Source organism: Lepidochelys olivacea (genome assembly GCF_965140295.1).
Source record: "Lepidochelys olivacea isolate rLepOli2 genome assembly, chromosome: 4".
NCBI classification, from domain to species: Eukaryota; Metazoa; Chordata; order Testudines; family Cheloniidae; genus Lepidochelys; species Lepidochelys olivacea.
The window spans coordinates 130,872,793-130,994,688 of record NC_140414.1 but is presented as its reverse complement, the minus strand read 5'-3'; the positions used below and the strand labels follow the sequence as shown (position 1 = coordinate 130,994,688).

At 42.9% G+C, this 121,896-nt stretch overlaps 3 protein-coding genes across 4 annotated transcripts; 2 read left to right on the top strand and 1 right to left on the bottom strand.

Moving 5' to 3' along the window:
* Nucleotides 1-237: 237 nt before the first annotated feature.
* Nucleotides 238-36,009, bottom strand: NELFA (negative elongation factor complex member A). Its single transcript, XM_084625453.1, has 12 exons — nt 35,572-36,009; nt 35,056-35,265; nt 27,549-27,720; nt 26,083-26,244; nt 25,021-25,110; nt 19,363-19,493; nt 18,337-18,406; nt 12,437-12,525; nt 11,542-11,653; nt 7,741-7,994; nt 5,685-5,784; nt 238-4,749 (listed from the first exon to the last, which is right to left on the bottom strand). Exons 1-12 carry the CDS (start codon nt 35,740-35,742, stop codon nt 4,565-4,567), a joined length of 1,746 nt encoding a protein of 581 aa, XP_084481579.1. The 5' UTR covers nt 35,743-36,009; the 3' UTR covers nt 238-4,564.
* Nucleotides 36,010-52,319: 16,310 nt separating this feature from the next.
* LOC311519174 (NELL2-interacting cell ontogeny regulator 1-like) lies at nt 52,320-69,908 on the top strand (the record flags this gene model as incomplete). Of its 2 annotated transcripts, XM_084625455.1 has the most annotated exons (5): nt 52,320-52,345; nt 55,043-55,091; nt 57,203-57,347; nt 59,075-59,163; nt 67,349-69,908. In XM_084625455.1, 5 exons carry the CDS (start codon nt 52,335-52,337, stop codon nt 67,418-67,420), a joined length of 366 nt encoding a protein of 121 aa, XP_084481581.1. In that variant the 3' UTR covers nt 67,421-69,908. The 2 variants fall into 2 exon arrangements, with proteins under 2 accessions (XP_084481581.1, XP_084481580.1); XM_084625454.1 differs by lacking the exon at nt 52,320-52,345 and having other exon boundaries at nt 55,008-55,091.
* Nucleotides 69,909-82,841: 12,933 nt separating this feature from the next.
* Nucleotides 82,842-99,177, top strand: LOC311519827 (NELL2-interacting cell ontogeny regulator 1). Its single transcript, XM_084626785.1, has 4 exons — nt 82,842-82,954; nt 83,102-83,259; nt 88,901-88,989; nt 94,866-99,177. The coding sequence occupies exons 2-4, from the start codon at nt 83,127-83,129 to the stop codon at nt 94,929-94,931; spliced, it is 288 nt and encodes a 95-aa protein (XP_084482911.1). The 5' UTR covers nt 82,842-82,954; nt 83,102-83,126; the 3' UTR covers nt 94,932-99,177.
* The last annotated feature ends 22,719 nt before the right edge of the window (nt 99,178-121,896 follow it).

Below are 121,896 nucleotides of genomic sequence, written 5' to 3'. Positions count from 1 at the left end.
GATCCCTCAGGGGGTCACAAGGTTATTACATGTGGGGGTCGCAAGCTGTCAACCTTCACCCCAAACCCCACTTTGCCTCCAGCATTTAAAATGGTATTAAATATATAAAAAAGTGTTTTTAATTTAAAAGGGGGGGGGGGTCGCACTCAGAGACTTGCTGTGTGAAAGGGATCACCAGTAAAAAAAGTTTAAGAGCCACTGTTCTATGCTAACTTTAAAGAATGTAACTACATAAAGTACTATAAATAATCCAATGAGTTTATTTTAAAGCTCGGCTATATATAGAGGCACCACGATACAAGAAGATCACTTTGTCAGGCAGCCACTACACACTACTAGCTCAACTGTTAGCTCAATATGTAGAAATATGCCATTGCAGATTGTAATAACTGACCTTACAGTTTCTTTAGAAAATCTAAACTTTTATTATACATATTGTAGTACACTGAAAATACGTACCCGAAGACAGAAGATCTTGAATTTACAACTGTACAAAAAACAAATAGAAAACATATGGGCTATGCTATAGATGTAACATTTTACAAAATGACATTTCTTGTTAAAGGCACCAGATTCCCAGTGGGCTCTGGCTTAACATTTTTCAGTCTTTTTTCTAGTCAGATCTTGCTATGAATGTGCGAGCCAACCTCAAGCTCTACAGTGTCAAAGTATCAAGCTTCTTTTTTCTATGCAAGTGGTCTGCACTTTGACGTGATTCAGTGGGGGAAATTAGCAACTTCACAGGGGCCTATTTTATTAACTACTCGAAAGAAGATTTTCCCCATCACATCCAGCACCCTATTTTATTTGACTGAAAGGTTAACAGCAAAACTACAAATAAAAACTGAGACCCCTTAGGATCCCCTTTGGACGCTGATCCAGAACTGAAGAGTTAGTCATCCTAAGAACTGGGCAGTGTTTTGGGGAGTTGGATGGGATTTACTAGAGAACGCTTTGGCAGGAAAAGGTGTTTCCTCACCTCAGAAGAGATGAAAGGAGCCATGTTACCTGTTTCTACTCTATACTTCACCCTAGAATCCTAAATAAGAGAAACTAATTCTGTGTGGCCCCTCCGTAACCACGCTGGGGGGGCTTTCACAACCTTAAAAAACAAAAACAGAACACCCACAAAGGTCTCCTCCTTGCCCCCAGCGTAAAATTCCCCAGGGCATTCTTGTTTGCTGAAGCTACCCCACAATGCACATGTGACATTCTGGCTCACAGACTAGGGCCTAGAATGTTGGGCTACAGTAAAGGGAAACAAGAAAAAGGATTTAAAGAATGTTAGCCCTGAACAATGTGTGCACCTCCCACGCCTAGTTAGTGGGGGCTTCAGCACATCATTCTAGAGTTAACTTGGTTTTTGTTTAGCTTTGCAATGCACTGCTGAGCCTCATGTACAAAATCAACTTTTCAGTCATTTAGATGCTAGGTGAAGACAAAAATTATCAAGCTCAAGGAGTCAGATTTGCTTTGTAAAAATCAAGATTAAGTAATATACAGGAATTCAAGTGCTTGCTCTGCTGTTTCCTGAACTTTCTGGTACTTTAGATGTTCTCTTCTCAAAGCACTGGTTCAAGCTATGATACAGGGCTCTCGATGTAGTTTAGTTTTTCAACAGTGTAATGATTCTAAAAACATTTAAATGGCTACTTTCATTTCATATTTTGTTTTTAAAAAGGACACTAGATACTCAGAGCTAGCTGAAATAAAGTTACAGTCCTTAGGGCTAGATCCAGCCAAGAGAAAGCTTTTGTATTTAAAAATAAGACTGCTAATTATTTTAGCAATGTTAAGTTGTCTCAGTTCCAGTGAGAATGAGTTTAAAATATTTTGTTTCTATTTAAAAACTAATTGGTTTAGTGCATATCACTAGTCTTCGATGAATAGGCCTGGAGATTGAAGTCTGTCCATCTACACAGTAAATACAGAGCAGGTAGCAGCAGTGTAAGTTTCCCCCATCCTGCTTCATTCTAATACTTCAACCGAGTTCTGGAGAGACTACTTAGAGAGAGGGAGCATCTCCTTGCCCACGCAGTCCTCCTCCTTGCTGCTGATGGCTGAATTTTGGGGATGTGGAATTTGTCCACTAGACACTGGACTGAGAACCCCAACTCATCGCATGTAAACTGAAGAGCCATCAAACGGCAGCTTCTGATCACTACCAAATGTGAATGAGTTTTGAACCAATAGCTGGGGATGCGAATGCACGTCCCCTGAGGTGTCCACTCCTAAAAACATTGTTTCTTATAAAAAGAAACAAACCCCTCATCTAATGTCTCTATTAGCAGAAGACTAAATGTATTAAAGCAGCAGCAGTTAAGACAGAAGCGTCACACTGGTTTAGTGTATAGAAAACTAGTTATCACATGGACTATTTTAAAACCTGAAAACAAACGAGATTGAAAAGGAATGCAATTTATTCCTTACACATTTTTAAAAAGACAAATACTTCTGACTTTAGCCCTTCACTTGTAATGTATTAAGTCAAAGAAGTTATAACCATTGTGAACACACCTTATAGTGAATTCATTCTAAAAACGAAAACCCTCCACTCATTTTAACTTGTTCCTGTTGCTTGTTTGGCTGATTTGTATCACTTGGAAAATAGTCTACCTCACTGCAGAAATGGAGTAATTAAGTAGAGGGCACTTTCTAGAGTGACAGTTATGCTGAGGAGTCTCGTTCTCTCACTTATACATGCACACAACTTCTTAATGATAATGGAAGTTCCATGCAGGTACCAACAGTACAACTCAACCATTAAGTGTTAGAATGGTTAATTTAGGTTATTCTGGACCTTAATTTCGTTGGAGCAAATATACATACTTTTGATCAAATCACAATAAAATGTTGTAAATACATTTCCTCATTAATGTTTGCCCTGTTCTGATAGGCACATAGCTGGATAATCTATAGGCTGTGTTGGCACACAGATGTATCACTTAGGGGATATTTGCTTTTATCTTAGAAAAAGATCGTGTTGGCCTAAAAGTCATAGATTAATATTCCTTTTTAAGGCCAACCCTGAGTCATCACAAGGCCCCATGTCAGTCTCTCACAATGCTATGTGACTTATCTTTGTACTTCTACCTCCCCAGCATCACCTTCCCAGGCAAGTGCAATTCCACACGAGATTGGCTGAAAGAAATTTAACATGGACATTTAATGCAAGTCTCCATTAAGGGCCAAATTCTGAAGTCACTACTTATGCCTGGTCTACACACAAGATGTACTGCTTTAACTGTACCAGTTCAGTTAAAGTGGTACAGTTATATTGGTATGTGTGCATATATGGTATAGCTATTCCTGTATGGGAAAGGGAATAAGCTATACAAGCATGAGACCCCTTTACTCTGGTATAACTGCATTCACACTAGGGATTTTACTGGTATAACTATATCAGTTTTCAAGAAAGTCACACCCAACAGTTGTACCAGTACAAAAACCTGTGTGTAGCTCAGGCCTTGGTCACCAAGTGCCCAGTGGCTGATTAGTCAAACTTGCACTAAAAAAAAAAAAAAAAAAAAAAAGGAATTTGCCATAAAGGCAGAGTCTCGCTAACCTTCCACATTCACAGATGTGACAGTAACTCACTTTGTGGCTGGAAGAGCCACTCTTAAGACTGCAGTAAAATTCAACTGCTCTCGAGAGGCGTGAAAGCACAATACAAGCTTCATTCCCTCCAAGAGAAAGATAGGTTGCCCAGGGGCCCTGCTGTACACGAGCCAGAGATTAATCTCCACTGTGCGCCTCACGTGGTAGCAAAGAGCTATGATCCCGAAGCAGCCCATAAGCAAGGTGGGAATTCCATTTGGCAATCTTAAGTTTGACACTAAAGGAAAATTATAAATTTTGCTGCATAAAAGGTTAAGATATTCAGTTCCCCTCCATCTCAGTTGATTTATGCCAAATACAGATTAACTCGTGCTGGGCATTAACATTTGCAATACAGTAAGATTAACAAAGCTTCTCAAACCCACCCTATGACCCTGGAAGAGACAAGCTAAACACACAGAGGGTGCCATTAGACATCTACCACTTGCAGTAGTTAGATTTACTACAATCAATCAAATTGCAGGAAGAACTGCAAATACCTGTGGTGGTGCAAGTGTCCATATGTAAATGGAACCCATGTAGTCAAAGTAAATATTTCTGCATTAAAATCTGTGCCCTTGCTTAGTGGTAAATTGTGATTCTGTAATTGTTCTTTCCTCAGTGCTTGGAACTGAAATGCTCTCAAAGTGAAAAGGAAATTTTTCAGCTGTGATCTCAATGTCTGGCACCCTGAATCACAGATTAACAAATCACAAATGTTAACTTCCCCCCTCCTTAAAAAAAAAAGAAAAAAAAAAAAGGAAAAAAAAAAAGGTAAATCTGTCAGTTTGACAGCATCCTCATACTGCATTCACCTGAGCCCAGTTAGTTTGGATAGCTACAACTTGTATTCTGGAAGGGAATAAGAAACCTACACATGAATGCCATTTTGTACAACGGACGCACTCTAGAGGTGCTGGCTGATTCTAGTCTTGGTTTGGTCCACAGTTTGTTGTTACTGAATCTCTTAGGAAACATTAGTTATAGGTTTGTACTTCTTGAGTCTGGTCCACTGGCCCGTAGCATAGTTCATTTCAAAGACTGTGTCAACTAACATGGTGGTGCTCCCAGTGCCATCGGCCTTTGGTAAAACTTCTGTATGCTCGCTAAGTTTAATCTGAATGATGTCGCCTTGCTCTTGGCAAGGATTCTCTGTGGAGACAAGAATAAAAAATAGTCAAACTACAAGTTAAGACACATTTCAACACAGCGTGTTAGCAAAATTAAAGGGTAAGGAAAAGCTTTGGCTTTGCTAGGGCCAGAGGGAGGAGGAAACCAAAAACCTGACAAGCTATAGTATCACTAGCACCTGGAACAAAGCAGGAAGCCACATGCTCTCACAGATCATGGTTTGAGTTAACAAAGGGAACTGAACCCTGAGGGACTAAATTAAGGTTTTAGCAAGGTTACCGGGGTAGGTGGGTGGGTGTTAGGGCTCTCCCTGAGATTTATCATAGCATTTGAGGTCACCTGATGTGCTTGAGTCAATTTTTGCTACATTTAAAACATTAAAGAAGAGGCTCTGTACTCTTGAGCTCCCTCCTCGTCCTGGTCTGACAGCACCCACACTCGCTGATCTTCCGAGCACAGCGCAAGGCCTATTCACAAGACAAGAGTGTGGACTAGTTTGGTCTGTAGGGGTGGGTGCCCCCCCCGAGGTCCACCACATGCTTTTGTATGAGCAATGGTATTATGGTTATTTGTTATTTACTGAGGCATGTGCATGTCCTGAAGGGCACATTTTGTAACTACAAAAATACAGTTTGTCAGAGCAGTCAGATGTCAGCACCCCTCCAACCACCACTCACAAGATTTTAGACTTCAGCTGGTATGTTGACACAGCCATGCCATACAAGCTTTCCGTGCATTGTTGTAGGGGCAAATGTATAGTTCAGCTGTTGCCAGGCAGTGTAGTGAGGCACTCCATACCTTTAAAACAGAGGCTTTCCCTGCTCCTCCCAATTTTTACATTTAAGCCATAAAATAAGATCCTGCCCAGATTATCACTAAAGCAGCACATCTTTACATTTTAGTGGTGCTTCATACCATCTACTGGTCATCAAAATAATGTTAGTTGTAATACATGCCTCTGGATCCTGCCATGAACCCAAGGATAAGAGCCTTTTCTGGCCTAGTAACTTTGTTTGCAGTCTTGAACATTTCCTGTGCGGCATACATTTGCTCCCTCTGCAACATATTAAAGCAAGTGTATATTTCAGTGGAGAAAATGCTACTGAAGAACACAGTAAGTTACATTCAACATCCAAAGATAAGACACAGGCTACATAGTGATCTTTATTCTTATAGAAAATAAGTCCACTCATTCCTTTTCATAAAAGGCACATAGTGGCACACATTTTTGAGGTTGCAAAAGAGTTCACATAAGCCCCATTTTCACACAATTTTAGGGCAGTCACTTTTTGTGACTAGCGCAGACCTCTCAGTGACACCTCCACTCCACTTTTCCTTAAGGACTACACCAGCACATTTCACGTTTCAAAGTTCAGCTGCTTCTGCTATAAAAGTTTTTTAAGGGGAAACTTGTGGTGAAGAATTTCTTTTTATGGGGGGGAAGAGTCTGCTTTACTGACTTGTGTGTGTGTGTGTGCAGAGGTGGCAAGGGAACAAAATGTTAAAACTGTATGTGAATGAAAAATCACTGAGAATGTTCAGGAGCATCTGCTTCGTCCATCTCTTTTGTGACATTACAGATTCTTCCTACCCAGACTGACAGGCCATGGGGCTGCTGCTGGGACAGTTTCATGAAAGAGATTTTTTGAGAGAGATTTAAATATAGCAAACTCATTGAAAAGAAAACAAAAAGGTCAAACAACCCTTTCTTAAGGCCCTGATTCTTTGAACACTTATGCACGTGCTTAACACTGAAGACCTGAAGCTCACGCTTGAGGGCTTCAGCCAGTCACCTGCAGGGCTCAGGAAGGAATTCCAGCTCCCCAGCCCCAATATATTCTATTTTGTTTGATCTCCTATCTCCAAAGCATCAGAGATGGCCACAGCTGGAGGTGGGACACTGGATGGGGCCTGTGTTCTTAGAAGGCACTGAACATTTCCCCTCTCGCATGCTTAGCTGGCTGGTTCTTGCTCAGGGTTTAACTGATCGCCATATGTGGGGTTGAGAAGGAATTGAGAGAGAGAGACTGTGTGTGTGTGTGTGTGGTGAGAGAGAGAGCACGTGCGACCGTCTGTCTCGCCTTCCTCTGGACCATGAAACATCACTTGCCTGGATTATCTGGGTCTCTCTCAGTTAAACCATTTCCCTTCCATTGCAGGGGCCTTGGATATTGATATACCTCAGTCCCTCCCATTCTGCCTGTGGCACATAATAGTCTAGTCCCCTTGTCGGCTGTAATACTTTAGTTTAAGTTTGGTTGTTGGGTTTAGCGTGCAGCTGCTGGATGGTGTTGGTGGTCTGTGACGTACAGGATGTCAGACTAGGGATCTGATGGTGCCTTCTGGCCTTAGAACTCTATGACCTGGGACTGCTCATGTACTTTAACTTCAGGCACGTGCATTAGAGTTTACAGGATCGTGACCTTAATCAGCAACAGAAAAGAGATGTAGTCCAGTTTTTGGAGTATGATTTTTCCTGCATTTTACAGTATTTGACCATTTAAAGCTTTCTCTTTAGAACAATCAATTGCTATCTTCTTCCACTGTACAGTCACTGCTATTTGTGTTGGTTTATAATACAAGTCCTTTTCAGCCAAACATGAGTAGCAGTTATGGTGGAAACTCACCCCCATCCCATTTGTCTCAATGTTTGACTGTAACAACCTCATTAGGTCCATTTACCGTTATGAAAAACAAATGATTTGTTGGGGTTTTTTTTTTTTTAAACTTAAAAAACAAGGAAATCAGGTAAAGAAGTCTACCATACTGAACCATTATGTTTGCACAGATAGAAATCACAAGACACATGAAAACATCCAATAGCAACGTTAACTAGTTGGCAGAGCACTTCTATTTTCGTTGGTTAAAAGATGTACTTTCTACAGCCTCCTGAATGCCAAAACTCAGCATTTGCCAAGCCATTAAAGAATTAACATGCTACTGAGGTTAATAGTAAAGATTTGTGATCCTGAATGAAAACTGCTTTTCATCTACAGACACATTATTACTTACCGTGAGAGAAAGGCTTTTCTTGGGTGGTGGCTGCTGCGGAGTTTGGGGGACTACTTGCGGCGGTTGTGCAGCAGGGGAAATGGCAGGAGGCGCAGTAGGTGTTAAGGGTGAAGTAGGTGTAGCTGCAGCTGGATTTGAGTTACTGTTGTACATGGGTGTTCGTTGTTTGAACTGAGCAGGAAGAGGGGTAGTGTTTGGAGCTGTAGACTCTTCGGGTTGCCTGTTAGCCTGTATGGCCTCTCGCACAGATCCAGCTGCATGAACAAATGTAACAATTAAAAAAAAAAAATCACCCGCAATTGGATAAGGGTCTCAGATACTACAGTGCCTTTTAAAAGTATCTAGATACAGACAGACAAGAGTTCGAGAGAGCCACGTTTTAGTGATGTGATTAAATGAGCCATTTATTTTATTTATGGATTACATTTGAAAAACTACATTCTCTCTCCCTTTCCACTGCATTTCCTTTACCAATAATGGAGAAAGCTTGGGGACTTCCAATTGGCAAATCTCCGTTGCACTATACTTAGCAGTGAAATTTGTATTTAATGGAGTCTGCTTTATAAATTTTTGAGTTTCTACTCCATAATTATAAGTATAGCACAATTATTGTATGAAGACCTATTATGCAGGAGCTGAGATTAGAGAAACTAAATTTTAGAAGCAACTTCCCAAAGGAAGTCAGAATTAATTCCCAGTCTCAGCCAGTCAGTGAATATTGAGAAGAAAGACTGAAAAAACAGGCTAAACAACAGGAATTATAGAATTAAAATCCAGTTCCTGGATCAGTTGTTGTTTAGAGGACCACTGAAAAGGAAAGGGTTACTGTAGAGACCTGCTTTTGGAATGACAGATGAACTGTCCCTTCTCTCCCAAAGTGGATAACCAACTAGTACAATTAAACCTCAAAACCACACACAGTAACTATTTCAAATCCAGTATGAACTCAAAACATTTTAGAGGAAAATCCCAGACAATGATATCCGCCACAGCCAGACACAGATTCTACAATTTATCAAATTATAATCTTGTCATCTGAAGACTCCCACAAGGCTTTACAAACAGAATCTATCTATTAATCACTTAGCTTACCATGACATGCAACTTACTCTTGGCTTAAACAAAGAAGCTGACTCCTAAGTGACTTAGGGGCTATTGAAAATGCTACTACTATTTAACGATGCTAAGCATCATTATAAACAGTTTAGGGCAGGAAGTGAGGAATGTGACCATATTCAATTGAAAACAGACTGGGGGGCACAGAGGGCAAAAGAAGGAGAAAAAACTGGCAGAATGTAAGTGCAGGAGTTGGGATTTCGGCAAGACGCCACATTAACAGCTTTAATCTTGGAGGTTGTTAATAGCTAAAGTGATGCAAGATGCACAGTTTGTTGTATTACATAAAAAAAATAAGGTCAAACAATAAAGCAATTAGATCCTGAATATGTGAAGTACGGCATTGACCAATTTAAAATATTTCCTGCCACAACAATGAAACAAAATGTTTAAAGAAAGAGGTTCTTAACCTTGACCATGAAAACCAGATAGGGCATTCAAAGCCATAAGGTGTATAGATTGTCGGGCTCAATGGGTAGTGATCAATGGCTCCATGTCTAGTTGGCAGCTGGTATCAAGTGGAGTGCCCCAAGGGTTGGTCCTAGGGCCGGTTTTGTTCAATATCTTCATAAATGATCTGGAGGATGGTGTGGATTGCACTCTCAGCAAATTTGCGGATGATACTAAACTGGGAGGAGTGGTAGATACGCTGGAGGGGAGGGATAGGATACAGAAGGACCTAGACAAATTGTAGGATTGGGCCAAAAGAAATCTGATGAGGTTCAATAAGGATAAGTGCAGGGTCCTGCACTTAGGACGGAAGAACCCAATGCACAGCTACAGACTAGGGACCGAGTGGCTCGGCAGCAGTTCTGCAGAAAAGGACCTAGGGGTTATAGTGGACGAGAAGCTGGATAGGAGTCAACAGTATGCCCTTGTTGCCAAGAAGACTAACGGCATTTTGCGCTGTATAAGTAGGAGCATTGCCAGCAGATCGAGGGACGCGAACATTCCCTTCTATTCGGCATTGGTGAGGCCTCATCTGGAGTACTGTGTCCAGTTTTGGGCCCCACACTACAAAAAGGATGTGGAAAAATTGGAAGGAGTCCAGCGGAGGGCAACAAAAATGATTAATGGGCTGAAGCACATGACTTATGAGGAGAGGCTGAGGGAACTGGGATTGTTTAATCTGCAGAAGAGAAGAATGAGGGGGGATTTGATGGCTCCTTTCAACTACCTCAAAGGGGGTTCCAAAGAAGATGGATCTAGACTGTTCTCAGTGGTAGCAGGTGGCAGAACAAGGAGTAATGGTCTCAAGTTGCAGTGGGGGAGGTTTAGGTTGGATATTAGGAAAAACTTTTTCACTGGGAGGGTGATGAAGCACTGGAATGAATTACCTAGGGAGGTGGTGGAATCTCCTTCCTTAAAAATCTTCAAGGTCAGGCTGGGATGATTTAGTTGGGGATTGGTCCTGCTTTGATAACCTCCTGAGGTCCCTTCCAACCCTGATATTCTACGATTCTAAGTTCAAATTAAAGTAAACCAAAATATTTGGTCTTCATTGTATGTGCTTTAATTAAACAAGACAATGTTAAACTCCCCTGGCTAGATAACACACACGATCCAAAAGGAATGAAAAATAAAATGCAACTAGCAAGGCTCAGAACATCACATGATGGTTTTTCTGCAGTTAGATACAATGCTAATACTAGAAAACAACACTAGCGGCTGACACTGCTGATGCTTCAGGCCATGTACTTTCCAGAGCTGCCAAGTTGCAGCCAGAGAGAGATTTATACAGGGCTTCTGAGAGATTTGGAACTCTGTTTCTGAGCCAAGCTTGTGTACATTCTACATGTGCCCGTCTGCAGTGACCACTGTGCCAAAGTTCCTGAACTGAAAAGTAAACATTGCTATGGTAGGAATCTGTACACAAGCACCAGGGTAAAGAATGTTGCATATAATTGAAATGTCAGTTCTTTGTTTACTGAATTTATCCCAAAGTGCTTTGTTAACGAATCACTATTATTTACGTGTATTAGATATCTTACGGACCTGTATGATGACAAGTCCCTGCTCCGTTGTGTGTGTGCGTGTGTGTGTTGGGGGGGCGGGGGGGGTGTTAAACCTTTTAATCCCATGGCTAATCACTTATTTTAACACTTCCCTGTTTTCTATTATTGAATGTAATTTGATTTTTGAACTGTACCTAATAGACCTTCATAAAAATGCAAAGGAAAAAGGTGAGAGGGTGATAGGTTGTGGTTGAACACCATGTGTTAAAGCAGTAACCCTTTAATAAATTATACAATTATTGTTTAACACTTGAGAAAGTACCTCTCTCTTTCACACACCCAGAGCCACAAGGTAATCTTTGGACTAATGTACATTCCTAATGGCTTACAATCAGATTTCCTATAAAAAGACCAAGCAAATGAACCATTTAGGGGGATAAAGAGTACCTTAGCCTTTGTCAGATCTATAATTAAAAGTGATTTCATAGCTACTTTTAAAGTGAGAATTTTTTTAAAAATAATGTAAATGATGTGTCTTTTGTTACTAAAAAACTAGAGGCCTTCTCCTGCAACCCTTACACAAATAGTCCTGTTGAAGTCAATGAGATTACTTACACCAGGGATGGTTGAAGGAATGTGTCCTGCATTTGTAATTACAAATGAATGACAAAAAATATATGAGAGAACCAATGTATTAATAAAGTGCCAGTAGCAAAAATGATTATTGTACCTGGCTGCACTTCGGAGCTTGGGATATAGGAGGAAGATGGAACCACGCTGGGGGTTGCAGGCAAATAGCTTGTAGAAGGTAGTGCGGACTCATTGTTCAGAGGGCCAAGTTTCTGTAAAACAGTAAATGGTTTTGCAGTTCTGCAGCCATATATGACATGACTGCATGGAAATTCTGACCTTTTACACACAATGTCAACTTTGTCATTTCTCTATTTCTCCATTAGCGCTTTCTTTTTGGCACTTGCTTAACAATGTATGTACATGGGAGATTTTTCCAATTATACAATTATAGTTAACTGCTATAATTATATCAGTAACTCCTCACGTGGACACTCTTATTCCAGAATAAGAGTGCCTTATCTTAAATGGCTTACAACTCAATATAAACCAAACTGAAAAAAGGCACTCAGTCTGGTAGAAGAGTGTCCACACAGGGAGTTATACTGGTGTAACTAGTGCAGTTTGAATTCACAGCCTACCTTTTAGTGGTATAACTTCCCTGTGCACATTAGTCGTAGAACACCAGAAACTCCCTGAGATGTTGTCAGTCATTCAAAGTTTAGACAGAATTAGCAGCTTGCAATGATAATCCACCTTTCGGCTTCCACAAACTCCTCACATCCCCTTCTAACCCTCAGAAGAGAAGATCGACCCTAAGTTACATTTAGAAAAAAGCTCTCACTAGTTTTCCTAGAACACATTTAAGTGTTCATTCTGCATTGTATATTAGCAGCAAAATACATCAAGAATAGAACATTATTTTGTGGAATCGTTATAAAATAGTTATTCACTTGGAGGTAAGCTTTAAAGAGGATACAGAACTAGTCTTTAGAATAAAATATCCCAGCATTATGCAGCACAATTTTATATTTCATTGCAACTTAATGTCCTACCTGGGTAGACACAAGGCCAGCAGCATAATCTGGAGTTGCATTTTCCACTACTGTTTCTTCTTTGGCTTGTTTTTCCACCACTTCTGTATCTATTGGATAGAAAAGAAGGAGTTTGTTCAAGTTAACTTTCCTAATTCCTGAACTAAATTTTTTTAGAGTGATCCATGTAGAAGATTAAAAGAAAATTCTGATAAAAATTACTTAGAAAACACATCTGTTATAATTCTGGTAAAATCAACGTTTTTCCATATAAAATACCCACGTGGTTTCATAATCACGCTGATGCTTAAATTAACCACAAAATTTACATTTCACAAAGATACTGAATCTGAGCATTCAGATAAACCAAGCACAGCTATCCATCACAACACTTCTTACAATTGTGATTTCATTCATAAAAATGTATTTAACTTGTTTTGGATCTTACAAAAAAGAACTGAGATTTGTTTTCATTTAGCAAACTGCAAAATCAAGAAAGTGTTCCAGGAAAAACATGCCACCTAATTTGTTTTCTGCATGTGTTTAAGTAGCCCGGTCTTCTCATTCAGGATGATTATTAAATAATGCCTAATTGTTTTTTCATTCTTTTAAGATCATTCAAAATAAATATTTAAGATGCTTGTATACCATATAGATAAAAGATTCAAAATTGATCCTTTCAAAATTTCACTTAGTTATGCAATAAGTATACAATATACAAAAATGTTTCAGAACTTTTTTTTGACTGCAACACAAAAGGAAAAGCTAATGTCACATTCATCTTTGTTGGGATGTTTGTATGTTCAAAAGGGCACAGATAGTTAGTTCAACCCTCTCAACATATTTCCAGGGCACACAGCATTTTAATTAGTGGAATTCAGAAACAAACATGGCTACCTTTAATTCTTCAAGTGCTTGCCCCGTCCATTCCAAAGTAGGTGTGTGCTCACCCCAAGCACCGCCACTCAGTGGTATCTGTCAGGTTGGCTCCAGTGCCCCCTAGAGTTGCGTGCTCATAGCGCTGCTATAAAGGGTTCTACCGATCCTTCTTACCAGTCGCTGGAACTTCAGCTCATTCTTGCATTTTCCCTCAAGTACCCCTCTCAGTGGACTTTGTTCTTTTAGTTGTACATAATTATTTGTAGTGGTTAAGTTTCAGTTATTTAGATTATGGTACCCTGTTTAGCAGGGTTACCCACCCCCTAGTAGCGAGGCATGCCTCGGTCTCCAGGGTTTAAGTCTTGTGTGTCATGCCACAAGCCTATGCCTGTTAGTGACCCCCATTCCAGCTGCCTCAAATGTCTGCGGGAAGCCTACATGCAGAAGCACTGCAGAATCTGTAAAGGATTCAGGCCCCACACTAAGAGAGACAGGGACACCAGACTTAAATTCTTCCTCATGGTGGAGGCACTTCACCCTCCCTTGGAGCCGAACCACTTTGACTCAGCACCGAGTACTTTGGCCTCAATAAGAAGCATGGAGGCTTCTCTTAGAGAGATGCAGCGCTGTTCTGCCTCTCTGGTGCCTTTCTGCTTTTCAGGACTCCTGGCACCATCAGTCATCCCTGTTGCCAAAGATCGCTCCTGTAAGGGACTCTCCATCGCCGGTGCTGAGAAAGAAGCAGAAGAAGATGGACAGGGAGCGATTCCCAACCCCAAGATCTGTGGGACACAAAGACACCGGCAGACTGCGACCCATGCCGGGTCTAAGATGCCAGCAATTCGCCCTGTACTGTTGACTCCAGCCCCAGAAAGGCACCACTGAGTCTGGCACCTTTGGCTCTCTCGTGGTGGAGGGTCCATCAGAGCCCAACTACTCTGGTGATGCCATCCACACCAGAGGTGTTTGAGGCCGTGAGGGAGGAATCGTTGCTCCCAGGACCGCCATCCCCTGCTGTACAGGAGCTGTCAGCGGCGGCACCAGAGACCAGAGCTCCCACAGCACCGTGGCCCAGGATGCCATCAGAAGGGAAACCGGCCATGATGGCACAGCACCAGTATCCTCCCTCCCAGCACCGCTCACCGGCACTTGTCAGCACCACTCCGTGCTGGTCACTTGGCAGGGAGTCCTCGGAGTCTGACTCAGAGGCAGAGTTGTATGTCTCCCGCAGAAGCCGGCACTGCTCCAGTCGGCTTTACCCAATGGTGGACATGGGCCAGGGCATTCCACCAGCGGCCTGGCCACCAGCGCAGTGGCAAATGCCACTACAATGATTATTCTGGAAGGCCTGGGCCTTTCCACCAGTCAAGGGGTCATAGTCCAGGAAATCCTACTCCATTGTTTCAGAGTCTGGAGCTCCCCCACCACGTCCCTCGGAACAGGTATTGAGCCTGGTGCCAAATATCAAGATCCAGCACTGAGAGACCGAGCCGGTGCACAGAATGAGGAACAGTGCCCCTTGCCTGTAAAGGCCTCCTCTTTCTTCTCTCTTGACAAGGCAGTGGTGGGAACAGGCATAGCACCCTCCTGTATAATGATGATTATAGGGAGTACTAGGAGCTCCTCAAAAGGGTAGCTCAAAACCTGGGGGTACATAGAGGAGATTAGAGTCCTCCCATGCCCTGGTGGATATTCCTGCTGCATCAGGCCCTCATGAGTTGCTTTGCCCTTAAACGAAGCCATTATGGACCCCATCAAGGCCTTATGCCAGACCCCAGTGTCCCTATAACCAACGGTTAAAAGGATAGAGAAAAAGTACTTTGTTCCAGCAAAGGGGTTTGAATTCCTTCAAACTCATCCACCACTGAGCTCACTGGTGGTATCAGTGGCCAATGAGTGGGAGCAACAGGGTCAGCAAGGTCCAACCCTTAAGACCAGAGATGCCAAAAAATTAGACTTCTTGGGCAGAAAAGTGTCTTCAACTGGCAGCCTTCAGCTCAGGATCGCAAACCAGCAAGTGTTCCTGAGTTGCTATGATTTTAATTCTTGGAACTTGATGGCAAAATTCAAGAAACTATTGCCATAGGAGTCAAGAAGTGGATTCACAGCCCTAGCAGAGGAGGGAAAATCTGTGGCAAGGGCATCCCTATTGGGAGCTTTAGACACGGTGGACTCTGCAGCCCGATCAATGGCTTCGACAGTAGTTATGAGGAGAGGCTCTTAGCGTCAATCCTTGGGCCTATCGTATGAGGTGTACCAGACCTTACAGGACCTCCCTTTTGAGAGTATGTCATTCTTCTCAGAGCAAACAGACATCAAAATGCACAGCCTCAAGGTCTCAAGAGCCACCCTGAAGTCCCTAGGGCTACATACACCAGCCCCTTCTAGGATGCACTGAAAGCCCCAACCAGCTCACTTCTTCCCACCACAGTCCTGACAGGACTATAGTAAGAGGAGAAGCAGGGGCTACAAGACAAGACCTCTACCCCAGTCCTCATCTGCTTCCGTGCCTGCCCCCCAAGACAATCGGCGGGGTGGCAGACCTTTTGATGGGACACTCAGGGACAATATACGAGGTCAATGTGTGGATCAGATTTCCCCAATTTTTGTGGACCGGTTGTCCCACTTCTATGAGGCATGGTATTACCTCAGATCACTGGGTGCTACACACGATAACACTGGGATACACCCTTCAATTCAGTTGTTCCCCTCTTTCGCACCCCATCCTCAGTCTCTCTTCAAGGATCCTTCTCACAAGCAACTTCTAGCATAAAAAGCCTTCTTCATCCCCTCCCTGTATTCAGGGAACTGGTATGCCGCCCTGGATTTGAAAGATGCTTATCATATTTCAATCTTTCAGGGAAAGAGAAGGTTCCTCAGATTTACTGTGAATGTGTACTACCAATTTGCTGTGCTCCCATTTGGCCTGTCCGCAGCCGCTTGGGTGTTCACAAAGTGCAAGGCAGCCTTCCTGAGGAGACGGGATTCAGGTCTACCCTTATCTCAACAGCTGGTTGATCAGAGGTTGGAGCAAGGTCCCGATGGAGACATATATAGCACAGTCTACTTTCTAGGACTTAGGTCTGTTAATAAATATACAGAAGTCTACTCTCTCCCCAGTTCAAAAGATAGAATTCATCAGGGCGATTCTCAATTTGGTCCAAGCCAGAGCCTCCCTCCTGGAAGCCTGGTTCCAAGCAATATGGGTGCTCATTGAAAGCTTCAGAAACCACCCATTACCATGGCTGGGATGGATCATGATGGGATGGGATCATGAACTTATGTGGTGAAGCATGCAAGACTACAGCACAGACCCCTTCAGGCATGGTATACCTGGACATGGTCATCACACTTCCCTCATTGGTGATCGCCTCCTTTCTTTGGTGGTTAGACCAAACCAAGTCCCATTCTCGAGACCCCAACCATCAATGTCTCTCATCACAGACACATCAGCGATGGGCTGGGGAGGTCACTTGGGGACCCTCAGGAGTCAGGGTCTCCAAAGGAGCTCTTGCTACACATCAATATCAGGAGGTCAGTGTGGTTTGCCTAGCCTGTCAGGCCTTCCAACCCCATCTGAAGGGCAAGTGCATGTTGGTTCTTACAGACAACATGACAGTGATGTTTTATATAAAGCAGCAGCATGCAGCGTGCAGTATGCAGAAATTCTGCATAGCTCACTCGATCCACTTTGAAGCCTCCTATCTTCCACGGCACAGAACAAGCCAGTGGATCACCTCAGCAGATCCTTTTCCAACCACCACAAGTGGTCCATCTGTCCAGATGTCATAAAAGGCATCTTTCACAAGTGGGGGACTCCCCAGATAGATCTGCTCGCGACGAAGTAGAACAAGAAATGTCTTTGGTTCTGCTCCTTCCTGGGTCGCTCATAGACACTTTTCTCCTCCCCTGGACAGACCACCTCTTCTACGCATTCCCTCCCATCCCTCTCATTCACAAGGTCTTGCTGAAGGTCAGAAGAGACAAGATGCATCTGATAGCCCTAGTGTAGCCATGTCAGCACCGGTTCACCATCCTATTAGACCTCTTGATGGAAACGCCAATCTGCCTGCCCCCATTTCCAGACCTGATCTCCTACGACCACAGCCATCTACATCATATGAACATAGCGTCCCTTCATCTCACGGTCTGGAAGTTCCATGGCTGAACTCCACAGAGCTAGCATGCTGTGAGCTGGTTTGTGAGGTGCTTTTAAAGAGCAGAAAACCGTCCACTTGAACCACTTACCTGCCAAAGTGGAAGAGATTCTTGAACTGGTCTATGCAGAAGTGTGTTTCACCTGCACAATCAACTCCACTTGAAACAACAAGTCCTAACCGTGTCATCTATTAGGGTCCATCTAGCTGCGATCTTGGCTCTTCCCATGGGTGAATCGCCATTCTGTTTTCTCAAACTCTAATTGTCGTCATTTTCTTAAGGGCCTGGAGAGGTTATACCCCCAGATATGGCAGCCACTCCCTCCCTGGGACCTAAACCTGGTGTTAGCAAGGCTAACAAGACCTCCATTTGAACCGCTGGTAACGTGATCTCTGCTCTACCTATCCTGGAAGGTGGCCTTCCTGGTGGCCATTATTTCTGCCAGAGGGTCTGGGAGATCTGAGTCCGTACTTTGTAACCACCTTATACAGTCTTCAAGGACACGGTTCAATTGCAGCCATATCCGCCCTTCCTTCTAAAGGTGGTCTCACAATTCCATAGTTACCAGGATATCTTCCTACTGGTCTTCTATCCGAAGCTGCATGTCAACAGGGAGGAACAGAGACTCCACTCACCGGATGTCAGATGTCACCTACTTTGGAATGGACATGAGCAACACATCTCAAAGAACCGTAGTTATGGAAGGTTAGTAGCCATTTTTTCAAAGGGAGGAACCTCCCTTCAAGTTTAAACCCATCTGAGTTGATAATTTTAATTAAAAGTTGGATTTAAGAAAGTGAAATTGATAGGATATATCTGGCTCTTGTTCTCAAGGTAGTTTCAGTTATTAACATTTATACACCTTACAGACATGCTGTACCAACCTAAAGTCTTTCTTCTTCTCTTTGCTTCACGACCAGCACCAACCATATCCAACTCTGAGATATCTAGTAGCTACCAAAAAAAAAAAAAAAAAAAAATTCATTATTGAATTGAAATGTCTTACAAAACGTATTTCATAGAATCACAGAAATGCAGGGCTGGAAGGGACCTTGAGAGGTCATCAAGTCTAGTCCCCTGTGCCAAGGCAGGACCAAGTATACCTAGACCACTTCTGAAGGGTGTTTGTCCAACCTGTTCTTAAAAACCTTCAATTCCACAGCCTACTTTCGAAGAGTATTCCAGAGCTAAACTATCTTTACAGTTAGAAAGTTCTTCCTAATATCGAATCCAAATCTCCTTTGCTGCATATTAAGCCCATTATTTCTTATCCTGTCTTCATCAGACATGGAAAACAATGAATCACTGTCTTCTTTAAAGCAGCCTTTAACATATTTGAAAACATATCAGATCCCCCCTCCAACCCCAGTCTTCTTTTCTCAAGGCTAAACCTGCCCAGTTTTTTAACCTTTCATCATCGATCAGGCTTTATAACCCTTTTATTATTTTTGTTGTGAACTCTCTCCAATTTAGCCACATCTTCCCTAAAGTGCGCTGCCCAGAAGTGGACACGATACTGCAGCTGAGACCTCACCAGTGTTGAGCACAGCAAGACAATTACGTCCTATGTCTTATATACAACATTCTTGTTAATACACCCCAGAATATTAGCCTTTTTTGCAGCTGCATCACTTTGTCAGCTTATATTCAATTTGTGATCCACTACAACCACCAGATCCTTTTCAGCAGTACTGAAACCTAGACAGTTATTCCACATTTTGTAATTGTGCATTTGATTTTTCATTTTTAAAAGTAGTATTTGATTTGTACTATTTGATGAAATACTTTGGAAACTCACAAAAAAATATTAACTGCTCTATAACCAGTGCCAACAAACTATAGTTCACTTTTGATCAGAGGCTGGGGACTGATGGGAAAATGCAAGAGTATTTAAAAAGACTATTACTTACCTTCACTCCTCTTTCTTTGCGCAGAGGTGTTCTTGAAGGAGGTATAGGGGTTCTGTTTCCAGCAGGGCTAAATACACTAGGTGCTGTGGGACTCCTGAATGGAGCTTGTTTTGGTATTCCTTTGAGCGGGGCTTTGGAGGGGGGAAAAAAAAATCAGCAACATCAGTTGTAATGAACTTCCACTTAGTTGAAAAGAATGATGAGATCTGGACTCCTCATTTCTTGTACTGTAGCTTTAAAAGCTTTAAAAGCTTCTTGGACGGAATTGACTATAGATATACATCAGATGCATCTCAGAGGTTTATTTTTGCCTGCAAAAATGTTAATAAAAGGAGTTCACTGGGTCAGAGTTTGTGCCCCAAAGGTTTAAGGATGAGCCACAATTATTACACAGTTAGACGCATACAGATATCTTTTCATGCACAAGAATTTAAATAAAGCAGTCTATTAAAAAAGACATATTGCTACTGAACTACATCAAGCTCTGCTTACTGCTAAGGGCTCTATTTAATCAAGGTGAATTATAGACACAGATGGTAGTACCTCCTATAGTTAAGACTGCCTAACGTTTTCCATGATAGGACAAGTTTTCAGTTGCTTATAACTTTACCATGCTTTAACCTTTTGAGATGAAATGTATCATGTTATTTGTGCATCTCTGGCTGAAATACACAGGGGACTGCAGGAGCCAGAGGAGGGGGAGGGGGAGGGTCAGAGGGATGCAGCAGCTGGTGATGGGGGTAGATAGGAGCAGAGGGTGCTGGTGGGATTGCATAAGAGAAGAGTTATGGAGGGAATGTGGAGGATAAAAGAAACATGGAGTAACTACCCATTCCCTGAATGAGACAGAGGCCCTGTGGAAAATAATAGTATGTAATCATGTAATTAAAGTCTAAATCATAATGCAAGGGTGCCAAATGAAGTTTTAACACAAGCAGCTTTAATTCAGACATTTCCTAACTTTTGAGTCCTTGACTTTGCAAACTTAATATGCTTTAAGATGTGTTTTGGATGCATATATAAATCAGGAAAGCACTTAGCTTAATTTTCATAAGCTATTAAGAAGTTAAGCTATTGGAAGGAGCAACATATTGGTTATCAACTTCCCTCAAACAGCAGTTAGAAGCCATCCTGATGTCTCTAACCTTCCCCTTTCTGGGAAAGAGGACAAAAGTAATTGGTGTTCTACCTGACTTTCCTGCTTTCAATCAGGTTTTTGGCTTGGGTTTAAACAGAGTGTACCCATTCATTTTGTTGGCTGATTATCTTCTCCTATGGAAACTCAGGTTTCCATGCAGAGATTGTATTGTAATTGTCCAGCGACCTTTGATGCTATTGACCATAAACTTTTGAGACTCTCCTGCAGATCCTGGTGATGGGGGTAGATAAGATTGCATTTTGATGCTTCTCTTCTTTCCTCTCAGAGATCCAAGCATTATTCTGAGAACCTGTTCAGATGTTCTGAAGGTTCTCATGTGTCATGCAGAAATCTGTTCCCTCACCTTCCCTTTTCTTGTGAGATCACTTGGGCAGACAACAACATGTCTCTACATCTCCCTGTCACCAGACACTGATGATGCAGCTTCACTGCCTTCCAACTGCCTGGTTGAAAAAAGGCAGGTAAGAGCACAGATAACTGTAGTTCCAGAAAACATCTATTGTAGGTAGAAGAGGAAATGGAGATGGAGAAACTGCACTGGCTGAAACTGCTTCTGGCTGCATAGATGTTCCTGAAGGTGTGAGAAGGTGCAGTGTGCCTCATAAGCTACATAGAAGAGAATAGGTGTTTGTCTCTAACATTCTATCACTGTTGAAAAGTTATTGAAAGTAACTATGCCAAAAGCAACCAGCTGTATATTTAGCAGTTATGATAATCTGTCAGCCTGAGTAACCCTCTGCGAAGGAGTCTACACCATTACTTGCTTCCTAAAAAAATGCCACAGCCTAACTTGCACTTCTGGAAGTTGCATACAGGCAACAGTAGCTGCAGCAGCTGGGTGCATGTCTGAACTCCAACAGCAGGTCTGGCCACTGTGCTCCTACTCTGGATGGGTCCTCAATGTGAAGCTCACCTCTCTACCTTGAAATCTACCGGTATGTGTAGGAGGCCACTCGTCTGGTTTTATATGAGGCAGTCCTCTTTTTGGCTAGTTTGTCCCCCAGCCAGTACTAGACAAAACTATGCTATTTTGAAGAGTGTGCCACTCCATCCCTGCCAGTGTGATCTTGCATGCACTGTGAATGCAGGGTCACACAGGCAGGAATGGGGTCATGCAATTCCCAGAAGTGCTGGAATGCCCAGTATTCTGGGAATTTGTGGATGGCCACATTGTGTGACACCAGCACCTAACATGTGACAAATGCCCAAAATGTTTACTAAACTTACTGCCTCAGCAGTTGTGCGGTGTGACCCGGGACCTCTTGGTGCCAACTGGCAGAGGGGTGCATAAGTGATACAGGGATCCACTGGGTCTGATGTCTTCATATTAGTTTGCCAAGGGTGCGATGTAACCCTAGTGATCATAATCACTGTGAAATGTATACATGGATAATATGTAAGGAGTCATGTATATATATTGAAAATTATGTTCTCAAGGTATGTGAATTGGAGCTGGTCACCAGAAGGTGATAAAGAAGTTTCTTTTAGGCAAGAGATGTTTGTCTGGCTATATGTAAATTGAGTATTGTGTGGTTCACAATGGATACCCATTTACAGTCTGAGCTGAATAGTAATGATGGGATTATAAAATCTTCAAGAGAAGGAATTTACAGGAAGAAATAACCCAGCAGGAGGGAATCCAGTTTACAAGTGAAGACAATGGATTTTTGGACTACAACTGTAGAAAGAAAAAAGGAACTCACTCTGTATCCTTCATGTAGGAAGTAAGCTGACTGCGTGTGTGCTTTATGAAAAAAGTATCATAGTCAGGCTTGGTTGAAAAATGCTGGGAAGACTTTGGGGGTGAACTAAACTTAGACATCCCTTGGCCAATGAAGTAAGTCTACATTCTAGAATGCATGTTATGAACTTTGTTATGTATCCCTTTGCTTCCAATACTTCGACTTGCTATCACCTGGATCTGTTCTTTGTTAAATAAATATCTTCTTTTTACTGTAAACATATCTAATTGCTGGGTGTTAAGCAGAGCCGCGATCTAAGGTATAACTGGTAAGCTGAAATGTACTGTTCTTTTGGGAGCAGAGGCTCTGGGAATTTTGTGAGCATCCAGTGATCAGAGGCTGGGTACTCCACGGGAACACGTGTGGAGAGTTAGAGTGCGCATATTGTTAACCTGTAAAGTCAGTGATTGCATTTCCAGAGGCTGGTGAAGCTGGGGAACTGACCCATAGTAAGCACAGATGAGGGCAGGTGGTACGGGTGTCTCTCACAACCATAGGTACCCCCAAGAAGTGTCACATGTGGATTAAATGTAACATGTGCCTTTGTATCAGAGGGGTAGCCGTGTTAGTCTGGATCTGTAAAAGCGGCAGAGTCCTGTGGCACCTTATAGACTAACAGACGTATTGGAGCATAAGCTCCACTACATGCATCTTACGAAGTGGGTATTCACCCACGAAAGCTCATGCTCCAATACATCTGTTAGTCTATAAAGGTGCCACAGGACTCTTTGCCGCTTTTATGTATCTTTGTGAAAATCTTAAGTGACCTACAACACATTCCTGCTGGCATCCTTCCCTGGAATCACAGGCACATCTGAGCTTACTGAAGCTTCTCCATCTGCCAGAAGAAGTCGGGGGCTGGGTGAAAAAGAGGCCAGAATTAGAAAGTCGGACAGAGGAGGGCACATGCATGGGGGCTCTTGCAGGTAAGACTAGCTCCCGCACACAAGGCGAGACCAATAGTGACTGACAGTGATGGCATTTGTTAATGAATGACCAAAGTATTAAACTGTTTAATACATTGTTTGAACCCTACGCCACATCTGATGGCCCAAGGATTCAGAATACACTGACACCATTTTGTCCTTTACCACTTGTAAGATATAACCTATTTTAAAATGCCCTGAACCACCACCTCTATAAAAAAACGTGTAGCCAATGCTAACCCTGTAAGGCTCTTTGTTTCCTACAGTGGCTACCCCACATACGAAGCTTTTAGAGTCTGCCCCTGCCTTTGACCAAATGGCCTAATCCTCTAGCTCAAACAATAGCTTTAAAATCCAGAGGTCCAGGGCTTATTTCACACTAGACAGCCTGACGAGTGGGATACAAAGAGAAACACTGCAAGCATGGATTACACCCTGGCCAGGGAAGCTTGTCCCAAGCTTCTGAGGTTGACAGGAGTTTCAATCCTCACATGTATCCATGGGGATTGAACCTGAGGCTTCTGGATCTGAAAGTATGAGCCTCTAGTGCTTGGGCTAAAGAGATAGCTTTATTAGCTCCAAGTCTAGAGTAGACAAACCACTATCTTGTATCTGTGGTCTGTCCTTTAACAGGGGACAAAGAGCCACATTTCATTAGGGTCAGAACTCCTGTAGCGTGGTAGTAAGCAGTATGTCTGATAAATTAGATCATCAGAAACCCCTTGTCATTGTACTGAGATAACTCCAACACTACCATTATAACTTGTATCTTCAGCAAATTGTGTCCACATAGCTCCAGTGCTACCAATATTCCTTATCTTATACCAGTGTCAACCTTGATCAGTTCCACTGTATCAATGTCAACATTCAAGCAGTAACATTTTAAAGCTTAAATATCTATAGATTTTTTTAAAAATGCAACTTTTAAATATTCTTCCAATCTACTCATAGCAAAGAATCAGACCAATTTTCACACTTCAGATTGCTGTAGGATGTTTAAAGAAGGCCCTGAAGGAAAAACTTCAGGCACTAACATGGTTTAGTTGCATAGCAGTTTCAAAAACTGGCATAATTGGCCTTAATTTTTTCCCCCACTACAAACTGATAACAGAAAATTCAAGTAGTTCAGAAATTACAACAAATACTTGGAACTGATCATCTCAGAGCACTGACTTGTGTAGACTCTTTTCACCCCATTAAAATGGAAATCTTGAGTGCAATTTTAACTGTAGTGGTGCTACTGCTACCCTAAAATATTGAAGGTACTGACACTTCAAGAAAATGGTGCATTTATAGTTCTCTACATTTAGAAAACAACTATTCTCAATTACTACAATATCCTTAGTAAGAGCTAGGCAATCTTTGCATCTGTTTGAGTCAGTGTTTGATAGGCTTTATCTGCCTTTTCCCTTCTAATGCGCAGAACTGTTTATGTTTTTGGTAATTATGTTTGACAGTTTTGTACCTTATTTTAAGAATTACAATAAAATATACTATTTTTATATATAACCTCATCTATATATGTAAGAAAAAAAATTCCAAGCAGGAATTTCATACTACTTCACCTGGAATAATTACCCCATATTATGGTTATCACATGTTCTCCTTTCCATATGTGAAAATCAGTTTAAGATTACTTCACTAAAGTGCATCATTATTTTTATATTTTCATGTTTCCATAGAGCTTCATTTCCCTCCTCTCTGTAATCCAGTTTTTAAAAATATAAACCTTGTAATTTTATTCTTTGCAAACATTATATTTTACCTACATATGAGCTGTATAGACATATACATTATTCTCTACTGAGTAGTAATATAAAATGAGTCATACTTGTTGTATCTATTTTTTTGACCAGCCCCCTTCCTTTGGCATGGAAAGGCACTCCTGCAGTCTTCTTGAGCTGTTGTGCAGTTTCTGTTGCTAAAAAGAGAAATGCTTTAGTTATTTCAAAATTTGTATTTGAAATTAAAACTACTGCACATCCTACATAAAATTCTTTTAGGACCTAATCTAGTACAAGATGGGAAACTACCTTTAATTGACACAGGTCATCAATGTTAGACAAATCACATAATCTAATTATTTTTTTTCCCAAATGGTGCATTATCTGTTACACAATCCTTTTAAGTTACAGAAGTATACAAACTAACATAAAAATAAACAAACAATCTACTTGAGGGGAAAGTAGAAAGTTAAAAAAGGTAAAAATTTCATTCAAAATGCTTAGCTACTCAAGTTGATATTTTAATCCAATCAAACTGACTAATCAACTCAAAGAAAGGTAAAAGCAAGTTGCTACAGCAAAGTGCAATGTACAGTACAATATTTTAAATTCACTCAGTTAAAGAATGGCTTGGCCAAACTTCCTGCCTTCTGTTAATGAAAATCTTCTTGGCTTTCACTCACAGTAGGCACACTGAGCAAGGGAAAGCATGTACTGGCTGCCTCTGCTCCCTGTTGCAAAAACTATGACAAAATAAAGCTCAGCTTGGTTCCAGTTTCATTTCTGTGGTAAGAGCCCCAAGCATCTTAACAAAAGCTCTCCCTGATGAGTCTCAAACTGATTGCTAAATATAACCACCAAAGAATCTAACGTTGCTTTAAACAGAGAAAAAAAAAAAAGCTTTTTCAGTGCCTTCAAATCTGAACAGCATTTAAATTACAAAAACAAGACTAGCATATTAATATGGTGACAGCCAGAATGGCTTCACTAGGCTTCGTCCTGATCTTCTGCACTGTTGTGTATTGTGGAAAACCAGTCAGCACATATTCTTGTAAGAAGGGAAGATACGATACGTGTTCCTGTACTGAAGAACAAGACTGAATTCTATGCCTGCCTTTTACAATCCTATTTGTAACTGTATCTGATCAACTAGCTGGTTTACTACTTACATTTCTGCAAGAGTTCTGCTCGAAGAGTGGCACTTTTGGGTTTTCTTTTCAGCTGGAAGTGTTTCACTGGGGGAGTAAGTGGCCCAGCTAGTGTTGTCAAGGCATTTTTGTTTAAGTACTGGCACTCCAACGGCAACATAGCTGATGTTTCACATTCACTTACTGTGTAAAGAGTTAACATAATGCATGTGGGTAAAAGGACCTCTTGCACAGATAATTACAAGACAATTTTTATATAGTTTGTGCAGGTGATTCTTAACTTCAGAGTATTTATTCAGACCCCGAGGGAAACTTCTGTTTTGCTCATAATCACTATTCCAGAAACCTGCCAACTCTAGCTATATTGTAGGAAGTAACCCTTCACAAGGATTTAATAAAACAGGAAATATGTTATTTTTAAGATGGCCACGTTAGATTTGTCTAGTCAAGTGTAAAGTTATTTTTAAAGTATTGTACATATTTCAGTACTCGGGAGAAAACAGCTGAAGATTAATTCTCAGAAGCTACATTTAAAAAAAAACACAAAAAAACAAACAAAAAATAGAATACCCAATCTGGCAGACCACAAAATACCGAGAGGTAAAGATTTCTACCAGCAAATGATCATTCCTATTTTCAAGCATGATGCAGTTCTCTTTCCAAGGAGTTTTTCTATTACTTTGCTGCATCCTGGCTTCTACAACCATTTCTGTCCATTACATTCGGTGGCTCTTCTACACTTCCAACTTTTGGGACAGTTCCTGTTATTTCATGAAGACTGGTACTGTATCACTGGTAGCAGTAACTATGGGAGTACTAGCATATACATGGCTCAGGCATTTTAACTGCCTTAGTCTAGACTACACTAATGCTCTGACTGCTGCCATCATCCGTGAAGCTGCACCGATGGGACACTTCCTAAGAACTGCTAGTATAGTTGCAGTCCATCTGTATAGCACAATGGTTGGTTCTTTGAAGTACAGATGTACACGCTCATCTTTAATGAGGCTCAATACAGGGGTCTGTCCACACAAAGCTCACTGCTTTGGGATCGGCGTCTTAGAGAGAAAGCATAATATCATGCTTTCGAAACTATGAACAAATGCACAGAGCCTCTCTCCTAATGTAGACAACCCGAAGTCCCTTGAAGATTAGTAAAAAAAAAAAAAAAAAAAAAATGCAAGACAGGAATAAAATGTTTAATTTATGATCTTTTAAAAGTTTATACAAGTTTAATCAAAAAGTAATATTTATTAAATTATACATCAGTTTTATTTCATTTCAGGCACTCCTTACATAGTTCTACTGCCTCATGTGGAACAGTTCCTGTGGCAAAGAGCTGCTGAATTAGACCCACATTTATTGCTTCCCATTAGACTCAAACACATAGGGTGTAATCCTTGCCTCATTGACTTTCACCCATAGTGGTTTCAATGCAAAAAATATAAAATATGCAGAGTAATTTTAGACAACAAATGATTGCTTACCCTTTTCCCTAAGTTCTCCTAAAATATCTTGAACATTGGGATTCTGTTCTTCAAGATCAAGGTTAAGGGAGCCAGTATCTGGAAAGGATTTTAAAATATCAGCTACCATTAAGACCCAGGGGTCTGAATCCAAGGTAGCGAGCTGGATAATTTCAGTCAGTGCACCTTTCATCTAACAAAAAAGAGAAAAGAAAATCAACAAATTGGAAACAATTCTAAGAAGGTTACTTTGTATCTGGAAATATTTTCAGAAACCAGCACAAACATGCACAATATTTACTTCCTGTGGGGAACCCATATATTGTGTTTTAACACAGTTAAAAAGACCTTTAAGCCATATGTCCAGAGTCATCTTTTTTGTTACAGAGTGCCATGAAGAAAAGATGATTTTTAAAAACTTATTTCAGGAGGTTCAACTGGGGAAAAAGTCAAAAGATTGTAGTGGGGGAAAGTTTATTTCAGCTACTAGTCAAAATATCTATTAGTTCGTAGCATAAATAAATAAAAATAAAGAAAATACAATCATCTCACTGAAATTACATATTGACATTTGGTTTTAATCATTATACTTTATTCACAGGTAGCTCAATCCCTGAGAGAGTTGAAAATTCAGATTTAAAAACTTTTTTTAATGTCTTATTTGAACGTTAAAAATTGACTTTTTTAAATCTCTCCAGTCTTTTGCAGAGCTAAGATGTTGCTTTAGGCAGCATGTGCTTACCAGAGCACAAGAAAAAAATAGAGTCAACATAAACTGTGTGACCACTATTAAGACATATTGGCAATACACAGTCCTAAGACTAAGGGTTTTAAGATGAAGTGCAAGGAAACTAAGAGTTAATATTGAGACATGGCCCTTTCCATATCCCATTGTGATCACATATTGCAGTACATATGGCACAATTTACACTGTTTTCAGGAATCCAAACACAATGAGACAATCAAGGAGAGATCTTCATCCTTAAGTCTATATTTCCTTTCTCTTATTAATTTACAACAGGACTTTTGTTATTTGAACATATTTTGCTTTTTAAAAAAAAATATTACACCAAAATAGTAAATTATTAGATTATATCCCAGTTCTCTCTTCCATTTCCAAGCATCTTTAGACCTCAGAAATAAAGTCAATGGTCCTTTTGATTTTGCTGATTATATAGTGATCCCCCTGCTCCAACACATACACCCTAAATTACAGAAAGCTAATTTACGGTCTTATTTATGCTGTGCACAGAAGTCTCCACAAATTTCTAATCCCTGCTCCCCTCAAAGCCTCCCTCTCCCAAATCTTCACAAGAAACAGTGCTTAATTTGTAATGAAAGAGGTGCTGGGGCTCAAACAATTTTTTTTACTTTCATAACTGATGCAGCAAGTGCAGAGGTGCCAGGGCTATGAAATGCCAAGCCTAGAGGTGCCAGACTCAGCTCTGACACAAATTAAGCACTGCAAAAAACCCAGTGTCAGCCTAGAACTGAGGGGAAAATGGCAAAACGGCCAAATTGGGCTTCCCCTCCATCAGAAGCTGCTTCCGCTATATTTTAAAAAAGGAATGAATTAAGCAATGGGAGGGAAGAGTATGATACTTCTCAGGACAAAGGGCTGCTTTGACCTCTCCAGTCCACAATACAAATTCTAGAACTTGAATAGGGATTTTCAGGGATTGTAAGTGTGAACACAGAACAGTCAATAATGCTTTCAGTACGTTTGAGTAATATGGTAAGAATGATAGACCCTGACTAAGCTGTCTATATTATGATTCCCACCAGTTTTAACACTGGTTCAGCTGACCTGGTGGTAATTTTTTCCATACATTTCCTCAGTGTCAACATCTTATGTCTCTTCTTCCCACCACTCTGTTAGTGCTTTTTCTTCAGGCTGCTTTCTACATATAGCCAAGCATCCTCAATGCCCTCTTTTATATTCCTCCTCAAACTCCTCTTTTCTCTAGTTTTGCATCAGGAAGACCACCACTGGGCTCTCTGATCCCAGGTTAAGTTAACAGATCTGGCAGTTAAAAAAATATGTATTTATTTGCAAACTGAGCATATATGATATGCAAGTCAGAGGCAACAGAATCGCACATGCCATTTTTACAGTTACTTTTCAAAGCAGAACTGCATTCCAACATTGTTAATTTCATTATGGACCGAATCTTGAAATCCTTACTTAGGCAAATCTCTCATTGATTCCAACGAGAGTCTTGTTAATCATAGACTTCAGGATCAGGTCCAACATAGTTTGTCAGTTGTCCTTATGGGTCTTTCCTAAAACATCAATGTTTAGCAAAAATACTTTAAAAAAAGGAGTGAAATTAGTACCTATGGAAATGAGGAGTTAATTACATTTTGTACAGACAGCCAAAAATATGGCAAGGCTTTAACTTGGACAAATATCACTATAAAGATTAACATGAGAAAAACCAAACTCATTTTCACTAATAACAAACAGCCATCAGCATTATAAATAATCACAGCATTTGGGAATGGGAGGGAAGGGACAAGTTATTGGCAGCAGACAAGAAAACCAGACAAGAGCTCCAGCTTCATCCAAGTAGTTCCTATTAATTTGCTTTCCACTTCTACCACTAATGCAGTGTGGATTAAATAGAATTATAAAGTGGTTTTACTACTGGCTAAAAAACCTTAACTGTTTTTAATGGTTCAGTGTCCATTAAGAAGGTGATGTTGAATAGGAGTCCACAAAGGTCTATTATTAATCAGCATTTTCATTAATCTGAAGAATGGAGTGGAGAGTATATTAATATCTGCAGATGGTAAAGGTCAAAAGGATCAAAAATTCTCTAGTGACAAGGGATTAAAATACAGTATATATTTAATAAAATGGAAAAATGGCCAAGTTCAATATAAAATCGGATTCAATAAACTGTAAGATAGGAAATACAAGAGAGGGCCAGGGAAAAGTAAAGGATGACAAATTAAGACAGATAGTGATTGTCTTACATGCAGCTCAAAGAACTAAGGTGGCATAATATACCCCCCCTTACTCCGGTGCTTTATACCACCACTTCTAGTGTGCAGGGAGCAGACAACTTCCCACCCATGCAGGTGGATGGGGGCAGAGCCTTGACTCCATACCCTTCAGTGTAGTTATGCTAGTGCATCAGGGAGTGCAAACAAGACTCCGGTTTAGACAACTCTCTCCCAGGGTACTCCAGGGGAAGCACAACACCACATTGCCCAAAATGCAGGGCATAATGACACAACCTAGCCATAAAGGAGTAAATGCAATCCTGGCAGAAAAATGCACATGCCACTATGGGTCATGTTAACAGGAGTATATTGTGCAAAATAAATAAGGGTAATTATTCCTCTGAACTCAGAACTGCATTGAGCTTTCGGTATCATTTCAAAACTCTGATTAGCTGCAAAGGGTTTAGAAGAAAAAGAACAAAAGGTTAGGGAAATAAATCCATTAGGGAATGGTTAGGAAAGCTGCCACGTTCAGCTTAGAGAAAAGCAGTACGAAGGATGAATTTAACAATTGTCTACAAATACACAGAGATGTTAAGAAGACAGGCACCAATTATTCTCATTAGTCAGTGAGGACAAACAAGTAGTAATGGGTTTATGGTGTGGTAAGGAAAATGTAAGTTAATTACCTACCCGACAGGAGTGCTGGAAGGATTAATTCATTAATACTTGTAAAACACTTGGAGTTCCTGAATGAAAGGTACCAAGGAAGTTGCAAACTATTGGGGGGGGCGGGGCGGGGGAGCTGAACACTCAAGCAATGGATCAAGCTGTCAAAGAAGGTTTGTGAATCACCTTCACTGGATATATTCTTAGATAGACTTGACACTTCCCAGAGAGGTTTAGGGATTAAGAATGGACAAGTGACCATCAAAAATCCTTTTTAAACCAAACACCATGTATTCTATTCATCCCAACATACACTGTAGTCCAGAAGTGGTTTCCCAATTATCCTGTTCCACTGTTAACCAATATACTTCACACAGTGCTCATTTTAGAAGGATGAAAGATACTGTCTCTTTAAAAAGCCTATATTCAACCTACTATCCACACAGCACAATATAATTTGATGTTTAATACCTTTAGTACACATGATACACCAGTTACACACACTGTACACACCATTCAGAACCAACAAATGCAACATTGTTCCTAATCTCATAACATTTTCAGACACCAGCTCAATGCTCTGAGTCCTAACACCTGATCAGTGCAGACATGTACATGAGGAATAAAGAAAAACATGCAGTACGCTAATGAAGTCTAATCACACTGAATCTAAGTCATTTTCACAGGTCAATTCAACTCATAATACAAACTAATTCAAAAATCAGTCTGAATATACATTAAGACTTTTCACTCTTAGCTAGCCACAGCTCTCTTATATTAAAATAATTTATTATTAGTTGTTGTTAAAGGATGACATTGTGCTCAGTGCTGTATCATATATAAAAATGAATACTTTCTGGCCCAAAAGACTAAGAAACTGTAAGGTTAATGCTAAATAGCAGCTGTTACTTGTTTTAAAGTCATCCTATAACAAGTGTGATTGTAACACTGTTTAACGTGACTTCCTAAGCATCATCATTTAATTTGAGCTAGTTTATTATAAAACAATGCACTTTTGATGTAACAATTGTTCCTTCTCAATGAACTCATCACTGAATTCCCTTTGGTTAATAGCTTTGTTCCACTGGGGTACTTTATTAACAATACAAAACTAATGCAAAAAGTTTTGGGATTCGACTATATAATTTTTCATCTTCAACTGATTTTACCTATATAATAATGATTTTTTTTATGTTTAAGTTTTAAGTGGGTGAAAATGGAGGAAAAAGGTCACGTACCCTAGCAGTTTTAACAGATCACAAGTACTCTGCAAAGGGACCAAAAAATTACATTGTGCAAGTCTCTCTCAAGAGCAGGCTTGCTCAGTTTACAAGTCAAACGATAAAATTTGTAGCTGCTAGCTTCACAAACTCCATCTAGAATCTGAAAAAGCCAGCACTTCTGCCTCTGTCAATAACACCAGTACAAGTTTCTATATTCAGAGCTTAGCTGGCCGTTTTGACAATACATGAGGTAGAATAGAAACTAGCTCACTCTTCAATAGTTTGAATGAGTCAGCAAGGCTAACAAAAGTCAAAATGAGTGAAGTGACCTGCCAAGCCTAATTAAATTTGGATTAATTTTAAAGCAGTATTTTAATAAAAAGTATCTCAGAAGTACTGTTCAGATCGATGGCTTTGCAGCATTTCAATGGATTATTTTACAGTGTCACTTGAGCTGCAGCTCCATCAGTTTGAGACAAGAGCCAATCAAGTGTTCTCCATGAAGAGCCCCAAACTTTTTAATTCACTCCTCTTGATCCAAAATACCTCCAATGTGGTAACTTTCAGGGAACACAGCGAGTCCCATTTTTTTACCTAAGCTTTCTGGGGCTTTTGCTAACTCTGGGTGTAATGAGAGCTGGGGTCTTGATATAGAGGGATCATGTGCGACTGGGGTGAGCGATTCCTATTTTCTGGTTTTGGGGAGGCCGCTTTATTTTGTTGTATTAGTATAATTGAATTTGTAATGTAAGAAAGATTCAGAGGTGGGACAGGCACTTAGCAAGCAGTTACAGTATGTCTCAAAGATACACAGGAAGTAGATATGCTAAGAAAGCGCCTTTTTAAAAACAGACTGCAGTGACACATAACTCAGTGAATGACTGCACAGAAAAACCTACAAGAGCCACTCTGAGTCACACTACTCTGAAACCAATTGGTTAAAACACTTGATGCTTTGCATATATCTCTTTTAGGACATTTGGTTGTAAATTCTCGAGGGTGCAGTGTGCACTAATCCAGGTTATTTACAATTTCCCCCGCACCGTGTTTAGAACACTACTATCACACCTCAACAACAAAAATATCCTATCTGACAATGGCATCCATAAACATGAGTCTCTTGCAAACTGCACATCTACTCGGAAAAGGTGAGACTCAAGCTGAACCTGCACGCTATCTGCATTGGTGTTGTCAGGAAACAGAACAATGTCGGCCATGAAGTAGAGTGCAAATTCCTCAAGACTCAAGTTGTGGAAATGTATGCTCCAGAATGCCCTCCCATTGCAAAACTATTCCCTCACAAATCAGCAGCTTCCTGACTTCCAACTCAATGCCACTTCAAAACACCCCACTCAGACTGTTACATCCTCCTACCTCCAGTTAGCCATGCCAACTCTGATTTCCTAGCCCCTAGACATTTGAACTTCAACATCCCTCTCCTATCCCCCCTAGAGACCCCTGCTCTTTCCCTCTCCGAGTTTCAGCACTTGCTGCTGTCCTCCCTAGGGTAAGGCTCTTAGGCTATGTTTACACTACAAGTGCTACAGCAGCATACTGCAGTGCTGCATTATAGACCAGTGATGTGCAAATGGGGCGGGGGGGGGGGGGAGTTAGGCTATTCCCTAGATCGGTGGTTTTCAACTTTTTTCCCCTGCATTTACAGATTCCTAAAAAGCATCAAATGGAGGAGCAGACCCCTTTGGAAATTTCAGACAGTGTGCGGATCACAGGTTGAAAACCACTGCCCTATATAGTTTGCTCCTCTGGCCTACTTCCAAGCACAGGTGCTGGCCCAGAGACACAATCCCCCAGAAGGAAGCCACTACACTAGCAGTTGTACCTGGTGAAAGTCTCAGGTTCATAACTCATCAGCCTAAAGATGAAAAACAACCCCTCCCCCAACCATATTTCAGACAAGAGGGCAATGATGGGACTTTTTAAGACTGACTGTATGGCACCCACATGGGTGCCACACACGAGTAACAGTAATGATTGCATTTTACACTTTCCATTAGGAGGGTCTCCGAGCACTTGACTTTCATCACAGATTGAAACCTCAAAGTACTGGCTAAACAAATAATACTAAATGCCTAGATCTTACACAGCACTTTCATCAAAACAATACAAAGAAGGACAGTACCAATATCCCCATTTTACAGATGGGCAAACTGAGGCACAAAGGTGGGCCAGGACTTGGCCAAGGTCACCCATCAGGCCAGAGGCTCCCAGGCCCTGTGGATTCAAGGCCAGCGCTCTCTCCACTGAGAGACACGGGTCTCAGTGGGCTGGCCACTCAATCCAGAACAGCTATTTCAGTGTAAACTGGGGAAGCTGGTCGGGCTGGTGGAACTGGGGGAGGGCTTGGCAGGAACACATGGCAAGGACCCCCTGGGAGTGGATGTAGGGGCATTATGGGTTATAACTGTGTGGGGGCCAGACCAGGCAGGTACTGAGTGTAACGCCCCGGGGGAGGACGGGGGGGCGCAGTACTGATACCCCCTCCCCCACCCGGGGGTGTGTCCAGCAGGCGGGGGCGAGACTCCGCGCACGGCTCCTCAGACGCCATTTAACGGGGAGAGGGCGGGTACCGGCGCCGTCGCCACACGGGGACGTTTGCCGCCCGCCCGCCCTGCCGGGCCGTAGCCCCGACCTTCCCGGCTCCTGTGCAGCCCCTGCCCTGTTCTCACCTCATCCACCGCCCGGCGGGGCAGGTGCAGCATCCCCAGCAGCAGTTTGAGCTTGACGGCCGAGGAGAGGCCGTGGAAGCAGAGGCGGATGTTGTCGATCACCGAGGCCGTGAGCAGCGAGGCGATGCTCGGCGGCGCCCACAGCTCGTCCGTGGAGCCCAGCTTGTTGTGCAGCCACAGGCCAGTGTCGCTCTCCCGCATCGACGCCATCTTGAGAGCGGGGCGAAAAAAGAGGGGATTCTCAGCGGGCATTTTATGAAGACACCTAAGCGAAGGGAGGGTGAGGACCCCTTTGGGCTGCCGTTTCGTTCGTAACCCAAAATGGCGGCGCCCAGTGGAGAAACTCCACCATGGGGGGGCAAGGAATTCCGTAATCTAAAATGGCGGCGCCCTGTTGGGGAGGAAGAGCCGGCTCTTGAGCAAATCTCCTGTGATGCAAAATGGCGCCTCTCTTCCGTATTGCAATATGGCCACCCCCTGTTGAGGGGAAGCGTTACCGACAGACTGGCTTCCTACCCCTCTCCGCGGGCTGGTTGTGTCCCCAATGCTCCCTTGTGGTAGTAACGGGCCACGGGACGGGTCTGAAGGTCGAGCGTCTTGGAGCGCGCCCCTCAGCCAGACGGAGCAGCGGCTCTGAGCCAGGCCCCTTCCCTGTGCCCGCTCCCTCTGCCCTTCTCTCTCCCTCATTCATTTCTTCCCCCTTCCCACACCTTCACCTCTTGTCTCCCCGCCCCTCTTCTCCGTCCATCCGCTCTCCTCCTTCCTCCCACTTCAGCCCCGCGCCTCACTGGCCAGTAGCCAGCACAGCTGTTGCCCGCCAAAGCCCAAGAACTCTCCGCTCAGCCCTGCGCGGAGCAGCTTCCCCGCGCCCGGGGCTGTGCTCTGCCCATTGGACGGTACCGACCGTTTCTGACTCGGTGGCAGCCTGTTGTAGGCTAGAGCTGGCCGGAAAAGTTTGCAATGTATATTTACTTATATAAAATATTTAAATATTTTAAATATATATAAGACTTCTCCAGTCTCCAATCTCTCCCCCCACCTTCTTTTGACCAGTCAGCCCGATGCTCTAATCTACACCCTCCACTGTGGTGTCTGGGCAACTCACTTCTTCGGTCCTTAGTTTGTTCCCCCTCTTTTCTTCCTTTCAAAACAACAAACCCAACCTGCCACCAAATTGATAGATGACGAAATCAACTTGCAATGCTGTGCTTTGACGGAAGCAAAGTTAACTGCCTTTTTCATCATCTCCCCAAAGATTTTAGTGGGGGGGGGGGTGATGGTGACAGGAGGAAGTCATCTCCGTGTTCACACCAAAAGCAGGAAAAATAGTCTCTGCAGGTTCAGGGCCTTATAAATACAGCTTAAAATGCTTATTTTAGTATAGCAATAAACTAAATTAAAATAGGGGAATCTTTCTGGGCATGGCTGGAGACCATGAATTTGGTGACCCTGCCACACTTAGGGATTTTGTATCTGCAGATTTTGCCACCTCACAGTTTACCTCTTTTTCCAGACCCTTTATGAATATATTGAACAGTATTGTTCCCAGTACAGACTCCTGGGGGACACCGCTATTTACCTCTCTCCATTCTGAAAACTGACCATTTATTCCTACCTTTTGTTTCCTGTCTTTTAACCAGTTACTGATCCATGAAGAGCCTTTGGTGAGGGAACTTGTCAAAGACTTTCTGAAAATCTAAGTACACTATATTCACTGGATCCCCCTTGTCCACATGCTTGTTGGACCCCCTCAGAGAATTCTAGTAGATTGGTGAGGCATGATTTCCCCTTTTACAAAAACCATGTTGACTCTTGCCCAGCAAATCATGTTCATCTATGTGTCTGATAATTCTGTTCTTTACTATAGTTTCCAACCAGTTTGCCCAGTACTGAAGTTAGGCTTACCCGCCTGTAATTGCTGGGATCGCCTCTGGAGCCTTTTAAAAATATTCATGTCAGATTAGCTATCCTCTAGTCATCTGGTGCAGAAGCAGATTTAAATGATAGGTTACATAACCACAGTTAGTAGTTCTGCAGTTTCACATTTAAGTTCCTTCAGAACTCTTGGGTGAATACCATCTGGTCCTGGTGACTTTTATTACTGTTTTAATTTATAATTTTTTTCCAAGATCTCCTCTGACACCTCAATCTGGGACAGTTCCTCAGATTTGTCATCGAAAAAGAATGGCTCAGGTTGGGGAATCTCCCTCCATGAAAACCGATGCCATGAAGACTGATGCAAAGAATTAATTTAGTTTTTTCACAATGGCCTTAAGGGGGATAAGTGCGCCTTTAGCATCTCGATCATCCAGTGACTCTGCTGGTTGTTTAGAAAGGCTTTCTGTTTCTTATATACTTACAGGGTTTTTTTTTTTGTTTTGTTTTTTTTTTAATATTGCTTTTTGAATCTTTGGCTAGCTATTCTTCAAATTCTTTTTTGGCCTTCCTTTTTTTTCACACTTCACTTGCCAGAGTTTATGCTCCTTTCTATTCAATAGAATTTAACTTCCACTTTTTAAAGGATGCCTTTTTGCCTCAACTGCTTCTTTGACTTTGTTTATCCACAGTGGCACTTTTTTGGTCCTCTTACTACATTTTTTAATTTGGGGGTATACATTTAATTTGAGCCTCTATTACAGTGTCTTTAAAAAGTTTTCATGTAGTTTGCAGGGATTTCACTTTTGGCACTGTACCTTTTAATTTCTGTTTAACTAACTTCCTCATTTTTCTGTAATTCCTCTTTCTGAAATTAAATGCTACCGTGATGGGTTGCTGTGGTGTGTCGTCGTCGTCCCCCCGGATGTTAAATTTTATTATGCTATGGTCACTATTACCAAGTGGTTTAGCTATATTCCCTTCTTGGACCAGACTCTGTGCTCCATTTAGAACTAAATCAAGAATTGCCTTTCCTCTTGAGGGTTTCAGGACTGGCTGCTCCAAGAAGCAGTCATTTAAGGTGTCAAGAAACTTTGTCTTTGCGTTGTGTCCTGAGTTGACAAGTCAATATGGAGATAGTTGAAATCCCCCACTATTAGTGAGGTTTTTTTATTTTTGTAGCCTCTCTAATCTCCCAGAAAATTTCAGTCATTATCACCATCCTGGTCAGGTGGGCAGTAGTATATCCCTATTGCTATATTCTTACTATTAGAGCATGAAATTACTATCCATAGAGATTCTGTGGTACAGTTTGGTTCATTTAAGATTTTTATTTCCTTTCACTCTATGCTTTCTTTCACATATAGTACCACCAGTACAACCTATTCTGTCCTTCTGATATATTTTGTACCCTGGTATTACTGTGTCTCATTGATTATCCTCATTCCACCAAGTTTCTGTGATGCCTAGTATATCAATATCCTTATTTAATACAAGGCACATTTAGTTCACCCATCTTATTATTTAGACTTCTAGCATTTGTATATAAGCACTTAAAAATTGTCACTTTTTAGCTTTCTGCCATTATGGGATCACACCTCTAGTCCATCACATGTTGTGCACTTGGACAAATCACTTAACCTTTGTGCCTCTGTTGAGTGAAGTTTTTTACGTGTAACTTCCTACCTTTAAAAATATTGAAAAAACAAATTTCATCATGTGGTCATGTTGACACCCACATGGGTCATCGGATATGTAGGGCTATTTACAGTGACTCGAGTGTGAGTGAAAATCTCAGGGCAGACTGTTAGGAAGCAGGGCACAAACCCCAAATTGGCTGTGGCACCAGCTACCAGGGAAGGAGCCTCGGGGGGGGCCTGTGGCTGCTCTAGCAACCACCAGGGGGCACCCCGGGGTCAACTGCTGCCCCTGGGGCTGCTGCTCAGGCATTCCCCAGGGCCAGCTGCATTGGCTGCTGCTCAGGCGGTCCCTGGGGCCGGGTTCCCTGGGCCTCCAGAGTAGCAGATGGGGTGGGGGCCGCTCCAGCAGCAACTGGTGAGACTGGCTGTGGGGCCACCTGAGTGACTGGCCCCAGGGTCAGCTGCTTGGGCGGCCATGGGGACAGCCACACTGGCTGGTTGCTGCAGAAGTCATGGAGGATACAGGAAGTCACAGAATCTGTGACTTCCACAACCTCCGTGACAAACACAGAGCCCTACACATAAGTGAGCCAGACTGATTCCTGCTATGTATTTGTCAGTGTTCTACTGAGACACGGGGACTCTGGCATGAGCTTGCACCTGGTTTGCCAGCATCACACGCACTGTTGGAACCTTTAGATCTATAACACAGACCTCTGCGACTTGAGCTGAGGGAGAAACTGATAGCAGTAGTAGGTGTCATCATCAGCCCAGTAGGAGATGGGATACTTTGCCAGGAGGTTTCACAAATCTTTGCTGGCAGCAGAGGAATGGTGAGTCTCCGGAATCTTGGTAATACCATGCCAGACTCTGGAGGGGAGCTTGCTGTGAGCACAGTTTCTTTCTATCCTTTCCAAGCGGGATCCCTTCTGCCCCAACCCCTCTAATCTGTCCTTGTTCCAGTCCATGTCCCATTCCCCTTACCTAGCCAGTTCCAGTCTTCACTCCACTCCTTAGGCTTTTTTCCACTGAATGCATCCAATGAAGTGAGCTGTAGTTCACGAAAGCTTATGCTCAAATAAATTTGTTAGTCTCTAAGGTGCCACAAGTACTCCTTTTCTTTTTGCGAATACAGACTAACACAGCTGCTACTCTGAAACCAGAATTATGTTTGATTTTTTTGGCAACAGTATTACATTGTTGACTCATATTTAGTTTGTGATCCACTATAACTATATAGTGAACCTTGGGTTCCATGCCAGCTTCTGGAAAGGCGTGTCCTCTAGTGGTCACAGACCCTTCTGCCCCTTTCTCTCTCCCCACAAAAGACTGACCCCTTTGCCCCTCTCCCAGACCCCTCTCTCTTCCCCTAACTCCCAATCCTAGCCTGGACCCTGGGTTCCTTGTCCCAATCTACCCCATCATATGGTTCTTTTCCCTTCTGGATTCATTAAATTGGTTCCTCCTCTTTGTTCCCTGGGTACCAGAAGAGAGACAGTCTGCCTGCCCTCAGGACCACAGAAGAGTCCAAGCTGGAAGAAGCAATTGCAAAGGAAGTCCTTCTCAGCCCCAGTACCCAAGATGGAGTATGCTCAGTTGGTATATTCAAAGTTCTGTTGGCACATAGAAGCTGTGAGGGGATGGAGCAGGTCCAGTACAGACAGATTCTTCAGAGAATTTAGCTGCCAACCTTTTAACAAGTCTGGACTGAGAATTTGTGAGACGAGAGTTTTGTTTTTTTTCTAAGGCTTATAACTTGGCCAGGGTTTCTCATGGAAACATCCTTGATACAAAGGCCAAATTTCAAACCCCTTCTCCAAAGCATGGAAGTGTAAGAGCATTTCAGCAAAATGATTGTATGAATTTTTTCTAACATGGACAAAACAACACATTTTCCCCTAGTTGGTTCTCAGAAGCACATGGTTTCAGCAAAAATAGTCTAACTAAATTCAGCCTGAGGCAGACAATTGACATGGAAAATGTCAGCCCAAGTGGTTAAAGGCTGGCAAAGTTATAAGCTCCTAATAATAGCTCTTATGATGGAAAGTGTCAGGATACCTTAAGTATAAGACTTGCTATCTGTGCCACCAATAATGAACAGTAAATCTGAACCTTGGAAAAATTAATCTTCAAAAATGTATTTCAAATGCTATACAGCATTTGTTGTTTTAAATGAGTTTTTCCAGTGGTCCATACAGCTGTTCATACATGTTAGACTTACTGCAAGAAATGAAGGAAGCAGAAAAGGGGAGCAGGGAGAACCAAATCTCAACTTAAATGCCTCACCCACAAAGGGCCAGGAAAAATAGAACTGAGCGCACTTGTTCAAAACTTTTGTAGTGGAAAAAATGCAGATTTGGCAAACAGAATTTGTATCAATTTCACCAAATCGTTTAAGTAAAATCTAAAAAAAGAAAAATTTAAAAAAAAAATCTAAATGTTTAAATATTTTTGGAACAGGACATTTTGATTTTTTCAGTTCGAAATGACTTTGTTTAGAAATTTCCTTTAATTTTATTAAATTAAAATTAAACCTTTGTTTTGGGTTAAAGAAAATGTCTTGCTCAACCCAAAACAATTTTTTGAAATTTTTTGATATGCTAAAAATTTTTGGTTTTGGTTCAGCCTGAAACTATTTCTCTCCACTCCCACCCAATTTTTTTCAGAATTGCTAGTGAACCAAAAAATCCAATATTCATCCGCCTCTACAGCAAAAGTAACGGTAGGACTCAGCCTCTTTTGTTGTTTGAGATGCTCTCAATGAAATTTTGGAAAACATTTTGAAGTCTGTATTTGCTTTAAATAGTTTTTAAAAAGTTGTCACATTCAGTCATTTATTTTTCCAAACTATTGTTGCAGGAGAACCTATGCCTTCCATTCTGGCAGTTATTTTTTGCCCAACATCTGTGCAATAGTTGTTTTGTTTTAAGCTACACATATTTGTGTCCTCAGGTCCCTTTCAATACTAAACTTGATGTAGGGATAAGTTTTTGTAATAAATAGATATTTTTCTAGTATTGTCCAATGACCAAACAGCCATCAAGCTTATGTGATAATTTTGAGTAGAGTTGTTAGAATGTGAAGGGATGCTTTCCTTCATCCTATGAAATGTCAGAATGTTTCACTGTGGCAAGTGGGTGCAGCTTTATTTTAATTTCCACTGAAGAAACTTTTCCAGGCAATACCTGGTCCCATAAATGTAACCAAAAGGTGGCAGCATATTGTTTGCTATTCCTTTTCTCTCACTTTATGGAAACACTAGCAATAAGCAACTCAACTTTACTCCATCAGTCTGCAGAGATGCCAGGAAGACTGGCATAATCATTCTGACTAAGGCATTTAGGTGATGACTAATGTAAATTCAGCTGTTTGTTTAAAAGAACATAAGAATGGCCTACTGGGTCAGACCAAAGGTCCATCTAGCCCAGTATCCTGTCTACCGACAGTGGCCAATGCCAGGTGCCCCAGAGGAGTGAACCTAACAGGTAATGATCTAGTGATCTCTCTCCTGCCATCCATCTCCACCCTCTGACAAACAGAGGCTAGGGACATCATTCCTTACCCATCCTGGCTAATAGCCATTAATGGACTTAACCTCCATGAATTCATCCAATTCTCTTTTAAACCCTGTTATAGTCCTAGCCTTCACAACCTCCTCAGGCAAGGAGTTCCACAGGTTGACTGTGCACTGAGTGAAGAACTTCCTTTTATTTGTTTTAAACCTGCTACCCATTAATTTCATTTGGTGGCCCCTAGTTCTTATATTATGGGAACAAGTAAATAACTTTTCCTTATTTACTTTCTCCACACCACTCATGATTTTATATACCTGTGTCATATCCCCCCTTAGTCTCCTCTTTTCCAAGCTGAAAAGTCCTAGCCTCTTTACTCTCTCCTCATATGGGACCCATTCCAAACCCCTAATCATTTTAGTTGCCCTTTACTGGCATTAGAAAAGATTCAGAATATCTTTTTTGAGATGAAGGTCCACATCTGTATGCAGTATGCAAGGTGTGGGCGTACAATGGATTTATATAAGGGCAATAAGGTATTCTCCATCTTATTCTCTATCCCTTTTTTAATGATTCCTAACATCCTGTTTGCTTTTTTGGCTGCTGTTGCTGCACACTGTGTGGATGTCTTCAGAGAACTATCCACGATGACGCCAAGATCTTTCTCCTGATTAGTTGTAGCTAAATTAGCCCCGATCATATTGTATGTATAGTTGGGGTTATTTTTCCCAATGTGCATTACTTTATATTTATCCACATTAAATTTCATTTGCCATTTTGTTGCCCAATCACTTAGTTTTGTGAGATCTTTTTGAAGATCTTCACAGTCTGCTTTGGTCTTAACTATCTTGAGCAGTTTAGTATCATCTGCAAACTTTGCCACCTCACTGTTTACCCCTTTCTCCAGATCATTTATGAATAAGTTGAATAGGATTGGTCCTAGGATTGACCCTTGGGGAACACCACTAGTTACCCCTCTCCATTCTGAAACTTTACTATTCATTCCTACCGTTTGTTTCCTGTCTTTTAACCAGCTCTCATTCAATGAAAGGATCTTCCCTCTTATCCCATGACAACTTAATTTACATAAGAGCCTTTGGTGAGGGACCTTATCAAAGGCTTTCTGGAAATCTAAGTACACTGTGTCCAATGGATCCCCCTTGTCCACATGTCTGACCCCCTCAAAGAACTCTAATAGATTAGTAAGACATGATCTCCCTTTACAGAAACCATGTTGACTTTTGCGCAACAATTTATGTTCTTCTATGTGTCTGACAATTTTATTCTTTACTATTGTTTCAATTAATTTGCCCGGTACTGACATGAGACTTAGTGGTCTCTAATTGCCAGGATCACCTCTAGAACCCTTCTTAAATATTGGCGTTACGTTAGCTATCTTCCAGTCATTGGGTACAGTAGCTGATTTAAAGGACCGGTTACAAACCATAGTTAACAGTTCTGCAATTTCACATTTGAACATTCAGAACTCTTGGGTGAATGCCATCTGGTCCCGGTGACTTGTTACTGTTAAGTTTCTCAATTAATTCCAAAACCTCCTCTAGTGACACTTCAATCTGTGACAATTCCTCAGATTTGTCACAAAAGACTGCTCAGGTTTGGGAATCTCCCTAATATCCTCAGCCGTGAAGACTGAAGCAAATGAATACAGACCTGTTATTTCAGTTGGTTCAATGGTTTGCACCTCATTTGTTTGGCTTCTGGCACAAGAGAGAAAACACCTCTGAAGAAAGGTTACATTTTAGCTCACTGTTAGTCTGCTGAGGTAGCTTCAGGAAGAACATGTCCTTTACTGCTTGTTAATTAATCTAGACATTGTAAGCAGACTATTTGAAAAGCCTCAGGTGTGTTATTGATCTGTAGACTTGTGCCGAATTTTGTCCCTTGTGCCACCTTGGATAACTGGGCTGGGTGCCAGTGACCTCCCCAGGGCCAGGAAGAGGAGGAGGAATCCTTCATGCAGAAGTATACAAAAGTGAAATGGTATGAATATATCAGTCAAGGTTTTGCTGAATAACTGCATCTGTTTAAATGACTGCTCCTGAAAGATCTGCAGATGTCCAGTTTCCAGCTTCAGTGGTAAGAGGCGTGTGTGTGTTCTGGACATCACTTACATTGCATTTCTGTAGCCCAGAGAGCATCTGGGCATGGAGCCAGCAGCCCTTAGGAAATTCCAGCTAGTACAGAACACTGCAGCATGACTCCTCAGCAACAAGGGCCAGCGAGAGCACAGGAGCCTTGTCTTCCACGTCCTCTGCTGGCTTCCCACAGACTATCAAGTCCAGTTCCAGGTCTGTCTTTGCCTTCAAGGCTCTCAGTGGCCTGGGATATTTAAAATATCACCTAATCCTCTGGGATGAGGACCATCGTTGACAACTCCACTCCCCAGACACAATGGAGCTTTCTAACACAGGGGTAAAGCTTGCCTGTGCAAGAGACAGTTTTCTCAGGGGCTGTTCACAGACTGTGGAACAAATTCTCACAGGAATGAAGGACCATCATAAACATCACCACTTTCTGTACTAAGTGCCAGGTGCACTCCTTCAGCCTAACCACAGAGCAATGGGTGCATGTGTAAAAACAAATCCCTCAATATTACACTGAACAAATAAATCTTCCCCTGGGGAGAAGATGAGAGAACAAACCTCGCATGAAAAATGTGGTTTAATCCACTGCTGGAAGGTGCTCAGATGCACATGTTGTTGACTATAATACAAGGGCATATATAGTTTAGGAGCCCTGGGTTTTCATTCTTGTGTTATGTGAACTTGAATCTCTGTGTGGGGAGTGTGGGGATAGGGGGCTGGAACTTGGATTTTCTCTTTACTGTTTGCTATATTTTGGGTGGTGTTCTCCCTGAGGCAGCACTGAGAACTTGCTGGAGAATGTTTAGATCACTCTGTATCACTTGATGTCAATGGATGTTCTACTGTGCCGTCAGTCTGGTTCCTGCAACTTGCCCTCCTATCTGCTCTTTTCTTGGTTTACTTACTTTTCTATGATGTCAATACACTCTTGGGACATGACCCTTTGAGGAGCCTCTGATGATTGGGTGTGGCATACAAATTTAGCACCAGCCACCACAATTTACACTAAACCTAGTTTACACCCTCCCTGGAGTCTAGTTTAGGAGTGAGGGTGGACACTGAATGCACCTGTAATGGAGTGTACCAGGCCCTTTGAGGCCCCCTGCTGGAGACCTCATGGTCCTCCTACCACACCCCGCCTCAGAAAAGGAGCAATAAAGGTGGGTTCTCCAGGCCTGCCTAGAAAGGATGTAGGAAAGCAGCCAATCAGAGCACAGCAGGCTCAGATTAAAGGAGCTGCAGGGGCTGAGCAGGTCAGTTGCTGGCTGGGACCAGAGGAGCAAGGAAGGTGGTCCTTGCTGGAGCTCAGTGGAGAACCAGAAGACAGGTTGTAGTGACATTGTTATTCCGTGAGGAAGAACTTCAGCCCTGAGTAAGGGGCTACATGGGAAGTGACCCAGGGAATAGCAGCAGCAACTATTATAGGGCAGAGAATGTTTAGATCACTCTATCACTCGAGGGCTAGTGGCTGCTATTTATAGGGTCCTTGGGTTGGGACCCTGAGTAGTGGGCAGGCTGGGTCCCCTCACTGGCAGGGTGGTCTAAGTCCCAAGAAGGGGTTAAGACTTATTTAGAGGCCCAAGTGAAGGGCAGGACTTAAAGAGTCTCCAGGGAGGAAGCCCTGGGGGGACTGCTCTATAACAGGGCAGGGATGGACTTAAAGCTAGCCCAGAAGGGGCTGAGATCTGAGCCCAGAGACAGGGCTGTAGACATTACCATGGGCACAGGGACAGGCCCTGTTGGACCTTTTACCCTGGAAGGGGTTTGTTTGTTCACGTTTGACTGACATTACCAAAGGCACAGCGTTTCACTGTGTGTGACTTGGCCACAGGGTTGAGCCACTGAAGGCATGCCTGACAAGGGCAATAGATGACAAGGGGCACCATGAGAAGAAAAGAGTGCAGGATTGCACCTGGCTGACAGAAGGCACTCATGGGAGGTGAGTGACCCCCATCACAAAGCCCCATTGCCTTTTTTGTGCATGCAAATATACTGGGGGAGGAGGCGAGATGAGAATTACTTCATGAAGTGTCTTATTTCTTTAATTGCTGTCATAGGTATGAGTTAATACAAATTTCAGTGTGCCAGCATGAGCAGATTTCAAAGCTGCTTGACTGTTGCTCCCTCTATTTCCCATCTCTTGCTGAACAGCTGGTCTCTAGAAACAGAGGAAATGTTTCCATTGGGAAATTTCAAAGCCAGCTTGAAAGAAAAGGGACAGAGGGTACGTCAATATGTTCTCTCTCCTCACTCTTTCCAAGCCCTGGACTATTAAAACACTCCAATTTGGGAATTGTCTATATTTAATGCCTTCATGGACCCAGAGTCATGTGTTCAGCTCAGTCTGTTGTTGACCTTTAATTAGCTGGCCCACTGTGAACAGAAATTCTGTTTTCCTTTATCCTTTACTTCAAAAGCATCTGCGGCACAACGTTATGCACAAAACACACAAAACTTATAAGTCTGCATGTGAGAATGAGAATGCCAATGCAATTTGGCGTGGCACAGGCACTGTCCCAATACAGCTTTGTTACATTTGTTTTGGGGATGAAGGTACTTTCTGAGTTGCTGTGCTTGTGTCTGATCTAAATGAAGATGGTTTAATTGGGATCTTAAGGCTGCCTTTTCTTTACTTTGAAGAGTTATTTCTGTTCCCTAGTCTCTTCACTGACATGTACAATTTTCTCTCTCTCTCTCTCTCTCTCTCTCTTTCTTTTTGGATTGGGAAGGCAGGCCAGAATTAATACTCCTTCAAGAATGTCATTCTGTCAATAAAACATCCAGAGGTGCACCTGTCCATTGAGATACTGAGTGCTAGTCACTACTACTCTGGGCCAGATTTAACTCACTAATCTTGAGTTTAAAAGTTTTTCATGTCATTGCCAAGCTTTTGAGCCACCTGGTTCCCTGACTTGTCTCTTAGGAAAAAGTGACAATTTAGTATTTTCCTTTCAAAATTAAGGCTACATCTACATTACACACCTTTTAGCCACTACAGCTGTCCCGCTAAAAGGTGCGCAGTGTAGCCACTGTTTGTTGGCAGGAGACAGCTCTCCTGCCAACAAAGCGCTGTTCACCAGTGCTTTTCGTTAGCAAAACTTTTGTCGTTCGGGGGTGTCTCTGTGTGTGTGTGTGGGTTTTTTTTTTCACACCCCTGAATGACAAAAGTTTTGGCCTTCAGATTCCAGTGTAGACTCAGCCTAAGTTTTGAACATTTAGAAAAAGACAGTAGTAAAGCTTTCAATACAGCCAAAGTCCCAATTAGTCAATGAGTGGCTTGCATTGTCTAAGCCACTCTTAAAAAACAAACAAAACAATCAGCAAAAACCCCAAGCCAAAAATTCTACTGTGCATGTGAAAAAAACATTTATATGCTCATCAATTTTTTTTTAAAGTACTGAACAGATTTTATTCAGATGTGGCTTGCACCATAGCTACAAAACAATCCAACTTTAAATACAAAAAAGTTTGAGCCAACTTTGAATGATGCAGGGTCAATATTTTTGCCTGGAATAAGTAAGGCATAGTGCATTTGTTTAGTTTTTACACAAACTGCATCAATTCTCTTCAAAGTATCTCCCCTTCTCCCCATTTCCCCTGAGTCACTTCTGTGAGAAGACTAAGTATGGAAAATTACAGACTCAAATGCATTTGTTTGCAAGAGCCATGAGCAATTGAAGAGGTTAAGTGGGGGGTTATAATGGAAGTTGGAATTCAACTTTAACTGCAGAGTAAGCAGTAGCACAAGCTAATTTATCTGTCATGTTTGGTGTGTGTTTTTCAGATACTGAATGCAGCCGTGGTCTTGTTTGTGTCAAAAAGATATTTTTGTTATTATTGTTACTTAAAAACCTTTGTTTGCCTGAACCATGTTGTAAAGCTGCCATAAATCTATTGGGACTTTTTTCTTTTCTTATTTTGAATCTTGAAAAATTCTCACTTCAACTTGCACATTTAAAAAAACCCGACAATATGAAAACCACATGCCCTAAGTGTGAACACATTTTCCCCTCCATGATTCAGAGCAGTATTGGATTGTACTGTAACTCTTCAAAGGTGGCAGTATTGTGACAGCAACATTTTAGCATATCACAAGTGTTCCATTAGCACAGACATAGCAAGAATATGTGCTTTGAAAAATAAGAGCTTTTAAACCCCCTCCCCTCACAAACCCTTTCCTCTTTACCTTGATGCAGTTTCCAAGACGCAGTTGGAAAGCTAGTTAAAAGAAATCTCCCTTCTGAGATGAGATTGTTCTGCGGTGATGAAAACCCAGAGATGTCTGCACAGAGCAAGTTCCTTGGCATTAGAAAAACATCTGAGAAACAGAAAGCTATGTCTTTTTTTGTTTTCTTTTCTTTGAGACAGTGAGTGGCCATTAGGACTACAGCTTTGCATGATCGAGGGGATATAAGTGTGCCCTAAAAATAATAATGAAATGTACTGTGGAATCCCAGCATACGTGTTTGTATGCTACTCCAGTGCATGGCACTCTACTTCAGTGCATGGCTTTTCAACTTGCAGGTTGTGAACTGGACTTGGTGTCTATCTGGCCCATGTCTAGGGCTCCTAGGTAGTATGGTAATACAAATAAATAATTATATTAATAATAATAGACCTGTGTGAGTAACAGATTTTTTTTTTCACTAGTAATTTCAAAATACTGAAAAAAAATTTGTTTGGATCAACATAATACTGACACTTTCCTGAATTTTTAGTGAATCAAAAAGTCAGAGACAAAATTGTTTCAGGGTGAACAAAATATTTTGTTTCAGTTTTGACCATTTTTAAAGCTGTTGGGGTTTTTTAAAATAAAATTGAAGGGAACTTCTAAACAAAATTGTTTTGAACTGTAAAACTGAAACAGTTTTACCTTTTTCTGAATTTTTTTTTTTTTGACACAAATAATTTGGCAACATCAGCACAAATTTGTAAAATGTTTCAGTATAAACAAATCTTCAATTTTTTGCTGAAAAAACTTTCAGGGGAAAAAATTTGCCTAGCACTGGTTGTGATCACCTTACCCATCCTGGATGGGTATTCCTGGGGTGGAAAAGGCAGGTCTTTAGTATGGAAAAGTTGGAGAAAAATTTTTCTCTAGGGCACAGATGCCTTTCTTAGGGCATCCCGAGGATGAACAAGGGCCTTGGTCAAGGCGAGCCATAGGCATTTTTTGTTTTTTTGCCAGCCTGCAAAATATTTTGCAACCAGCTCTCCTGCCTCCAGATACCCTTAAAAATAAAAGGTACTCTCGTCTCACACTCCCTGCAAAAAGTAAATTTTAACCTCTTTTTACTCATCATGATCACTCCCATCCTCCCACGTTGTGTGTTTATGTGAGTTAACAACGCAATCCTGTAGCCAATGATTGTAGTTTATTATTCATTTGTTGTGTAATATAACTAACTTCTATGCTATTTCATATATCATCATTGCATGCTAAATAGATTTAAATTGTCAGATTATAGAAGTATAGGATTGATCAAGAGTTAGAAGAGATAATTACTTAGATATCTAATACATATGGCTAAAACACAAGGCCTACTGGCTAAGGCCTCTAAGATTTTAGCTTATAGTCAGACTAGGCCATAGGCTTAAGAAATGCTTGACACAAGTAAGTGATCAAAGAATGACCTTATGCCACAAGATTACTGGAAAAGATGCACCAATGGGTGATATTGCAAAAAATTAACTGTAAGAGAATTTTTTGCTTACAAGATACCAGATAGGGCACGTGTTAGAAAAATGTGACTAACTGCAGGGTGCACTATATGTGTAAATGCTAATGAGGTATAGTCAGAATCGCATAATAAAAAGAGGGTGCCCAGATGAGGAAAACTGAGCTCCGTATGGGAAACTCCAGCAGGAACCATTGCTCTACTGAAGATCAATTGGCAATGCAGCCATCAGACCTTAAGAATATTGCAAGTATATGAGTAACTTGTGCATAGGTCTTTATAGATTTTCTATATACTTGGGTAATAACTTTAACTGTGACTTTAATAAAACTTGTAAAACAGATCAGACCTTATACTTGTGAAATGTATGTGTGGTCACGATCCTTGGTCTTTATGTGTTCCTAGAGACTCTAAATCGGAAGCAAGTAGCAGAGGTGACTCACTTGGTTGAGCTTGAAACTGTAGCCACCAGTGCCGAACTCACGGTGTTGTAATACAACGTTACTAAATTTATTTAAAATAAAATAAAGGGCTACAATCCCAATTTATATAAATGTCTGTCTACCTATCTCAGTGTTTGTTTTTCTGCCTCCCATCACTGTCATGTCTGAGTGCCTTCCATGTAAAATGGACAGCAATAGTGAAGTCCTCAGGGTAATCATGTGGCTTTGAAAATCAGGGATGTCATAGAATATCAGGGTTGGAAGGGACCTCAGGAGGTCATCTAGTCCAACCCCCTGCTCAAAGCAGGACCAATCCCCAATTAAATCATCCCAGCCAGGGCTTTGTCAAGCCTGACCTTAAAAACTTCAAAGGAAGGAGATTCTACCACCTCCCTAGGTAACGCATTCCAGTGCTTTCACCTAGTGAAAAAGTTTTTCCTAATATTGAACCTAAACCTCCCTCACTGCAACTTGAGACCATTACTCCTTGTTCTGCCATCTGCTACCACTGAACAGTCTAGATCCATCCTCTTTGGAACCCCCTTTCAGGTAGTTGAAAGCAGCTATCAAATCCCCCCTCATTCTTCTCTTCTGCAGACTAAACAATCCCAGTTCCCTCAGCCTCTCCTAATAAGTTATGTGTTCCAGTCCCCTAATCATTTTTGTTGCCCTCTGCTGGACGCTTTCCAATTTTTCCACATCCTTCTTGTAGTGTGGGGCCCAAAACTGGACACAGTACTCCAGATGAGGCCTCAACAATGTCAAATAGAGGAGTATGATCACGTCCCTCAATCTGCTGGCAATGCCGCTACTTATACAGCCCAAAATGCCATTGGCCTTCTTGGCAACAAGGGCACACTGACTCCAATCCAGCTTCTTATCCACTGTAACCGCTAGGTCCTTCTCTGCAGAACTGCTGCCGAGCCATTCGGTCCCTAGTCTGTAGCGGTGCATGGGATTCTTCCATCCTAAGTGCAGGACTCTGCACTTGTCCTTGTTGAATCTCAGATATCTTTTGGCCCAATCCTCTAATTTGTCTAGGTCCCTCTGTATTCTATCCCTACCCCCAGCATATCTACCTCTCCTCCCAGTTTAGTGTCCTCTGCAAACTTGCTGAGGGTGCCATCCTCTAGATCATTAATGAAGATATTGAACAAAACCGGCCCCAGGACCGACCCTTGGGGCACTCCACTTTATAGACATGGAGCCATTGATCTCTATCCGTTGAGCAAGATCTAGCCAACTTTCTATCCACCTTATAGTCCATTCTTCCAGCCCATACTTCTTTAACTTGCTGGCAAGAATGTGGGAGACTGTGTCAAAAGCTTTGCTAAAGTCAAGGAATAACACATCTACTGCTTTCCCCTCATCCACAGAGCCAGTTATCTCGTCATAGAAGGCAATTAGATTAGTCAGGCATGACTTGCCCTTGGTGAATCCATGCTGACTGTTCCTGATCACTTTCCTCTCCTCTAAGTGCTTCAGAATTGATTCCTTGAGGACCTGCGCCATGATTTTTCCAGAGACTGAGGTAAGGCTGACTGGCCTGTAGTTCCTCAGATCCTCCTCCTTCCCTTTTTTAAAGATGGGCACTACATTAGCCTTTTTCCAGTCATCCAGGACCTCCCCCAATTGCCATGAGTTTTCAAAGATAATGGCCAATGGCTCTGCAATCACATCCGCCAACTCCTTTAGCTCTCTCAGATGCAGCACATCCGGCCCCATGGACTTGTGCTCGTCCAGCTTTTCTAAACAGTCCCTTTTTTTCTGAGTCCCTTTCCATGTCCTGTCTGTTTTACAGAAGCAGTGTATTACAAACCCCTGCAGAATGGAGGCATGAAGGAGTTGCCAAGCACCTGAGCTGGTTGAGTGAGCACATCTAGATCTGCCAGATAGTAATGTTCCCACTATGCACCCCCCATGATTCTCCCCTGCCCCACAAGAAGTCAAGTCTCTGAGGAGGCTGAGAATCTTGACACCTCTGAATGACAGCCTACCGCTGCATGCATTGCCACCGCATGCACGCATGCACTGCAGGTGAGTCCCAGATTTTGGTCGGGTGTCAGGGCCAGAATGGGGAACGAAAGGGATCAAGGTGGGAGACAAAGGAGTGAGAGTGAATGTGAGAGAGAATGGAAAAAGTGTGGCAGAGGGAGAGAGAGGACTTGGAAGACAAGAGGCAAGGAGCAGAGGTAAAACACAAATAGACAAAAGTACAGAAGAGGTACCCTTTTCTTTTCCTATCTCTCTTATTTTGCTAAAACCTGCAGAGCTGGAACCTGGAGGGTTTTGGGCTGCTGATGCCTCCCCCTCACCATAGAAGGCTTAGGCTGAGTTCTCATGGGAGGACCCTGTGAGGCTGGGCTTGGCAGGAAGTACCGCCCAGCAGGACTTGAGTGACACCCTCTCACAGCCCCTGATTGGCCAATAACAGTACTTAAGCCAGGATGGGAAGCTGTCTGAGCAACAACTCAGACTACCTGCCCATTTTTGCTCCAGATCCTTGCTTGCGATCGACCCTGGTTTGTCCTTGACATCACTCTTTGATTGCTGTCTGTAACCTGGTGCCCAACTCTGACTTCCTGCCTGCCTCCAAGCACCTGACTCTTGGTTCACCCTCTGGCCTGTCTTGGACTCTGTTCTCCCAGTGCCTGACTCCTGCTCCAGCCACTAGGTCTGACTGCCCATGTCCTGGTCATAACACAGCTGACAAACCCTCCTGTGCACATCTCAACCCCCTCTAAAAAGTGTCTGTAAATTCTCTTTCACTGGGACAAGTGTTCTGGCTTTTCACTTTGAAAATCTGTCTGTCCTCTAAATGACCTGCTATTATTTTGAAACATAAATCCTGTCTCAAGCTATTAAACTGCTGTAAGTATCTGCAACTCCAGCTCAGGCAACTCCAAATTTCCGAGGGATCATTCTGATGTTTTGGTGTGCAGACTCACCCATCAGACTGCCGGGCTTAAGGCTTTCAGACAATTCTGGGTTCCAGTGATAACAGTGCAAAGCCTGAGAATTTTTCTTGGTTCACTGAATGGTTAAGTGCCTAAAAACAGTATTCTGCAGAAATCACAGTAATGGGGCAATGCACAGTACAACAATGGGGTGGAGTGCATCTCCTGCAGTCTGTTCTTGATAACAAAATGTTTTCTAGAATGATGAAGGTGTAGCCTGTATCATTTCAGCAATGCTTTGTAGCTTATTTGTCAGGTATTAATAATCAAAGTCAGAATGATTATTGTCTCTCTGAGAACTGCATACCAGACTCCATAGCTTTTGTGTTGGCCCGGAAAACAATATTTTGCTGTCTAACCTCTAAAGACCCCATCCACTAGAAATATATTACTATGCCCAGGGCTGGCCTGAAGGCTTTGGGATAAAGGTTACGGGGATGATTCTTTGGTCTGTATCCCAAACTCAACATGCTCTTCACTTCTCTACCCCTCCTTGCTCATCTGGTCTTGTCTCCTGCCATCTCTGCCCTGCAGTTATGTCAGCCCCAGCCTGCCCTTTTGGCTATTTCTCTCACAACCACTCCTGTGCTTTCCTCATACTACCCCTTACTGATAGAATACCCTCTGCAAGATGTAAAGGCACCCCCCTCTCCTTCAAATCCCTCTGCAAGACCCAGATTTACCATGAAGCTCACATGAATTGAATTTACTGCACTAACAGTGGCTTATCAGCCAATTGGGATAGATGAGGATTACAGAAAAAAGTTTATTGTATGTTTTGTTCCTCAGCTTCCTCATTTGGCTTGTTGCTTGTCTAAGACTGTAAACTCTATCTATTTTAGGGTTTCATACTGCTGTCCGTAGTAGCTGAGTGCCTTCCACATAAAATCAATAGTATAGTTCCTAGTAGGCTTCATGGGATCTCTAGCTCTTCTCCCTTTTGCAGGGTCAAAACTCTGCAAGATGATTTTTTTTGTGGAGTGGTGGTGCTAGGGGCTTGGGAATCTTCTTCTTCTTTTGTTTGGCTTGGGTAGATAGCAACAATTACAAATTTATATTTAAGTTTGATAGCCAGCAAATGTTCCCTTCATAGCTCTGCTAGTGCATCTCAGTCCTGACCCTCACTTCTGCTATGCCCATCCTTTTGAAACAGGGACTGCCAAACATGCCGCATCATGTGGATGTCTCATGATGGGGCAAATGTGCACAAAGGGCAAAGATGAAATCCAGAAAACTTAATTTTACATCTAAAAAAAGTGTTTAATCCACAACTTTCTATCACCATGATACATTCTGCAAGTAAATGTTCTAAATTAAGCAATGCATCCCCATGTATGGCTCCAGGGATATGAGAGGGGAGCAAAGGTGCTGGCTCTGGGGCAAGGAGGCAGGGATAAAGTCCTTACTCTGGAACGTTCAGTGCCTTCAGTCTTGCTAATTCTTCTGCCTCTTCACATCCAGTGGCTGGGATTGCAAATCTGGAGAAACTTCCTGGGAACCAGCCTTGGGTGGGTGATTACAGACCCTTTAACTGGCCGTGCCAGACAAACCCTCTTGAGTGGGGAGGTGTAGCTAATCTTAACAACTTTACACAGAAACTTCACACTTAAGACTGAGACATAGCCTGTTCCTCTTTAAATTGTGCCTCTGTACTGAACTGCTCTGCACTGCACTGTTGCTATGGAAGATCCTTCACCATAGTAATAACCTCTTTCAGGGAAGGTTAAAAAGAAGCAGTGCACATGCTCAGAGATGCTTTTTCTTGTTCTGTTGGCAGTTTGCAGCGGCCATGCCAAAGAGACCATCACAAACACAAGAGAAATCAGGTACTAATATATATATATAATTTGAGGGATGGGGTGACTTTTGTTTCATAAAACTCCAAACAGGCCATGCTCTCAGATTTTTATTGACTGTCGGCTGCAAAGGCAGAGGCAGACAGCACTTGAAAGCATGTTGTGATTATGCTGCACAGACAGCTGTTTCTGTTCAAACACCTAACAGTCACTTCCGTGTGGTGTGAGATAACTGATGCCCCATGGGAATGTTTCTTTTACAGGGGGGCTCATTAAAAAGCTGAGCTGGGGCTGGGACTGAACATGTCTCAGGTGCCCTGAAAAAGTTTAGCTTAGCATCTGCTTCATTTGCCTCACTGATGCTTAAGCTTCAGCATGAGTTTATAGGAATTAGCCTCCCTTCATGATGCCCCTGTGCAGCTACAAGCACTTTAGATGTAAATGGCACTCTCCTAATCTGCTGTTTCAGGAGGACACTCTCTGTATTTTGCTGTATCTCGTTGCAAGGACTAGGATTTAACTGGACTTTTTCACTTGGATCACTACTGATTTAAAAAAAAACACCCCCTTTTTTTGTGCGGTTAATGCTCTTACTAAATTTTACTTTGTTAGTGAAGATAATGAAGACCGGCAAAGGGAATCAATAAATTCACACAGTCTCTCAGTTCTGGTGTTGAAAGAATTACATAAGGGACCCATTTTTTTTTTCTGAAACTGGAACCCTGAGTTTGTGGCTGCACTATGTGCAAGTCTGCCCACTGTAAACTTACACGTACAACTGGGGATTTGTGCATGGAACACAGATGATTGCACATAACAGTACTCCTTTGCTGGCCCAGCTGCCAATTTGCATATGCAGCAGGTGTTCATGCAAAATTTGCAGATTCATCTCAGTTGCAGGGTTTGTAAATGTGGCCTTGCAGTTGTCTAAACAGCAGGTTTATTCCCTTATGTTTCTGTTGCAAACCACCTCTTCTGACTGGGAAATGGAGACTGTACTGTATAATGCTGTATTCCAGCAGCACATTCAGAGCACAAGGATTCAACATTCTTATGCAACATTTTTGCTCAGTGTTAATATTTAAAAATTAGAAAAAGAACGGACAACTCATCCTCTTGCCTTCCTGTGCTCTGCTAATGAGAATCTGCATTCTCTGTATATGGAATTTATTTTAGTTTTGTTACTGCTTAGAACTGAGTAAGTTTTTCGCTTTGCCTGTGTTTGAATGTACAACAACTGGTCCCAGTATACAATGCTCCATCTTGACCTAAGCAACTTATCTACTTGGGTCAAGATGAAACCCTGCATACAAGAGCTGATAGTGTTCAGAGGCTTCACCTTTGTATTCAGATGAGGTAACCTTGGGTCAGGCTGTCTAATACTTCTGGCCATGCTTTGGCCATCTCTGATGTACAGGAACAAATGTATGACAATAAGTAGAGGTTTGAAAACCAAGCAGGGATCAGAGGAGAGACAAGGGGGAATAATTCATGTCAAGAAACTGCTGATTTTGTTTTAGTTGTGACCAGAGACTTTGCCTATGGTTCTATGGGTTGGGGTTTAAGAAAAGCCTCCTCTCCTGCATGAAGGAAGCTGAGTGAAACCAGCTTATGTGATTTGTTTAGTTGCAAAGTAATTATAAAATTAATTTTACTTTTTCAGGTATATGTGAAAAAATGGTACATTAAAAATGAGAGGGAGAGAGCACTTTTCATCTCTAGGTTCAAATGCAGGTCAGCTTGGGAGCAGAGCTGCACAAATTCCCAGGGGTTAGCAATGACCCAACCCTTGCTGGTTTGGGTTTGTGTAGAATAGGACAAGTATCAGCATCACAAAGCTGGCACCCTAGTTAGCAATCTCAGCAGAGAGGCCAGAGGCTGACTGAGCCATGGCAAGTGAACTTCTATCTCATTCCTACAAGAAGTCCCTCTAGGCCAGGTTTGAGGCACAAGGGTGGGGTGGGGTGGGGTGAAGAACTTGGCTCTGCCACTGTCCATGCTGTACCTGTTCTGTAGATAAAGAGAGGAATTTAATCTCCAGGACTGTCAGTCTTGTAACTATCATGAATGTTACAGACACAAAGGGTTTATTTTACAGAACTTAATGTTTCTCACTAACTTGTTTATTGCCCTTAATAAAGGAGGAAGTACCAATTAGCAGGATGCTGACACCTTACCTCCTAAGAAGAGTGGTCTTCATGGTTCCTTTGATTTTTGTAGATGCGCTGCTCACCATGGAGCCCATTAAAGCCAACCAAGAAGCAGGAACCACAATCCCAGCTGAAAGTATGTACTGCCCTGTATACAGGTTATCTCGTAACGATACATAAGTATAACACAGATTTAATGCTGCAGCATTTACAGGTTTTTAAAGATCATCTTAATTCAACCAGTCCTGGATACTTCGTGTATTCATTGCACTAGATGAAAATCTTCGTAACATACTCCCTCAGTCCCCCAGTAGCTTCTGGATCACATTCGTCCTCCCCATCCCCTCATCTAGGGCACCTCACTGCTCTGCATCTTCCTGCATTTCTTCAGTCCTACCCCTACCCTGCTCTCATGCTGTACTCTGCTAGTGTGGCACACCTTGATGCTCCGTTCCCCACCCCCTACATTTGGAGCGTCCTCTCCAGTCCTGTGTTCCATGCAATTATAGTCTCCACCTTTATATGGATCCTGAAGGATCACTTCTTTCCGCCAACAATGCCCTCACACGTGCCTTCGTGCCGGGCACTGTCCCCCAAACCGAACATAGTAAAAATTCTCTGAAATTAAAAAAATGAATGTACAGGATACCGAAATAATAATAAGCACATCTCATAATCTTTCATGATCACAATCTCCATCCTCCCATTCTCCTCCCTTTGTGTATAGACATCCGTTGAGCTGTGATGAGTCTAATTTACATTATAAATTACTTGGAACAAGGACCTATCATTTTATTTGTCTGGAAAGTGCCATCCTCACCTATGGTTCTATGTATATACTAAATAATAATAATAATAATTAATAACAAAATTAGACTAAGAAATATACTAGAACATTCAGAGATTAGGTCTTTAAATATATTTTTATACATTTCTCCTTTTATTCAACTGTAGCTGAATAGTTTGGAGTGTTTCTTTTCTCAGGCAGACAGACTTCTAAAGGACTCTGAAAATTCATCTTTCCTTATTAGCAGGCAGACTTCATGTTGTAGGATCCCGCTCTGGTTTGTCAAAAGTGTGTGGAAATCAGTCACAGTGTTTGCACAACAGGCTGAAGGTCACTGCTGCTTCACTCTAGTTCTTTCCTTGTTTCTTCTCAACTTCAGAGCGCTGACTGGCCCCACGTCCTGAACTTCTCATTTGAGCAAATCGCCCAATGAAGTAATCAAAGATGCATAGAAATTAAGAGGCAAGTGAGAGCATATGGAATGCCAATAATAGTTGATTTTAGAGCATATTAGTACCATTGCTTTATCTAACTCTGAATTACTAATGTTTATAGTGTATAGTTTCTAGTTGGATGAAGATCTGGCCTTGGTTTCATAGAATATCAGGGTTGGAAGGGACCTCAGGAGATCGTGTAGTCCGACCCCCTGCTCAAAGCAGGACCAATCCCCAGTTTTTGCACCAGATCCCTAAATGGCCCCCTCATGGTCATCCACATCCTTGTGACCTGCAGCTTGGATTACTTAGATCAGAGAACACAAACCTTAAAAATGCTTCAATTAGTCCAGAGGGCAGCAGCCCTCCTCCTCAGCGACACCAGCAACTAGGAGCACCTCGGTACACTGCTCACTACAATGGCTCCCCATGGAATAATGGGTCAAATTCAAAGTCTCAGGTCCTCACATCCTCACCTATGGTTCTATGTATATACTAAATAATAATAATAATAATAATTCCTGTTGCTGACTTCCTTGTTGTCTCTTGGAAGGGCCTGTTTCCGTAAAAAGTCATAGTCATCCCCTTTAATTACTATTTCATGCCATTTAGGAATGTCTTTCTACTAAAACTCTTCCCTAGGTCGCCCCTGTGTTGACTGCCATGCATTTGAATTCATGCAGAGGGCCTTGCAGGATTTAAAGAAGACTGCGTATAATCTAGACACACAGGTAAGGCGGCATTGGACTTTTTTGTTGTATGACAAAGTTGTTTTGCTTAGAAGTGGGTAAAATGGATACATTTTTGTTTTGGCAATATCAATCTACTGTACGTAACTGTTCTAAGGGATGATGTTGGGCAATATCTGTTCATTGCTCAGGATAACAGCATGAGTTCCCTAGCTCCCTCTTATTCAACGTATAAGCCCATTGAGAGGATTAGTGAGGAGCTGTGACCTGCACAGCTTTCAGTATTTTGGTGACATCCCGCTCCGTCCCTAGCTCTATCTCACCAACTCAGTCAGTGCTACCAGCCCTTGGCCCAGTAGCTGGTTGGGGTTGGGTCATGGATGAGAGCTGGTTGGCTGGAGCTCATTCTGGATAAGACTGAAGTGATGCTGGTAGGCTGGGGAAAAATGATCAAAAAATATTCCAAGGATTGTACCTTCCCCTCTTATTGAGAGTGTTTGTCTACCTGTTGTCACTGGGGCTTGCAATCTGTGGCTACTGTTGTCTCCAACTGCCGTTAAACAGTAGTGGTGTCTAGGAAGGGTTTTTTAGTCTTTGCCTAGCTAGGATGTTGAAAGTGTTTCTTTCAGATGCAAACCTTGCTGCTGTGATCTTTGCCACCTTGATATTGCACTATTGCAATACACTCCACTTAGGGCTGCACCTTAAACAACCTGGAAGCTTCTTCAAGTCCTATCTTAAACTGTAGTGCAGTGTTGCTATCTGCTGGTAAACATCTGCCATGTTCCACCCTAGAGGTGGCTGCTTTTCAGTGGTAGGTGAAATGATTGCTGTGTTGTGCAATTTAAATACTCTGGGATGAAAGATACTATGTAAATATAAGATATTTAAATTACCTAAATCCAGCGAATGTGCATGGTTTATCGTCTCGCAGACATAAAATACCCCACTGTTGCATATGCAACATCAAAATGTACATAGCCCTTAGTAAGTTCTCCATTTTCTATGTTTTCTATTCATGCACATTTTTCAAAAGAAGCTTCTAAAAATTTGAGCATTATATTGTCTGACATCTGATTTATATAAGCAAATGTATTTTACAGGTTTGGAAGCGTAAAAGCACATTGGCATTTTTAGAGATTGGTCTGAGGACCCTTTGAAAGTTGAGCCATCATGTTTACATAAAAAGGCAGCTGCAGGGATGAAGATACCCTGAAGATTTTACTATGGAAAAATATGTGTTTCAGTGGGGCCAAATTGGTGCACAGCAGATGTATTCTTATAAACAAACCTGCTTAATAAATACAAGTCAAATGTATGTCAGACTCCTCCATGAATAAATTTGCTTAATGAATACATCTGCTGAGCATCACTAAAGCCAAAACTACATATTCATGCCATGCTGAAATGTACCAGTACATCTTTCCTTCTGTTACAAGTATAGTTGAACCTCTTCAGCAAGCAGAGCACTCGGCATCAGTTGATTATTCCCTGATACTCAGATTTCTGAAAGAGGAATAAAAAGGAGATCTGACCTGCCCAACTGGTTTCAAACTCCGGTTTTTTGCAGAGATTTCTCAGGACTGCTTCAAAAACCTCCATAGTGAATAAAGATTCTTAGCAGTTTCCCTTATGGGTTCTACAGTGTCATGGACACAGGTACTATGGCAAAGAAAAAGTGAGGCTGAATAAAAGAGAGAGAGAGAGACTGCAGAGAAAACTGAATTCTTGAGCCCTCAGGTCTCTAAATTCACTTGACGTTGGGGGAATGTAGCCTTCCCCTATTTTTGTTTTTTAAATTAAAGTTACATGAAGCTATTTTTACCCAAATGGCAGAGAGAAAATGAAGAGGGATGGGAAGGGTTTCAGCTGAAATGAATGCCAAGGACATGTATTTCCCAATTGTAGGTATGATAGCTGAGTTTGAGAACATCACTTTGTGAGATATATTTTTACAAAACCAGACCCTCTGTCTTTCTCCATCTTAATTTGGGAGTCTGTTTAAATCCAAATGACTGAATCCTTGAATATGTTTGGACTAGGAACGTCCACTGGGAATTCTCTTTATATGTTCTCAAAAAACATTAAAGCATTTCATAGTCGTTGAGGACTAAATGGCTCAGGAAATTGCTAATGAGTTATGGAGCTTTTCAACTCTCTGCTCACTAGTTCACTCTAGCTCGAGTTAGTGCTTACTAGAAGTTTCAGTGTGATAGTTTACATATCGATATGTCCAGTTGTTTTAGTGTGTTATGTATATTTGGCAGATTATTTATAATGCGATTAGTTGTCTTAATCTACTTCCTATTGCTGCCATACCATCCCATAAACCATTGATACCTTTGTTGGTATTGTGACGTCCTGCTCAGGACACCCAGAACTGTGAGCCACTGTGCTACCCCTCCGCCTTAGCAAGAGTGAGAGCTTTCCTGCTGCTATGCTGTGTGCCAGCTCCCTGACACACCAGCCTGTCTGCCTTGCCAGCAAACTCTTCAAAACTCTGCCTGTCTAAACCTTGCTTTGCAGGTAATGATCAGGGAACCCCAGTTCCCAAGTTCCACGGAGATGTCTCCCTGCGGTGTCTAGTCCCTCTTGCTGGACACTTGCAGAAATTTCTAGGTTCGCTGCCTCCAAAAAACCAGACACATCAGCCTGTTAGGTGAGCTGAAGACTCACACTTCACTTTAATACGCAGCACTGAGATGGTTTTGTAATAAAACAAGAATAAATTTGTTAACAAAGAACAGAGATTTAGCAAGAGAAAAGAAGACAGCGGTGGTTACAAAGAAAACAAAATGAAACAGTCTTTCTAGAGACTAAAATTTAAGATTAGCAAATTATAGTCTTTGCCTAAGCAGTTTTCATATTCACAAGTTAATCAGCCCTCCAAGTCAGGGAACCCAACGTTCACAGAATCAAAGGGTGCTGTTCCTTTTGCTCCCTAAGGGATGGATAACCAAATTGCCTTTTTGTTCCCCTTCTATTGCCCAAAGTCCATTGTCTCTGCTCTAAGAGTCAGGAAGGATTCCTGGAGTGCAGGCTCTATCTGTCAGTGTGCTCATTAAGCTGCAGCGTGTTAGCTTGATAACTTCATTTACTACATATGTAAATATACATTCATTGTCCTCTGCCAGTAATCAAGCAGGTCAGACACATTTCTTTCTCTAGCGCAGGCTGGGTTTAAGCACTGCCTTCCAAATACATTTTAAGAACATGTTTGCAGCACATACATACAACCTGTACATAGATGACACAATGATTTTCAGGACCATGGTGTGAGCAGTTTACATACGATACCTTTTTAGATACATACTATGACAACAGTGTGTTGGGGGTAATGAGGGTGTGAGACCCAGTGTGAGTTACAATATGGTGGGCCCTCTGCTAGTTGGCATTGAAGGGCTCCCAGGGTCACAGGTATATTCATTAGAGACATCCTCTACCTTGAGACAATAGACTCAGTTTGTAGATGAGATCGATGTGATGATCCTATGGCTCTTTTCCGTCTCTAATTCATAACTAGATGTGGGTGGGAAAAGGTTTTCTTATCCTGTGAACCTTTCTGAGATATCAAAAAAAAAATTCCTGTTTCACATTCGGACAAAACCAAGACATTTTGAAACTTTTCACGAAGACCAGAGACAATGCATGTAGAATAGACAATAGCTTGGTGGTTAGGGCACTCACTTGGCATATGGGAGACCCGGGTCCAAATCCCTGGTTTGAGTCAGGTTACTGGTTATTCTGGGAGCAAGCTCTTTGGGTTTGACCAGAAATCCCATCTGGGAAACCATTGCTGTCAAAACTGGTATATTTCTGCAAAAAGTTTTGGTTTTTAGCAAATCAACATTGCTCATGTAATGCTGATTTTAAAAAAAAAAATCTGCTCTTTACTATAGTTACCATCAATTTGCCTGGTACTGCAGTTAGGCTTTTTGGGCTGTAATTGCCAGGATCACTTCTAGAGCTTTATCAGACACATAGATGCAAACAATATGTTGGGGGAAGAGTCACTTTGGCTCTTGTATAGGGAAATCATGCCTCAACAATCTATTAGAATTCTTTGAGGGGGTCAACAAGCTTGTGGACAAGGGTGATCAGGTGAATACAGTGTACTTGGACTTTCAGAAAGCCTTCGACAAGGTCTCACACCAAAGGCCCACAAACAAAGTGAGCAATCATCGGGTAAGAGGAAAGGTCCTCTCATGGATCAGTTACTGCTTAAAGGATAGGATAAAAAGAGTAGGTTTTCACAATGGAGAAAGATAAATTGTGGAGTCCCCAAACGATCAGTAGTGGGACCTGTGCTGTTCAAAATACCCTGTATTCATAGATGATCTGGAAAAAGGGGATGAAGGGTGAGGTGGCAAAATTTGGAGATACAAAATTATCAAGATAGTTAAGTCGAAAGCTGACTGGGAAGAGTTACAAAGGGATCTCATTAAACTGGGTGACTGGGGAACAAAATAGCATATGAAATTCAATGTTGTTAAGTGCAATGTAAGGCACATTGGAAAAAATAATCCGGATTATACATACACAATGATGGGATCTAAATTAGCTGTTACTACTCAAGAAAGAGATGTTGGAGTCATTGTGGATAGTCCTTTGAAAATATCTGCTCAATGTGCAGCAGCAGTCACGTTAGGAACCATTAGGAAAGGGACAATAAGAGAAAATATCGTAATGCCACTATATAAAGCGATGGTACACCTGCACCTTGAATATTGCATACAGTTCTGGTTACTCCATCTCAAAAATTAGAATTTGAAAAGGTGCAGAGAAGGGCAACAAAAATGATTGGAGATATGGAACAGCTTCCATGTGAGGAGAGATTAAAAAGACTGGGCCTGTTCATCTGAGAAAAGAGAGGACTAAGAGGGGATATGATAAGAGGTCTATAAAATCATGAGCGGTGTGGAGAAAGTGAATAGGGAAGTGTTATTTACCCCATCACCTAACACAAGAACTAGGGGTCACCAAATGAAATTAATAGGCAGCAGGTTTTAAATAAACACAAGGAAGAACTTCTTCACACAATGCAAAGTCAACCTGTGGAACTTGTTGCCAGGGATGTTGAGAAGGCCAGAAGTATAACTGGGTTCAAAAACAAATTATGTAAGTTCAGGGAGGATAGGTCCATCAATTCCTACTAGCCAAGATGGTCAGGGATGCAACCCTTGCTCTGGGTGTCCCTAACCCTCTGACTGCCAGAAGTTGGGACTGGACGAGAAGGAATGGATCACTCCATGTTCTGTTCATTGCCTCTGAAGCATCTGGCACTGGCCAGGGTCAGAAGACAGGATACTGGGCTAGATGGAGCATTGGTCTGAACGAGTATGGCCATTTTTATGTTCTTATGACATTTTCTGATGAAATCCCATTTCATTTAAGAATTCCCGATTAGCTCTTCTCATAACTTTCTGTTGTAGGGTGAGACTTTTAAAAGCTCCTCGGGGAACTAGATGCCCAGCTCCTATTGAAAGGAGTTGAGCTCTCATCTCCTTTAGCTGCTTTTTAACCACCACCACCCCCAATCTAAAGTTCTCCCCAGGAGAAAATACTATGAGAATGGACCATATACTCTTTTATTACTAGCTGAACTTGATCGATGCTTTGAAATGAACTTGGCATTGATGGCTATTTATCTATGTAAATATTGGCAAAACAGATATTCACGTGTTCAAAATTCGAATGGGTGTTTTTTAAATTTAGCCATCAGATGTTGGATGTGTTATCATTATTCTAAAAGGTTAAGAGTTCTGAGACCATGAATATTTAGGATAAATGAATCAAAAACCAGGTTCTAAACAACTGTGAACATTTGGCTGGGTTCAGAATCTGAACCTGGATCCAGATCCAAAGTTTTTAGTGTGTTCTTCTCTCTACAATGGGCCTAAACAAAACCTCCGCTCTGTATAGCCATACATTTTGATGGACTCAAAATCCAGGTCTTAACTTAGCAGTTGGAACCCATCTTTAATTTTTAGGTGTAATTTTAGGGATATTTAATTTTGTGTGTAAACAGTTTTATGATTATGCTCAACTAACAGCTACCAAAACCTCTATTTGTTCTTTATTAATTTCTAAACTATTCATGGTAAATTAGCATATGCAAAGCATATCAAATTAGATGTGCTCATGCAAATAAAAATAAAACATTAGCGATGGCTGAGTTTGTAAATTTTCACTAGAAATATAAATGTTGTAAGCAGCCTTGAGACTTAGCTCAGAAACCATTGGCAAGCTGTTGGGTTATCGTAGTCAAGCCTTCATGAGTAAGGTGAAGGTGATATTTAAAAGGTAGATGATTGAGTGGTTTTAAGTGATTAGCAAAAGTCTGATTAGACTTTCCCACTCAGAGTAACTGAAGGGCTCAATATTAGTGATTCCCTGAATTAGAGACAATACAATTGTATTTTAATGGTTTAACAACTGGCAAAAGATTAATATAGGAGAAAATGTTTATTGGTTAGAGAAGAGGGTGGGTGCTCTGGACACTTTGGTTCTAATCCTAGCTCTCCCACTGACTCCCTGTGTAACATGGGCAATTCACTGAAGTCAAAGAAAATTCTCCCAAATTTGGCCATGTTAGAAGCCTTTGAAAATCACAATCCACACATGCTCAGCAGAGACTCCTTTGATTTTAACAGCTAAAATCTCCAAAGATTCTATCCTTGCTGAGCATGCTCCTCCCTTTACGGCAATGCCTGTGATGCTGGGACTAGGTGAATGGGGAAGCTGGGACTGGGAACTAGATGCAGGGGAGAGGAGGACTGGGACAGGGAGAAGGCTAGGAGACTGGGAGAGGAAGCTGGGGCTTTGGAGAGGCTGTCACTGGCTGGGCGAGTAGACTGGAAGTGGGAACCAGGGTGAAAGGACGGGAGAGACAGATAGGAGGAGGAGCCAGGAGGGGAGAACTGAGAATGGTTGTACAAGGAGACTGGAGTCAAGGAGTTGGGGGGTGGGGAGAGGAAAACTGGGACTGGCTGTGCAAGGAGAGAGGGACTGGATGTGGGGAGGAGGAGAGATTGGGAGTGGGGGATTCTGGGATTGGGAGTTTAGGACTTACTAGGCAAGGAGACAGGACTGGGATGAGAAGCCTGAGGAGTGGAGACTGGGATTGGAAGAAAGAGCCAAGGGTGGGGAAAGAGACTAGACTGGGATGGGGACAGGTTGGAGGGGACAGAGCAGAAGGACACTTGGGAGGAATGGGCAGAAAAATCTGTGCCCACTAGAGTAGTGGTTCTCAAACTTTAGTAACCCGAGGACCCCCATTTTGATTTAAAATTTTGCCATAGACCCAGGTCCTGCCGCCACTCCACCCCTTCCCCCAAGGCCCCACTCTGCCCCATCTCTTCCCACCCTTGCTCCACCCCTGCCCCTCCTCTTCCCCGCCTCTTTCTACCCCCTCCCCTTCCCTCCTAGCGCTTCCTGCATGCTGGAGAACAGCTGGTCCCCGGCATGCAGGAGTTGAGGGTGGGAGGGGGAGGAGTTGATCGGCTGGACCCGCGGACCCCCTGGAGTACCCTCACGGACCCTCAGGGGTCCGTGGACCCCAGTTTGAGAAACTCTGCACTAGAGCATTTGCCTCTCCAGAGCCTGGACTGGTCATCAGAAATGGTCACTGAAAATGCAGTTATTTGCCCAGCTCTACTCCCGATTCTTTTCATTGTCTGTTCCCCCTCTGAAATAAACACAAAATTCTGATTTTAAAGTCCTCCCATATGCTGCATCTTGGATAAATAAAATATTTCACCATCCCCAAATCCACCACCTCCGTTAAATATTTATACAAAAACACTGTCTTGTCCCCACACACTTCCCCTCAACCTGCTATGACACTCAGGGCACTACATTAAATGGGGTCATTATAAACACAAATTATTTTAAAATTCACAATAATTTTTTAACACCTCTCGTATACATTAGAGTTTTTAATGTGAAAGTAAATAAATAAAACCTAGAGTGTACCAGGTTCCTATATTTTTTCAGATCATCACAGGAAGTGTTGCCATACTATTATGCTAATTTAATAGCCAAAGGCTTAACTACCATCTATAACTAAACAATATGTCTGGTTATTATTCTCAAGCCTCATCATGTAGAACCAAACTGGTATCTCTTGTGACATAAATAAAACAGACTTTTCTTTAGGAGCTAATTAGTTGTAGAATTCTGACGCTCATTTTTTGATGTTGCTTTTTTCTTTCCCCCTTCCTTGCAGACAGAAACACTGCTTCTTCAAGTGGAAAAGAGAACTCTGTGTGACTGTGTAACTGCCGACACGCTGAACTGAACACTGGAGAAGAGCCAAAGAGTGTCACCTGTTCAGCTGGTTTTAAAAATGCTGCTGGATGTAATATGGACAGCTGTGTGGAGTACATATTGCAAGCATGTAAGCCCCAGTGTAGTGAGGCAAGCAGGTGGGGAGTTTCTTTATGAGATGGTGGGGTGGAGTGTGGTTGTCTGTCTTATGCTTGTTTTCTCCAGTAGGAAGGTGCTACTATTGTGGCTTGACTGATTGATCATATCAAGACAGAGCATTGCATGCTGGAATCTGTAGTCTCTGCAGGCTGTATCGCCATATTAAAGGTAATGGTAGCTGCAATCCATTCTGTTTATTTATAATGCAAATTTGGACCAAATTCAGCCAATTTGTAACTGTGGATTTCAATGGTGTTACTACACCTGCTTATATCTGGACTGAATTTGGCCCTAAACAGGACTCCTTGTCTCCTGGGAAGCTGTCGACTTGGTTGGAGAAAATGTAGGTGTCCTTGAATTAAATCATACACTGTCACTACCCACTTAGCGCTCCCACTGTATGCCAGCACATGTAGAAATAGCTATTGTTTTACCAATCTAAATGCATGTTGTGTACAAAGGGAAAAGGACAATAAAACTACTAGAAAAACAGGTAATCCCACACCCAAAGGTACCTTGTTTCTGTTTGAATGAGATCTTGACAATAGGCTAACCTAAAAGTTCAGTGTGACTAGGGGAAGGAGGAATCAAATTTTCATTCACTATCACTGTGCAGTGTAGCTTTTCTTAGAGAAAGTACGTCCACCATAGGAATGTACATGGCACTCAGATGTCACTGAGCTAGTTAGTGGTGTCACAAAGCAACACACTATTGAACATGTCAACTTTTGTACACATCAAAAATGTCTTCTAAGTTCTCCACAGGGTCAGTGCTCATGCACTACGGGAGCCCTGTTTTCTTTGCCCTCTGCAAACCTGTGTATATATTGTAAGTATTAAAAGGGAAAGAAGTGAAAGCATTAGAAATTACTGAGTTATGTTTAGAGAGACAAGCTGTAGAGAGACAAGGAGGGTGAGGTAATATCTTTTATTGGACCAACTTCTGTTGGTGAGAGAGAGACAAGCCTTCGAGCTACACAGAGCTCTTCTTCGGGGCTGGGAAAGGTAGAGTGTCACAGCTAGTTGAGCATAAGTAGTTAGCACATGGTCTAAGGGACCATTCAAGGTGAAGTGGTCTGTTTAACCCCTCCTGAAAGAAATCTTACCTGAATCCCTGTTTCTGGCCCCCCAAATAAACCCCCAACCTCTCCAAGCCCATCACTGGAAGCAAGCTTTATTTATTTAGCTACTTTTCTTTCAATCCCTCCTTAAAACTCACTCCTGCTGCCAGGCCTCCTACAAGAAGTAAGTTAATTAATCCAAAACTTCCCAAACAACTAAACTCCCACCCCCCTTTTTAGTACATTAACAGAACCATCAGGGCATGCATATAATCTTATTACTATAAGCTTTGTCCTTCCTCACTCCTTCCGTGCATTGTGTGTTAGCCCCTGGCTGTGTCACTATAAAATTAAATTAGAAGCTCTTTGAGGCAGAGCTTTTGTCTTATTTGTACTGAAAGTGCCCAGTACACTTTGCGGTGATGTAAACATATAAACTAAGCATCACCATGTTTATCTGTTGCTCTAGTTTCATGTTCAAAATTTATTTGATAACATACATACACAAAAATGGACCTATGTCTCCAATTGAATATAACCCACCTAAACTAATACCCTTTCCCCATCATCCATGGAGATGCTCAGCATCTATATTATGACTCTGTCTTTCTCACAGTCACTCCACGGGAGTGGAGAACAGCAGAAATAGGGGCTCAGAGGTCTTATGAAAGAACTGAGTTTTAAGAAGTGATCTGACAGAGATGAGAGTGGAGGCATATCAGACCAGGTCAGAGGAATTCCAAATGTTGCGGGCCATGAAGAAGAAAAAGACACAAAGATCTGAAAACACTTCACTTCTTTATGTAATCAGTCCCCCTTTGCAAGTATTTACTAGTGGTCAAAGACATGCAGCCATAGTGGGGTAAGGAAACATACCACAATAAAAATGTTATTTTAAAACTATTATTCATTCTGAACTGTGGAGCAGGGACTATAGTAAATGTATGTAATAAACACCCAGGCAAAGGACTGTTTTCTGCAACTGGTCCAGTATCTCCTGATGTCACTCTCTGATTGCTGCGGTGAACAATGAACTTGCTGACTTCCACCACATCAGTATGTCTGCATGAGCCTTGAGTGCAAGCTGCTTTTTGAATCAAGGCACTTGATACTACCCTCTGAGTCTCACTTAAGTAGCCAGTCGGTGGTTAAAACCAAGCAAAAGTGGATGGGAATCTGGGAGGCAGTACCATGAGTTGGTTGAGTTCAGGATCCTGACACAGGGAGGAAAGGTAAGCAGCAGGATACGGACCCTGGACTTCAGGAAAGCAGACTTTGACTCCCTCAGGGAACGGATGGGTAGGATCCCCTGGGGGACTAACATGAAGGGGAAAGGAGTCCAGGAGAGCTGGCTGTATTTCAAAGAATCCCTGTTGAGGTTACAGGGACAAACCATCCCGATGTGTCGAAAGAATAGTAAATATGGCAGGCGACCAGCTTGGCTTAACGGTGAAATCCTAGCGGATGTTAAACATAAAAAAGCAGCTTACAAGAAGTAGAAGGTTGGACATATGACCAGGGAAGAGTATAAAAATATTGCTCGGGCATGTAGGAATGAAATCAGGAGGGCCAAATCGCACCTGGAACTGCAGCTAGTGAGAGATGTCAAGAGTAACAAGAAGGGTTTCTGCAGGTATGTTGGCAACAAGAAGAAAGCCAAGGAAAGTGTGGGCCCCTTAATGAATGAGGGAGGCAACCTAGTGACAGAGGATGTAGAAAAAGCTAATGTACTCAATGCTTTTTTTGCCTCTTTCTTCACTAACAAGGTGAGCTCCCAGACTGCTGCGCTGGGCATCACAACATGGGGAATAGATGGCCAGCCCTCTGTGGAGAAAGAGGTGGTTAGGGACTATTTAGAAAAGCTGGATGTGCACAAGTCCATGGGGCCGGACGAGTTGCATCCGAGAGTGCTAAAGGAATTGGCGGCTGTGATTGCAGAGCCATTGGCCATTATCTTTGAAAACTCGTGGTGAATGGGAGAAGTCCTGGATGACTGGAAAAAGGCTAATGTAGTGCCAATCTTTAAAAAAGGGAAGAAGGAGGATCCTGGGAACTACAGGCCAGTCAGCCTCACCTCAGTCCCCGGAAAAATCATGGAGCAGGTCCTCAAAGAATCAAGCCTGAAGCACTTACATGAGAGGAAAGTGATCAGGAACAGTCAGCATGGATTCACCAAGGGATGGTCATGCCTGACTAATCTAATCACCTTCTATGATAAGATTACTGGTTCTGTGGATGAAGGGAAAGCAGTGGATGTATTGTTTCTTGACTTCAGCAAAGCTTTTGACACGGTCTCCCACAGTATTCTTGTCAGCAAGTTAAAGAAGTATGGGCTGGATGAATGCACTATAAGGTGGGTAGAAAGTTGGCTAGATTGTCGGGCTCAACGGGTAGTGATCAATGGCTCTATGTCTGGTTGGCAGCCGGTGTCAAGTGGAGTGCCCCAGGGGTCGGTCTTGGGGCTGGTTTTGTTCAATATCTTCATAAATGATCTGGAGGATGGTGTGGATTGCACTCTCAGCAAATTTGCGGATGATACTAAACTGGGAGGAGTGGTAGATACACTGGAGGGCAGGGATAGGATACAGAGGGACCTAGACAAATTGGAGGATTGGGCCAAAAGAAATCTGATGAGGTTCAATAAGGATAAGTGCAGGGTCCTGCACTTAGGACGGAAGAACCCAATGCACAGCTACAGACTAAGGACCGAATGGCTAGGCAGCAGTTCTGTGGAAAAGGACCTACGGGTGACTGTGGACGAGAAGCTGGATATGAGTCAGCAGTGTGCCCTTGTTGCCAAGAAGGCCAATGGCATTTTGGGATGTATAAGTAGGGGCATAGCCAGCAGATCGAGGGACGTGATCGTCCCCCTCTATTCGACATTGGTGAGGCCTCATCTGGAGTACTGTGTCCAGTTTTGGGCCCCACACTACAAGAAGGATGTGGATAAATTGGAGAGAGTCCAGCGAAGGGCAACAAAAATGATTAGGGGTCTGGAACACATGACTTATGAGGAGAGGCTGAGGGAACTGGGATTGTTTAGTCTGCAGAAGAGAAGAATGAGGGGGGATTTGATAGCTGCTTTCAACTACCTGAGAGGTGGTTCCAGAGAGGATGGTTCTAGACTATTCTCAGTGGTAGAAGAGGACAGGACAAGGAGTAATGGTCTCAGGTTGCAGTGGGGGAGGTTTAGGTTGGATATTAGGAAAAACTTTTTCACTAGGAGGGTGGGGAAGCACTGGAATGCGTTACCTAGGGAGGCTGTAGAATCTCCTTCCTTAGAAGTTTTTAAGGTCAGGCTTGACAAAGCCCTGGCTGGGATGATTTAATTGGGGATTGGTCCTGCTTTGAGCAGGGGGTTGGACTAGATGACCTCCTGAGGTCCCTTCCAACCCTGATATTCTATGATTCTATGTTACATTCTTATTGCTTTGTCAATAAAGTCTGAAAATGGAACTGTGCTGAAAACTCAGAGTTTATACAGCTGTTCTTTTTTGAGTTACAAAATCAGCTTGCAGGAGTGCTGACTTTTGCTGTTGCATAGGGTTAGCGGGGTATGCATTTCAAGAGAGGCCTGCATTAAAGTTATTTTCTTTGAAGGACCTGAATGTTGTGTGTGTTCTTGCCTGTACATTACACTGATTGTCTCTGCACTGGCAAAGACTACTGCAGCTAGGGGCAGTACTCTATTAATGATCATTTGATGTCTAAGCATTATAGTTCATGTTATTTTTAATGTAATAACTTCAACCTGTAAAATTGAATACAGTAGCTGGTTTTGAGACTGGAACATTATTTTTGTACTTCATCCTGTGTTTTATTCCTCAACTCCACAAAGTGTTTGGCCATGTGTTATACCTTCTGGGCCACTGGAATCATACAGTGACTGTGAAGTGGTAACCTGCTGCTTTTTCTTTCCCATATTCATAAAGTGCCAGTTGTTGCATCACAGGAATATGGCTTATATTTTGATTGTTAGCTAGAAGGATCACAGCTTCCATTTTAGCTACAAGACTAAAGTAGTATGTGTTAATTTGAGGTACTGAAAGTTATATGTATAAGGAGCTGATACAAAAATTTAGCAGAAAATGTTGGAGTGCATTTGTGTGTCAAGACTGCGTGTCTTGTCCATGTTCACTGAAAAATTTTGCTAAGATTTGTGAAATTTTTGATCAAATCTGTGCCAAGGTTTGAGTGAACCAGTGCTGATTGATGGCTGTGCAAAAAAATCAGATGAAGTTTATAATTCCATGAGGTTTCTGCACAAAGCTGGGGGAAACTTGTAATTTTGCTTTGAGTCAACCTTTGCTGAGTTTCAAGTTTTTAATGAAATCAGACAAGTTTATTGAGAAAATGTTGTCCATTGATTGACCACAGCAATAAGATGCTAACAGATAGAGACAGGCCTAAACTATATATTTTGGATCCAGACCCTAAGCCAAACTTCTTCGAAGTTCAGGATTGTTTAAATATAAGACTTTGGTCCATTATAGAGATCTGGAGACATCCACAAAATATGGACCCAGATTCAAAATGTCTCAAAGCATGAGTGTTCAGACACAAGGCTTAGTTGGGACCAGTCCTGACTGATAAAAGTTAATTTTTCACAACTCTTAAGTTTTGAGGTTTGATATTTTCCCCTCTCAATTAAATGACAAGCCCTCAAGTTATCCATGTAGTAAGTCTGAAAAGCATGATTTCTTGCCTACCCAAAGATAAAAGTAACTGTGGTATGCTTATCCTTGGCTATAAGGGCCTGCATGCCTTGTGAAAAGTTTCCAAGCTGCAGCATCCAACATGGTAGCACAATATGCAGCTAATGAACAATTCCGTCTTGCACTGTAGATAGTCAAAACATTGTTCAGTTCCGTGTTCTCAGTGACTGTAGCATGATTCTGTTAAAACATGGTCGTCTTATTTGTAATGTAAGACCAAACAGTATTTTGACCATTTTGATTTGCAACCATATGCTGCATCATGGTAACTTTTCCAAGCAAAGCTCAGAAGATATGAACTCAGGTGAATTGAAGCTGAAAAAAAATGTTAGAATGAGCCCCTGTGACGGAAAACTGCTGCATCTTCCTCGTCTCGAGCTCCTGATAGTTTGTTGCTGGCAGCTGCAGAATAGATAATCTGGCAAAGCTACCCCTTCTTAAAAATCCAAACTAACAAAAGAAGCCCCATAGAAAAAAAATGTTCTCAGAACACAAGAATTTCTAACTTTTCTTGGGCCAAATAAACAAGTCAGAAGAGATTTTACAGGCCAATTCCCACTGGTCAAAGAAAAAAAAAGCAAGCAACTATTGCTTGCTTGAGCCTTCCCAGACAAAGACCCTAATGGTGCCAACGACTAAAAATTCATTTTGAAAAATTGTCAGCAGTGAATGTAATTTAAGACTGGCAGCAGCAGGTCCAAGCTTTGATATTGCTTCCAGCTGCTGCTAGCCCTGGCTTTTCAGAAGAATCAGCATGCACACGGACAACACAAAAGCCTTGTCTCCAGTGGGAATTTGTCCAGTTTCCAGCAAGCAGTGGCTAGCCTCTGCTGTAGCTACACAAGTCCAGAGCAAGCCCAAAGTGTAGACTAGGAAAGCCACGATTTGCCCTGATGGATCTTATCCTTGCTTGAAACCTAGAACCTAAAACAGCTTCATTTCACAGTAATTTTTCAGTGATCTTTCTCATGCAACAGAAAAGAGAAAACTATAAACTGTTAAGAACATATGCATTTCTAATATGCCTGTTACTGTTGTATCTAGATTAGTGGTTCTCAACCCATAGCCTGCAGGCCACTTGCAGCCCATGTGACATCCTCAGAGCCATACAGATAATATATATATATTGTGTGGATGCGGCCCACATAACACATAGAGAGATGCCATATGGCCCACAATGGTAAATAGGTTGAGAACCACTTCTTGCATGAACTGCAAAAGTGTTTTTCTGACTTGATCTTTTTCTCCATCATACAAAGTGATGCAAGGTATAATTTGTAGTTAATCAGTTCCTCTAGAAGGGGAAACTTTCTTTTCGTTTTGTTACTATTGTACCCACTTCTGTATCAACACCTCATTTTTGCTGTGTTTCACTGAGGTACTTAAAACTCACTCCTGCTGACTGTATCAACCTCCCAAGTCCCTGAGGGTCAGAAAGGTTTCATAGTATCCCTGTGGTTTTGATTCTTGTGGTGTCTTTCATGGAACTCTAAGGGGGGAAGGTTCTGAGTGTCATACTGCCAATGAGGAGGAGTTCATTCCATGTTGCAGACATGACAGGTGATTCTTTTCCTCACCAAGCCTGTGACTTCATGTTTGAAGAAGACACTGAACAATTTCCTAGGCGCAGAGCAAGGTTGAACCAGTATCTAGTAGGACAGAGGAACAAGACAACACCTGGGCTACTTTACTTTTGGCCCTTCTCCTGGACTCACTGGACCCCTGGCTCTCAGACGAAGCAAAGTGGCCTGCAGTATTTATTTACTGAGATGTAAATAAACATATCTCGTGGGGTCCTGCAGGCATCTGTCCTGGTCCTGTACTACTCAATATTTTCATTAATGACTTGGATAGTGGATTGGAGAGTATACTTATTAAATTTGAAGATGACAACAGGCTGGGAGGGAATGCAAGCACTTTGAAGGATAGGATCAGAATTCAAAACAGCCTTGACAATCTAGAGAATTGACCTGAAATCAACAAGATGAAATTCAATAAAGATAAGTGCAAAGTATTACACTTAGGAAGGAAAAATCAAACACACACTACAAAATAGCGAATAACTGGGTAGGTGATAGTAGTGCTGAAAAGGATCTGAGGGGTTAGAGTGGATCACAAATTGAATATGAGCCAACAACGAGATGCAGTTTTGAAAAAGATGAATGTCGTTCTGGGGCGTGTTAACAGGAATAGTCGTATGTCAGACACGGGCAGGGCTGCTAGAACAATATGTGTAGTGGGGGTGCTAAGAACCATTGAACCAAACTGTATATGATGGAAACCACTTCAAGCCAGGGGTGCAGCAGCATCCCCAGCACCTATGGACAAGGATGGTAATTGTCCCGCTCGGTGGACATGGTGAGGACTCGGTTGGAGTGCTGTGCCCAGATCTAGGCACCGCACTTTAAGAAAGATGTGGACAAATTGGAAGGAGTCCAGTGGAAAGCAACACAAATGATAAAACACAAATGATAAAAGGTTTAGAAAACCTGGCCTAAGACAAAAGGTTAAAAAAACTGGGCATGTTTAGTCTCGAGAACAGAAGACTGAGGGGTAACCTGGTAACAGTCTTCATGTATGTGAAGGGTTGTTATAAAGAGGGTGGTGATCAATTGTTCTCCATGTCCACTGAAGGTAGGACAAGAAGTAATGTGCTCAATATGCAACAAGAGAGATTTGGGTTAGTTAGTAAGGGAAAATATTTTGACCTATAAGAGTAGTTAAGCTCTGGAATAGGATTCCAAGGGAGGTTATAGAATCTATGTGATCAGAGTTTTTAAGAACAGGTTAGACAAATACCTGTCAGGGATGGTCTAGATATTTTTGGCTCTGTCTCAGCCCAGGGGGCTGGACTAAATGACTCCCAAGGTCCCTTCCAGGCCCAGCACTACATTTCTATGATTTTATGAATATAATGCACTAACCAGTCATCTCGTAGCCCAGCTGCAAAATTAAAAAACAATAATATAAATGAGAGTTAATAAGCTGGCATGAACAATGTGAACATATCACTTCCCAGCTACAACCTCTAAAACCCTCTGTCACTCAGAAAGAAACTGGGGAAGCAGAGACACCTTGAAGCTGCCCTGGCAGTAGGTGAATCCAGGTGGGGTATAGTGAGAGGACTGTGAGTTCCCTAGACAAGGACCACTTGCTGAGAATGCCCTGCCAGCAGCCTCCACTTGATTAAACCAAGCAGGGCACTGACTTTGCATTTTGTACGGAAGAATAATAAAGAGTTAGTGTTGATTTAACCCCAGAGGCCAGGCTCTGGCCAGCATCAGGCAGATTTCTTCCTGAGGTGGCTGTGCTTAACCCACAGCTATAGCAGGAGAGGCATAACATGACAGGGTGGCAGGGTACAACATGTCCAGGGCTACTGATTTATCAGGTTATAGAGGGACAAGATAACCGGCTAATGTACCTATTTAACCAAAACCCATTCTCTCTAAAACCATGTATATCCATGATCATGGTAACAGTATTTATATTCAGGGGCGTACATTATAACTGGAGCACCCAGCCTTCCCTCTGAATATTCTCTGTGCGTATTTAACTTATGTCCTTAATGTTAGTGATTTTTGAAGTAGCTGTATAATTTTTTTTATTCATTTACTGCACCGACAAATCTGCGCTAGTTCCCATAATTCTGTCAGCACCTGTGATATTAAGAGATCAATAGTATATTTTACAGTACTCCCAGAGGTCTCTCCACACTAAACGTCCTCACTAAATGTCTTCCCAGAAAGTCGTTAGCTGCCTTTAATTCTTTTGGCTGGCTGAATGTTCTCTGGTCCTTCGTGATCAGATTTCTACTAAGTATAGAAACTTCTTCCATCTCCATAGAAAGGGAAGATTAAACTCCTTGCAAGCCTGATTGGACAGCCATTTGGGATTTTACTACTTTTTTCGTTAGACACCATGTGGACACTAGTGCATGGCTTTGAATTTGATCATCCTTGATGGTAAGTAGACAGATGACAACTTTATCCATGGACACAGCATGAACATGAATCTATAATACACATAATAACAAACTAAGGCATATGTGCACTTATTTGGCCCTAGGAATTAGAAAGATTTGGTTTACTCTGCTATACTGGGCAAGATGCTTAACCTCAGTGTTTCACTTTATCCATCTGTAAAATGGGAACAATGATACTGAGCCACCTTTGCGAAGTGCTTTGGAGTCCTCAAATTAAAATAGCAAAGTATTATTATTACTTAATTTTAGCAACCAGCAGTTAGAAAAGAAATAGTCTCATATAATTTAAACAGACTCATTCATAATATCTAATATACACATATAATGGCTTTCATCCCGAGGATCCTAAAGGGCCAAAATCTGATACCTGTATCCATGCTGAATAATGCTTTACCCCACAAGTGTTACTGTGACTGCATTAGGACTAAAGGGCTACACAGTCTGAGTAAGGGCTCCATATTGTAGTTCAAAGTGCTTTCCTTGCTACTTGCAGGAATGACTTGATCCTCTATTGATGGTGTAAAAGGGGTAGTAGTTTAATACTGCACAGTGACATTACACAATCATTTAAGCAAGAAGAGGAAAATATTGAATCCAATTGAAATCACAGATGTATAATGTTTAAACATTATTGGCCAAATTCTGACCTGATGTAAGCAAGAGCCACCCTGTTGACCTCAGTGGAGTGTAACAGACCTGCTGCTTACAGCCGTTCTGAATTTGGCTCTATATTTCTGCTTCCTGGACCTGATCCTGCATGACCCCTAAGCTGCCTCAGTGGGAGCTCTGGGAGGGCGAAGAATACAGGATGAGGCTTCTGATTGTCAGCATGATTAAAACTGGACAGAAATTACTCTACCATCTTGTCCAGTGAGCTCACATCTTGCCAGTGTCACATCTCGGCAGTACGGTGAGTAACACCACACAGTTACAGAAGGGCTGCAATATGCTGATTTTTTTTTAAATTTAAAAAGCTTAAAAATTTTGTTTCCAGATAAAACTTTGCCATTGGTATGCGTCCAGCAGCAGTGCTTCCAGCTGTGTGAATGCTCAGGAAACTGGGCTGAATTCAGCTTTGTTGTAATCTGGTTTAGGTTTTCATTAATAAGGGGCAAGCCCTGGTCCCACCTTGGCAAGTGTGGAGGGCCCCTGGCCGCCATTCTACTACACAAGTTGACAGCAGGATGGGGTGGGAGTTACACAGGACAGGTGCACTCCGTGCATGGCAAGGCTCCAACTCTGCAGGTGTACCTTCTGAAGCCGTGAACATAAGGTGCTTGGGAGTGGGTGCAGAGGCTCCGCCACTGAATGGATCCCCGTGCCCTTCTCTTCGAAGGACACAGATGTCAAGGTGGCTATTCTATCCATTAAGCAGCATCTGCCAGTCTGCAGTCTTGGGGAGGTGCTACTCCACTCCTTTCCTCCCCATTACTCCCCAGTGACTGCAGACAACTCGGAGGCCATCCCAAGATGCTGACAGGAGACAGATTATTCTTTCTGTTCCCTTAAACAAGTTGGAGCACCTAAGTGAGTACCACATGAACTAAATTTCTGTTTCTATTATTATTATTATTATTATTGTTGTGCTCCTGTCCCTACCTGCCTACTGCAAAGTGCTAAGATCAAGCAATTATAAAGGGGAAACTGGCAAATGTCTTACTGGCTCAGAACTGTTTGCATTGATCTCTGGAAAAAGTATTAAAATGGACACCGCCTTCTAGCCTTCCAAAAACTATCAGACTTTATCTCTACATAAAACTTTCTGGTGAAGTCTGCTATCGCCTAATATATTATTGAAAGAAACAGTATGGCCCCAAGGATAGTATAAGAGCACCAATGTTCTGTTTGTCAAGAACATAGCTGAATGCCAGGGAGAATGGGCATGTGAAGTTCTGATTTTGTGCCAGAATTTCCATTTGGAGTTATTTAAAACTAGACTGGAGAAAGCACTCACAAATGCCCCACAGGGAATATTCCTGCACTGTGGGATGGACTAGATAACTAGAGTGAATCATAGAATATCAGGGTTGGAAGGGACCCCAGAAGGTCATCTAGTCCAACCCCCTGCTCGAACCAGGACCAATTCCCAGTTAAATCATCCCAGCCAGGGCTTTGTCAAGCCTGACCTTAAAAACCTCTAAGGAAGGAGATTCTACCACCTCCCTAGGTAACGCATTCCAGTGTTTCACCACCCTCTTAGTGAAAAAGTTTTTCCTAATAGCCAATCTAAACCTCCCCCACTGCAACTTGAGACCATTACTCCTCGTTCTGTCATCTGCTACCATTGAGAACAGTCTAGAGCCATCCTCTTTGGAACCCCCTTTCAGGTAGTTGAAAGCAGCTATCAAATCCCCCCTCATTCTTCTCTTCTGCAGGCTAAACAATCCCAGCTCCCTCAGCCTCTCCTCATAACTCATGTGTTCCAGTCCCCTAATCATTTTTGTTGCCCTTCGCTGGACTCTCTCCAATTTATCCACAAAACTGGACACAGTACTCCAGATGAGGCCTCACCAATGTCGAATAGAGGGGAATGATCACGTCCCTCGATCTGCTTTCTGCAGTCTGTGTTGCTTTGCCAACGGCCATTTTCTCCGGGCGGGTGCTTTCAAACCCAAGTCCACTACATTGCTGTAGTCCAGGTGGATGCAGTTTCCTCGCCAGCTGGAGGTAGCAGAATACTTTCCCCAGTCACGGTGCATGCTGGGTGTCAGTCTAGAAGAACTCTTAACATTCAGACTGAAGTGATGAGTTGTGGGTTTGTGTCCTTAACCAGTGGCACCTGCGCTCTGGCTACCTGGTTTTCAAAGTGTTTCCACTGCCAACAAGCATTACTTCTATCTTGCTAAGGTTTAGCTTCAGCCAGCTCTGGGTCAGGATCTCAAGCGCTCCTGAGTTCAGGGGAGTTCAGATCTGGGTTCTTTGTTTGGGTCATTCTAAGGATAGGCCCTCTGATGGGGCGTACAAACCCCACACTGGAGAGCAAGGGGTTAAGGAACAGCTGTGGGCAAAATCAGCCCCAAAACCTGCCCAAACTGGAGGCAGGGCTGTAAAAAGCAGGGTAGAGCCGTTCAGAGACGGGCAGTGGGAGGGAGCAAACAGCTGCTCTGAGGGGAAATTACTGCCCAGGAGTACCGAGAGCGAGACCTGTGCAAACGCACAAAGGAGAAGTAGGGGTCGGAGTGGGTGGGTCAGAGACTTGGTTGGAGTGATTTACTCTGGGAAGCTGAAGGAGACAGGGGTAGGAAGTCGCCCAGTGTGGCTTAGCACCACAAGATGTCGGATGTAGCTGTCCGCCTTTGGGCCCTGGACTGGAGCCCAGAGGAGAGGGTGGGCCTGGCCTCCCCTACCCAGTCCAAGAGGACAATACTACAACAATAGCCTTCACCTCTGCTGAGAGACCAGCTGGAAAAGACTGAAGTCACCTACTACAGGACAGGCCTAACAAAGAAAATAACAGAACGCCACTAGCCGTCACCTTCAACCTCCAACTAAAATCTCTCCAACGCATTATCAAGGCTCTACAACCTATCCTGAAGGACGACCCATCACTCTCACAAATCTTGGGAGACAGGCCAGTCCTTGCCTACAGACAGCCCCCCAGCCTGAAGCAAATACTCACCAGCAACTACATACCACACAACAGAACCACTAACCCAGGAACCTATCCTTGCAACAAAGCCCATTGCCAACTGTGCCCACATATCTATTTAGGGGACACCATCACAGGGCCTAATAACATCAGCCACACTATCAGAGGCTTGTTCACCTGCACATCTACCAATGTGATATATGCCATCATGTGCAACCAATGCCCCTCTGCCATGTACATTGGTCAAACTGGACAGTCTCACGTAAAAGAATAAATGGATACAAATCAGATCTCAAGAATTATAACATTCATAAACCAGTCGGAGAACACTTCAATCTCTCTGGTCACGCGATTACAGACATGAAAGTTGCGATATTACAACAGAAAAACTTCAAAACCAGAGTCCAGCAAGAGACTGCTGAATTGGAATTCATTTGCAAATTAGATACAATTAACTCAGGCTTGAATAGAGACTGGGAGTGGCTAAGTCATTATGCAAGGTAACCTATTTCCCCTTGTTTTTTCCTACCCCCTTTCCCTCCCCCCCTGTTCCTCAGACGTTCTTGTTAAACCCTGGATTTGTGCTGGAAGTGGCCCACCTTGATTATCATACACATTGTAAGGAGAGTGATCACTTTAGATAAGCTATTACCAGCAGGAGAGTGGGGTGGAGGGAGAGAAAACCTGGATTTGTGCTGGAAATGGCCCACCTTGATTATCATACACATTGTAAGGAGAAAGAAAAGGAGTACTTGTGGCACCTTTTCTTTTTCCTTTTCCTTTTCTTTTTGCGAATACAGACTAACACGGCTGTTACTCTGAAACCTGTCATTGTAAGGAGAGTGATCACTTCAGATAAGCTATTACCAGCAGGAGAGTGGGGTGGGAGGAGAAAACCTTCTGAAGTGATAAACACCTATTTTTTCATGGTCTGTGTGTATAAAAACATCCTCACTGCATTTTCCACTTTAATTATGCATCCGATGAAGTGAACTGTAGCTCACGAAAGCTTATGCTCAAATAAATTGGTTAGTCTCTAAGGTGCCACAAGTACTCCTTTTCTTTTTGCAAATACAGACTAACATGGCTGCTACTCTGAAACCTGGAAAAGACTGCGATTGTTCATGGGCCCAGCCCCCAAAGCCCCTGTGCTAAAGGGGAGGACTGGAAATCCTTGGGAGGGAGGTGCTGAAGGACAGGACAGCACTGGACTATACTTCAAGGGGGAGACATCCTGCTAACCGCTGCCTGACCACAAGGCAGCACTGTTGATGGTTGTGTACCTTCTACAGGCCATTAACAGAAACTCAGATCCAGAGTTGGCTTTGGATTATGAACTCCCCCAAAACTCAGGGTGTTTATCTCTGGGATATTGGCTTGGGGCCATCCGTGTGACCTTCTGTGATTCTATGTCTGACTCATGGAAACAGGTTGGAAGGCATGACTCATCTGGTTGGCTCACATTCACTTCTATTGGCCATAAGGGGTGGGTTTATAACTAGTGTTGCTTGTTAAGCACGGATGACATGCCCTGCCTAGTACTAGACGCAGAACAGAGTCTCTGCCAGAAAGAGCAAGAGTTGGACACCCGGTGCCTGATTCTGCTCCAGCTGAAATCCTGCTGTAAATGTCTCGCAGCTAAGTAAGGGTTAGGAGCTGTACATTTCAGCATAGCCACATTTTGGAATAAAGGCAACAATCCAAAAATTCATAAATATCTTTGTTATATTACATGTTGCAGCAGTCACTGAAGTATGCCAATGTATGCCCATGAGAGTAAGCGACCATCCAAGAACAGAGACAATTAATAAACAAAGCAGCTACCATAGTCCTGTCGCTGCCCCTTTAAATCTTCTCCTCTCCTTGGCAGCTCAGTTCTTATATGTTGCTATAGTGAATCTCCATGGCAATGACCCTAATCAGTGAGAGGGGGAATGCAGGGGACGCATGCTCAGTATGGCTGCAGTGGTTCCCTTAGCTGCTTGCTACTGCCATTTCCAAAGGTCTGTCACAAAAGACAGAGGAAGATCAAGCACTTAGCAAATTAGTAGTTTGGGTGAGTTTCATTTCCAAGAGCATGGCCCATGGCTGCATTGGGGTCTGTGTGTGCATGTGTACCTACGGCTGTCATTTCACATCTGCTTCATTAGGCTGAATGTGCTGGGAGCAAACAGTTGATCTTTCCTATTTCTTCTTGTTTCAGGCTGGGAAGGAAGCTTTAATTCTTGATGATAATAATGGCGTCTCCTTCTGTCTGGAGAGCGATGTGGATGGCAATCCCGTTAATTTCAGTGGTTGGCCTATTGAGTGTGAAGCTGGTCGGGGCCAGTCAAGAATCTGGGAGTGTCATTCCAGCAGAAAGTATGTACCCCTGCCACGCTATGGTGGCTCAGATTCAGAAGCAGAATTTCTGCATTGTTTATGTCCCTTACTTCATCCAGTGAATGCACAAATTTCATGAGCTCCATGTGTAGGCTGCCCTTCTTAATTTTGCTAGGAAGTGCAAATTGGTTTGTAGCACACCAGGAAAGTCAACTAATGTGTGCATTATTATTATTTTTCATTAGCACTTATTTGAAAACAAAGTAACTACTAAATATTTATCTGATGTTATCTTAAACCTGTATAGTCTTAGACCATTTTTGTTTTCTTCCAGAAGTCTGCAAGAAGATACTCTAGGTGTGCAGTTGTACACATGAAATCCTTACTAGTCTGGATGCTGTTACACGCAAACTGTTGCTTAGTTGTGCTAGGGTATTGCAGGCATGTTTTTTATGTTTTTTGTTATTCGGTTGGAACAAGGCATATTGGGCTGGATTCATCTTTGGTGTAAGCCCAGTGGATTTACACAAAGGAATTTGACCCACAGAGTTTATCCCTGAAATGGATGTGGAATTCTGGAATTACACTGCTGTACATCAGAGCAAAATATTAAACTGTGAGGTAGCCATCTGAGCACAGGTCTGGGAGCCAGGAACTCCCAAGTTCTAATCCCAGCTTTAGCACTGACTGCTGTTGTGGCCTTGGGCCAGTCACTGATTCAGTTTCACCCAGTGAAAAGAGGAGGATAACAGTAACAGAGATGATGTGAGGATGTTTTGAGAAGATAGTGTTGTAAAGTGGTCTGACAATGAAATGTGCTCCAGAAGCGCAGAATGGCCACTCCCTAGAGTGATAAAAATATCAGGCAGCTCTCACGCAGAGTTTTAAAAAGTGTGGAAGGTGACTGCATAAATAAGACTGGTCCCTAAACATAAATCAGTGTCAGATTTTATCACAGCCATCTCCATCCATTCTCCTGCCACCAAAGCTTTTAATTCAAAAGTTGATTTGGTCACTACATTTTACTTTCCTGGGATAACATAGCTGCTTTTCAGATGAACCCTTGGTACCTACATGGGACTAGAGGGTAAAATCCCCTGTTCTGTTCTTTTCTGTTCTAGTCTCCTCTTTATTAGAGAGACACTGTTAAATTGTTTTTCTTGTTCTATTCAAACTCTTCTGTCGCCCTCATCACTGTAGTATCCAAGCGCCTTCCAGTAGTGCATTAATATATGTGCCCTGTGCTATGTGTTTATATTAGCAAAGGTGGGGCAAACAAGTGCACTTTGCACATTAAATGGAAGATAGTGAAGCGTTTTGATGGTTCTTTGTTCGTGGCAGTTCATTCCCCAGTCGTGGGCTCCTGACTCCTTCACAGATGATCTCCCTCTGTGTGGTAGAGAGTTCTAGTGAACAGCACTGTCAACCATGCTCCTCAGCCCTGAGCTTTTAGATACCCTGGACTCAGGCTGTTGAGCACCTTGAAGATTCAGAACGAGGCCTTGCCTTTGACATAATATGGTATGGGAAGAGGCCAGTGCAGTGAGTGGAAGACAGGTATGATGTACTCCTGTAGCTGGTGCTGCTATACAGCTTCTAGGTGGCATTTCCTGAGGACCCGCGACATTTTGCCCAGGTAGACAGCATTGCTTGCTGGAGCCCAACTGGGAAGTGAGAAAGGTGTGTGTGTGTAACGGAGGGCAGGTCATTGTCTGTCAGGATAGCTATAAAAGGTAGAATGCTTTGCCTGTGATGCTGCAATGTGAGAACTTAATGCCAGTGAGGAATCCAGGGGCATCCCTGAGTGAATTGTTGGTGAGTATCTTTAACCAAAGGAGACTGCTTGTGGCTACAAACTACTCAAAGTGCTTTCTTCTGCCCACTTCCTTAAGTTCTGTCTTGCTTGGATTCATCTTCAACCAGCTGTTCTACATCTGTGAGCTGAGCTTGCCCAATCTTGACAGTAGTGGCATGGCTCTATGGGATGAAGGATAGGTAGAGTCATGTGTCACCTGTGTATTGTTAGCACCTAAGTGCATGTCATCTGACCAGTTCACCTGGTGGCTGCATGTAGATGTTGAATAGGCCTGGAGAGAGTCCTTGACTCTTGAGGAACCCCACAAGTGAGGGGTGTGATGGTGGAGGTGTTAAATTAGTATGGACCCTACATTTAAGTTTTGTCAAAGAGGGGGGTGGGTGAGGGAGGCTTTCCAAACCTAACAAACCCAGTGCAGGAGAGCATTTGCACTCCTTGCTGCTGCAAGTGAGAACAAGGACACTGGCAGATAGTTTCTGCAGTGTGGGAATCCTGCCAGCCAAGACTGCATGCTTCAGGGCAGGCCTGGGAGATGCATGATGAAGTGCACTTTGCTATTGCTATGAGCAGGAGCACCATGTAGCTTCCAGCTACTGTGTGCTGCTGACCGCAGTACACATAAGAGTGCTCGGGCGAATACCAGGCACTCCCTAGCTGGCAGACTACACCCTCTTGGGCAAGTGGTGTATGGGCTGATGAATTTACTGGTCCTGCCTGCTAGAGTTCTCTTGACCTTGTCTTGCCCTGCTGTTTGGGGTGGGAGGAGGCTTCAGATGCCCGGTCCTGTTTCCCATTTTGCTCAGAAGTGAAGCAGAGAGCAGGACCTAGCTGATTATGAATAGTAATTAGCAATGAATAATCAGTACCTCGTACTTAGTGCTTAACATCTGCAAAGGACTGTGCAAACATTAAACAATATCAATGTTTTTAGAATAGTTTTCTTGAAATTTCAATGAAAACCAATTTTAAAAAAAATGTAAACCTCTCCTGTTGTGTTTATAACCCGAACACAACAACCTTATGCTGGTGCAGGAGAGCTTGAAAATGGGAACCAGCCAGTCTAGTTTCACAGTCCAAGCTGCACAAAATGCAGAGTAAATAAATTGCACACGTCACGGAAAGTAAATTAGTCTTCTGAAATTATTTCGGTTTCAATTGTTTACTAGGAGGACCGCAGAAACAGAAGCAAGGCATTTCAATTTCCATGTAGACAGAATCCATTTAAATTTAATTATACTAGAATCTTGAGTGTTCTCATTCTGCACAAACCTGTTAAATCTTCCCCCACAAAATGCCAGCTGGTCCCCACTCCTCAGAAAAGATTGAATAGCAGATTCAGAATGTTGTACTGAGCTCTCGAGGTCATCACTGTGGCAAAATATACTACAGTTTGTGTAGGTGCATCCTATAAATCATTACACACAATTAAAACAGCCCTGCCCTTGTTTATTTGCTTAGGGTGAAATTTGCCTGTGTGCCGAGGGACAGCACAAGGCTGATGCTCCACATTCAGAGTGTAACTGGGGTTAAGTGGCACATAGACCTTGAGATGACCCTCTTCAGAGGTGAATTTCAGCCTCACTCTAGCACACATCCTTGGGGAATCTTCACTGTCTCCCAGTCATCAGTGTGAGATCCTGCAAACTAATGCCTGTCAGTTTCTGCCCTGCTCGCTGATGGTTTTTGTGAGGGGCGTAGTCAGCGTTTGACTGCCGATTGCAGTGTCACTGCCTTATGGAGACAGAGACAGGTGTCTCATCTTGAGATGAGCATTTCTTACTTTCATTTTTGCACCACCAAGTCATGATGTCGTAAATGTTTTAGTGACCACAACTTCAGCGTGGGTAGCTCCTTACCGTACCGAGTCATCACAAGACTCTCTTACAAAAGACATGCAGTAATTTAAGAAAGTAGGCTGCGATGCCAAGCTAGTAATATGTTCACTGATAAAAGACGGAGAAAGCTAGTCTTCTTTCCGCTGGTTCTCATCTGGTGCTCAGCAGTTAAAATGTGATTAGACCAGAAATCTTTAAAAAAATCCCCTTTTGTTTAAACCATTCCAAATCTGAGTTACTTTAAAGGCTGGCTTATAGCCAGCCCCTCTCCACCACTCAACCCAGCCCTGGAGAAAAATGCCTTTGCTGATGACACTTGTCGTTTATAGGGGAATGCCTCTTAATACAGCAATGTCCATGCCTGGCATGTTTCAAAAGCCAATAGTTGTCCTCTGCAAAAAGGATCGAGAAAAATGGAGAAGAGTTAGAAATTTGAGTTCATATCATAGGACAGCAACAGTGGAGGTTCAGAAAAATAGGATCTCTGAGGAAAGGTTAAAAGAATGTGGACTGTTGATGTCTTGCCTTAGTCTCGCTGTAGACTGATGTCCACGTACGTACAGATGTGCTATAAAGCAAACAGTTCATTCTCATCACAATCATCCACATTAATCAATGAGAATACAATTATAAACTACAGACAGTAAAGTGTTAACTTAGAAAAATATTCATATTGCAGTAGATAGTCGGTTATAAATTGCCAAGGTGTTAAAGAAAGGCTATCACTAAAGCTTTTGAACACTACAGAAGATATTCAACTGTCAAAAATGCCTCAGACACAATGATACCCTTCCTGATTAGGTGGAAGAGGGAATAAAAAAAAAAGGATTAAGTCACTCTTACAAAATTATCATAAAAGTGTCTTGCTGGTTCCAGAATGGGGATGGGGTAAAGGCAGTTTCCAGCTATCTGAGTCTCCTCAGTTCAGAGCTCAGCCAGACGTGAATTTCAGTGTGTAACAACGTGAGAGATGCTTGCTCACCTCATCCACACAACCAAGGCACTCGTTTGACTTCTGTTGCAAGTTAGAGGAGCCTCAGGGCTGCCAGAACTTTTCCTGGTGGATAATGCCCCCCAAAGGGCTGTTATGTCTGCTGTGGATTGACGGAGCACAGAAGTGCTTTGGCTACATCCCTCTCCTCATTCCTCTTTTGATACACTCCCTACACCAGGGACTCCCCCACCCTGAGGTTCTCGTCAGATGAATGGCTAAGGCAGCTTTCTGACCACTTTGCATTGTCAGAACAGCACAAAGGGGCTGTAGATGGGCCAGGATCTGGCTCCCTTTCTCTGGGAGTGGATGCTCTGTTATCATTGTACATCACAATCTCCTTATTTCCTATTTATCCAGAGGTTGACGTTTTATATGATGTATTTCCCTTCAGAGGGCAGGCTTTCTTAATTCATTAGTCAAATGCAGGAGACTGAGATCTAGACCAGTGTTGGGTGGACAGTGTCGGTGTTAGCCCATTGGGGGCCCTAAGCAGGAATATTCCCCCCCCCACACACAATATGGCAGCAGCTGAAAGGAGGAAAACCCAGATTGGGCATGTTCCCTCACCAAGACATGCATGAGGGCTTCTGAACAAATAACTTGTCTGTATCATTTCTGGAACCACTGAAAATGTCTCCATAGTGTCTTGTCCTGCAGGGAGCTGACCCGTTCATGTGAGGGTCTGAGTGCTTCCACTCCAGGGAAGTGAATGGGAGTTGAAGGCATGCAACACCTTCCAGGGTCAGGTTCTTCAGCAGCTTTGGTCCAGGTTTTCAAAAGCAGGTGTGCAAAAATGTGCATCTATATTTGCAATCACATGTGAACAGGGGATTTGCACATACAGGCATATACTTTTGTGTACGTGCAGCCCCATCCTGTGCATGCACACTGGGCATTTTGTGTGTTCAACCCAGGCCCATTCACGTTGTTAAATGTACTTTTCTCGGAAATACAAGATCATATTTTCTCTTGGCATTGCCATGATGTCAATTCCATGTGATTTCAGTGACGTCTTTCTGCTGCATCCTTTCCCAGGTCGTCCTTGTGTTGACTGCCATGCATTTGAATTCATGCAGAGGGCCCTGCAGGATTTAAAGAAGACTGCGTACAATCTAGACACACGGGTAGGTGTTATCTTAGAAATGATACTTAGGCTTAATGTACCAATTTGCCTTGACTGAGTAAAGCTGACATAACATCTTTTGCTGACTCATTTTCATTTCAAACAAATAGGACTGTACTATGCAGATGTATTGGGGACAAGCAGAGATTAGTAGATTTTAAGGCCAGAAGGGACCATTGCGACCATCTAGTCTGATTTCCTGCATTACACAGGCTAGAGAACTACAGCAACTGGTTCCTGCATATAGCCCACATAGGGAGAAGGAGAAGAGGAGAGAGAAGAGTAAGAAGGGTGAGTTACCTTTCCCATCACAATCATAGGAGTGTAGGGCTACAAAGAACCTTGAGAGGCCATCCCCCTGTGATGAGGCAGGACCAAGTATACCTAGACCAAGGGTGGCCAAACTTACTCCGAGCCGCATATGACACTCTTCAGACATTTGAGAGCCGGGGTGCGCCTGACGGGCTCAGGGCTTCAGCCCCACGGGAGGTGCCTGCTGGGGCTCGGGGCTTCAGCCCTGCTCCTGCTGAAGCCCCAAGCCCTGGCAGGTGTGCCCCACGGGGCTAAAGCCCCAAGACTCCCCTCCCCACTGTCGACACATAAGGGAGACAGGTTGGGTCAGGTGGCCCCGCCCAGGTTTGCTGGCCCTGCTCGGTCACATGGTACCACTGCGCCCCTCTATGCATGGCAGTTACTGGAGCCAGCAAGCTGGGGGCTGCGGCCATGGGGAGAGGCAGTGGCAAACAGCTGGGAGCTGCAGGAAGAGCCGCTGCTTTTGCTGATGCCTCTTCCCTGGAACTAAAGCAGCAGCCCCTCCCTGCAGCTCTCAGCCACTGCCTCTCCACCTAGAGCTAACACCTGGAAGCTGCAGGGAGGGGCCACTGAGGGTAAGAGGGGGGGCGACGTGTCTGAGGGGCATGACTTAAGCTATTGCAGGGCCAAACCTTTAATTAGTCCCCCAACACTCAGCAGGCACCAGTCATCTCTGGCAGAAGCCCCTAACCCCACCACCCCACTGCAGGGTAGAAACCTTGAGCTTGCCCCCCGCCCCCCCACATCTGGTAGGTGGATAATGGGGAGACGGGGGGGGTGGCCAGGGCTCCACAAGCCACACTTTCAACTATAAAAGAGCCGCATGCAGCTCACGAGCCGCAGTTTGGCCTCCTCTGACCTAGACCATTGCTGAGTGGTGTTTGTCTAACCTGGGTTTTTTTAAACTTTTCCTCATAGGTCTGGTTTTCTAATCTTTTCTGTTGCTCTCCTCTCTACTCACCACAATTTGTCCACATTTTTGTTAAAGTGTGATGCCCGGAATTGGACACAGTGCTCCAATTGAGGCCTCACCAATGCCGAGTAGAGGGGTACAATTACCTCCCATATCTTACATACAGACTCCTGTTAATACACCCCAGAATGTGTATCTGCCTCACACTGTTGGCTCATATTCAATTTATGATCGACTATAATTCCCAGATCCTTTTCAGCAGTACTAGCCAGTTATTCCCCTTTTTGCAGTTGTGCATTTGATATTTCCTTCCTAGATGAAGTATTTTGCACTGGTCTTTATTGAATTTCATCTTGTTGATTTTGGACTAATTTGTCAAGGTTGTTTGTATTCTAATCCTGTCCTCCAAAGTGCTAGCAACCCCTCCCAGCTTGGTGTCATTTGCAGATTTTATAAGTGTACTCCCCACTCTGTTATCCAAGTCATTAATACAAATATTGAGTAGTTCTGGAGCCAGGACAGACTCCTGCGGGACCCCAGTAGATACGTCCTCCCAATTGGACAGTGAATCATTGATAACTACTCTTTGAGGATGGTCTTTCAACTAGTTTTATGCCCCCTTATAATAATTTCATCCAGACCACGTTTTCCTAGCTTGTTGTTTGAGAATGTCATGTAGGATTGTGTCAAAAGCCTTACTAAAATCAAGATATATCTATTAGAGCAAGAACCCTGTCAAAGAGGAAATTAGGTTGGTTTGATATGATTTGTTGTCAAATTCATGTTGGCTATTACTTATCACCCTATTATCCTATAGGTGTTTACAAACTGATTGCTTAATCATTTGGTCCAGTATCTGTCCAGGTATTGAAGTTAGACTGACCTATCAAAAATTCCCTGCAACCCCTCCATTCCCCTCTTTAAAACTAGGTTCTTTGTTTGCCATTTTCCAGTCCTCTGGGACCTCACCATTCCACCATGAGTTTTCAAAGATAATTTCTGACGGTTCTGAGATTGCTTCAGCTAGTTCCTTAAGTACCTAGAAAGAATTTCAACGGTCCCTGCTGACTTGAAAACATCTAACTATTATATTTATTAGAGCATAAGCTTTCGTGAGCTACAGCTCACTTCATTGGCTGTAGCTCATGAAAGCTTATGCTGTAATAAATTTGTTAAGACTCTAAGGTGCCACAAGTACTCCTTTTCTTTTTGCGGATACAGACTAACACAGCTGCTACTCTGAAATCTAACTATTATGTAACCTATTCTTTCCCTATTTTGGTTTGCATTCCTTCCCTTGTTATAATTAACCTTTTTAGTGAAGACTGAAACAAAACAGGCACTGAACATCTTAGCCTTCTTGATGTCACCCATTATTAGCTCTCCTTCCCTTCTAAGCAGAGGACCTACACTTCCCTTCATCTGTCTCTTCTTCCTAATGTATTTATAGAACCTTTCCTTGTTGCCTTTTATGTCCCTTGCTAGGGGTAACTCATTTTGTGCCTCAGCCTTTCTGATTTTGTCCCTACATGCTTGTGTTATTCTTTTGTCCTCCTACTTAGCAATTTTTTGTAGGATTCCTTTTTGATTTTCAGTCACCACTCAGCAATGGCTGTTAACAGGACAGCAGCAGAAGGTGGAAAGTGGAGAGAGACAGTAGAGCAGCACTGACAAAAGGGAATGGGAACACAAAGGAGGAGGAAAATCTTATGTGGTGTCACATTTACACCCATCATTGGTGCCAGCTCATAATAAACCAGCTTAAACAGCTCACATGGGTGCCCAAGCATTCTGGTTGCTTTGCTGATGGCATGGTCAGTACGGTATACGACATGCATGGATTTTCGTGTTTGGGCTGGTTCACATTAGAGCTTTGAATGGGTTTAACACAATCAGTTTAGTTAAACTTGGTGCAAAACCCAAACATAGATGCACTTAGGGAACTGAGCACTGATATAACCTAAGGCATGAATTTAAACAGATATCATAAAACCATAGCAACTCCCTGTGCGGTTGCTCTTTTTTCAGCATCAGAGTGGTCTTGTTGGTTTAACTTAAGTTGTTTGGGAACAGGTTTACATTAATCTGAACTAAGAGCATCTATACAGCAGTTTGCACTGGGTATAACTATATTGGTATAAAAACTGATTTAAATTAAATCACCTGTCAGGGATGGTTTAAGTGTATCTAGTCCTGCTTCAGTGCAGGGGGACGGACTAGATGACCTTTCAAGGTGCCTTCTACCTTCCTATTATTCTATCTTGCATTATAGGAGTCAAATGGTGACTGATAATGGGAACAAACTACCCAGGGAAATGGTGGGTTCTCCATCTCTTGAAGTCTTCAGATGAAGACTGGCTGCCTTTCTCTAAATTGTGGCTTAGTCATTTACAGCTTAGTGGGATCAGTACAGGAGGTAACTAGGTGAAATTCCATGGCTTGTATTATACAGGAGATCAGACTAGATGACCCAACTGTCACTTCCGGCCTTATGAAAATTTCACCCTCAGTTATCCTTATTCCAAGTCAGAGTTTGGCCCATCTCATCTTTTTGTGAAGTTTTACGGCAAATTAATTTAATGTAATAACTCTAAATATTCAGAATACCTTTTACAAGAGCACAGCCTGCAGAGTAATGTTCTTTTAGGGGACTCCTGGGACCAATGGTGGCATTGATAGGGATCTTTCTGCATTCATTAGCTTTTGAGATTATTTTTGAACACTCCCAGATCATCCCTTCCAGCTTGTATAAGGACTGTGAGACTCGCATAGGAAGCATGTGGTGGAATGCCAGTGCGTTGGTCCTACACAAGTATTCAAATCCAAAGAGCTGCTGTGGTGCTAAAATAATCTTATGTTGTCTGCTAGGCTTATGACAACAAGAATGTTCGCCTCGCACAGCTCTGAATCACACAAAGAGCGTCGTTTAATGACACACACTGCAGCATCAAGCCAATAATTGAAAGCAAACAGGAAAAATGAGCAAGCCTTCCATTCTAGTGTCAAGGTGAAAGGCAAAGCTTTTGCGTTTAAAAGAAAAAGGGGTTGGGGGAACATAGTGAGGAGGGGAAAGCAGTTGAATCACAAATCAGGAATAGTGAAATTTACCCTGTGCAGAGAGCTAGCACAAAGCCAATGTGTTATTTAAGCTTACAAAACAGGGCTTCAGTTAGAGTTAGAACCTGAGCTGGCTGAATTTCACCCTAAAATATGTCTGAACTGGAGTCTGTGGTCCATTATTATTATTATTTATATTACCACAGTGCCTACGAGACCCTGTTGTGCTAGGCACTGTACAAATACAGAATAAAAAGATAGTCCCTGCCCCAAAGCGCTCACAATCTAAGTATAAGACAAAAGAGATTACAGGTGGAAACAGACAGACAATGGGAACACAAGAGAACAATGAGGCAGTTCTGGTCAGCCTGATAGGCAGCAATTTTAGCACAACAGCTGCCTACCTAATGTCAAAGTTTTTTTGTAGGCATCATGGCAAAGGAGAGTTGGCTGGTTAAAGGTCCTGTTAGTTCATTCAGGTTATTTACTCAAATTAATGAACACCTTATTGAAAATGCCAGAACACAAATGTTTGTGGTTTACCGTAACCAATCTGGACAGGCCTTGTGCAGGCTCTCTATGTCAGGGTAAATTTCACCTTTCCTGATCTGGGATTGGATTTAGCCTAGGGTAAACCATGAAAGGTTACTTACATCCAGCAACAAATGTTTGTGAAGTGTCCAGATACTGTTGTCATCGCTATCTTGAGTTAGTGCCAACAGTCATGTTTTATTGTGAGTCCTGTGATATTTGGTCTGAAAGCCCCAGCTTCTGTAGTGATGGGAGTAGGTGGGAGTTTCAGCTTTCATTTTTTTAAAAGTAAGTTTCTAACCCTCATGGTTACAGAGAAACATTACCCCTAAAAGCACTAAACCAAAAAGTCAAATAAAGACATTTATTTGTTTGTTTGTTTTTAATCTTGAATTTTTGAGCTAGTCTCCTGGGTTTTGAGAGTCTGACTCATGATTTCTGAGCACTTGGGTTTGGCAGTATTGTAACAGTATGTAACTGTAACATAAATTAACTCCAGTTAAAACAGGATCACAAGCTCGAGCCCAGACCTACCTTGAAAAGGTCCAGATTCAGAAAAGTTGGGGCAGGGAAGTTAAATTGCCAGCCCCAAAGAATTCACTGGAGTTGTTCTGGATTTACAGGTGTGTAGCTGAGAGCGGAATCGGACCCTTAGCACAGTAAGTGGTACTATTAAATTATACAGTTCTGGGCACATCAATAGCTGATGTCTTCCTGTTAAGTGGAAGGAATTAAGAGTGTGACTGAGTGGAGTTTTGCCCAGAATTTATAAAAGACACTTCAATAAATTCTGACAATCTAACCCCTTGAGGTTAACTGTGAAAGTGAAAACATTAAAACCACCAAATATTTTCCATGCAGTTTAGTCTGTATTCCTCAGTTCTGAACATGCTTATTATGTACCAGTTTGCCAGGTAAGTCACCATATAAACCAGCTATAATAACCATGATTTCTCATTCCACAAGGCCCCCTGACAATTGCGGTGCTGAGGGATTAGATCTAATCAATTATATATTCCTTTAAAGTGATATATTAAATTCCATGATTTAATGTTCTTTTGCAGACAGAAACCCTCCTCCTGAGAGCAGAAAAGAGAGGCCTATGTGATTGCTTTCCTGCAATGCACTGAAATGAGCACTGGGACATGGCCAATGGACATTATTCATTTTAAAAATGCTATTGAATAAACTACGGACAGATTTATTGAGGATAGGTTGTGAGCATATGTCACAATGTAAGGAAAAGATTGTTTTCATCTGTACAAATTCAACTGAGTTAGACCTTTTTTGCTTTGACATAGTTGATCATTACTGTATCTCTTGTCACACATGCTGAAATGTCAAAGAAGAAACAGTGCCAAAGTTGCACTTCTACGATTTATGTAACAATAGATTTGCATTATTCTGAAATTTCAAGTCAAGTTTTGCCCTTGGATGTTCAGGCTAGGTCTTCCACAGATGTAAATTAGCATAGGTCCACTAAAGAACTACACCAGTTCATACCAACTGGGGATGAGGCCCCAAGGGGTTTCCATTGGATTTACTGATGACTGACGATGGGTGTATCCAATGTCAAAATATGACCCTACACATCCAAAAGCAGCTTATTCTACAATGATGTTCAGCTAAAGAGTTATCTACAAAAAGTCAGTTTGATGTAGAAAATAATGGTTAACATTTACTGCTTTGCAGTGTGAACAAAGCAGTTATCTATCATATTAATATACCAATTGTATCAGTATCTAGTATGTTATATACCGTTATTTGCATCTCACAACATACAGCCATACAGTAGATCTGATCTTGGGGTTTGGTTGTGTTTTTTTTGGGACGGGGGAGAGAAAGGGTTAACTGGGCTGGGGGGTGTGGGAAGGGAAAGTAATCAGCAACATTAGCAATCACATGAATGCTGCCTGGCAGCTTAACAGGATGTACCTGCCAAAACTTTCTGAAGAAGTGCCCTTTATTAAGCAAACCACGTATTGGATTGAACCTTTCAGCTGACCTTCTTCACATGGTTTTGGCAGAGGCTCTACACAATGCCTATGCCTCACTTAAGTCCCCGGTAAGTCCTATTTTGGGGAGTTAAGTAGTGCTTATGTAACCCTTCTGCCCGTCAGAGTTGGCAGCAACAAGGGCCGGGTTCAATATCTAGGGGTTCCATTCCAATAACACAATGCAAACCGGCTCGAGCCCCCACCCAGTGACCTGGGACCAATATATACCACCCCCGCTGGGCGCCTCCAAGAGGCAATACTTCCCCTCTCGCAAGCACATAGTCTGAGTGTAGCAAAAATCTTTTAATAACAGAGAGAAACAATGTGGCATTATGTTGGGGAAACACCACCAACAGGATTCATAACACAACCCATGAGCAAAAAAAACCCCACCCCAGGCAAATTGGGGCATGCCCTTTTCCCTTTGGTTCTTGAGTCCAGCAACCCCAAATCACCCAAAGTCCCAAAAGTCCAATGCCCCAAAAGTCTCTATCCCTGGTCAGGGCAGCCCCAGAGTTTGAAAGTTTATCTGCGGAGCTTTACCTCCCAACCTGGGTGGAAATGGGACAGGGGTAAGAGGCACCTTACGTGATCTGAAGCTGACCGCCCCATAGCTCCATAGCAGCGCTCCGCTCCACCAGCCGCCCCACGAACTCCTTCGCTCAGCTGCGCTCCGCTCTGCCAGCCGCCCCACGAACTCCTTCGCTCAGCTCCACGGCCCACAAGCAGCTCCTGCCATCCACACACTGCGCTGCGTCGAACTGCTTCACCAGCCGTCCCGCAAACTGCTCCACAATATATCTTCAGGCTCCCCCACTACTTAACACAACACTTAGTGATTTCAGCTCTTAGGTGAATTCAGCTTATAATAGGGGAGCCCCAGTGCTGGTGCACTGTCAGCCCAAAGTGAGCTCAGCAGCCTATAACTAGACTTCTAATGAAATCAAAATTAGCTCTGATATTCCACAGTGGAGAGAGGAGGAAGTGCAATTAGCATGTAAGGCCCTCACCAAGGGGCCCATGCCACCAAGTATTAATACTTGTCCCCAGCCTCTCTCCATTCACACAGTTTTGGAACCCATGACCCTTGCCTAGCGAGTGCTACTTAGTTGATGGTGAATCCCTCCATCATAACAAAAGGCCACGTACAGTTCCAAGCACAGTTCCCATAATCAGGGTAATAACAATTTATTCTTCCTGCCCCAATAACAGAGACACTGGGGATCCCACAGCAGCCAAAGTGACCATTTGGGCAGCTATGGTCTCATTCTAGGCGTGGTGGGTGTGCCTATGCAAATGAGATCGGCCCCTGAAGTTCTTTTCCACAACTTGCCACACCTCACCACCAGATGTCAGGGTGGAGCTCATCCTGACACTGCTTACACTTAAATTGTGCATAGCCTTTGAGTGAGCCTTCTGAATAGGCATGAATTTCACCCTAGGATCCTGCTGCAGCAAGCTGTTGATTGTTTCCTGTCTGGTGATCCTGCTAAGTGCCTTCAGCTCCACACTGCCGTCAGTGGAAAATGAGGGTGCTCAGGACCTCTGAGGAGACACACAGCAGTCTGCACTAGCTGGCCGTGTTACTCCTTTAAACCTTGCAAGTGAAATATGATCCCTTTTCAAGTCCTTCACCTCCATTTTGTTTGCCAGGCAAACCTCTTGTGGAAAAGTCTTATAGAAAATAACAAACTTTCTCCAGGGTTCTTAAACCATCTTGTAGAATTAATAGAGAATTATATCCTGGCTATAGAATGCTACAGGCTGGTTTACAAGTTCTATAGACAGGACAGTATTCTCTGTCTGAAATGACCCAGGTTTTCAGAGTAATATCTGTTCATTCTCATTGTTTAATTCCTATTGAATTCAATAGCACCTTTCCAGAAGTGACTGACAGGTTACTGTCGGGCTGCTCAGGAATGGAGGGGCTTCTACTTTTTTTCCTTAGTGAAACAATTAGCTTTGAAACATTTATTATCATAATTACATACCTATAAATTACATACAAAGTGAGATATGGGGAAGAACGTCAAGATTCGCTTTGGGGTTACCAGCGTCCCTTGGGCTACAAGTAGTGTCCGAATTGCTAAACGTTTTGGCAAAACTGGAGGATGAGGTGTTCTAAGCACAACACCCGCAGGGCTGTAATTATAAAACCATGCTGGGGCTCAAGTCCTGACAGCTTGCAGGAGGCATCCTGTAAACAGCTTCCAGGGTGATATACCTGACTCATCTGAGACCCTGCTGCCAAACACCAACATCCTGTTGAACATCTCCAGATGTTCATTTGACATTTACAACAACCAGTAAACAGAAATGACTCACAGTATCCGAATTCATTGTCAGTGGTGGAGGACCTTACGTGCTGCGGCTCTCTTGGGCCCGATCCTGCAGTCCGTCAGTTTGGATGAAATTCAGCCCCGTGGGGAGAGCCAGATGTAGATCTGTGCATCATTTAAATCCTCCTTAAGATGTGGGGCTCAGGTGGGATTTAAATGCATCAACCTTGAGCTGGCTTTCTGCATGGGGTGAATTTCACCCTGTGACTTCAACAGGAGTTTTGCCTGAGAAAAGACTTTAGGATTGGGCCCCACATTCTCCAGGGAAAGGAGAAACCTCCTCTCACTCTTCATTACAGGTGTGAATCATGCCTTGCACCTTGCAAGAGAAGCCACTTGTGCAGATCATCAGGGACCAATATTTACTGAGCCTCCTGTGCAGATCCTCCAGTGAAGTCAGGAAGAGTTTTGTGTGTAATAAGGGCTGCGGGACCAGGTTATAAAATAGAAAACTATTTCTAGTATAATTGCACCATGCTCTAAAGTAGTTCACCATGGCTAGTGGGTAGCTGTAGATGTCTCTGCTACAGATCACGTATTTTTCTACAGGCAGAAGACATTAGGTGAAACCCACCCCTTTGCAAAGAGACAGCACAAGGTCAATGCACCACTTAACTCCCACTTGGACTTAAGTGGGCTTGTGCTGACCTCTGCACAAGGGGTAAATTTCACCCTGTATGCATCATTGAACCTGTGGATTTTCTAGCACAGCCTCACCCTTTGGGAAGTGGGGGTAAATATAGTATCCATGGCTTTCTATCAATATTTTGCACGCTTATTACTGTTGCAACACCTTAAAGAGTCTGGAAAGTCTTACAAGCAAATAATATTGTTTGGTATGTCATGCATTGCATTTAGAAAGTGGTCGATAGCATTTGAATTTTCACACACGCATCGTATCGTGAGTTCGAAGCAGAGTGAAAAATAGGTGGATGTTTGCCATGTAGAATTCATTACAAGTTCCCAGCTGTGACGGTAACCATTATGTTGTATGTACTCCTCATTGTCTATAACAATAAAAGATGAGCTGTATTACAGCGCTTAAAGTGCCCTTTTTATTGCTTTGGAAAATTGCATACATATGCAAAAATAAATACTGTCTGTTAAATAAGAAAAAAATCTGCAGTGGAGTTAAGAGTCTTATACCAGGCACTGTATTTAAATACACGCTCTTGTTGCTTATGTATAAAACCTAATTCGTTCGCTCTGGTTTAAAATTGAAATTACTGTGAGTCATTTTATGTCTTTGAGGGAACTTCTGCATCCTGAAAGGATAAAATGCAAGTTTCTTATAATTAGCAAGGATGTTTGGTCTAGTGACTTGAGTGTGGGGCTGGGAGTTAGACACTTCTGAATTCTAAGTCTGGCGTGTTCAAATAGCTTGCATGCCATGAATATGTGTTTCTGTTCATGCTGAAATCAGTATCTGCTCAATTTTTGAACCCACTGGCCCAAATTCTACCCTCACCTGCCCATGTGTATAAAACTACAGCTTGGATTTTGTAAGGTGGCCTCATTTTATTTTAAAAGGATTGGCAGGGGACACCATTTTGAAAGTCAAGCCGTTGCATCCTGTTCCTAGAATTTTAAAATGTGAAGTGCAGAGCTGAAGTATTTTGATTCCAAATCCCCGTAGCACATGTTACAATTGACTTTGTATTTCTCACTATGGTTGAGTTGGCTCCAGGACTTCAGTCCAATCTGTTGTGTAAGTGCGTGCTATATATGTAAAATAATAAATAGAAGTCTTGTCTTTTCTGAGCAGAAAGGAAGGTCTTTCATCATCTTAAAAGCACTCTGGCACTAAAGATAGATGCTGTCTACAGCACATGTTGCTGAATATCACCAGTCTTCTGCCCACTGATACTGCAACATGCTTTTACTATGCCATGCATTATAGATGGGAACAGGATGTTGATAATTCTAACTTTTCTCAAGAGGGTAGAATTGCTCTAGAGTGTTAGTAAGGAATTCATGCTGTATAAAAAAGTGAGGGAAGTGAGGTGTCACTACAGATCTACATTATATGCAAAGCAGCATTGGTGTTATAACAAACCTATCTTCTGTGAGGTTTCCTTTTCTTTTTAATTACTTTAAATAGTACTCCTGTACCTCACTGGTCGGACGTAGGAGGGAGTTGTACAGGCCAGGGTTTAATGGGGTACAGTGTAGCACAAATAAAAACTCTACTGTAGTGAGGCAGAGTGGTTAGAGGACTGACCAATGGTCTGGGCTCCAGGAACTCTTGAGTTCTAACGCCCCTCATACTCTGTGGCCTACGCCTGAAGAACATTCAACAGGAGCTGCAAGTGCTCAGCACCTCCTAAATTAGGACATTTATTTGTGTGTCTAAAGGAGTAATTAGGGGCCTGATGCAAAGCTTAGTCAAGTCAATAGGAGTATTTCCACTGACTTCAATGGGCTCTAGGTGCCTAGCTTTAGACATCCAAGTTTGAAAATATTGGCTTCAACATCTCTGGGACAAATTCATCCCTGATGGAACATCACATAGTAGATGATTACCGCTCTATGTGTCTCACTTGCCCCATCTGTTAAGTGGGAATAAGTATCTTTGTAGAAAGAAATACCAGAGTAATTGCCCAAAGCACAGATATATCACTATTGTAAGGTGGAGTCTTTTGACTCTAGAATGCTAAATGCTTCTTTTTGAAGGGGAATGCTGTAGAGGCTGCTTAGCTAATGTTTGTACAGTGCATTGAAGATGTAAAGTAGAAAATATTATAACGCATTTCAGTAGTTTTATGAAATGACTGATTTTTATAATGGGTGAATAATGAAAAATCTTTTCTTGAAATATTGGTTTGAATATTTAAATGAATTTGCCTCAGTTGTCTCCATGTTCCTTTCATGTTTGAACATTCACGTGGTTAAATGTCACTACCACGAATGGACGCAACAGCAAATTCACACCAGTAACCTGAGGCTAAGGTTCTAATCGTCGAATCAGGGACCAGACACCATACCATGTGATTTATGTGACCAATCACAACTAAGTGGCACACCCAGAATGGCAAGTCCTAGAGCAAATAAGACACACACAAAAAATTGAGTAATTTTGAATGTGTTGAATAAGTATGAAGAATAAATTGCAGCAAATTGCAGCCTGTTTAGAGACATTATGCAACCAAAACAGGAAAAAGCTATCAAATAAATTAATATAAATACATTATTTCTTGCAAATAATTAGCCCCACTCCAGCCATTACCAAAGCACACCCTCCAGAGAAGCATTGTCAGGGGAATTGGGATTAATTTATACTAGAAAAAGCTTACAGAGGGCCTGATTCAAAGCCCATTGAAGAAGTCAATGGAAAGACTCTCAATAATTTTAACAGATTTTGGGTCATGCCCCGCTTGCAGAAAAGTGAGCATTGAAGAGAAGGATAAATGTAAGTTAGAAAAAAAGAGACAGGTAGTTAATGGCTGGGAATGTGTGTAAATAATGTGGACTCAAGAACATATGGAGAAAAATCCCAAGCAGCAAGGGACCTAAATTACACTATGTCCATTTGCAATCTTCAGAAATTTCATTGTGCACAAGAGGGCTTCCTGAATTGTCTCCCATCAGCGTAGAAAGAGAGAGAGAGATTATATCTAGCCCTGCATGGGAGGAAGTTTGTATCTATCCCCAGAAAAATACAGGCTGTGGGTTTGGTTATGTATTGAATAAAGAACAAAGTACTGTAAGGTAAAATAGATGTTACCGATGCTCTAATTCAGAGGAATATGTCAAGGTACACTATCTGGAAACTAAAACCATATTAATGTATTTGTTGTTAATTGGGTACCACACATCTTTGATTTAAAAAAAAAATCCTCTTGTCCAGCAAAATTGGATTCTACAAAAGCAAGAGACTAAAAAAGATACCCAAAGGAGGGGAACAAACCTAGATCTATGCTTTAAACATGCAATATATGTACTTTCAGGATTGAAATGTTCAGAGAAGCACAATGATCAAGCAAAGTTTACATGAGAAGTCAGAATAATTCTTTCCCTGATTATAGCTGTCTGCCCTTGCAAGCAACACAAGGAGTTCATTCAGGTCAGAACCCATTCTAGGTTATTAAAAATGTAGTATACATACACTCTTATAGTATGCAATGCTTAACCCGTTGAAAACAGCCACTATGCACATTCAGCTGTCTCATCTAAGCACGCCTTTGACTGGCAGTCTGGAAAATGGCTGCTCTTAAGGACTGAGGTTTCATGGTATTTGTGCCCCTGAACATTATTACATTTCACTGGAACTAGAGAAGCTGAGAGGATTGGCAGCTAACCCTCCCATGGTTCTGTAAACGGGGGACAGTTTACACCATTCACTATTTATGTAGGGGATTTTTGTTATTATTTCTTTAATCTTGTTGCTCATATTAATCAGCTTATTTACTAGGGTAACACAGTATCCTCATCAGTATGTTGGTAGAGAAAGATACCTCCTTTCCCCCCTGTAATAAAGGGATCCTGGAAGATGGTTGCTAATCAACATTTCTTCCCACCCCAGAAGAGATGGAAGCTATAGATTAAAAGCAATGGAGGATTCCACCTTACTACATTCATCACAGTGGAATATTTACAGCATGAGGTGAAAAGGTATTTACGTACTACTATTATATTTATTAATTTGTATTACAGTATCCACTATAAGCCTCAACTGAAATGGGGCCCCATTATGCTAGGCATTATACAAACACACAGTGAGAGACAGTCCCTGCCCCAAAGAGTTTACCGTGTACATACACAAGAAAGACAAAGGGTAGGAGAGGGCACAGAGGTGAAGTGACTTGCCCAAGGTCACACAGGAAGTCAGTAACAGAGCCAGGCATAGAAACAAAGTCTCTGACTCCAATTCTGGTGCCCTATCCACTGGAGACACTACTGCATACCCTAGGCCTCATTGCCTTCCCTAACTAGTAAGAGAAGTGTTGCCAAGTGGTTGGAGCATAGCAAGAGTTATTACAGTACATGAAAAATCACGTGCTGACCTACGACCTCTGCAGTGCCTAGGCACAGTAATGCCATTGACATCAGTGGAGTAACATCAGGGACGAATTTGGTCTAATGGGTCAAGCCAGGAGACTTCCCCAGAATTAGATTCACTTAATGCTGACACAGGCCTGCGGGCAATTGTGGCTGCTGTGGCTGAGAAAGCAAAAGCAGGGCCTGTGCTGCCTGTGCAGGTAGCTTGTCACTGATTTGTGATTAGGCTGTTCCCGAGCTTTCTCGATTCTCGTGGTGATCTCAGAATCAGCGTAACTGACGCACTTTAAGCCCTATACTGCCAACATGTTTTGCTTGAGGACTGAAGAGCTAATTTGAGATCAAGGCCAGGCACCCAGACAATATGCCGATGGTTATCACTGTAAGACAATAGGTAGATTAGCTAAAACATGGAACCACAATAACCCAGACACAACATTAGAGACAGAGATTATCTACAGCCAACCATTTAAATGATATGCATGGTCCAAAAATTCATATGCACATTTGGGGTTTTAGCAATAAATCTTGCAAGATAGTTGGGATCTCCCCTCTGCTTAAAGAGAAGCCCACCCTTAGGTGCTTTGCTGACTCAGGCCCAGAGTGCTCAGCAGCTTGCTGGATTGATCACTAGCTGAGTTCTGCTTTTAATTATAGCATTGCTGTTATTCAGACGTTGGCGGTGTTTCCATTATAAACCCATGTGTTTGTAATTGCTGAAAAAGATCTGCTGGTTGGAAAGGTGCTGTGCAAAGAATCCACATTTTATTTTTTTAAACAACATTTGAAGAACAATCATTTGGGGCATTTTAAAAAAGGATTAAAAAGAGTAGGGAGTTGATCTTCTGGCAATGTTTTACCATTTAAAGACAACGGCAAGGTCTACTCCATCAAATTGCTGATGTATCTATCTGCCTTGGGTACTTAGGTGTCCTCCATTGCTGTAGTCATGAAAACCTCACAACTCCCTCAAGTTAGGGAAGTACTATTACTATTTAGAGATGGGGAACTGAGACCCAGAGAAAATGACTTGCCCAAGGTCACACAGAAGCCTGTGGATAAATAGGGAATTGAATCTGGGTCTTACAAGTCTGGGGTGAGCACCCTAAACACTGGATCATCTTTCCTCAGTTTGGGTAGTCCCAGTGGGACAACAGCTACCTAAACGGATAATGTTGGCAACCAATTACTTAATATGGTCATTTAAAAAAAAAAAAAGGCAAACATAAGGCTAGGAACTGATTCCATGATGGAATTTGAAGCAACTAGTGAAGACCCTGTTGCACTGAGGGGCCAAGGGACGTTGTTGAAATCGAGGGGAGCTTTGCTATGGACTTCAGTGTGTGCAGGATGACAGCCGAGGGCAGGAAAAAGAACTGGTTTTTAAATCTAGTTTTGTTACTTTGTTCTTTGAAGCTACTTCTTGAACCGTATGCCTGTCGCTCTGGGTTTTCAAAGGTGACTCTGTGGGGGAGAAAACCACCACCGAGAGAAAACAAGAATGCTGTTCTTCTGGCTCTATAGTGCCAGAACTGAATGCAGCCCGTCAGCGTGCAGCACAGTGACTGCTCTGTAGCAGTTCTGAAAGAGCCAAAATACAAAAGGAACACGGAAGCCAAACCAGAGAAGCACGGCCCGGGGGCATGTAGTAAATGCAGTGTATTCCTTTCCCCAATATAGCATTTTCCCCCCAGGGAGTCAATGGCTGGAAAGCAACTGTTTTTATGCCTTTATTTAGCAATATCCTACACAACTTGTATTTGTAATAGTGGTAAAGGGGTAATTTAAACTAACAGGGTCCAGCCTGTGTTTCTCCTTTCGTCCCTGGGGTATGTCTGGTTGGTCCCACTTTTGAATTTGATTGGTTTTGTTTTTTATAGCACCACAGTTTGGGACCCCCATCAACCAACTTCAGTGATTAGGGCTAGACTCTCTTTAGACACAGCCCTGAGTAAGGCGTGATGCAAAAGCAGCCCCATCAGGTGGTGCTGTGACTCAGAGACCCTCCTCAGGGTCATAGCTTCCTCATTGCTCCAGGGCAGCGGTAATCTGCTGCTGGCCTAGACTAGCCATAAATTACGCCCTCTACAGAAGCTCAGCTGTGCTGGCCAGCAAGTAGTGGAGTCAAGATTCCACCCATTCCCCTCCCTGCCCACCTGCTCCCAGATAATCAGGTGAAGAGTGACCCAGCATCTGGATGGCATGCTGGATGGTGTAACGTGGGTCTCCCCTTGCATGGGCACGCAGATTGAGTCACAGTCTGGCTGTTACAAGACAGTACTCATTGCGTGTCCCTACAATGATCCATGAAAAATCATGGCTATGGAAAGGAACTACCTAAGTAGACTTGGAGACAACATTTACTAGTGATTTACGTGACATAGGAGATTGGAACTCAGAGGATTTAGCTTCTCTTCCTGGCTCTGCCACAGACTTGCTGTGTGACCTTTGGCAACTCACTTGCCCACTCTGTGCCTCGGTTTCCCTCGCTATAAAATGGAGATGGTAATACTTCTGTATCTCACAGGGAAGTTTGTGTAATATTTTGACACACTCAGATGGAAGACAGTATAGAAATTCTAAGTATTATTATAGCAGGAGGCAGAACCCTATAGAATCACCATAGCAATGCCTGTAACAACATGGTCTTCAGCCCAGTGGAATATAGGAATTGCCATAACAGATCAAACCAGAGGGTCATCTAGTCCTGTAGCTTGTCTCCAAGGAAGGGGTAAGAATGCCAGTAATGATAGAGTGTAGAATAACATGCTTATAAGAGAAGTTTCTTCCAAAGCCCCTCAGTCAGTGGCTGTATTATGGTTTGAAGCATGAAGCTTATAGCTCTATTAAAATGCATTTGGCCCTTTTGCTGTGCTCTATCTTTATTTAGGCATATTTTGTCCTGAGACAGCTCTATGGGGATTTTCTTACTCCCTCTGCTGTATGGTCTTATGTATTGCTTTTAAGGAGCCTACACTTCCCACTGAATTCAGTGGGAGTTCCTTATTGACTTTAATGGAGCAGCATCATGGGGTCACTTTTTGGTTGCATGTGAATTGTTCTGTTATGTAGGCACAGTAGGAAAACGCTGCTGGTTCTCAGTTCTCTGTGGCTTTGTTATTGTGATGGTTTGCATTAGTGTGTCAGGCCCAGCTCATCAAAGATATTTAGGTACCTAAGTCCTATTAAAATCAAGGGGAGTTAGGCACTATATGGTTCTGAGGATCCGGCACTCAGCATCTATGGATGTGTGTATTTATGTCTTTCACTGTCCCTATTTATGTATTTTCCACTGAATGCATCCGATGAAGTGAGCTGTAGCTCACGAAAGCTTATGCTCAAATAAATTTGTTAGTCTCTAAGGTGCCACAAGTCCTCCTTTTCTTTTTACTGTCCCTATGGGTGCACTGCCTCCCACATGTCTGAACTTCAGGGCTAATATCTTTACTGTTTGCTGCACATCCCTGATAATTATTGTGTTCCCTCATTTGTTAGTCTCACTTAGTTCACCATTTCCCTCTATATTTGTCTGATAATATGGTTAGGGTGGGATTTTCAAAGCCCCTAAGAGGACACCCAATTCCCATGGACGGGAAGTGGGCTGACAAACCTCTTATCCACCTTTCTCTCTCCTATCAGTCTATGTAGTCTTTTCCCCGTAGGTTTCTGTTTCTTAGTCCTCCATCTCCTCCTTGTCCTCCTCCTTTGTATTTTCCTGTCAATAAACATCAGCACATTTCCAGTTATGTTTGTTTATTTTTGCATTTGTTAAAATTGTCATGTAGTGGGGTGGTCACCCCTCTCCGGCCCTGAAGGGGTTAAAGCAGCCCTGGAGAGGGCTGTGGCTGGGAACAGCTGGGCTGATTGGGGGAAGCAGCCAGAGCTGGGGCCACGCCTCAATCAGGCCACAGCTGGCCCTTATAAGAGGGCTGTGGGCTAGAAGCTGGAGAAGTCTCACTCTAGCCCTGGAGTGGAAAGGGCTAGCTATCTGGGAGTAAGGTACCTAGAGCAGAACAGTACTGGGGAAGGGTAAAGGGAGCTGGGGTGCTCCAGCCTGGTAAACCCCCAGGCTGCAGGCCTTGTTAAAGGCCCAGAAAGGTACTGGGGCTGCAGAGGTGCAGCCCAGGAACAGGCAGAGGCAGCTGGTCCTACCCCCTTGCCAGTGATGAGTGGCAATTACAGGCTGCAGTCTGCCCCAGGAAAAGGGGGCTGGATGACGACTGGCAGTAGCCACTAAGGCAAGGTGGGGATAGAGGGTTGGGGGTTCCCCTGGGTGGGAAGACCCAGAGTGTGGGGGCACTGCCGGGGGCAGCACCCAAGGTATAGGGGCACAGGGGTCTGGGAGGGACACCGGGGCCGGTGGCAGGCGAGACACTGGCCTGCAGAGAGTGTGCTGGGCTGGAAGAGCTAATTCCCGAGACAACCAGCAGGAGGTGCTACACTGGTGAGTTGTCACCTAACTAGATGCCACATCTGTAAATCACATTGGAAATGGATGGCTATATATTATGGTGGTGGTTGATGGCATTAAAAAGATGCTGGCATCTTGGGTTGTTCTAAATTTTGTCTTAAGTTCAAAGAAATAAAATTTCTGATATTTTTTCCTGATAAAATTGCTGCCATGATTATGGTGGGACATCGAATGAGACAGGCACATGACAATCAACAAAGCAGTGACACTGATTCTGTACTAATTGCTGACAAATGCACAAAATTAAACTGAAAAAATAGAGAAATCCTAGGTATTGTTTGTAAGTGCAAGGTTTTTCAGACAGAAATGGGCTTTTTCATGTTGATAATGTCCCTTTGGGAATCTGTGTAAATGATGATTAATGAATGATCCAGTTAACAGAAATGGAAACTTCATTGGAAAAACGTGCTGTAAAACTGCACCCTGGAAATCAGCCTGTATCTGGGATGAGTGGTAAGGAGAACCCCTCATCAAGGAGGCATATGCAGAGACACACAAAATATCAATTGAAGTTGTCTGCTGTAGGCTGTGGATGTGCTGAGAGGGATTCTATCTGCTATTGTTACAGAACAGTAAGAGCAGCAGTGGGATATCTGGGGCCCAAGCCAATGAGGTATTAAGTACCCTTAATTTATTATTATTGTTGTTTCATGTTCTATAATCCATAGAATCATAACCTCGAGAGGTCCCTTCCAGTGCTATCTAGTCCACTCATGGCAGGATTAAGTATTATCTAGACCAGTGGTTCCCAAACTTGTTCCGCAGCTTGTGCAGGGAAAGCCAGTATGGCCCGTGCTGCTTCCCACAGCTCCCATTGGCCTGGAGTAGCGAACCACAGCCACTGTGAGCCCCCGATCAGCCGAATCTGCGGACGCGGCAGGTAAACAAACTGGCCTGGCACGGGCTTTCCCCGCACAAGCGGCAGAACAAGTTTGGGAACCACTGGTCTAGACCATTCCTGACCGGTATATGTCTAACCTGCTCTTAAAAATCTCCAATGATGGAGATTCCACAATCTCCCAGGGCAATTTAGTCTAGTGGTTAACCACCCTGACAGTTAGGAAGTTTTTCCTAATGTCCAACCTAAACCTCCCTTGAAGCAATTTAAGCCCATTGCTTCTTGTCCTATTCTCGGAGGTTAAGGAGAACAATTTTTCTCCCTCCTCCTTGTAAAAACCTCTTACGAGGTTGAAAACTGTTATCATGGACCCTCTTAGTCTTCTCTTGTCCAATCGCCTCTCAACTGTGAGGGCTGCTCTCATCTTGGTATTCTTGTGCTTCAGGGCAGGGGAAAGCAAGTAACAAAGTTCCATGAAAGTGCCCTTATGCATGCGAAGTTTCACAGCCACTGGGAATCATCCCAGACCCGCAACACTATGCGGTGCCACCAGTCTGTGCTTGTTTCCTGGGCCCAGAATCAGTGTTCCACGGCAGGAACCTACCCCATTACCACCATGATGTCCAAATTGCCAGGGCCCATGCTTTGAGAAAAGTCTGTGTCTGTGTCCGTGTCCATGTCCTCATCACTATCGAGATTGCGCTGTTGTCACCTCCTCGCCTGCTTTTGCAGGTTCTGCACATACTGCAGGATAATGTGTGAGATGTTTACAATGCTCACAACAGCAGTGGTGAGCTGAGCGGGTTCCATGCTTGCCGTGGTGTGGTGTCTGCAGGAGAGCAGAGTTGCAGCGGAAGTGGTGGATGACGACGGATGCCACGAGAATAGATATCTATACAGAACGACGAGAGGACGTGCAAGGTGGATTCATGGCACCAGGAGAGAAGAGTGGCAGCGGTGGATGATGACAACATGGAGAAATTTGCTTTTGAGACTGAGCTCATTTACGAGAGCAGAGTTGCTGCGGATGATGACTGTTAGCAGTCCTACTGCATCGTCTGGTGACAGCAGCACCCAGGACACAACATCAGTGGTGATGGTGACCTCAGCTGAGCGGGCTCCATGCTTGCCGTGGTATGGCATCTGCACTGAAAAAAGGCATGAAATGATTGTCTGCCATTGCTTTCACAGAGGGAGGGGCGACTGACAACATGTACCCAAAACCACCCACAACAATGTTTTTGCCCCATTAGGCATTGGGAGCTTAACCCAGAATTCCAATGAGCGGCGGAGACTGCGGGAGCTGTGGGATAGCTACCCACAGTGCACCACTCCGTAAGTCGATGCTAGCCACGGTAGTGAGGATGCACTCCGCTGACTTAATGCGGTTAGTGGGGACATACACAATTGACTGTATAAAATTGATTTATAAAAATCGACCCTTATAAAATCAACCTAATTTTGTAGTTTAGACATATCCTTTGTTATTCAATAGGCAGCTGCCATTTCAAGTCTTAAATACTGACTCCCTCTAAAATGCTTAGAATCATTCAGCATTTCATTTTGGGAGGCAGTTATAGGAGGATGTGGGCTGTGATGGGTGGAGTCAAGGGCCCTTTAAAACTGTCTAATTTCATGTATAGCATCTTTAGCTAGGAGGAAGTTAAATTCCTGAATGTGCTAAATGAAAAATGGTAATAGAGAAGCTGCAATGTAGCATAGGGAATGGAGTTGGAAAACTTTAGCAATGAACAGGCATACACACAGTTTACACCAAGCATTGCATATATGGCTTTCTGAGCAGAGCCATGTGTATCACCAAAAACTATTCACCAAAGATCAGTAGGCTTTGTAAAGAGACTCATTTTGGCCATGTTCACACCCCTTTTGTGGTTGCTTTCCATGGTAATCCAGCACAGCAACCCTGGCACTTTGGTGGATCCATGTACCACTGTTCATGCCTCCACACTTTTGTGGATGGGAGGCTTGACTTCAGTTGACATCCTGCTAGTTCAGTGTCTGCTATGGCAAAGGATGGTAGTGAGTCAGCACAGGGAGGAAGAGCAAAAAGGAGTTCCTGTTGCTCCACACTGACCACTGTGGACAATCAACAGAAAAAGGGTTGTTAGACTTCCCCAGCTGGCAGTGCTGAGGCTTGGAGCTGAAGCGAGTGTTTAAGGCAAGGTAAGAGAATGGGATGAGGTGGGAGACAGGAGATCCGTTGCATGCCATGGGATCTGCAAACAATCTTTGTACAAATAAATACAATTCACTTGGTATAGCCTTTGTTTTATTTTTAGACCTATTATCTGCCAGGCTTTTAGAATGTGTTTTTCTGCAAAAGGCTCTGCTGCCTTCTCAAGCACTTAGTCTTTGCTTCAGAACCCTTAGCCCGCTTGATACAATTATTAATGCACCGAGCCACAATTTAGATTTTATGATGAGCTGTTTACTCCTTTCACTCTGGGGATCTTTTATACATGAAACTGCGATATTTAGCTGCACGTCTGAACTCCTGAAGTAATCACTTTGTCTGTCTGGAATCTCATTTCAGCAGGCTCTCTGCCTCTGTTAGCAATGCAAACAGATTAATGGGCTGATGGTGGCTCTTAACTTTACAAATCTTCCACCTTTGCTGTTTGTTTTAAAGAGCAGACCTGCATAAACATGTATCTTAGCCAATTATTCATGCACAACTGCACCATTTCTTAGTGTCATTTGTATGTTTTCAATCATAGGCTGCTAGATCTGCAGTATTTAAAAATAACACTCTGGTCTGATTTCTGATGGAATTCATACTGTTACCTTTTTGACTCAAGTGTTTAACCAATAGTTAGGGTTTTGAAGGTTGTTTTGTTTTTAGGAGGAAAAATGGGCTAGAGTCAGGTATGTCTTTGATGCAATCATGTTTATTTACAAAGTCCTATTTTCATGAACACCATAGAAATTAAACAGAAGGCAATTTCTTTGCTCACAGTTCAATGCCTCTTTCCAGCTAGCTCTCTGCCCAAAAGCTTTCTCTTGGCTTTTTCCCAGGGATGTACCAAAAGTCCTTCTCTGACTCTCTGGGGGTCCCTTGCGACTTTCTCTTGTGTGCTTCTGTGATGGCTTTTGTATTCTGCTCCTTCCCTCTCATGCACACAGCTCCATCAAACAATACTCAGCCCCCTGAATTTGCATTTAGACCCCAGAGAAAACACCTCAGACCTCATAACTCAACTCCTGCTCTATTTTGGGGGGTGGCCTGTGTTTTGGGCAGTGGTTCCTATGGTTTCAGCTATCTATTCCAGAAAAGAGCTTAATTACTTTTTTCATAAATGAAGGGCTGCTCTCCCACCAATCAGGCTTCACCCAATGCCTAGCATAATACAACTGTACTGTACCTAAGGCACCATGTAGAGTTTTACATTGTAAGTGATGTTAAATTGGGTGAAGTTAATAATTACTATATGTAGATTACACTCAGCAAGTAGCTGAATTTGGAGAAAAGCACACTCGAAACCTACAGTTTACATCATTTTAATTCAATGGGGGTTGAGGTGGGGGCATGGGCAGGGAAAGCACAACAAAAGCCAGGAATGAAAAAGATAACACTGTTTACAACTCAGAAACAAAATTAGTCACTACAGAAAGATTACCATACGTTATTTATAGCACAGCCTGGCCCTTCTGCTTTGAACCACATCTTGTCTCTCATGTTTTGACTGCTCTTTCAGGAGACTGCAATGAGGTTGGATAGAAACCAGTGCAGGGGGGAGAACATTTGAAAGCGTAGGCAGAGGGCATTTGTGTTTTAGTGGTATAAATCAAGAGATGTGGACATGGACTATCCTCACTAGTGATGCTTCCGCTCTGCTCTTGAAAAGTATTCTGAGAATAACATTCTCTGGTGCCCTCTACCTTGTGCAGTCATTTAGACCAGTTCAAAGTGGGTGTAAAATGCTTGCACTTCAGAACATTTAGCATTTTACCCCTGCTTTGCCCTGGTGTGCATGACTTTACCAGCTGCGGAGCACTGGAGAATCAGCCCCTGAGAATGTAGACTGTAAAGACGCCTGCAGAACATGGGAGGCAGGTGAAGTACTTTTGGGGGAATTTGAGGGATAACTTTCCTCAGATTTCTTTTAAATACCTGACACTCAATGCAAGCTGAGTCATCTAAAGACAAATATTTCCTCCCTGAAATTATTCTTCTGAGCCCGAAGGATAAGGTATGTGTGTAACGATGAATTAGCCATATCTACAAAGCAGATGAGCTCCATCGCCATACTGAGGTCATCACCCACTGATCCCAAACCATACCAAACAACCACAGTGAAAAAACACTAAGGGTGTGTCTACACCGCAATTAGACATGTGCGGCTGGCCTGTGCTAGTTGACTCAGGCTTGCGGGGCTTGGTCTACACTGTAATTGCAGTGTAGATGTTCGGGCTCTAGGACCCAGCGAGGTGGGAGGGTCCCAGAACTCGCGCTGCAGTCCGAACTGGAACATGTACACTGCAATGAAACAGCCCCTTAGCCCGAGCCCCACGAGCACGAGTCAGCTGTCATAGGTGTAGACCAAATTGCAGTGTAGACATACCCATAAGGATGCAATGCAAAGCTTAAAGGACAGGCTTCCCTTGTGCAGCTTTAACTTTGCCCCTTCTCTGGCTTATCCCCTGGGGAGCTTGGTCTCTGCAGCTTAGCTCGCCAGTTTATCTTCCCCCTCTCAGTTCCCATGCTCCACCCCAGGCCCCATATCCCAGAGAAGATGATATGGGAGAGCAGCACTGGCTTAGGAGTTGTAGACCTGTCCTCCTCTTTGTAGCTGTGAGAGGGTATACACGCCATAAAGGACCAGACACGCTCCATAAATTCCATCCCTGAGAAGGCTGATGCATTTTGCCTTCCAAGGCCATCACATAAAGCTCCACTTTCCTGCCCTGATTCAGTGAAGTACGAAAGGTCATGCATAACAGAGGTAACTGGGTGAAATTTAAGGGCCTGTGATATACAGAAGGTTGAACTAGATGATCTAACAGTCCCTTATCGTCTTAAACACTGTGAATCATAACTTTCAGCACATCAATAACCCACTTAAGTTAATGAGGACTATACACATGCTGAAGGTCATACACACGCTTAAGTACCTTGCTGAATCAGGGCCTTGTAGCACACTTGCTATGAAATACAAAGGCCTTGGCCCTTGCAGGAAGTTCACTGAGTATATTTTCATTTAATTTGCCCTTGTCTGATTTCTTCTCGGGCATTGAACTCCTGGTACTAGTGACTTGTAACAGTGAGAGACTTCTCTGCTAACTGGAGAATGGGGATTAACGAATGGGGAGCTGCTCGTGGATATTGCCACTCTCAAAGTCTTGCTCTGTCAGGGTTTAATCCTATGAGGTGCTGAGCACCCTCTGTTCTTGGTCCTGGGCACGCTGCTGCAGCAGGCTCTCATTGAACTGGGCCTGGCTTAGAGCAAGGGGGAAGATATTTCGACCTCAGACTTGTAGTAATTGTGCATCTCATCAGCCTCAGTTTACCATGACAAATGAGAGCAAGTCATGGTAACGGATTGTTTTAGCCCAGTGTACTGATGACAAAGGCCCCATTAGAGCACCAGCATTGGTCTTCAACTTGCTGAGGGTGTTTTTTCATTAACCTATTGCATCACAAAGTCTACTCAAGGAAAACGGAAGTTGAAGTAACATTCCATATGAATAATTCAGATTGTTTGACCATAGTAGAGAGGCCTGTGGGCATGCCCCATCTAGCTGGCGTTTCTAGGAAACCACTTCTTTCCCCTAGTCCCTCATATAGAATTTGATAGCAAACATAAGAGTTAAATTCCTGTCTCTGTTATATGCTGAAAATCCAGAGTGACTCCGTTAATCTCAGTAGAATTCCTCTGAATTCACACTAGTGTAGGTAAGAGCAAAATTTGGCTCTAAAGTTTTTTATTCCATACATCACAATACTTAAATCTGTTCTTAGTCAAAAAAAGGTTGTGGACTGTAAATTGTCATGGCCTCTTACATTTCCACAGCAACTAGCTCAATCCTGATTGGGATGTTATGGCAGTACTATAATAAATACAATCAATAATTATTATATTTAGCTCTTTTTCAATTTACCAGAGGTGGCCTTTGACCCCTCCTGAAATCTGCAGCCATCATCTTCCCTGGTTTGTGGATATCACAGCTTTCACTTTTTAAATAATGAGTTTCAAGCCCTTGTAAAGGTATCCTCAAAAAGAGAAATTGTGAGGTGATGACTAGGGCTGAAAGGAATAAGCAGCTGGGCTCCATTTCTGCAGCAGGAGGTTGCTGGGTACATAAAGATCTTCTCTGTCGACACACAGTTATGTACAATGAGATGGTTAAGACTGGGATGTATCCCAACCTAGCAGCCCCTTAGTAATGAGTCTCTAGACCCTTAGGACTCTCCTGTAGAATGGTGGGATCACTGTGGGCAGGGACTGGTTAAGTTTTAGAACAATATGGGGGAGCAATAATAATTTTGCAAGCTTGCCCCAAAGTGCTCAGGCTGGATCTGATTATACAGTGAAACCACCTGGAATGAGATGGTCTAACAGCAAACTAGTCCTGAAAACTTACAATGCCTCCTCTTTAATTATAAACAGTGAATCTTCGGAGTAACACAACCTCTTTAAACATTTCAATTTTTCAAAACCAAGAGCAGCTATTGATGTAACAGGCAATGAAATCTCCAGTGGGCAGCCCTGGGATGGAAGATCAATAATTCACAGCTCTATTTCTGCCAGCTTCTCATCCCCAGTCTAAATCCTTTCCTCAGAACAATATCTTACATGCTAAACTTGCTCATCCATTTATCTGTGGCTGTGTCCCCAAATACATATGGGGGAAAGCTTGCTTCCTTGAAATCAATGGCAAAACTCCGAGGGGCCCTATCCTCATTACTGTACCTAGTTTTGTGCAGTCCAGTGCCCACTAATGCTGACGGGAAGACTCCCACTGGGCATTGCATTGGGCCCTAATATAGCAGCATTGATGTTCACATCGGTATAGGCTCTCACCCAGCAGGAGTGGCAGGTGCTTCTCGGATTGTGTTCTTAGCCTTAGACGGGGGGGGGGGGGAGCAGAGTTTTGATTAGAGATGGTAGCACTAGCCAGGCTAAAATAAGCAGCAGCACAAATCTTTGCCTGAACCTCAAAGTGAAGTTTGTTACATCTTGTGGGCACATACTTGAAGGCCAGGCTAAGATGAGGCTCAAATTAAAACTCACTCGAAGTTGGATAATGCAGAAGTTAAGGTACCAACAACATGAGCAAACTGACCTGGCCAGTTTTGAAGCTTGAGTTATGAAAGGAGGCTAGACTTGTAGTTAAGGAGCTGAACAGGGAACCAGGAGAGCTGGGGCCAGTTCCTGGCTCTGCCACAGGCTGCCTTTGTGACATTGGGCAAGTCACCTTCTCTCTGTGTTCCTCAGTTTCCCTTCTGTAAAATGAGGTTTACACTTCCTTTCTCCAAAACTTTGTCTATATGGATTGTAAGCAATGTGGGGCAAGGATTGTCTTGCGATGTACTGTTTGTACAGCACCTAGCACGATCTTCTCTGGGGACTCTAGATGCTATTGTAATACACAAATAATTTGAAGTCTACTATAAAGCAAATGCTAGACTACAGCATGGACACAGCATTTCAAGTGCTGCCAGAAACAGCCTATATTGCAACCATCCTGAGTGATTCTGTCACCTCTGCTCATCCAGATCCTTTGGAATCCAGCCAGGTATCATCCTGCCAAGATTTGGAGGAGATTTGTATTCATTAAATAATCTTATATCTATACTATCGTATACCTACACTATCACCTCATGGCAGTCTAGTTCTGTATAGTCCCTCTCTCTCATGAACTTCGCTCCTATTTCACTCTCTCCTCCTGCTTTGCTTTGGTTTCCTCCATACTCAAAACCAAGAAGCAGGATTTATTCAGGTGTTCAGCCATTTTCAATCCTCTGCTGTTGCTAATCCTCAGACGTGCTACTTTTATCCTTTGTGCCTCTTACCTTCTGGATATATTTGAAAGGAAAAAAAAGAACCATTCTCTTAGGTCAGCAGAGTTTGCGATAACTTTGAGTTGTTCTTGGGCCTGATTCTACTCTCATGTAGGTGGGCAGTAATCAGGGGTAACCCCTTAGAAACTGATGGAGTTACACCAATGTAAAATGAGTGAGAGAGGTGAATCCGGTCCTTTGACAACTTTCCTGTTTTCTGTTCTAAGTATCTCCCCCTCCAGACATTAATTGTATATAAATTAGTTTTTGTCTACATTAAACCTACATTTATCTACACTGGTGGGTGCCTTTGACTACAGTGCAAGAGCCCACTGTTATTAGGCAACTGCCTGTCTTCAGACTTTCCCGACGTAGCCCCAAACGTGCAGGGTACAATACAGCTCCAGCTTTACTAGAAGCCCACCTCAGTTATGTACTTGGATTTTTCCTGCTCTGCAATAAGAGTGCCCACCCCATGCTCTGGAGTCCCTTGACAATCTTTTATGAATACGTGTAAACAAACCAACCTGGAAATTATCCGGCTATCAAATCTGGGAACCCTGCAATAACATATATAGAACAAATCCCCACCAGAGTCCCACTCCAGTATGACCCAGCCTTACCAATTTCTGTAGAGAAGGAGAAAAGATGAATATTGTAGTCCTTGTGGTGCACGCTCCAGGCTAACAAACGCAGGCTGCTACAGACCAAGGGGTTAAGAGGGTTCCAGAGGTCCTAGTGGAGGCTGGCCCACTCCTCATTTCCATCTCTCATTCCAAAGAAACTGGGGCTGAAGCGCCTCTGCTGATTGCAACCAAGGCAGCATGTCACAAGGAGAGAGGCAGTCTCTTAGACAGGTAGCTCCCAGGCCATTTAGGGCTTTATGGATCAAAATAGCTGCTCAGTCCAGAAACCAAATGCAGCAAGTGCAGGTGCAAGAGCACAGATCTAATTTGCTCATGAAAAAACAACAACTACAGAACAAACAGGCCACTGGATTCTGAACCAGCTGTACTTTCCAGATGGATAGAAGTGTAGCCCCATGTGAGTGCACTGCAGTCATCTAAATTTGAGGTTGCAAAGGCAGAAGTTCAAGGGTGCACTGGGAGGCAGTGTGGTCTCGTGGATAGAGCACTAGACTGGAACTCAGGAGACCTGGGGTTTTATTCCTGGCTTGGCCACCGGCCTGCTGGGTGACCTTGGCCAAGTCACTTCACCTTTCTGTGTCTCAATTTCCTACCTGGAAAATGGGGATAATGATACTGCCCTCCTTCGTAAAGCGATTTGAGATCTGCTGATAAAAAGCGCTCTATAAGAGCCAGGTATTAGATAGCTGATCAGATACTATGGTGATGAGCATGATGTAAGAACCTATGTAGAATAGATTAGGGATGACATTTGCAAAGCCTGCATTTGAAAGAAAGAGGTGCAACCTCCTAAAGTACTATGGCTGACATCACTGTTACCTAATCTAGTAGCAGGCTAGTAACCAGATCACCCAGATAGCAAAGCCAGTCAGCGAAAGCCATCCCCACATCCTCCATTAACGAGGCAGAAATTATCCCCACCATCTCTCCGATTGCTTTCTCCAAGCAGCATCACCTCAGTCAGGTCTGGCTTGAGTCCCAGCCAGTGTATCCTGATCCCTGACCCAATCCCTCAGACACTGAGTGTTGCAATCATCCAGTCCTGCCAGGGCAGCAGAGATGGAGACATAAAGCTATGTGTCATCAGCACACTGAGGAAGGGACTGCTACCCCTGCCTCCTCCCTAACCCCACCCACCCTGCCACTGCCTCATGGACATGTTTAACAAGAGGGGAGGCAGGATGGAACCCCACCAGAGAGATACCTCAGGCAGGAGGAGCACTTCCCCAACACCAGCCTTGCAATGCTCAGCAAGGTAAGAATGGAACCACCGGGGAGCCCCTTGGGTGGATGTGATGCAGTTGATTTGTCAGTTCCTTCAGTGATGGCTTGCGATGGGTTTTGCTATATTCCGTTCTCTCCTTTGGACTGGGGTTGTTTTCAATCGGGACTAGAAAGAAGTTAATCTCTCTCAAGGCTTCCCATCCGTCCTGTACCCCATTTAGAGTTTGATCCAAAAAACATCAAAGTCTATGATGTCACGGAGTGTGGGGTGCAATTCAGACCAATGAGGGGTTGTCACCCCCCCCCCCGCTCTGTAAACCTGGGTGCCTGATGTGCCCTAACTGTTGTGGCTCATAACCTCAGTGGCAGCAGCCAGAAGACAGGCATGCAGGTCACACCCTGAGTGTCCGTGTGCTATGCAGCCAGCCCTGGTTCAGCATCTCCAATCCCAACAGCCTGTCTACAGCCCCACCCTGGCTTCCACCAGACTGGGTTACAACCAGCAAGGTGACTCTACACACTCTCAGTCCTGAATGGTCCTCCAACCATGTGCTCTGCAGTGTCCAGCCCTCTTCTGGACAGTTCAGAGAAATAATAAGTTTTGTTTGTTCCTTTAAAGAGACAAAAGCACATCACAGCTGATGAACTTAACTAGGGTAAATATACCCTTCCCTGAAAACACAGCACTGAGCTGGTTTATAGAAAAAAATAAAACAAATTTATTAACAATAGGCCCTGGGTGAATCATAGAATATCAGGGTCATCTAATCCAACCCCCTTTGGTTAAGTGATGCCAAGTAAAAGGAAAAAAATAAAGATGGTTACAAGCAAATAAAAGTAAAAACATACACCTAAACCTCTAAAACTTAATCTAGCAAGGTACAGGTTTTGTTCAAGATGGTTTCTCTCACCAGTCATTCTTCTTTCCAGCTATGGCTGACTTTCCCTTGTCAGGACTTTCCACAGAAGTGCAAAGTGCTGGCTTTCCTTATCTTCCTATGTGAAAGATCTTTGCCTAAGTAGGTTTCTCATGTATATTCAGTTTCCAGAGACTTCACCCCCTCCCTGTTTATTGAGGGACCCATCTTTTCTCAGATTGCAAAAGCTCTGGCCCTTTTTGTCTGTCTAGTGATGGATGCCACAGATAGCTTCTCTTTTTGCTTATATCTTCCAAAGTTCAATGACCATGTTTCAAGAGGCAGGATGACATCATGCTGTTCTTCCCTGCCTGTGGACTTCCCCTCCCTTTGCTGATTTTTATGTAAATGGGGCTTCCACTGGTTTTGGTCACACCTTGCTTAATCTCACTGAAGATAGGTAGATAGCTGCCTTCTCTCCTGTCTGGGAGGAAACCTGTTTGGTCACAAACTTTAAAGCATAAGATAATTAAGTATCCATATTTCTTCATATAGTGTTAATACATACATTTCACAATGCCATTAATCACCGGTATGTCTTTCAGAAAAGAACTCAGTCTATACAGTTCTATAATACAGTGATATTTTATACATATTGTATACAATCTGTTGATTCAATTGCTTATCACTTGAGGTTTGCCCCCACCACCTCCCCATCTTTATAGACCAGTAAACCTTTGCAATGTATTCTTTGAAAGGTAAAACTCAGACTAAGGTTCTCTCTCCTTCTGGGGTCTACCTGCCATGCTGTCTCCTACCCCACTTGTTAATTTGATAGCTTTGTTTGCCTGACATGTAAATGTACCTTCATTGTCTCTGCCTGATGACCGGGCTGGTCAGAGAAGCAAATACACATTCCTTTGTCTAGGGCAATCTGTTTACCAACTCCCCCTACCATCCCTGGTTTAAACACATTTTAGTCATAATTCTGACATATATCTATAACTCTTAATACACACCCCATACATACATCATGCAAGAATGTTAATGATCAGTAAATTATTTGTCTTCCAGAGCCATATTACAAGACACCTTTTAGATACAGATTATAACCACAGTGAGTTGGGGTCCACTGAATTGCTCAGGCCAGTTGCAACTCATTACCTGACACTAGTGAGCCCATGGTCCTATGGCACTCAGATTCTCTTACGGTCACACCTCCCCCCCCTTACAAAGCGCCTGGAGGGTTAGCCACTGGCTGACCCGGAGGCAGCAGGTCCAAGCCCTCTTTCCAGGACTGGGCATCTGCCATGATATTTTCCTTCCCATTTATGCAGAAGAAACTTGTTTTGTCACCTTTGTCTGTTTACAGTCTCCAGGCCATATGTAACAATGCTGGTTCTGGCGGGACCCAACTGAGAGTGCCAATTCAGGACAAATTGCTTAAAATAGGGCAGTTACAGCCCAAGGCTGGGGTTTCTGTACACATGAAGGCAAACCAAACCAGCCAGACAGAGAGGACTTTGGTTTTACCCCACTGGCCAACCACAAGTCACACAAGCAATTCCCTTAGACACTCCAGTTTCCCAGTATCACCACCAGTGCCATTTGTTATGGGGACAAATGGTTATGAAAACCAATACCCCAGTAAAAGAAAAAAAGGTTCTCCCAATCCCAAAGGACCAAGCCCCAGAACCAGGTCAATATACAAATCAGATCTTACCCACAAATCATGCTGTTGCCAATCCTTTAGAATCTAAAGGCTTATTCATAAAAGAAAAAAGATATAGATGAGAGCTAGAGTTGGTTAAATGGAATCAATGACATACAGTCATGGCAAAGTTCTTGGTTCAGGCTTGCGGCAGTGGTAGAATAAACTGCAGGCTCAAATCAAATCTCTGGAGTACAAACATCCACAGCTGGGATGGGTCTTTCAGTCCTTGGTTCAAAGCTTCAGTGTAGCAAAGTCCCTCCTGAGGTATGAAGCAGGATTGAAGACAAGATGGAGGAGCTGCAGAAGCTTTTTATTTCTCTTGCCATGTGGTCTTTCTTTCTTTGTTGCAAAGACAAGCTGTCCATCACATGGCCTGGAAACACCTCAGAGTTCTGCCCATAGGCATGTCCCTGCATACCTTGCTGAGTCGCAAGGCGTGTCTGCCTTCTCTCAATGGGTCAGTTGTATAGCTGATGGTCCTTAATGGGCCATCAAGCAGGCTAGGCAGAGCTGACACCAACTTGTCTGGGGTGTTACCCAGAAGCATAGCACAAGTTTGAACTACAGACAGTATAGAGCCAATACTTATAACTTTAAATTCAAAAATGATACATGCACATAGATAGCATAATCATAACCAGCAAACCATAACCTTGTCTTAGACACCTTATTTGACCCCCTTCATACAAGATTTGGTTCCCCCTTTATACAAGACCTTGGTTGCAACAATGTTCTATATGGTCCTAGTTCAAGTCAATAATGTCACACCATAATATCAGAGGGTATCCATCATGTCACCGACAGAGTGGTTACCAACATGCCATAATGACATAAAAGACCAGTGTGTTATCAGATTTCAAACTGTATAGCACTCGTCACCTTTTAAATAACTGTCATGACACCTGTGTGTGACATGTCAGGCCTGGCAAGAGTTGCTGACACAGACCAGTGAACCACCAGTGGGCCTCTGTCTCACAAATGGAACGG

Excerpts from the sequence above, each read along its gene's own strand:
- NELFA (XM_084625453.1), bottom strand. The coding sequence starts at position 35,742 with ATGAGGGAGAGAGAAGGGCAGAGGGAGCGGGCACAGGGAAGGGGCCTG. Across the intron at positions 27,721-35,055 it reads CCCGCCGGGCGGTGGATGAG|ATGAAAGGTGCACTGACTGA; the intron begins GTGAGAACAGGG and ends CTTTTTTGTTAG. Across the intron at positions 4,750-5,684 it reads GTTCATGGCAGGATCCAGAG|AGAATCCTTGCCAAGAGCAA; the intron begins GCATGTATTACA and ends TTGTCTCCACAG.
- LOC311519827 (XM_084626785.1), top strand. The coding sequence starts at position 83,127 with ATGATAATAATGGCGTCTCCTTCTGTCTGGAGAGCGATGTGGATGGCA. Across the intron at positions 83,260-88,900 it reads GAGTGTCATTCCAGCAGAAA|GTCGTCCTTGTGTTGACTGC; the intron begins GTATGTACCCCT and ends ATCCTTTCCCAG. Across the intron at positions 88,990-94,865 it reads CGTACAATCTAGACACACGG|ACAGAAACCCTCCTCCTGAG; the intron begins GTAGGTGTTATC and ends GTTCTTTTGCAG.